General features: G+C 43.9%; 1 protein-coding gene across 1 annotated transcript; it reads right to left on the bottom strand.

Annotated features, from left to right (window-relative positions):
* Positions 1-45,641: 45,641 nt before the first annotated feature.
* On the bottom strand, positions 45,642-125,795 carry NUDT3 (nudix hydrolase 3). Its single transcript, XM_063453084.1, has 5 exons — positions 125,502-125,795; positions 56,957-57,067; positions 49,361-49,405; positions 47,498-47,582; positions 45,642-46,793 (listed from the first exon to the last, which is right to left on the bottom strand). The coding sequence occupies exons 1-5, from the start codon at positions 125,598-125,600 to the stop codon at positions 46,633-46,635; spliced, it is 501 nt and encodes a 166-aa protein (XP_063309154.1). The 5' UTR covers positions 125,601-125,795; the 3' UTR covers positions 45,642-46,632.
* Between the last annotated feature and the right edge of the window lie 9,525 nt (positions 125,796-135,320).

The following is a 135,320-nucleotide window of genomic DNA, read 5'->3' as shown; positions in this document are numbered from 1 at the left end:
AAATATAAAAGTGCAGCAATAGGTCCAACGCGTTTCGTTCAACACAGGAACTTCATCAGGGACCTATTGCTGCACTTTTATATTTTATCTTTATGGTGTTGTTCCACCTTTTAAAGAGAATAAAAATTACGAATATTTTCTACTACTACTCACCTGGAGTCCTGTGTCCCATTGGCTGCTCGACATTTGCAAAGGATACCAGTATCCCCCCATATCTTCTGGGGAGGCATCTTGAATGCTCTTTTATCTCCACTATCTCGTGAGTGCATCAATTTTAAGCACACTATTCACTGTATATACTGTATCACACTATTGTTTTTTTCTTTGTATGTTCCCTCCATAGACTGTACAGCCGTATCCCATTTCTGCTTGTGGTTCTATGCTCTATTACATTGTCTGCCTACCTAAGTCATCAGAAATAATCACCCCTTAATCCCTTTCCTCAGATGTTCAGGTTAGGACTCTATAAAATATTCTGTACTCTGCCCTTGGGTTTTTGCGTCCAAGATGCATTATCTTGCACTTATCCACATTAAATGTCAGTTGCCACAACTCTGACCCTTTTTCTAGCTTACCTAAATCATTTGCCATTTGGTTTATCCCTCCTGGAACATCAACCCTGTTACATATCTTAGTATCATCAGCAAAAAGACATACCTTACCATCAAGACCTTCTGCAATATCACTAATAAAAATATTAAAGAGAATGGGTCCAAGTACAGATCCCTGAGGTACCCCACTGGTGACAAGCCCAAGCTTCGAATATACTCCATTGACTACAACCCTCTGTTGCCTGTCACTCAGCCACTGCCTTACCCATTCAACAATATTGGAATCCAAACTTAAAGATTGCAATTTATTGACAAGCCTTCTATGTGCAACAGTGTCAGAAGCCTTACTGAAATCTAGATAAGCAATGTCTACTGCACCACCCTGATCTATTATTTTAATTACCCAATCAAAAAAATCAATAAGATTAGTTTGGTATGATCTCCCTGAAGTAAGCCCATGTTGTCTCTGATCTTGAAATCCATGTGTTTTTAGATGTTCAACAAGCCTATCCTTTAACATGGTTTCCATTACTTTCCCCACTACTGAAGTAAGGCTTACTGGCCTATAGTTGCACGACTCCTCCCTACTACCTTTCTTGTGAATGGGCACAACATTCGCTAACTTCCAATCTTCTGGGACTACTCCTGTTATCAATGATTGGTTAAACAAAAATGTGTTAATGGATTTGCTAGTACACCACTAAGCTATTTTAATAACTTTGGGTGTATTCCATCAGGTCCCATTGACTTATTTGTCTTTACTTTTGACAGTTGAAATAGAACTTCTTCCTCTGTAAACTCACATGTAATAAATGACTCATTTGTCCCTTTTCCTAACTGAGGTCCCTTTCCTTAATTTTCATCTGTTGATACTGAACAAAAATATTCATTGAGGCAGTCAGCTAGACTTTTTTCCTCTTCTACATACCTTCCTTCTTCTATTTTTAATCTAACTAATCCTTGTTTTACTTTCCTTTACTCATTTATGTATCTAAAAAATGTTTTGTCCCCTTTTTTTACTGACTGTGCTATTTTCTCTTCTGTGTGTGATTTGGAAGCTCTTATAACTTGCTTAGCCTCTTTCTGCCTAATCTTATAGATCATTCTGTCTTCCTCACTCTGTTTTTTTTTATAATTACTAAATGCTAACTTTTTGTTTTTTACTATTTTGGCCACATATGCGGTGTACCACAGTGGTTTCTTGATTTTTTTTGCTTTTAATGAAAAGCCTAATGCAATTTTCTGTTGCCTTCAGCAGTGCAACTTTTAAGTAATCCCATTTCTCTTGGACTCAATTTAAATTTCTCCAGTCTGATGATGACTCCTTTACACAAATTCTAATTTTAGAAAAGTCTGTTTTTCTTTAAAGTCTAAACTTTTGTTTTTGTGTGGTGTGACTCAGTCACTGTTCTTATTAAACCACACTGACTGATGATCACCTGATCCTAAACTTTCACCTACAGTAATATCTGATACCAAATCTCCATTTGTTAACACTAAATCTAGTATGGCCTCTTTACGAGTTGGCTCCTCAACGACTTGTTTTAGAGACAATCCCAGTAGGGAGTTTAGAATATGTGTGGTCCTGGCACAAGCAGCTATTTTTGTTTTCTAATCACACCAGGAAGACTAAAGTCACCCATGATGATAACTTCCCCCTTCATTGTCATTTTAGCTATTTCCTCAACTAGTAGATTATCTAACTCTTCTATTTGTCCTGGGGGCCTATAAATCACACCTACACGAGTTACTGTGTGATTACCAAATTCTAACGTAACCCAAAGGGACTCTATGTTCACCTCACTAACTTTTATTAGGCTAGATTTTATGCTACCATTAACATACAGGGCCACCACTCCCCCTTTCTTGCCTTCCCTGTCTTTTCTATATAAAGAGTACCCTGGTATTGCTATGTCCCAGTCATTTTTCTAATTATACCATGTCTCAGTAACAGCGACTAAATCTACCTTATCAGTTGCCATTATTGCCACAAGTTCATGTATCTTATTCCCTAAACTGCGAGCATTTGTAGACATGACTGTAAGCTTATCATTTTTTAACACACTTGCTACAGGCACCTTCTGTCCTTGTTTTGGGGGGCAATTGGATTGATGTTTTATCACCCTTTTGCCGCCCCCCCTCCTAGTTTAAATACATCCTAACAAAACATCTGAACTGCTCACTGAGAACATTTGTTCCCTTTTGATAAAGATGCAAACCATCTTTTTTGTACAGTTTATTTCCATTCCAAACAGAGCTACCATGAGAAATAAAGCCAAATCCTTGCTCCCGACACCATTCACCAAGCCACAAGTTTAAGTCCCTAATACGCCGCCTGTCGTTCTGAGTGTTTTGCACAGGCAGAACTTCAGAGAATGACAGTGTGGAAGCAACCTGGCAAAAACACTAAAAACTTCCTTAACCTCTGAAACCTCATTGCAAGTCAAGTCATTTGTCCCTAGATGGACAAGTACATCCAATTCCCCTTCCTGCTTTGCTCGCTTAACAATATTACAAATACGTCTCCTGTCTCTGTGAGCAGTAGCTCCGGAAAGACATCTCACAAGACCACCATTGTCCATCTCCACACCTCTTATGATGAAATCCCCCAACAACAACTGCTTTCTATTAGGCCTCACCATAGTAATCTCCAAAAAGTGGAAGTGAAACAAATGACAAAAACACCTCGTAAACTACCTTGTGGTCTCTTACAGCCACTCCCTGTCTCAGAAAAAAACATGGTCCCACCTTGCCATGGACTTCATTGTAGATCTATCACCATCTAAGGGACATACCACCATTTTAACCGTGGTAGATCGTTTCACGAAAACTATCAATTTAATTCCTCTCCAGAAACTGCCTACCTCTGCTGAGTTGGCCCAGATATTCATTAAAGAGTTGGCCCAGATATTCATTAAAGAGTTGGCCCAGATATTCATTAAAGAAAGTGTGTGTGTGTGTGTATATATATATATATATCTATATATATATACACACACACACTACATGGGTTGCCACACGAAAATCGTATGATAGAGGAACATATCATGATTTGGGAGGAAGTTTTGTTCTGAACTGGGGATTTTTGTCCTTTTCCTCATCATATCACCCCCAGACTAACGGGGCTATGGAAAGGGCTAATCAATCTATAGAGGGCTTCTTGAGATGTTTCATATAACATAACCAAGACTACTGGTATGACATTCTTCCTTATGCTGAATTTGCTCGTAAAAATACGACGCATGACTCTTCACAGCATAGCCCTTTTTTTGTTACATATGGTAGGCATCCCCTTGTTATTCCTTCTAAGTTTCATGAAATGGGATTACCGGTTCTTGATCACCACCTTAGTGATCTTAAGGAAAGGTGGAAGCATGTACAGCGTGCATTGACTTTGGCATCCTCTCGTCATAAATTCCATGTTATTTAGTTGGGGATAAAGTCTGGCTTCCTACTCGCGACATCAGATTGAAAGTACCGACTGAATTTGGCTCCCAGATTCATTGGCCCATATGTGATCTCTAGGAAAATCAATCCTGTGTAATATGCGTTGGCGCTCCCTCCAGCCTTGCGTATTCCTAATGTGTTTTATGTATCCTTGTTCAAACCTCTGTTATGTAATCGTTACACCAAGCACACGTTTCGTCCTTCTCCTGTGTCGGTCGATGGTTGTGAAGAGTATGAGATCCAATCTGTAGTAAACACCAGGTGGTTGCATGGGGTGTTGCAGTATTTGATTCACTGGAGTGGTTATGGTCCGGAGGAGCGTTCGTGGGTTCCTTCCTCTGATGTGCATGCTGATAGGTGGATGCGTGCTTTTCATGTCCGGTTTCCCAAAAAGTCAGGTACATCCCGCCCGGTGGGAAGTTTTCAGGGAGGGGGTACTGTCACGCTGCCCACCGTGGTAGTGGGAATGCTGCCAATCTCTTACTTCCTCCTGCAATGCCTGCTGTCCACTGACAAGTATTCCTTCCCTCACACAGCGGCTGGGTCTGTAATTTTTAGAGATGCCGGCCGCTGCAAGTAGGAACCTTTTAAGGTTCTTGCTTAACCCTATGAGTAACTAACTTTGGAAACGTCACACACACACACATATTCACTGTCACATGCGCCCATGGAGCCAATCAAGGAGCAGCTTAGGCTATTTAAAGCTTTTTCCCTTATTTCTCTGTGCCCTGTCGTGGTTTCTATTCAGGTTATCCGAGAGCGCATTTCTGGTATTGTTTCCTGTGTTATTTGACCTTGGCTTTCGTACTGACTATTCCGATCTCTGTATCCCTTGAACTTTGGCTTGGCTTCTGACTATTCTGACTTCTATATTCCTTGACCTGTGGCTTACATACCGTTTACGTAATATTGGTTTTCTTAACCTCAGCCTGTCTTGTGTTTTTCTTTTTATATGTTAAATCTGGCAATTCTAAGGCCCGGTAATATGTCTTAGGGTTTTCATTATTTTTACTTAAGTTCTGAGTGTTGGACATATTAGTGTATCCTGGCAGTATATTGTCTGAACCAAAATACTTTTCTATGAAAAGTCAAACAAAATGGACTAGAAATAAGGCTAAGCTGATTGCAGCTATCAAGATCAAAGGAGGCACATTAGTCAATGATCCTTGAGATATCAGCAAGACATTCACTGGTCTCTTTTTGGAGATATATATACATACACACACACACACACACACACATATACACACAAAATCATTCAAAGCATTTAACTGAATCTTATGAAGCTTATATGGAGGCCATCCAAGCCACGGAGTTCATTAAGTGCCCTGAAAAATAAAGAGGAAATTGATTTGGCTATCACAGGCCTAAAGGGAATCAAATCGCTGGGCCAGGATGGGTTTGATGGCACTTATTATAAGACATATAGAGAAGAACTAATGCCCCATCATAAATCAGTGTTTGCAGAATTTAGTGAGGGGGGCCTCTCCGGCACCTGAGATGCAAATGGGCAACATAGTACTCATACAAAAGTCTGGCAGGGACACTACGGCAGCAGCTAATACAGGTTATTCTGTGGCATCCATCCCCAGATGTACACATATGGGTGGACCTGGAGTCCACCTTGATGGGCCCGGACCTACCCAGATACTGGTTCTGGGTGCCCTAGATTGGTCTACACCACATGCCCAGCTATTCTGAGCTCAATCAAGATATGGGACATGACAGCTGACAAATTTACCTTAAAGATCACCCCATCCCCACTAACACCATACCTAAACAAAACCGTTTGATCCCGAGCTGCATGCCAGAGATTACTGAGGTCTGGAAGACACTGGTATGCAAAAGGTATATGCACTTCTTTGAAGCAAAAACTTTTAGAGCTATCCAAGACCTAAAACAAATGTCTCCCTTGACAACTGTTTACTTTTCCAATACATGCAACTAACGGACTTTGCCCATACAGATTCAATTGGGAAAGGAAAGCCCTTTGTCCTTCTAAGAGAAATTATGCATGACAGAAACTCAACAGAGGGCCTTATTTTTACCATGTATGCCCACATAAGTGCCCGAGACAAAGAGTCGGGCATCCCCCCCATATATTGCCGAATGGGAAAATGACTTGCAACACACACTGGAGGGAGGAGAATGGGAAGACATTTGGGAGACCATGGCTCAGTCCTCTATTTGTGTGAATTTGCAAGAACAATGCTATAAGACCACAATAAGATGGTACGTAACCTCCGTCACATTTCACCACATGGGTAGGTCCCTGACGGACGAATGCTGGAGGGGTTGTGGACAGAATGCCTCATACATACACGTGTGGTGGAGATGTCCCAAAGTACAGCAGTACTGGTAGATGGCATGGGAATTGGCCTTGGACGTCCTACACAGACCCATCGACAAAGACCCATGGTCCTTCCTATTAAATAAACCAGCAAAGGGAGTATCTACGTCTGGACAAAAGCTGCTAAATAAAATCTTGCCGGGCGCACGGAGGGCATTAGAGCCAGTGTGGTTAGGAATAAAGATGCCCACAAAAGACAACATAATCATAAAAATAAAAGACAGTCACTTAATGGACAGACTTACAGCTCAGGTGAAATTTAACAGCAATATTTGAGAAAGTGTGGAGCTTTGGGAGTAAGAAAAACGGACATAGAAACAAGACTCTACTATGAAGATGTACTGCTGAGCAGTGATCTCCTTTTTTCTTTTACCCCCTTCTTATCTGCCCTCTTTCTTTTTTGCTTACTTTTCACCTTTAGTTTTCTACCTCTTATAACAAGAGGGTTTTGTTATTTAAACATTTTTGGACAGTCAATAGTTTTTAGCTGCTAACAGATAAAGCACTTTGTGAAGCAATTCAACAAAACCTATTGTGTATAAGCAACTGTATGCATTTGTGAAATAGTTTATCCTGCTTTCTAAAATAAGGAATAAAAAAAAAAAGAATCTTGTCATATTCATGTTGTCTGTATCACTTCCTCCCATAAATAAAAATAGCTTGTAGTTCACTACCTGTAACAAGTTTGTTGATCAAGCAGTGTGCACATCGGGTGGAAGAGCTCTACTGAGTTCCCTTCATACTCTGTTACAGATGTATGACATGCAATGTGACTATTGGAAGGTTAGTGGGACAGCCATTTTCTCTCTATGTTGTTTGGATCCAGGGAAATATAAAGCTGCATACCTCCCTATAGTTCTGTATTTGGTGGGACCATGCCAATTTTGGGCTTTTGCACTGCCATTTCCAGTTTGTTTCCTGGTGTACCCTGTCACCATAGCGGGAGTGCATCAAAGATGTGCTTGTGCTATGTAAACTGTAGTCAGGGTATTAAGTCCACGCCCAGAGCGCTTAAAAAGCTCTCTTTTCATGTTCTTCCCTAAGCAGTGCCAGTCAGAGCAGATGCCCCACCTTCTATTTGAGTGGCCCCACCCACCTTGTATATGGGAATAATCCTTTACAAGCTACCCATTTGGGGTTTAAACAGTGGCACAAGTGGCTCCACTGGCATAGGTCTACCTACCCTCTCCCCTTCATGCCTCCCTCCCTATAACAGGAGTTATGAACCTGAGACAGCCCAAGAATTAACTAAATAAATTCCTTATAAATAAATAAGCTATGTTTATCCACTACAAATAGTTTATGCCCTTTAGCTCCCGTGGCTTCATTAGGGTGTGCCTGAAAACACCTGACACACTATATTATTGCCAAAATAAATGCAAGAATGAGGGCAGCACAACAGAATTAGATGTGCTACCACACTTTTATAGAAGGACCAAGTGTCACAGCAAACCCTTTTTCAATGCATCTTGTCCTTAATAAAAAGGACAACCCTGAACAGGGTTGTAACCGAAACATTTGCTGTGAAACTTGATCCTTATATAAAAAGTACTGTTCGGTGCACATCGGATTCTGTTGCAATGCCCTTATTCTTGTATTTTCCCTGTTTTAGCTACAGTGGGAGGTCAAAAGGCACAATAGGAAAACCCTTATTATTTACTTAATTTTGCTTTGTGGGTACTTTGGCAACCAATACCTTACTTGTATTTTGTGATCACTATGTTAATGCCTAGGACTTTCCTCATAATAAACAGGTCAGAAAGGCTCTCCCCTCTCAACGCCTATATAATGTTAATGTTATTTACTGCCCTTTAGCCCACCTGATGTCGCGTTTCCTCTTGACGACAGTCCTTCTCATGGGAGGGCTTGTGTACCAATACATGGTCCCTCGCGGCGCCGCTTGGTTAAGAGTATAGAAGCTGTGATGTCTGTTCTACAGTATGGCGTATGCGCAACATTGAAAAGTATCTGGTGTTTAGCATATGTGGTATGTCGTTCGTGTTATTGATGATGTGCAATGTTTCCCATGCTATTATTTATATTTATTGTCACTCTGTCAATTAATGATAATGCACGCTTTGTAGCTATTGAGTGTTTTTTTATTTTCTGGTATCAGACTTTGGCTTGTCTGACCGTTCATGATTTCTGTAATCCTGACCTTGGCTTTTATCCTTGTATTACTGACATCCGCCTGTAATTCAGGTGTCCCATAATGTTTCTAGTAAGTGGTTTGGCTGAGCGGAATTTTCTTGCCATGCAGAAGTCTACTATTCAACTACATTAAACACATACTTTGAGCTTGGGAATAATTTTAACTTCCCAGCAATAGCATGTAGTTGCACAACAGCTTAACAAATTACCAACTGTGTGTGTGTGTATGTGTATAGCAATGTTCTTTCAAACTATGTATCATGCAGGGCACATACAAATATTTCTGGGAATGCTATACATCGGTAAATGTATACACATCTAGGTATGAAACAGAAAATAAATGCTTGGTGAGAAGCAAACTGTGCAAAATGAATGAGATGACTCACAAAAAGCAGTCCACCCAGAGAACATAAGCTTAAGAATTTGAAATAAACTATTGTATAAGAATCACATTTTGTTCAGTCTGGACATAAAAAGGCAACCTCAGACAAGTATGTTATTGGTTATATTGAACCAGCTTCAAATTTGTCAACAGAAAAAAAATATCTGTCAATCTCTGGAATAAACAATTCAGATCTCTATCTTTAGTAACTGTTTCAAAATAAGAATTTAATGAAGGCTGGAATGACCACAAATATATTAAAGGGATACTCTTAGCACCAAAATAACTTTTGTGTAATGAAGCAGTTTCAGTAAATAGATCATGCCCCTACAGTCTCTAGCACTAACCACACCTCCCCTGGCTGTGACTCACCCAGCCTAAATAACCCGATGCTGACGCTCTGGTATGTCATTATTGCGTGAACGGCATAGGCTTTAATGAAGTTAAGGAGTAATGACAAATCCCTACATTGGTGCTGGTGAAGACCCTGAATTATACTTACCTCCCTCAATCAGCTGACAACCTCGGCAGCCCCCCTGCAGCCAATCCTGCCGATCCTTGTTATGTAAATGCAATTACACCACAATCGCATGACTCGGATTGGCCGGATGGCTGCCTGCATTGTCAGATAGATCCCCTAACATATAACGAATAAAACAAGCGAATTATATATAAATAATGCATATCACACACTTAGAATTAAATTTTATATATATTTATTTATATTTTGAGATATATATATATATATATATATATATATATATATATATATATATATATATATATATATATTCCAAGGAAGAGCGCACTCAGAGGTCTTTGTGGGTAATACTTCTGCTTTATTTTACAGTAAGAATAACGTGTCCCCGTTTCAGTTTAACTCTGGACCTTTTTCAAGACCGCGTTGGATTGAAACATCGATGCATTGTGTTATTCTTACATAACAGTATATATTAGTACATAAGGATATTGGTTTTTATTCTGTGTTGGTTGCTGCACAATAATATTCACATTGTTTTTAATAGCACAGGCTTTAATAGCTATTATTTATCAGTGCCTGTTTTTATCCACTTATTGTTTTACTTAGTGTTTCTTAGATTGTGTTATAATTACTGCACAATAAAACAGAAGGATTACTCTCAAAGACCTTTTGGCGAGGAGTTTTGCACTGATGTACAAGACAGGGATATACTTTGAATGCCGGGTAATATATATATATATATATATATATATATATATATATATAATAGAAGATAATGGGAGCACACTAGGACTTCTTCTCAGTGGAAAAAAATAGTATTTACTGTATCATCAAATAATACATATCCTGTGCAAAGTACAAATAAATCTACGTTTCGACCCTCCTTGGGTCTTTATCAAGATCACAGTGAAACAATAATATCTAAGACAATATATACATACAAGTGAAATGAAGCTTACCAATTAGGTGATCAGACAGCCGGCGGGCCGAGAAACCCGGAAGTGAGGAACCCACGTGAGCGCGTGCATGTGACGAGCGTAAGCGTGCATGTGACCGGGTTGCTAAGCAACCTTACAAACAGAGCATATAGTCCCATAAGAAATGGGAACTAAATACTAGTAATGCATGCTAAAAATGGAGGAAAAGATAGAATCGATCTGTATGTGAATAAAGTGTTCTTAAGTGCCTAAAAAATGTAGCAGTGTAGCAATAGTGGGCAAAACAAATTGAAACATGGAAAACAGATCAATGGATATCTAAGGTGGAATGGACTCAAGATCAAAGCTGTCAATCATATAACATTTTATATCCAATATAAGAAATATAAAAATATTATATCGATATATTACAATCATTCTATTTAAAGGAGAAGCTTCATACATAAAATTATCGATTACTCTTCCTGGCCAATGTGAAAAGGAGTTAATTCGTCAAAATAAAGGCCATAGGGGCTTTGGAAAGTACATTACAGGCCATTGAAAAGGGCAATGTAGGGGTGTTGAGATGAAACAAAAACAGAGCAGTACTACCAAATAGTACATTATGGCCAATTAAAAAGCAAAAAATCCAAATAAAAAAACTTAAAAATAAAGTCCACATCTGAGAATCATTAGCCCCATAGCTAGTATGGGAAAATAATAACAATTTACTTATGTGCAGCGATGAACTCCTTTAGGAACCTAGGCCTCTCTCTCCCCAGTCTTGAAGCATTCCATGGAGAGTGGGGTCAGCACAAGAAATACCCACGGTGGTGGACAAAAGTTATTAGGGACATCGATACCTAGACTCTGCAGAAATGGGTAGAAGGGAGGAGGGTCCAATCCAAGGACTAGAATAAAAGGCTTCCCTCCTTTTAATATAGTGCTCCATATCAATTCTAATCTAGCATGGAGGGTGTACCATCACTTTAAATAATTTATTCATAAGCAAGGTGCAAATCCTAAAAAAGGTACTCCCCGAAAATGCCTGGAAAACTTGATTGTGTGATTAGCCCCAGGCACAACGTGCATAATTCTTTGGGTGTGCAGTGTTTCAAGCAGAAACACTGCACATACAGATTCCTTCCTCCATGATCACTGCTAAAAGCAGAAGTGGTCATGGAGGAAGTTCTGCTTTGTTAATTGAACTTTATTTACACACAGCACTCTGCTGCAGGCTCTAACAGGCAATAATAGAGCAGGTGATAAGAACTTCAGATTAAAGGGACACTGCAGGCACTATAACCATTTAAAGGAATGGATTATGGATGTTGCAAGGATGCAAAGACTCAGCAAGGAGGAACTACATCCTTTGCATTGAAATTACCCTCCGGTGGTTAGCTGTGGACTGTTTTTGTTATGTCTATTTCACTGTGGAAGGTAAAGAGTAAAGAAAATATATATATATATATATATATTTTTTTTTTATAATATCTAAAAGAGTTTAATTGCCAAGCATTTCTGTGTTTCAGCCTTACGGCAAATCATGAAACTGCCATGTGACAAACTTAGTTTTAGAGATAGATCTCCAATCATTTTACACCAAGCTATCATGGATGAGATTCTGAGATGTAAGAATTGATTCAGTCTATGAAATGCTTAATTTTAGTAAAGGTTTTTTAATCTCTTGAAAACTTTATTTTGTAGTGATCAAGCAGATCAATTCTGCAGTACTGGGCTATATTTTACAATAAGATGTCCACTAAAATTCAGACATGGCATGATGCCATACATTTACCTATCTTATAAAAAGAGGAAACAAAACAAAAGTGACATTAAACTGATGCAAAAAATAGTTATTACTCGCTGCAGAGGGATTTAAATAGACTAGGGGACTGGGCACTCAAATGGCAGATGAAATTTAATTTTGAAAAATGCAAAGTTATGCACTTCGGCAACGTATACCCTTAATGGAAGCGAATTAGGGATAACAACACACGAAAAGGTTCTTGGGAATTGCTATAGACAACAAACTATGCAACAATGTGCAATGTCAATCAGCAGTGGCTAAGGCCAGTAAGGTATTGTCATGCATGAAAAAGGGCATTCATTCTCGGGATGAGAATATCATTTTGCCTCTTTATAAATCACTGGTAAGACCACATATTGAATATGCTGTGCAATTTTGGGCACCTGTTCTAAAGAAGGATATTATGGAACTAGAAAAAGTGCAGAGGCGGGCAAAATTAATAAAAGGAATGGAACATATCGGCTATGAAGAAAGGTTAACAAATTTAAACCTTTTTAGTTTAGAACAACATTACCTGAGGGGGAATATGATAACATTATACAAATATATCCGGGGCAATAAAAAACATTGTGTGGAAATCTATTCACAAACCAGACTTTACATAGGACACAAGGCCATGCGTTTAGATTGGAAGAAAGAAGGAAAGCTTTTTTTACTGTAAGAACAATAAGGATATGGAATTCTCTGCCTGAAGAAGTGGTTTTATCAGAGTCCATACAGATGTTCAAACAGCTACTAGATGCATACTTGCAAAAAACAGAATATTCAAGGATATAATATTTCAATGTAGGGTAATAACTGGTTGATTCAAGAATAGCTCTGACTGCCATTCTGGGGTCAAGAAGGGAATTTTTTCCTAGCTTGTTGCAAAATAAGAAGTGCTTCAAACTGGGGTTTTTTGCCTTCTTTTGGATCAACAACAAAAAACAAATGTGAGGAAGGCTGAACTTGATGGACACAAGTCTCTTTTCAGCTATGTTACTATGTAACTATGTAATATAATGCCTCGTTTCCACTGAGCGGATCGGTTCGGGTTGGTACAGTTTGGAAGGTTTAGAATGGACCAGCCCATTCTGGTGAGCGTTTCCACTGCAAGTCAGACCTTCAGGGCCATGCAGGGTTTAGAAAAAATGCTCTTCCTGTCCACCAATCAATGGATTGTATAGTAGATCCGCCCTAACCGAACCGTTCCATTTTCTATGGCCCTACATCTGAAGCAGGGCCCTGAATGGATCGGTACGGTTCGCTTGTATGGACCACTTTCATAATGGAAACACCCAAAATAGCGAACCGTACCGAACTGAACCGAACCGATCCGCTCAGTGGAAACGAGGCATAAATGTACTCCTTTACAATTCCTCTGTTATCTTTAGCATGTGCTAGTCAAAACCTTTCTACACAATTTCCTGAGCAGTTGGCTGTATTAGGTGCTTCTTATTTTAATTCTAAAAACAGCCATCTGTTTGGGCCTTTGGAACCAAAACCTTTCTAAACAATTTCAAAACCCAAACAGATGGCTGTTTTTAGAATTAAAATAGGAAACCCCTAATACAGCCAACTGCTCAGGAAATTGTGTAGAAAGGTTTTGACTAGCACATGCTAAAGATAACAGAGGAATTGTAAAGGAGTACATTTATATACTATTTTTTGCATTAGTTTAATTTCACTTTTGTTTTGTTTCCTCTTTTTATAAGATAGGTAAATGTATGGCACCATGCCATGTTGAATTTTAGTGGACATCTTATTGTAAAATATAGCCCAGTACTGCAGAATTGATCCGCTTGATCACTACAAAATAACGTTTTCAAGGGATTAAAAAACCTTTACTAAAATTAAGCATTTAATTGACTGAATCAATTCTTACATCTCAGAATCTCATCCATGATCGCTTGGTGTAAAATGCTTGGAGATCTATCTCTAAAACAAACTTTTTCACATGGCAGTTTCATGATTTGCCGTAAGGTTGAAGCACATAAGCAGAAATGCTTGGCAGATAAACTCATTTAGATATTATTTTAAAATTATATATTTTCTTAACTCTTTACCTTCTTAAACATTTAAGATGCCTATGTATACAGTAAAGCTAGCTCCGGACAAAGATAAAGCTAAATATATATAACTGCACAAATCATAGTCAAAAACAAATAATTTATATTTACCTGATAAATTGTTTTCCTTCTATATCTTGAGAGTCTGTGAAGAATCAGGTAAAACACTTTTAGTAACAAAGCTTTGCTCCTCCCATCATAACTTTCTTTGGACTATTCCAAAGTCCAGTTCATTGATAGACAAGAAGAGGAGATAAAGAATCAAATGGAAAGGAAGAAAAATGCAAGACACCAGCACTCAAGTAAAACAGTGTGAGGTTTCTGGAATTCGTAATATGCAGAATTACATTAATCAGGCAAACACATATTTAGATTTCCTTCCTAAATTGGTGAGAGTCCATGAATCATATATGGAATACCCAAGGAATGAATTACATATCTCAAATAGGCTGGTTGATACAGGAGCAGTTGCTGTAATACTATACTATAATTGCTGCAAACATATCAAAATAATAGAACTTTGAAAACTTGTAGGAGTATCAAGTGGCAAACACCTTGCTATACTAATTATGGTTGTGGGCTGTAATGGGTGACAGAGGCTGCAGTGTGTCAAGATAGGGGGTCTAGTGTAGAACATGCAACTGTTGTGTGGTTTTAGGAGGCCATAGTAATGGACCCAGGGGATGTGCCATAATGGTCAAAGGACTGTAATAGCATATAGGGGCTGTGGTGGGGGATATGAAGGCTATGAGAAAGTCTGAAACTTAAGGGATGGGGGATCTGGATCTCTGGTGGTCCAGTGGGAGATGCTGCTTGTCTACACCCCAGTGTGTGCAGACAGTTGCTGCTGTTCGGCACCAGGGAATGTGTCAGAGCATTGCCCTGGTAACCTGCAGCAATGCTCCAAAACTGTTCAGCCCAAATTCTTCCTCTTACCCCTGTTATCAGGGGGCCTGGCAGGTGAAGGAGATCTTTGACGCCTGGTCAGGGGTGGATCTGGGTGGAGGCACCAGGGCAAATAACGGCTGTCAGTCTGCCTAGCAGTCCCCTGCAGGGTTGCTGCTAATTAAGCACCAGCTCAGAGAGGGGGCTCCATTGAGTTCAATTTTCTTTCTAAGATTAGTGAAGGACCTCTTAAATAGTAATGACCCATAAACAAAACCAACTGCACCCTTCACTAATCTTAGAAAATGTAATAAGTGGGGGGATATGATTAACAGCCAAACTGTATGCCAATGAAGTGTTATTGTGTTCTAATACAGGGATTCAAGCCCCCATTCTACCCTTAGGCAATAATGGAGTCCTCTGTGAAGCACATGGCCTTTCACCAGGCAAACCAGTTGGGTTGTTGATAAACTCCTCCTCCATTCCCTTCCAATGCAATCTCCCTTCCCCCAGGAGGCACTCTGGTTCTGTTACATCCTAAGGGATTGACTAAGGGAGGTGTGTCCAGCAGAAGGAGGGGCTAACCCGTTTAAAGCCCTGTGAATAGCACATTTTCTCTCTCTTTGAATACACCCTCTTCACACTCTTTCTCGCTCCCCTCTCCCCACTATACACACCCTCTCTCTCTTACTCTCAGCTGATGATCAATGGAGTGGTAACTTTATCACGTGTCTATGCCTCTTTTACTAAGTTATTTAGCCTACTTTCCATTCAGTCAATGACTAGTTTTAGTAGCAACATATACTAGCCTATTTCAAATGTATATGTTGTGTTTATTTGTTTGATTAGCCTATCTTAATAAATATTTTTGAATTGCGGAAAGCAAGGAGTGTGGACTTTACAGTTTTTAAGTTATTTTTTTTAATTTTTTAATTTTTTTAAATATTTTATTTGATTTTCAGTGTTACTGCAGTAATGTAGTAACAGAAGTACAATAGCAATACAATAGTAAACAATAATACACAATAAATGATACAAGTTACTATACTAATTGCGATACAATTTGTGATACACCTTTTTAGACACGTTTTCACCTGTTCAACGTCTGTGTACCTCTGTAGACGCTAGTATCTGTATAAACATGGGGGGATAAACTGGATGGGGGGGGGAGGTCAGTCACCTATCCGTCTTCATCTATGCCCCTCCGCGTGAGGGTTATTTAGGAGTGTTTAACCGTGCGGTCCACTCTTCCCACCTTTACCATGCTGTTAACCAGTATTGTTTTGGGGTTCTGAGCTTTCGAGCTTCAGTTTCGTACTTCTTAGTTATATGTATCGCATTTATACATTGTGATAAGTCTGGAGGTTGTGTGTTTAACCACCTTTTGCTGATGACTACTAAAGCGTCAACAATAATATGATACATCAGATACTGTTCTGCTTTATCTAGGGTGTGCGGCATTTTTAGCAGCAGGTACGTTTCAGGGTTATGTGGAGGTGTTTTCCCCATGAGTGCTGTGATCATAGTCAAAATCTCCCCCCAGAATTTTTTAATATGAAGCATCGTGCCCTTGGCTTGTAGGCATCTCCAGCACAGTTCCGGCTTGGTTTGATCCATTTTGTGGAGTCTGGAGGGAACCATGTACCAGCGGTACAATAGCTTCCTACTGACCTCGATATGGGTCGTGTTGAGTGTAAGGTGTTTGTGTGCTTTCAGGACATGTGACCACGTCTCATTGGGTATAGTGCATTCCATATCCCTTTTCCATGCTGTCATGAAGTTCGGTTTCCTCTTGTTGTCCCTGTGTATGAGTATATGATATAAGGAGGATATACTTTTTTGCAGTGGTTTGTGTGCTAGGCATGCTTTTTCTATTTCCGTTATGATATTGTCTTTTGGAATGTTGTTGTCTGGTTTAGCAAATTTTGCCACCCATGAGTTCATCTGGAGGTACGAGAAGTACGATTGGGAAGGGAGATGGAATTTCTTTTTTAAAGACTCAAAAGTGTCAATAGTTCTGGCCTTCATCACTTTATAGAGCAATGTGGCGCCCCGTGTGTGCCACATACCCCAGTTGAAATCAGGGATTAAAAGCGCCAATGCCTGGATTTGCAACGCTGGGGATATGTATGTTACAGGGCAATGTTTCTTTAGTATTTTGTCCCACGCTTGGAGGGACGCTGCCGTTGTCGGGCAGATGTCTTTGAATTTTGGTCTTTTTGGTTTGGGTAACCAAGCCAATGTTGCGAGGGGAACCCCACCTGTCCTATCTGTCTCTATACAGCTCCATGGGGGTGGAGTTGTGTGGTGGAATGAAGCTAGTATTGGGTTTATCATGGCCGCTGCGTGGTAGTTCGATATCTCAGGGGCTCCCATGCCTCCCTCCCTGAAGGGTTTGTACAAAATCTCTGCTGCTATCCTGGGTTTTTTCACGTCCCATATGAAGCTGTTTATCAAGCTCTGAGCGTCCCTGATATATCGTTGCGGTATGATGATATTAAGGGTTCGAAAAAAATATTGCAATTTAGGTAAAATCATCATTTTCACCGCAGCTATCCTGCCTGTCCATGATATGTACTTGCCTTTCCAGTTGTAAATCTGGTGTTGGATTGCCTTAAGCAGCTTGACGTAGTTAGCTTTGTAGAGCTTGTGTAACTTGCGTGTGAGGTCTACCCCTAGGAACGTGAGGTGGTCATGTCTCCAATCGTAGGAATATTCTTTTTGTAGACTGTCCTGTTGTGTTTTAGTTAGATTAAAGCCCATAGCCTGCGTCTTAGCAATGTTCAACTTGTAGTATGAGCTGTCACTAAATCTTTTGATTATGTTTTGTAGTGTAGGTATGGATATCTCCGGTTTCGACAATGTGAGCATCACGTCATCTGCGAACATGGTTATTTTATGTGAGTTTCCCCCTATCTCTATTCCATGTATGTTCCGATTTTCTCTAATCTTCTAGCGGTTCCAGTGCTAGAATATAGAGCAGAGGGGAGAGTGGGCAGCCATTGTGTCTCCAGTGTCTGGAGCCTTTAGATATAGTGAATACTTTGGAAACAAACCCACCATTTGCAATTCTTGCAGTCGGGTTTTTATATAGAGTCGAAACCAGGGAGACGAAAGAGTCAGAGAATGCGAACCTTTGTAGTACTGCTTTGAGGTACCCCCAGTGCAGCCTATCAAACGCTTTTTCAGCATCAAGTGACAGTGCCACACTGGGTCCTCCCCGTGTTTGGGTGTTATGGAAAATATTAATTACCTTCCTGGTCCCATCTGAACCCTGTCGCCCCCTCACGAAGCCTACCTGGTCGTTGCAAATGAGTGTTGGTATTATATTCCCCAGCCTATTTGCGTAAGTATTTGCCAATATTTTCAGATCTGTGTTTAAGAGTGATATGGGGCGTAGATTCTGGCATTTGTTGGGTGGTTTGCCAGGTTTTGGCAATGTCGTTATGTGTGCGGACATCATCTCTTGTGGGATGTCTCCTGTATGGACTATGTGGTTGTATAACTGTTCTAACCTGGGTGTTAGTATGTGTGAGAAAGTCTTGTAGTATATATTCGTATATCCATCAGGCCCTGGTGACTTCCCTTTTGGCAAACTTCGTATTGTATTAGCTATTTCCTCTTGTTATATTCCCTTCCAGTATTTGTCTGTCCATTTGAGTAAGTTTGGGTAAGCTAATTTCTTTGAGGAAGTCCTCTATATCAGTTGTTTGTGGTTGATGGGTGTGTGTCTTTTCGTAGGTTATATAGGGAGTCATAGTAATCCGCCATCAAATCATTTATGTCTTGAGGGTTATAGATTTTATTTCCCAGTGTGTTTATAAGGTATGGTATTTTCGCATTTTGCCTTTTGTGTCGCAGTTGAGATGCTAGAGCCTTCCCTGCCCTGTTCCCTTGGGTGTACGTGCATAGTTTTAGCTTATGAGTTATGTTTGCTGTGATTTGTAATTGTATGTTGTTTAGTTTTCCCTTTAGTGTATTTATTGTATTTTGTATTGTGGGCGATGGGTGCACAATCTGTTTGTTTGTCTCGTCTCTAAGGGATTTCAGAAGATCAGTGTACTCCTGTTTTGCTCATTTGTTTAGGTATGATTGTCTACTGATTAGTGTACCTCGTATGACGGCTTTATGTGCCTCCCATAAGGTAGTTGGCGGAATCGTAGGAGTATCATTTTCCCCAAAGTAGGAGGTTATGTCTTCCGCTAACTTAGTTTGAAATTTTCGGTCGTGTAAGAGAGCGTCAGGAAGTCTCCATGGTGGCCTCCCTCTGAAGTGAAAATCGTCTCTCAATGTTATTTGTACTGGGGCATGGTCCGACCAGACAATATTTCCTATCTTGCTCTTATTAACGGTAGGTAAAAGGTCTCCCGATACAAAGATATAATCTATTCTAGTGTAAGTGCCATGTACCGGGGAATAGAAGGTAAATTCCCTATGGTTGTGATGTTGTGTTCTCCATGCATCATAAAAATTATATTCTGGGGGGCGGGGCCTGAGCTTCATGGCGGCTGGATGTGCCTCGTGTGAGCTCCGTGCTCAACACACTTTCCGAGCCAGCAAAACTTATCCTAGCCAGCCATAAACCTACAACAAACGCCGGAACTCAAAGCAGACAAACCCCAGAAGCCAGCAGAAGTGCCCCGAGCCTGTCGCCCGTGGATGCAAGAAGTGACCATCAGGAGTGAGGCCTAGCAGTATAGCAGTATCGCCGGACGGGTGAGGCGGCCGATCCCCCGACCCGCGCGACCTAGTGCCCTCCCAAGTGAGTTACACAGCCCTGTTCCCCCCCCCCCCTCTGGACCAGTGGGGGAGATCCCGGTCCACCCCAGCTTGTAACGGGCACCCCGTGAAGGTCATCTCACAGCCTTACCTAATCGAGATACTGCCCCAGCAGCCACACACAAGATGGCGGCCCGGCCTACCCTGAAAGATAACCACTCCAAGCATCCCGAGCCTGAACCACTGAGCCCAGCACAGATCACGCACAGGAGGCTGGATGACATTTTTAGCCGCTTCTGGGCCGCGCTGGAGGCACGCCAATCAGCGGCTGAGAGCACCGTGAGAGCACAAAGTCCCAGACACCCCCCGCAGAAGCGGTGGAGCGGGCCTTACACAAACCGACTGACCGCCAAGAGCCTCTCGGACTCCCCGGAGGCCACAACCAATGGCCGTCCCATACGCCTTCCTAGGCCGAAGACCACCCGGAGCAAAACTCCGAGACACCGACCACAACGCCACAGGCTTGGCCGCTGCAGGCGGCGGCAGAACATCCAAGCTCCAGTCGGCGCCCAAAGAAGGGAAGACCTCATTGAGACACCGAGTCAGTGGAAAGCAGGTGCGGGCCTTCACAACGACCTGGGGCTGGCGGATGGCCATCAAACACCTGCACCCCGCTGCCACCCCGTGGACCCATCTGGAGGAGAGTGTCACCTTACCTAGCAAGGGCATCGGCTGATCATGGACTCTCGTCCCAAAGGCACTACACGGTTAGACCGGCAGAGATCAAACCGTTCTGCTGAGCAAGCAACCTACTGTATGGACTTAACTGTACTAACGCAGCTAAATTAACCTCACTGAGCCTTACTTGTTTATGTTTGTGCCCGTTCACTTTTGCCCTGCCTATGTTCCATAAGTCTTCAGATAGCTAAGACACAGTAGCCTCACAGGTCTTCACATACCAGACGTATTGATAGGTCTACTCACACTGGCTTGCGTTCATTGCTAACTTGTTTTCACCTCACATACAACACCTAGACGCAACTCTCATTACAGATATCCAGTCAGGAAACTGACTGACCTGCGCTGCTAGCTATTATCCTATTCATTTTATTCACAGAGCAAAGTGTTTTCTTAACCTGAGAACAGCCTACTGTCTACCCATGTCTTACCAAATGCCTAGTTGTTTAACAATTGTCGGGCTGCTACCAATAACCTGTATATTCTCACGAAAAGTTTTAAGTATACAACCATTGGTTGTAACATGAGACTACGGCACATTTTGGTTAAGCAGTCTACATACACCATAGGCCCACTACTACGAGCTTATGCAACCATTCTAGCCTGTATCAGCTCCTAACATGTTATGCCCCCACCGCCTAAACTGTTACTTGCGCAGCCCAAATGTTGCAGTAATGATTGTCCCATGCAGCTATGGATATATCAGAAAACTACTTGTTATATAAAAAAAAAAAATAAAATGAGGCAGTCGCTTCTTGGAGATGTTACCTACAGCATTGTTATAACCCTTTTGAAATGTACCTGAAATGTCTCCCTCTCTTTCTTCTGTTCCCATATAAATATATGCATCAATAAAAGACAGATTGACAAAAAAAAAAAAAATTATATTCCATCAATAGTTTTGTTATTTCTTTGGCTTCCTTTTGGTTTTCCTAAGGTTTTAGTTCTCGTGGAGTTTGTGGATAACGTGGTGTCTAGTTTTATTTGTGTTATGTGGTTAAGATCTCCACAAATGATTTTGCGTGCATGTTGTTCAGTAGGGAGTTTGGTTAGTACTTTATGTAAAAAATTCCTCTGGTTACTATTGGGTCCGTATATGCCTGCTGTGATATAAATTACATCGTTGATGATGCAGTGTAGGATCAGGTATCTACCCTGCACATCTTTCTTGAGTTGTAAGAGCTCAAAGGACATTGATTTGTGAATTAAGATTGAAACTCCTCTCGCTTTGGAGGAGTATGTGGAGTGATATTGTGTGGGATAGTCTTTTAGTGCGAGGGCAGGTACCTTGGTGTGCATAAAATGCGTCTCCTGGACGCACAGAATGTCCACTCTAGTATGTTTTGCTTCTTCTACAAGAAGGCGCCTCTTATGGGGTGTGTTGAGCCCCTTTGCGTTTATAGTTATTATTTTCATATTCTATATGCGGTGTCTGGAGGTCTGCTTAGTATTGCTTGACCTTGTTCAGTATGGTTGCTTAGATGGATTGAGTTGATTGGGTGACAAAGGTGGTGCCCCGGTGGGTGATGGTGCCGTGTTTGCATAGTAACATTGTTACGTCGTTCTGTGTCTGACCTGGTAACGTGGAAGGTTTGGGAGGTATAACTGGGATGGGTTGAGGGAGTTATATACATGGTGTCTCTTCCACAGATGAAATGTGGGATAACCACATTTTGAGGGTTGGAGAAATGTATTTCCTCCATTTCGTGGCTGTCGGGCTAAAGGTTGCTTATTTGAGCCGCAGTCCTTGGTATCTTATTTTCATAGAGAACTCATGGGATAGGGTTAGTAAGGTAATCGAGTCTGGGCAGTGTGGGGTCTATGTGGCCTGTATTGGGAGTTAGGGTTGGGAGGGTCCCCCTCCTCACAGGGTAGTGCCCCCTACCTCCCCCGCTCCGTCTTATAGTGCATACCAATCGGGTCACATTGCCATCCCCATTTTAGATCCCCAGGTGTGGTCCAGCGTGTTTTTTTTGTTTTGTTTTTTTTGTCATGTGAGCCTGTCATCTAGTAGAGCGTACCCCACTCCACACTCTCCCTTTGTGCAACTTTATATCTTTTCTTGCTGAGCTAGAGTTGTACATTACAATAGTAATCCCATTCCCTTACCCTTGACTTGCTTTTAACCCCTTAAGGACACATGACATGTCTGACACGTCATGATTCCCTTTTATTCCAGAAGTTTGGTCCTTAAGGGGTTAAACCATGTCCAGTGTTGGGGCTATCTAGCATGCATAATCAATATCATGATTTTCTGCCTATCTCAGGGCAGTAATTACCCCCGGTTAACCCCCATTGTCCAGGGACCTTTTAGCCTAGTTTAAGATATCTGTAAGTACAAACCTCACGTTACAACATTTTGAGAGTATGGTGTGCCTTGAACGCTGTCCAGCCAAGAGGCAGCTCTCCGGCATCTGTATCGCCTCCTCACCCCAGCCCCTTTCGCACAGGACCAGGCCACTGCTCTGCTCGCGCCACTGCTCTGCTCGCGCTTTGTTGCAGGGGGTGGGTAGCTAGGCCAAGCCCTACACCATGCAGCCAGGAGTCGGCAGAGAGTCCATGTTGCGCTAGAGTTCCACAGTGTCCCCACTTAGGGGACGGCAGGTGCCCAAGTCCCTGACCCAAGTTTACCCATCCAGGTTACCTTTTAGCCAGCAGGTCAACCGGCTTAATGTCTTTTCTTACATAGAACATAGAAACATAGAATGTGACGGCAGATAAGAACCATTCGGCCCATCTAGTCTGCCCAGTTTTCTAAATACTTTCATTAGTCCCTGGCCTTATCTTATAGTTAGGATAGCCTTATGCCTATCCCACGCATGCTTAAACTCCTTTACTGTGTTAACCTCTACCACTTCAGCTGGAAGGCTATTCCATGCATCCACTACCCTCTCAGTAAAGTAATACTTCCTGATATTATTTTTAAACCTTTGTCCCTCTAATTTAAGACTATGTCCTCTTGTTGTGGTAGTTTTTCTTCTTTTAAATATAGTCTCCTCCTTTACTGTGTTGATTCCCTTTATGTATTTAAATGTTTCTATCATATCCCCCCTGTCTCGTCTTTCCTCCAAGCTATACATGTTAAGATCCTTTAACCTTTCCTGGTAAGTTTTATCCTGCAATCCATGAACCAGTTTAGTAGCCCTTCTTTGAACTCTCTCTAAGGTATCAATATCCTTCTGAAGATAGGGTCTCCAGTACTGTGTACAGTGCTCCAAGTGAGGTCTCACCAGTGTTCTGTACAATGGCATGAGCACTTCCCTCTTTCTACTGCTAATACCTCTCCCTATACAACCAAGCATTCTGCTAGCATTTCCTGCTGCTCTATTACATTGTCTGCCTACCTTTAAGTCATCAGAAATAATCACCCCTAAATCCCTTTCCTCAGATGTTGAGGTTAGGACTCTATCAAATATTTTGTACTCTACCCTTGGGTTTTTACGTCCAAGATGCATTATCTTGCACTTATCCACATTAAATGTCAGTTGCCACAACTCTGACCATTTTTCTAGTTTACCTAAATCATTTTCCATTTGGCTTATCCCTCCTGGAACATCAACCCTGTTACATATCTTAGTATCATCCGCAAAAAGACACACCTTACCATCAAGACCTTCTGCAATATCACTAATAAAAATATTAAAGAGAATGGGTCCAAGTACAGATCCCTGAGGTACCCCACTGGTGACAAGCCCAAGCTTCGAATATACTCCATTGACTACAACCCTCTGTTGCCTGTCACTCAGCCACTGCCTTACCCATTCAACAATATTGGAATCCAAACTCAAAGATTGTAGTTTATTGATAAGCCTTCTATGTGCAACAGTGTCAAAAGCCTTACTGAAATCTAGGTAAGCAATGTCTACTGCACTACCCTGATCTATAATTTTAGTTACCCAATCAAAAAATTCAATAAGATTAGTTTGGCATGATCTCCCTGGAGTAAACCCATGTTGTCTCTGGTCTTGAAATCCATGTGTTTTTAGATGTTCAACAATCCTATCCTTTAACATGGTTTCCATCACTTTCCCCACTACTGAAGTAAGGCTTACTGGCCTATAGTTGCCCGACTCCTCCCTATTACCTTTCTTGTGAATGGGCACAACATTCGCTAACTTCCAATCTTCTGGGACTACTCCTGTTATCAATGATTGGTTAAATAAATCTGTTAATGGTTTTGCTAGTACACCACTAAGCTCTTTTAATAGCTTTGGGTGTATTCCATCAGGTCCCATTGACTTATTTGTCTTTACTTTTGACAGTTGAAATAGAACCTCTTCCTCTGTAAACTCACGTGTAATAAATGACTCATGTCTTTGTTTTTTCCCATTCGTTCTGAAGCTTGCCGGGATGTAATTCTACAGAAGTTGGTTTGTCCTCGATGATCCCCCAGGCCTGCAATTTTTTAGGCCTTCCTCAGGGGAGTGCAGTACAGTGGTATCTCCATCTTTGGTGATGATGAGCTTTGTGGGGAAACCCCATCTGTAGCGCACTCCGTGGGCCCTCAGCGCTCCCGTTACCTGTTGAAATTCTTTTCTCTTTTGGAGGGTTGCGGCAGAAAGGTCAGCATATATTTTGATTGCTCGATAGTCCTTCCGCGGGTTTGCTCTCAGTCTGCTGCTCCTCAGTATGTGTTCTTTAACATGGCGGTAGTGTGCGCGTAGGAGTATGTCCCTTGGCACTGCTTGTGTGAGGTGGCGCGGTTTCGGGACGTGGTGGAGACGGTCCACTAGCAGCATGTCCATTGGCACATCAGGGACAAATGCATGCAGGAGGCCTCTAACGTATGCAGGTAAATCTTTACGCGTTATATCCTCCGGGATCCCCCGAATTTTCAAATTGTTTCGGCGGAAGCGGTCTTCCAAATCCGCCATTTTTCCCTCTATCAGGTGGATCTTGCTCGCTAGTGTCTCCACGTGTGTGGCTAAGTCGTTATGGGCTGTGGCGAATTCGTCGCACTTGTCCTCCACATGCGATGTTCTTTTGCCCAGTTCTTGGATGTCTTTCCGTAACGAATCCGCTGTATGTTGCCACGTGGAGATGAGTTTACTGGAGAGTTTATCCAGGGCCTCCGTGAGGTCTGATTTAGTAATCTGTGGGGCAACCGTAGGTGTTCCTGGGTCACTGCTCGGTAAGCCGTCATCAGAATCCGGGTCGCCCGAGGCTTTTGCGGCCTGCACGGTCGCGGTGCTGAAGGCTTGTTTGGAGCCGAAAAAAAATGTTTTTTCTGGTTTTGCTGTGCTCCTCTTGCCTTTGTGTTGCGCCATAGTGTTTTCCCGTTGATGGATGCGGCTTCTTACTGCTTGATGGCTATGGATTGAGAGCCCAAATACCGGAGCAAGATTTTATGCGGCCATCTTGCTCCGCGTATAGCCACGCCCCCTTAAGTTATTATTTTAAGTTATTATTTTTAGTTATTAATGTTATTATTAATTTCACATTTACTGCAACCTGCAAGTTAAACGTTAATTACAGAAACAAAAGTGAATTCACCCCACATTTATCTGATTTCAAATATTTTGATCTTTCCATTGAACTCACATGTGTCGAAGTAGAAAAAATGAAGGAGGAAGATGTATCCCCTCAATTTCAGAGCAATATAAATGTGAATGTAAAAAGGGCATTGAAAACGTTGAGGAATAATGAATAATTGATTATCAAACCATTTGACAAAGGGGGTAATATCGTAGTGATGGATAGAACCGAAAACACACAGATGGCACTAAGGATATTGAATGATGAAAGCACTTAGCACATTCTGAAAACAGATCCAACACCTAAATACTTTTGTGAACTAAAAAGTATTTTAGATACGGCTCTAGTGTCCTCAATATTTACCAAAGATGTATACAATTCCATACTCTACCAAAAATCCATAAGCAACAAACAACACTATCTGGAAGACCCATTGTATCCGGCAGGAATAATCTCACACAAAACAGCAGCATATACATAGAACACATCCTGAGAGATTTAGTAAAGATGCTTCCATCACACTTAAAAAACACAAAACAAACTCTTAACGTACTGAATAGCCTCAATATACCCAGCACTGCAATGCTGTGTAATTTAGACGTGGAAGGTTTATACAGTTCAGTTCCCCATCAAATAGGCATTAAACACGCAACAGCTTTCCTCCAAACAAGAGACCCCTTGCTAAGGGAACATAACAACTTTGTAGTAAAACTACTCTTTCATTCTGACCCACAACTATTTCCTGTTTGAAGGAAAATACTATTACCAGGTGAGGGGTACAGCTATGGGGACGGCTTGTGCCCCCTCATATGCTAACCTTCACCTGGGGTGGTGGGAACAGAATATCGTGTTTGACACAAAATTGGAACAATAGACTCAATATTTCAGATATATAGACGACATACTGATCGTCTGGACAGGCACTAGGGAAACCTTTAGGAATTTTGTAAAAGAACTGAATACCAACAATATTAACTCAAAACTGAACTTCGAGATCGACGACAAAAAACTCAATTTCTTAGATGTCACTATTGAAATAACAGAGGCAAACAGCCTGTCCACCACTCTATACAGAAAACGTCCACTAATAATTTTTTCAATTAGGAGAGTCATCATCCCCCGGCCCTAATGAAAGGTATATGCACAGGGCAATACCTACGACTCAGGAGGGACTGTTCCTCTGTAGATGACCTTAAAATTAAAGCTAAAACCCTGGGAGAACATTTTAAAGCAAAAGGCTACCCAAACAAATGCCTAAAAAAAGCCTACTTTAGAGCCCTATTAACCGAAAGACCCATTTTGCTCAGAGAAGACCAAGACACAAGAACCGAACAAACAGCTATTAGATGCATTGGAACGTTCGATGCCCTCTGGTATGCAATAAAGAACACACTCGAAAGATACTAACCACTATCACACCAAGACCAGCACCTAAGAAAAGTCCTAGGTCTCATGTCGCCATGACAGCTAGACGTGGACGTAACTTAAAATACATGCTAGTCCGTAGCCACCTTTCCACGTCTGCAAATAGAGGAACTTGGCTTAAAACTCCTGGCTTAAAAGTCCTTGGTGAGACTTACCAATGCTGGCACTGTAAAGCATGAAAGTACATCTGCAGACATTCCAAAACCTTTTCAGGTTTCACGACCCAAACTTTTATCAATTGCCAGACTATAGGACTCGTCTACCTATTGACCTGTAGCTGTAACATGAAGTATGTAGGGAAAACAAGTAGACCCTTCAAAAAACGCATATTAGAACACGTGAGTTCAATCAACCCTACTAGACTTGTTGATACCCCTGTCTCCAAACATCTTAAACTTCAACATGGGGGCTCGTCTCAGGGAATAAGTTTCAACGGTATTGAAAAGATACGTTTGGGTCCAAAGAAAGGTGACCTTGAAAAGAAACTTCTCCAGAGAGAAAGTTTTGGGATTTATAAACTAAAAACACTTTCTCCATCTGGATTCAATGAAGGATTTTCATACAAGTCCTTTATGTCTGAATAACATACTTGCCCTGTAATTTATAATGCACTGTAAATATAAATGTGTATATACTAATATGTGACTATTTCTTTACAACCATAACAACTTTTTAATGCTTACTCATATACAGACTAAATCGAATTGGATCCAATAAACTGATACAACCACCCAATCTTTAAATTACTACAATGATACCAAAATATATAATGGAGTGAAAGGTTTGAGATTTCAACCATGCTTACATATATAGATATTTACATATCCCCTCTATCCTCCCTCTCCCTGATATATTTCATCAAGTAGCCATACTCTGGCTTTCTCTTGAACAATTGACATAATAGCTATTTGAAGCTTTTAATGTTTTGATTACATTAATCTAAACATTATGAATCTAAGGCAGATTGCTAGTTAACATGGGTCCAGCCAACAGCACTAACCACATTACCAAGTTAAATATCTGAATAGCTCTCATACAGAATAACACAGCACTGAAGTGGTTAACAGCTGCAGCAACCAAATCGGCACCTAAGTGAGATAAGTTACGAGATGCCCACTAGGTGGCTTTCTCTGAAACAATTGACAGAATCGCTATCTGAAGTATCCACCGCTCAGGGGTGGGGGCCAGCAGGGCCGGACTGGGAATTAAAAGCAGCCCTGGAAAAAAATATTTACCAGCCCCATAATGCGTCGCGCCAGCATAGTGTGCAGATATAGAGTTAGAAAAGAGAACTTGAAATTAAAAATTATTACTCCAATGTAAAAAAAAGCACTCATAGGCGTTAAAATAAACAGAAGTGCTGATTTATTTTAAGCAGACGTGCCTTTGCATATAACCAATGTTTCAGTCCAACTACCTTGACATATTAAGGAAAGCTTGGTAATGGGACTGAAATGGTGAATGTATGTAGGGCACAACTGTAAAACAATTGACGTTATCTTGTTTATTTTGAAGTCCTGTGGGTGCGCTCTTCACTTTAAATATGTTATTGTGCTGGAGTATGCACCTAGCAACAAGACTCGGCCAATATCTGCTCATTACATATGGTACATATTAATGACATTTCTCTGTGTATTATGCATATATAAATGTGCATTAATATATGTGTAAATATAATAGGCATGATTATAATATATCTAATACACACATTATTATACATGTCATATACCAGTGGAGGATCCAGAACCTGATCCCAGGAGGGGCACTTGTAGATTATTTAATGAAAAAATCCATGCACAATAACCACTACTGCTCTGTGTAGTGGTTATGGTGCAAGGAGGGCCGGGACCCCCTCACAGAGTAAGTAGTCAAACCGATTAAGAACAGTTTGTCAACTTACCTGGTGTCTGCTGGGATATGGGGCTGTAGTAGGGTATAGGAGCAGTGGTGCAATGTGTGAGGGGTGCAGTGTGTGTGAAAGGTTCAGTGTATGTGTGTGGGGGGGTGTAGTGTGTGAATGCGTAGGGTGTGTGGGCTGTGAATGTGTGGGGGGGGCTGTGTATGTGTGTGGGGGGCAATGTGTGCATGGGGCAGTGTGTGAATGTGTATGGTATGTGTGTGGGGGCAGTGTGTCTATGGGGCTAGAGTTCACTCTCAACACTGCGACCACCAGGAATTCATGGTGGTCGCAGGGGTGAGAGTGAACTCTAGCCCATAGCTCCAGGGCTAGAGTTCACTCTCATGAGAGCCGGAGCATTGCCGTTGTAACCGCAGCAACGCTCTGTGCTCGTGTGTGAAGGACGCAGAGGAGCCGGCTGCCCGCACAGTGCCTGTGGAACGGGGAGGGAGATCGGGTGGCAGGGGAGAGCCTCATGGGGGGGTCTCCCCTCTCCTTCCCAGTCTCTCTCTTCCCCCTCTGCCTCTTTCTCCCCCTCCCCTTGTGTGTCTCTCTCCTTTCTCCCTCTGTTTCTCTCTTCCCCTCCCCTTGTGTGTGTCTCTCCTTTCTCCCTCTGTCTCTCTCTCCCCCTCCCCTTGTGTGTCTCTCTCCTTTCTCCCTCTGTTTCTCTCTTCCCCTCCCCTTGTGTGTCTCTCTCCTTTCTCCCTCTGTTTTTCTCTTCCCCTCCCCTTGTGTGTCTCTCTCCTTTCTCCCTCTGTCTCTCTCTTCCCCTCTGTCTCTTTCTCCCCCCTTGCCCTGTGTCTCTCTCTCTCCCCCACATCTCTCTTCCCCTCTGTCTCTCTCTCCCCCTCTGTCTCATTTTCCTCCCTCCACCATCTCTCTATTCCCCCTTTTACTCCCTGTGTCTCACTCTCCCCCCTCTGTCTCTTTCCCCTCCTTTCCCGGTGCCTATTCCCCCTCTGTTTTATTTCCCCCCTCCCATTTACCTGAGAGTAGTGAGTGGGGCCGGCCACATTCCACGCTGGAGCCGTCGGACCGGGTGGCAGCCTCGCCAGTCCGGCGGCACTCCTGTCAGGCTGTCTGGCACTAATGCTGACTCGCTGAAGGAGGAGGGAGGAGCATGTCTCTGTACCATGCTCCCTCGCGATTCCCACAATTCCCAGCACAGGAGCCGCGAGGGAGCATGGTAGAGAGACATGCTCCTCCCTCCTCCTTCAGCGAGTCAGCATTAGTGCCAGACAGCCTGACAGGAGTGCCGCCGGACCGGCGAGGCTGCCACCCGGTCCGGCTGCTCCAGCGTGGAATATGGCCGGCCCCCTCAGAGTGTGTGCCACCGGACCGACCACCCGGTGGTACATACGTGCTCAGGGCAGCCCCCAGGTGCCGCGGCCCACCGGGAGATTTCCCGGTATCCCGGTGGGCCAGTCTGGCCCTGGGGGCCAGAGGGAAGGACAATAGGTCTCCCCCTTATTCTAATTTAGGGTCCCCACCCACTGCTCAGGGGTAGGGACCTGGGGGGGAAGACAATAGGTACCCCCTCATTCTAATTTAGGACCCCACTCACCACTCAGGAGTGGGGTCCGGGGAGGAGGACAATAGGTCCCCATTTAATTTAAAAGCCCCCCACTCGCGCGACTCGGGAGGGGGGGGGGACTCGTTTTTTTTTTTGCTCAATGTTTAATGGACATGTCCCTACTCGTGGTATAGCGAGTAGGGGCAGATTATTTACTAATACTAAGTAATTTTTACTTAGTATTAGTACATTTGACTGTAATGGAAGTAACTTACATTTTATATGAATGTGTGTTACTTGATTGTTGTAAGTGTTGCAAATGCTTACAGCTGAATCCTGGCTATGTGTGTAAACTTTTTATTTAAACTGGTATACAGTGTAACATTCTTCATTCTTCCACTTCGGCACTTCGACACTTCGGAAACTTTGGAATTTCGGCACGTCAGCATTTCGCAACTTCGACGGTTCGCAACTTCATCAATTCAGCTATTCGGACATTCAGAAGTCTCCGAATGTCCGAATTGACATTCAGAATGAAACGAATTGCACATGTCTACTTAAAACCCATCTCTTTAGGAAAGCTCATGGCCTCCCAGAGTAACCTCTACCTCACATACCTGTCTCTTCCTCTCTCCTAAAGGGCAGCACTCTACTCTATTCTCCAGCTCTGCTTCACTCCAACCTATTTTGATGTCTTTTTCCTGTGCTATTGTGTTTTACACCCCACCTCTTATACACTGTAAGCTCATTTGAGCATGGTCCTGTTCAACCTATCGTTCCTGTAAGTTTTCTTGTAATTGTCCTATTTATAGCTAAATTCCCCCTCTTATAATACTGTAGCACTACGGAATCTGTTGGTGCTATATAAATGGCAATAATAATAATAATAATAGAAACATTTTCCTTTGCTCATCTGCTTGTCAACTCCACTCTTTGCAAATCCTTTGTTCTAGAAGTGGATGCATCTGAAATTGGAGTTGGGGCTGTGCTTTCTCAAAGATCCTCTCCTTAATCTCCTCTACATCCTCGTGGGTTCTTTTGGAGGAAATTGACACACATAGAAAGGAAATATAGGGAACAGAGAGTTGCTGGCTATTATTCTCACCTTTAAATAATTGTGACACCTCCTGGATTGTTCAAATATAGCAGTCATGATACTTACAGACCATACAAATTTGCTAAATAGATATGATAAAAGTTTGAATTCTAGACAGGCTCTGTGGTCACTTACCGTATATCCAACTATAACTATGTGATTACATAGAGACCTAGTAGTAGAAACATCAATGCTGATTCCCTTTACTGGCAATTTTATCCCCCTGAGTCTGATGACCTAGATGAGTCACCAATAGTACCGACTGACAGAATTGTAGTTATGACCAGAATCATTCTGTCTGATACTTTTTTTGTGTATGTCAATCTTTATTATATTGATAGATTGCCTGTTATGGCAGAGAAAGGAAAAATGGATCATATCATAAACATATGTTGACAAAGCTAACATTATATATGCAAAGACAAAAACAAAGAGATTATTATTATTTATTTTATTATTTATATAGTGCCAGCAAATTCCGTAGCGCTGTACAATGGGTGGACTAACAAACACGTAATTGTAACCAGACAAATGGACGCACAGGAACACAGGGGTTGCTCAATGAGCTTACATGCTAGAGGCGGTGGGGTATAGTGACACAAAGGGTATAAGTAGGGGTAATGAAATAGGTTGCTAGAAAAGTAATTACTGAGAACTTAGTAGGTTATTTTTGACAGTTGCACGCTCACCCTTGCAAATAAACACAGACTAAGGTGATCAGTGCACGGGGGCTGTGCAGGAATATACTCCAAGGAAAAGCAGAGGAGTAGTCGTGGAAAGCCAAAGTCAGGGGAAACCAGAGGTTAGAGAAATCTAAGAAACAAGCCAAGGTTAAAGCCAGAATCAGTCTGAAGAACACTAGATTAAGACATGAACCAAACAGCATAACCAGAGTCAATGAACTGACACTGCCCTCAGGGAGAGGCAGTGTATTATACCTGGCTAGTTATGCATCAGTTTTAGGTGGACTGAGATTGACAGGTGCAACCATGGGTAAAGTACAGCCCCCAGTGCTGTACAATAAGCTGTAGTTGTTCTGGTGACTATAGTGTCCCTTTAAGTTTGGAAGCTTAAGAGGGATGTATGGGAACAAAACTTGTCTGGACTGACAATAAAATTAGTTTAGGTAATGCAGACTTTGGTCTCTCTAACACTTTTCTTCTACACTCACTACATACACATTTTCTCTGTCTCAGACTATATACCAGGAACTTCTGCCTGCTAATAAGAAGGTAAGGCGACAGGTGGACATGTGAGTGCTAGGGGACAGTCCTTAGAAAGCTTGGTGTAGGCGCATCATTTGATGCATTTATGTCAAGCACAGGGTGCTGCCTGCATAGTATGCCCTTAGTTGGACAGCCTGCATGATTGGCAGGGAGCCTGACATGCATTCATGCCAGGCTGGCCTTCCAATTCTTTGGACAAAAATGCCCCCATTTTGGGCATGTTCACCCCTTTTGGCAGGTCGGGTCACATGATTCGCGCCAGTGGCACACCCTTTTACCCTGACCATTGACTGCCTGCTTCACTGGACACTGCTGTTAGGGGGTATGGATTTACTTGAAAGAAGAAAAGCATAAATTTGAGAGAGATTAGCATAGAGTATGTGTTTTCGTATAGCATCCTTTGAGTGTCCCTCCAACACCATCTCCATCAGATACATGACGCTTTTGAGGTATGATTGTTTTAGTGTTTTTGGTCGATAAACTTCTGTAATTAGGCCCATCATAATTGTAAGCACTAAGCCCACTGGGCTCTTAATCAGGCCCTGCTCGCAAGCTGCTATGTGCTGACACAATTCTACAGGATCTATGGCCATGTTGTAATGTCAGGATTACTGATTGATCCAGCACGTAGAATTTATATCACACCTAGGACTAAAAGGTAACATCTTACCGGGCCTTAGAATGGCCGGACTTAACGTACCAAAGAATAGTCAGGATACTTGCCGAAGTCGGGGGGCACAGAATGGGGCACAACGAAAAGGGAAAGCCAGAAGTCAGGGATTCCAGAATACAGGGAAGTCAAACCAAGCCAAAGTAAAAAAACAGAAATAAACGCTCAGGAACACACTCTCGAACAACCACTAGGGAAACCACAACAGGGCAATGAGGAAAAGTAAATGCGAGTTAAAATAAGTGCTTTACAGTTCTGATTAGCCGAAATCGACCGTTGACCCCAAACCGTGCGCGCACGTCTCCCGCGTGACGTCACGCGCACGCCGGCGTCATGATTACCATGGGTGGACGTGGGGGTATAATTTGGCATGGATACGCAGTGGCCGGTGTCCATCAACATTTCACAAGTGTCAGTTATACAGACGCACGGCCACTGGGCGCTGGGCCGCTGTGCAGGGATATACTCCAAGTCGCAGTACAAGCAAGGAAAAGCAGAAGAGTAGTTGTGGAAAGCCGAAGTCAGGGGAAGCCAGAAAGTCAGAGAAATCGAAGAAACAAGCCATTGTCGAAAGCCAGAATCAGTCTGAAGAACACTGGATCAAGACACGAAACAACAGGAACCAAACCGCAGAACCAGAGTCAATGAACTGACACTGCCCTCAGGGAGCGGCAGTGTCTTATACCTGGCTAATTGGGCATCAGCTTCAGGTGGGCTGAGATTGACAGGTGCAATGAAAAGTCCAGCCCCCAGTGCTGGAGACAAGGCGGTGATAGACATTAGGCAGAAACAAGAACTGAAGTGTGGACTAAGGCAGAGATGGACTACAGTTCAAATCTCCTGTTGGGCACTTCTGGGGTGACCACGTCTGGATGTTGCAATCAAATTACATCTGGAAGAATAACCCTTTTGGTGCGAATCCGGTGCTTTGGAAACGGTATATAGCAGATATTTTAATAATTTGGAAAGGCAAAAGAGCACTTTTAGAAGAGTTTTTATTACATATAATTTAAAATTCCTATGGATTAAATTTTACGGCACATATTCAGGAAACTAATATTAATTTTTTAGATTTACATTTTTTTATTAAAGATTTATTAAAAGGAAGAGTGAATAGTAAAACCTATTTTAAGAGTTTTCCAGCTGTTACCATCCAAATTGGTTACAAAATATTCCAAAAGGACAACAAATGAGAGTTTTAGGGGGGCGGGGCCTAACCGCTGAAGCGAGAAGACACTAACCTGTGCAGCTCCTGCTTCACACCGCGATTTAATCGGTTTTCACCCATAAAAAAGCGAACCCAATCGGCTCAAAAAGTCCACCAGGCAGCAGGTGACATGGAGAAGCACAGGATGGTGTCACGCAAGCGACCTGTGCAGTGCAACTCACCCGCTCCTCCTGCATGGCCTACTCGCATGATCGGTGCGAGGGAGGCGGCTGCTCCCCTCTGACATCCACGGCGGACAGACTGAAACAAGGCCCACGTTCCCCCCTCTGGACCGGTGGGGGTCATCCCGGTCCGGCCTCGGGAGATCCGGACACAACCTGGCGAAAGCGCTACGGCAATCACGGGACCTGAACCAAGCAGTAGTACCGCACACAAAAAGGCGGAGACAACGTGCTTAACCAGCACTCAAAGCGAGCAGATAGAGGCAGAGAACCGGCTGGACAAAGCCTTTCAAACCTTCTGGGACAAGCTGGAAGCTCTTCTGTCCCCAACAACCCCAGAGAAAGGGCCTGACACCTTGCCGCGCACTCCCACAAGCTTACCCAAACAGAAGACTACGCAGAAACTCCTACCACTGGGCTGCACGGAAAAATGGAGCTGGCGGGAAATCACCACGAGGCAGGGGACCAAAGAAACGTCTGGCGGGAACAGGAGCAAGAAGGCAGCCACCTGGAACCCGAAAGTACCAATGCCGAGACGCACTAGCCCACTCACTCATCACCCTGGAGCTCCCAGACACCGGCAAAAGGTGCAAGTTGCGGCCATACCCTAACCTTTTGGGGAGATATGGGAAACGGCATACCAGCTACACACAAGAGACGCTATCCTGCCTCTTATATTCCGATATATATCGTTGTTGTTTTTTTTTTTTCTGTCTCTATGATTTTTTCCAAGTGATCCTCAAGGGAAGCAGCTATGTGTTTAATTTACTCATGTTACCAAAAGGGGTTCCAGCGCATACTCACTGCCCCTCACCTAACATTACCCAGCCTCTACACACACGCACTGAGGGTTAGGATACCACATATATCACATATATTTAGGCTGTATCCCCTGCTTATGCCTGTCTGCCCGCTGTGGACCAAAACCGCTTACCACTACTAAGCACTTGTCTCCGACCTCCCTGACGTTGCTTCTTACTACTTAACTCGTTGACTCTAAACTGTTATCGCAACTGTTAATAATTAGTTTTCTTTTTAATATTTTTAAAGTGCTATGTACGCATACACCCACACTGTTACCTCTGCTAACTTCACATCTAGTTAAATCAATCACTGTGCTCCTAATGCCTATATGTCACACTACAACCAAGATACACACGCATAACCTAAAGAGCAACTAGTTTTAGTCTATTCATGTCTAGCCTAGCAAGTTATACTACAAACATGATGTCTAATCGTATGATATTTTCATGTAATGTAAAAAATGTGTCGTCTAACCTGCCACGCTTTGTAATGTTATGGAAAGGCTTGTAGAAGCTGTCGTGGCTCTACACGCTCGTTGTTAAACTATGCACAAGAAAAATAAAGAATTACAAAAAAAAAATAAGAGTTTTAAGAAATTGTACAGACAAAGCAGATTTTATAGAAAAAGTACCGGTTTTGAATAAACTAGGTTTAATAGTAGACATTACCCGAAAGACCTCTTAAGAGAGATTCAAGGTCAAGTAGAAGGTTTAAAAAGAGAAAATGTTTTAAAGAATAGAAAGAAGGGAACTGCAGATAAACGAAAATAAATTTCATTTAGCATTTTTATCTAAATACAATAGTAAAGCACATTATATTAAGAAAGCTATCAATAAGCATTGGCCTATTTTATTGCAGGATAGATTTAAAAAACAAAAAAAACAAAATTACATTATTTATAAGAACGAAAATCTAAAATCTATTCTAGCCACAAGTGTATTACCAAACATCAGGCCTGAAAATAAGAATGACAACCCAAAACATTTTTTTGAGGGAAAAACCCAAAGGTTTCTTTAGATGTGGGGGCTGTAGTACATGTACATTTAAAGCACCAAAAAAACTGTTACTGTTACACAACAAGTTTTTAAAATCAAACATTTTATCAACTGTCATAGCAAAAATGTGACATATTTGTTAGAATGCAACTGTGGTATACAATATGTCGGGCGTACAACTAGAAAATTACATGTCAGATCTTTAGAACATTTTAATTGTATCAATAAAAACAGTGTCAAACACTAGACACTGTAATAATTGTAGAAATTAAAATTTTCTGTATTTTATCTGCATTGGTATTGATCTCATAGTCCCCAACTTGAGAGGAAGGGATACTGAAAAAAGAACCAGAAACAGAATGGATTCATGAAATACAAACTTCAGTACCCCAGGATTAAATGTAGACCTTCATATTTTAGAGTTTATGGATTAGAGCTTTTCGTGATTAGTTTTACTCTGAAAGTCTTAATATCATTATTTAAGTTTTTCTGTATGATATTCATCTGTCCAATTCTCTTTTTATCTTTGAAGTATAATTATTTTTATCAAGTATATTTTCTATATATATTTTATATTTTTTTTACGTATTATTTGATATATATTTGTCAATATATTGATATGTTTCAGACATTTTACATCTGGTGTTATATATATGTCATTTTTATTATTTATTCCTTTGCTGATATGTACAGCAGGCATTAAAAAATGCTGAAAAGGAGGACACATCTCCCTCGAGCTCCGAGCAAAAATGCAGATATTAAGCATTTATCACAGGAATTTTATTATCTACCTGCACACAAAGCTGCTATATACCTCACTGAAGGCATGGGTCGTCATAATAAGAAATTTAAAGCTGAGAGATCCCCCCGCAACAGCTGACATTGGTGAGCTCCTGAGAAGGCCGCAATCCATCGGGAGGCCTGAAATGGCGCCAATGTCAGACTCTCATCCAGCGACGAGATCTCAGCTGACAGGGAGGAGTACGACACTAGGGTGCCTACTAGACCCGTGCACCCAATATCCGCGCCAGCTGCAAAGCCTCCTGTCACAGAGGACACGTTGCAGAGCCTCTTAGACGAGCTACGCCGGAACATTGCGACCGATATCAGGCGGTTCCGGGAAGAAATTAATGGAGTCTCAGCACGCTTGCAACACACATAGCTGAACTCTGCAGACCAAGATAACCGTATACAGTCACTGGAGAGACAGCTGGCAGACAGTCATACACACACAGACACACAGGCAGACAGTCATACACACACACACACAGAGGCAGACAGTCATACACACAGACACACACACAATCATACACAGACACACAGGCAGACAGTCATGCTCACACACACAGGCAGTCATGCACACAGACACACAGGCAGACAGTCATACACACAAACACACACACACACACAGGCAGTCATGCACACAGACACACAGGCAGACAGTCATACACACAAACACACACACACACACAGGCAGTCATGCACACAGACACCCAGGCAGACAGTCATACACACACACACACACACACAGAGGCAGAGAGTCATACACACACAGGCAGACAGTCAAACACACACACACACAGACAGTCACACTCACACTGACAATCACACAGTTACCTGTGGAGTTCATTGTGGAGGCAGTGCAGCTCCTGGAGACTGTTTGGTGGGGAAGCATGGACTCCTTCCTGCTTCCCCTGCATCAGTTTTCTGGCGCTTTTAGCTCCACCCCCGCCGCACGGGAAGCTCCGCCCCGCCACATTTTTTTTTTATCCCCGGCCGGCCATGTGTGAGCTGTGTCGACCGCAGGGCGCCCCCTGCTCCATGGCGCCCTGTACGGCCGCACAGCTCGCACACCCCTAAGGCCGGCCCTGATCGTCCGCTTCAAGCAGAGTCAGGACCGCCTGGCCTTTATGGTGGCCATCCGTAACAGATCACCTTTTCAATTTGAGGAGCACTCCTTAACATTTTTTTCCTGACCTGTCCAAAGCGACGTTCTCTACGCCCACTAACAAAGGAACTCATTGCCCATAAAATGCTGTACTGCTGGGGAGCGCCAAGAAGCCTAATCATACCAAAAGAAAATGGTGACCTGAAAATCACTAGTGCTGCTGAAATCCCTGACACTCTGCAGTCCCTTGGGCTACACACGAAAGTAGCCGCAGTGCCGTCTCAGCTGACACCTTCAACAACCACTCACTGGGATCCCGCGAGAGTTTGCCCGTTCATACCCGCGGTTCACCGAGTAGATCCATCGTCAACCCTGGGGTCCTGAACTGTCTGCAATTACTCACAACACTATTTAAAAAATTGTGAAGTTTAAGTATTTTTTCCTTCTCGTTTTTTATTTTCTTTAACTGTTTCACACGTGTTTGCATAATTTCCTTAAATCCCTGTAAGGTGTTCTTTTGAACACAGTTTATAGCTCGTAATATCGCTGTATTCCAAAGCCGGAAGAAGCATACTACCAATGCTAACTCCAACATCCCCTCCTCCCCTCCCCCCACCATCCATGGGCAAATCTTGAAAACACACACTACTGACCCATCTTAAGGGGGTTCTAGCCTCTACCAACTCATTAAAACCCTACTGAAAGACCTTCATTGACATGGAGTCATCTGGGTGCTTCCGGACCGTATTGGCACTCTTGTTACCTCCTACACAACAGCACTAAGGAGGGGACAGCATTCCTTCTAACCTACTACCTATTTAGACATATTAATAATTTTTCATAATCATCCTGTCTTCTGGCATGCTGTGTAACCCAGTTTCTCAACGCCCTCCACAAGTCTGGGTAGCTCATGTTGAATACCTAATTTGTTTTATCTCTAACACAGACATGCTCGACTAGCCTGTAAATTTGTTACTTAACCAAAAAATGTGTGCAGTAATGGCATATGCCTCGAATCTGTTCAAATGTGTTATTTTACAATTTTTGTTACTGCTGTTGGAGCATTACAAGAACGTGTGTTAAAAGTTTGCACCACAAAAATAAAGAATAAAAAAAAAAAAAAAAAAGCTGAGAAATCCTCCCAAAACTTATTTTTCTTTTATTCTGCATCTCTTGATCCTCATTATTATAGAGAGGTTGTATATATTTTTAATAGACTGTATTATATAATAGACTATATTAATAGTATATTTTTATATATATATATATTTTTTTATGTTTATCCGTTCTTTTGTGGAATTAGCTTACATGCAACACTTCTAGCAGTGAGATTAATGACATGCTCAAATTCGCAAAAGAAAGTGTTTGTTTATTTGTGAATCCCTAATGGGGAATTGTAATTATATGCATGTATGTATGTTGAAAATTTAAGAATCATTTGTATTTATTCGAATGTGCACTTTTAAGACTCCCGAACGATTTAAGCTGTTTCAGTTTGGTACTTTCCATTGCGTAAAGTATCAATAAAGTTGTTTGTGTTCCAGCGTAGTGGACGCATGCGCCCGTATATCGTTTGGACATATAGAGTCAAGTCCGTGGGTTTCAGAGCATGCGTGGTGACCATCAGGAAGCTTCTTTAAATGCCCATTGCATTCAGGCAGAGTCCAGGAAATTAAAGAAGGTAGCTGGAGTCCACCTTACTGTCATATTGTGCGACTGTCCTCCAGGTCCAGGCTCAAACAGGAACTTTCAGGGACTTCGCTCTCTGTAACCAGGAAGGAGGCTTGATATCTGAGGGAGCCTTGATTTCCCCAGATACATAGCCTGCGCTTGGTTATCTGAGCCGGCTTAGTGCTCTGCGGAGGATGGAGTCTTCGGGCCTCAGCATTGCCCAGAAGTGGTGTCACAGAAGCAGGTCGTGGAGGATGACCCTGCCTCTCCTGCAATGCCTTTCAGAACCACTGACATATCAAGTCAAACACCCTCTGAAAGCCAGCTTCTCAGCTGCCCAATGAGGACTATACATCATACAGTGTAGCTGTGTTGTCATCTGCCATTTTCGATTGACCGCGTAATAGGAGTTGCATGTGCAGCATTCACCCAGGAGCAATACAGAGTTGAGTGTAGTGTTGGTTGGGCCCAGGATAACCCCCACCAGACCATGGAGGGAGAAGTACGGGGCCCTGATTGTGCACTGTAATTGCCCAGCCAGGTCAATCTCAGAGGATCGATCTCGTGCTCAGACAAGGCACCGGGCTAGGCTGCAAGTGTTTTCCACTGGTCCATAAGTCAGGAATTGCCTCTGGTGTAGATTAGAAGCCATTAAAGGGCTAAAAACATTAATTTGGAGCAACTGTATAAGTAAAGCTCAGGAGCCAATGGGACCTGCATCAGTTTGGCTGGATAGTCAGGCCCCCCTCCTTTCTAGTATTTATGGAAGAATATTCAGAGAGCACAAACACAGGCTCCTTCTAACACACCAAGAGGAAAACTGTTTGTCCCTGTTGAGGAGAGAATTCATGTCCTTAAATATTTAAATGATACCAAACCTTCAGGACATGCAGGTGTAAATAAAACAGTTAATTTAATTTCCTGTGATTTCTGGCAGCCTTCATTCTGGAAAGAAGTTAAAGAGTATGTCTTGGCATGTTCTGAATGTGCCCAAGCTAAGGCTTCTCTTCAAGTACCTTGTGGCTTATTATAGCTATTACCAATTCCTACGAAGCCATGGACTCCTTTTCCTATTGACTTCATGGTGGACTTACCTCCATCCAACTGATACTGTGATACTCATGATAGTGGTTTCTTTCAGTAAGAAGGCTCATTTGGCCAAGATATTTGCTCAACAGATTTAAATTTGTTAGCGTATATTCATAACTAAATTTGTACATTCCCCTTACTATTTTAGACGCCTGCCTTTGTACTTTTCCAGTCCAATAATATCCTTGTTTAGAACAGGTGCCCAAAATTGCACAGCATCTTGAAGGTGTGGTTTTATTCTTGATTTATAAAGAAGCAAGATTATATTTCTTCCTCTGGGACTTATCCCTTCCGATGAATAAGATACTACAAGACCCCACTCGAGTGTCTAGAATCGAGAAAGGATTGGACTTGGTATTGCTTCTGACATTCAACGATAATAGGTGCAGGTCGAACAGAGTACCGAATATATTGGTTACACACCAAAGGCTTAAGTAAGTACATGTGGAACAAATTAGGAATACACATGGCAGAAGGATGTACAGAGCAGAGCATATGAAACCGGATTAACGTTTCTAGAAATGACATACGGACCAATATATCTGGGAGCCAGTTTCTTAGCTTTGTGTCAAGAAGATGTTAACTTCTGATGAGCTTGCCAATGCGCTTATTGAACCTTATTCCACCTCTACTTTAAATCAGACAGGTGGTGGTCAATAACCATAGGCGTGCGCAGCCTATTGCATTAGGGTGTGCACCCTAAAGCACAAACACACGCCGCATGTATATGTATGTGTATGTATATATATATATATATATATATATATATACATACACACATACATACACTGCTGTGTGTGTGTGTGCTGTTAGTGTGCTGTGTGAGGGTGGTGTGTGTAAGGGTGCTGCTGTGTGTGTGTATGTGTGAGGGTGCTGGTAGTGTGCTATGTGGGTGAGGGTGTTTGTGAGGGTGCTGTTTGTGTGTGAGGGTGTTTGTGTGTGTGTGTTTGTTAGGGTCCTGTTAGTGTGCTGTGTGTGTGAGGGTGCTGTTTGTGTGATGTGTGTGTGATGGTGCTGTGTGTGTGAGGGTGCTGTTTGTGTGAGTGTCGTGTATTTCTGAGGGTGTTGTTAGTGTGCTGTGTGTGAGGGTGTTGTGTGTTTGTAAAGGTGCTGTGTGTGTTTGTGAGGGTGCGGTTAGTGTACTGTGTGTGTGAGGGTGCTGTATGTGTACTGTATGTGTGTGGGTGCTGTTTTGGTGCTGTGTGTGTGAGGGTGCTGTGTTTGTGCTTTTTGTGTGAGAGTGCTGTATGTCTGTAGGTGCTTTTTGTGTGTGGGTGCTGTATGTGTGTGTGTGTGCTGTATGTTTGGACAGATTGTGGAGGTGGGGGCAGATTAGTAAATACCCCCCTCCCTTCTTACCTTATGTAGGGAGGGGGGATCCTTGCTGCCATGTGCCATCCCTGGTGGTCCAGTGGAGAGTGAACTCTAGCCTGCGGGGCTAGACTTAACTCTCGTGAGATCTGAGCGTTGCCGCGGCAATGCTCAGATCTCGCGAGAGGAACCTGGCGGAGCTGCTGTCTAGAGCTCCCCGGGTCCTCTCCTGCCTCCCTTCATGCTGCTGTGGGCCGGTGAGGTAGATCTTTGATCTCCCCGCCGGCCCATGGAGGCTTAGAGCAGAGCCAACACTCAGCGCCGGTTCTGCGTGAGCCGACAGGGGAGAATAAAGTCCTGGGGAATAAAGTGTGGGAACCAAGATTCCCACCCCCCAAAAAAAAATAATATACACTCCAGTGTGTGTATGTATATGTGTGTGTGTGTATATATATATATATATATATTATATATACACACACTGACACGCATACTCAAACACACACACACATACACTCACAGACACACGCACACTCATACATTCATAGACACACACACATTCACAGACACACATTCACATACACTGACTCACAGACACACATACACAGATACACTCACACACACACAGTCACAGACACATTCACAGACACACACACACACACATTCACAGACACACATTCACATACACAAACACAGTCACAGACACACGCACGTTCACAGACACACACACACATTCACAGACACACATTCACAAACACAGTCACAGACACACACACATACACATTCACACACACACACGCACATTATTATTTTCTTTAATTAAAAAATGTCCACCCAGCCTCCCTACCTGGAGTGCTGGCGTGGACTTGTCCCTGGGGTCCAGTGGGTCGGGCGGCTCTCTCCATATCAGCCGCGGCGAGGGAGCTGTGTGCTCTCTGCTTCCTCTCGCCGCGCGGGCTGTCTGCTGTAGCTGGGAACCGGAATATGACGTCATATTCCGGCTCCCAGCTACAGCAGACAGCCCGTGCGGCGAGAGGGAGCAGAGAGCACACAGCTCCCTCGCCGCGGCTGATATGGAGAGAGCCGCCCGAACGGGGGGGTGTTGGGGTCCATCACCTCTTGCCCCCCCTCCCCTCCATGACAGGGGGAGGAAGGGGGGCATTTGGGGCGCTGAGTGCCTGCAGGAACGGTGTTCCTGCTCAAAAAAAGTGCAGGAACTCCGTTCCTGCAGGACTCAATCCATAGGCATGCCACGGGGATTAGGGTGTGCCCAGGCACACCCGGCACACCCCGTGCGCACGCCTATGTCAATAACTGGTATAACTATATTGTCAAAGGAGAAGGGTATAACAGAAGTATGTCTCCTAGATGTGATGTAAAAAGGACTGTGCCTATTTATTCATGAGTGGAGTTATAGCAGGCAAAGTCAGCCCAAGGGAGCAGATTAGACCAATTGTCCTGGTTATTAGAGATAAAACACTGCAAAAACTCTTAGAATGATTGTTTGGCCCTTTCTGGAGCCTCATTTGTTTAAGGATGGTACGAAGAAACAAAAGAGAATTGAATGTCCATTTAAAAAAAAAAATTAGAGTGCTCTGAGTCAAATTGCAGGGTGTGGGAAGGTTTTATATTTTCAAAGTTCGACAGGGATTATGGCTTTTTATTTGGCCTTTTTGGGGGCTGAAAAAAGGTTTAAGAAAAAAGAAGACGTCTAATGGTAAGTATAATTTTTTTTATTTACAGGTATTTAGTTTTTTGTTCCCACCTCACTATTTTTAGGGTGAGGGGGTAGATAAGGTTTAATTTTATTGGGGAGGGGGTGACTACGAGCTTGAGGACCCTAGTCACTTGTGAGGGGGGTATTTTTTTATTTTTAGCCCCCACCCGCCGCTCATGGGTGGGAGGAGACAATAGGTACCTAACTATTGATACTTAGGGCCCCCATGGGTTGGGGTCGGGAGGGGACCTCAGGTCCCCGTTCCACTGAATAGCCCCCACTCTTGGGGCACAGGTGGGGGTTAAGGGAGGACACTATCCATGCCCCACCATGAGGCAACTGTGCTAGGTCCCCCTTTATTTGATTCGGGGAGTGGTGTTTTTTGGGGGGGGGCTGGCTGCTCACTGTTTATTAGACATGCCCCTACTATTGCGGCATAGCAAGTAGGGGCATTCGGGAGATTTTAATCTCCCTTATGCTAATATGGGGGTCATATTGACCCTCATAGAATGACGGGGCATGGGGTGAGTTAGGAAGTGGCGGGGAGCACTGCTCTCTGCCGCTTCTATTTTCACATATTACAAGGTGGGAGCCGTGAGCCGGTAGCTCCCTCCTTGTAATAAACTAAAGGAACTGAAAGAAAAACTTTTTACGGTTACAGAGTATATAACAAGATGAGACTGAATTATCACTTTTAGAACTTTTTTTCCTAATACACAGACCATTGCTTTTAGTTATTTTAAATTATGATGAAGAAGCAATGCAAGCAGGATAAACAAAATATAAAAAATACCGGTATATAAAATAAAGAAGGGGCAGGTGGTGTTCCTAAATTGTTTCTTCGCAACCTGTTATGAACATGCTTTTCCATTCAATTCTTTTGACAATTTATGTGACTGTGTATCATTTATGTATTAAATGTGTTTTGTTTATTAATGTTGTAATCCATAAAGCCTACAATCTGAACTAAAGTGGTAAGCAGCAATAACAAATACACATTATACAACATAGATTTATCACAAAAACTCAGTTAGCACAAATGGCTTTGTTTGCAAAACATAAGCCCACTTATAACAAAATGCACAAAGGTACCACAAGTAGCCTTTTTTCTTCCATTTCAAGTTGTGTACAGTACTATGTAAATGACATAACATGTGAAAAACCATGATTTCCTTTCAAGGGGAATTACACTCATTACACAATAAACGTTGTATGTCTGTGAAGAAGATTCATCCAGCTTGCATATTTGTATCCTGTCCAAATGTACACATCTCAAAATAATGAGTTTTGTCAGCTATCAATTTGCACATGTGCCCAACTAAGAAATCTTGGGTATTCAGATAATTTGTCAACAAGGTAAATTAACAATAGGTCTTTAAAACCACCAATGTTTACATATTACCAAATTACATTCTCACTACGTGTCCCTTTGACCATTCAAATGACAGAAAAAGGTCAGGGTTTGAGAAAAGTTGTGGTGGAATTTTCCATAAAGAACCGCATGAAGCCATAGCACAATAGGGAAAATATGAGAGATGGATGATGTTAAAGTCACATCAGCACTCACTATGGCAAGGAGACATTACCGAGTACAAATTAAAATACCTGTGATTGGTAACAAGGCAATGAAAAGAAAAGAGAATAAAAAAAGTAGGGGGCGTGATTTAGTGAATTTCAAGGGCATGTTTGAGCAGAGGACATAGAGAAATAATTCTATGTTAAGGTGTGAGACTAAATACAAGTCGAGGACATACTATTAAAGTACAGGCTAAAGTAAAGTTTGACATAAACGTGACGGTGACAAAAAGAAGTCCACATTATTGAAGGAGGGGATAACTAAAACACAGCATGCATAACCCTTCTCTGAACAACAACTTCAGGACAAATGGGATTCTTGCTCTTTGTTTGGGGCTCTGTCCGGTGATTGCCAGTTATCTACCTCTCTGGAGAGGAGTTGTAACAAATTTGAGTCCATATGTATAATGGGTCATCTGACATCAGGTAGTGGGCTCTGGCTGGGCAGAGGGATGGTGCCATTGTTGGAATGGCAATTCTGCCTCAGGCTTTGAAAATAGGAGGCCTGCACTGGTTTGTACCCCTGTAAAGCACTCACTGCTTCTTCAATAGTGAACCAGCAACGCTTCCGTCCTAAGCAAAGAAGAAAATGAAGTCATATTACTATAAGATCAGTTTACCATAATCATATCCAAACAGATTATAATCATGCGGTTTTCCATTTATCTGCAAAAACTATTCCAAACTTTCTGACTATTATCATCTACAGTTCACTTTTTCTGCATTCAGTACTACAACTACTGCAATACATTATAGGTTAGAGTAACTGTGTTAGTTCAGTAGTGCTGTACTTTCTTATTGAACTAATAAGCCATATTAACAAAAGGGGGGGGTCAATTGAGGGAGTTCTTAAAGACATCATAAAAAAAAACAAAAGCATTAGACCTGAATGTCTGCAGAACACAATGATGGTATTATTTTCTCCAACTTCACTGTAATGTATCTTTTATATATATATATATTTGTTTATCATTTAAGGATAGGGGTAAAGTTATTTTACTCTTATGACAGCACTAGGAAATACATCTACTTGGTCTATCTCAGATTAGTGGGAGTTTAAAATGTGCTATTGTATAATCACTGCTGTTATTGGTGCCTGATAGCCTAATCCTAACGACTAAAGTCGAACTGAATTTGTTCTCTTCCTGAAATAAACCGAGACTGCTTTTAATGGTCCATATCACAATATGTATACATCAAGAAAAAACAAATAGATGATAGATCGATAGAGAGACAGACAGGCAGAAAGAGAGAGATTGATAGACAGACAGACATACCTATACTCAAGGAATCCTCCCAATCTGCCAGTATCTCTGTGACTGTCAAGACATAAACATATGTCCTGTGCTTCCGCTCCAAATTCTACAGGAGAGTGATTGAGAAGATGGGACTGAATCAATTGATATTTTTTTTATTAATTCCTTATAAAAGCACATTTAACATTTCCAGCTACATAACACATACATGAAATATACTTTCTAATCACATAAAGTAATGTTCTTCCAAGTTGTTACAGTCTAGAAAAACCCCAAGCCATTTTAAGGTGTTGGTGTTTCTTTTAGCAGTGCTTTGCCAGCTTTGCTTTGTTTCCTTCTTTTACATATTGCTACCTTCCACTACTAGTTGGTTATTCATTTCATTGTGATTTTGCTTGGAGGAGCAGTGAAGTCCTCTGGAAGTCGTCCTTCTTCAGAATCAGTGACCATATGTCATCATTAATTTCTTTTTGGACTGTAATTGCTTGGAAAAAATATGTATTTGCTAATCATAAAGGTTGGTTTTGTTCCCAACATGTTTTTAATCGACTAAGCAATTTCTCATGAAAACTTGTATCCAATCACTGACAATATGTTGGTAACTAGCTCAGAACAAAAATACATGTGGAATATTTCTGTCAAAACATCAAAATGTGTGCAAAAAGGATCTTGGCTTCCCTGCAGGTCTTCTCATGGAAAATTCATAAAAGAGAGCTCAGGATGTAGCAGGTTTGCAAGAGGATGTGTCAGGTGGCATATTATTTACCAAAGAAATAAGCATATTGAATTCTACAATTATATGACATATCTACTCATGCCAAAACTAGAGGATTTGGCCTTCACACTTTCTCATGTAATACTTTATTTGTAAAATAAAGTTTTTGACACAGGGCAATCTCCTTCATTATTTGCCAACTTTGAAACAATGAGGTCATTCTGGGGATATGCATCTTTTAAAGGACTCAATTCCTTTTACCTATATTGGTATTCCTAACTCAGAAGGTCTAACTACTTGAGATTTATTATTTTATTCATAAGTTTGGAGCTTTGCATCTAGTTGGGCAATCTACATCCTTTGAGAGTACATGTCTACAAAAGGTTCAGATTTCCTTACTATACACTACCTTTGTATACTAGCCTTCCACTGCCACTTTCCCTCATGCTGCTGCTTGGGAACAGGAGATGAAACATTCTAAAGACCCGGACTTGGCAAGCAACTGGGGACCACCAACACTCTCATCAACTGGGCAACCCATAAAAACAAGCCTTTTAAAAAAACAAAAAACATTTTTATATGGTATTTAAACCCTGTCAAAGGAAACCCATTGGCACTGTACCTTTCTTCCAACTTCCTGATCTTTATCTCATCTCTCCTCTCTTTGCCCAGGTCTAGTCCATGATAAGTTTCTGGGTGGTAGGCACAGCCTCTCACCTCACTTTTCTATTTCCCTTCTAAACTCCAAACTCTCATGCTCACCTGATCATTTGTTTCCTGATCACTTTTTTGTTTTCTCTCTCTCTCTGTTTCTTTGTCCCTATGTAGTACACCAAGTATGTGGGATTTTTGTTGTTTCCTCAATCTCTTCTCCTACTGCAAGGCTTCCTTAATTTATTGTAAGATGTAGCATTCCTTTTTTCATTTTATCAGGAACTGATGGACAATTATATATTGGGTTATGTCTCATTCAGAAAATAAAAAATGTTCGGGGTGAACACGGAATTATGCTAGGAAAAAAACTAACTTTTTAGGAGCTCTTCCTTCTCCAAAAGGCAGCGACTTTCTCCCATCTTTGTAATTACATTAACTATTTCTTCATTTTTATTACAAGACAATTTATGCATCCTCTTCTGACACTATTTTAAATGGAATCAGATCTTACGTACCTCAAATACACCCAGCATACGACCCAATATGCCTTTAACTCCAGCCTGTTGGGGGGAGAGGGGGGAAAGGTAAGCAGTGATTAAATTACTTATTAACCCATTAACGAAGTCAATAGTACACGTTCTGATCAAAACAACATGTAAACAAAAACTGGAATTTGCGCTATATTTCTTTCCAACCGTAATTCACCTCTTTCATCTTAAGTGCACCCACACTTATTATATATAATTTTGTTCAATAATAGGTTTTACATTGTTTTGGAAAGTTACAGGGTCAAATATAGCACATTCCATTTTTCAGGTTTTTCACATTGAAATTTGCCAGATTAGTAAAGTTACATTTGAGACCATGTGGTAGCCCAGGAATGAGAATTAACCCCATGATGGCATACCATTTGAAAAAGTAGACAACACCAAGGTATTGCAAGTGGGGTATGTCCAGTCTTTTTCAGTAGCCACTTAGTCACAAACACTGGCCAAAGTTAGCGTTCATATTTGTTTTTGTGTGAAAAAAGCAAAAAACTAATATTTGGCCAGTGCTTGTGACTAAGTAGCTAAGTGGCTTTTTTAATTTGGCATATATTGGTGGTAAAATGGTTGTATGAAAAGAGTCAAAATACCCCAAGTTTAATACCTTAGGTTGTCTTCTTTTAAAAATATATACATGTGAATGGTTATTCAGGGATTCCTGACAGATATCAGTGTTACAATGTAACTTTTGTTAATTTTGAAAAAAAAAATGGTTTTGGAATAGCAAAGTGCTACTTGTACTTATTGCCCTATAACATTCCAAAAAAAAGCTAAGAACATGTTCACATTGGGTATTTCTAAACGCAGGACAAAATTTAGACACTATTAAGGACGGGTGTTTTTTGGCAGTTATAGATGCGCAACAGATTTTAAGGGTCAAAGTTAGAAACGGGTGCTTTTTTTTTCATTTTGTCATATTCCATTAAAAAAAAATATAATAAATTATATGATATGATGAAAATAATGGTATCTTTAGAAAGACCATTTAATGGCGAGAAAAATGGTATATAATATGTGTGGGTACAGTGAATGAGTAAGAGGAAAATTACAGCTAAACACAAACACCGCAGAAATGTAAAAACAGCCCTGGTCCTTAACGATAAGAAAATTGAAAAGCCGTCTGGTCACTAAGGGGTTAAAACCCATTTTCTATACAGAGGAAAGCTGGAGACAACCAAACCACATAGTCAGAATGCATACCTCCCATGTATCCCTATTTAGGATAGGGAAATCCTCTGTCCTTCTTTTCTATCGAAAGGTCCCTCTCTTTAAGGAGTTCCACAGCAATAATACTCACAGTTGTGTGTTAATACTATATTACATATAATATTACTACTACTATGTACTACCACTACTACTGTGGCGTAGCTAGAGCTTTTGCGACCAGAGTCAGTCCCTGAGCTTGCCGCCCCTCTAAGCCCAGCCTAAATGCGTTGGAATGCATGGGTGTATTTGTAAGTAATGTAGGCATTGGAATGCAGGGGTGTATTTGTGTGCAGTGCTGGCTTTGGAATGCTGTAATGTATACACTGCCACACATAGACACATACATACACCGACACACAGGTACACACACACACCGGCACAAAGGTACACATGGCACAAAGTTACACACACTGACACACAGGTACATACGCACCAACACAAAAGTACACCAACACACAGATACAAAGACACACAATAGGGCATTATTCATTCTTTTAAAAAAAAAAAAATATTCTTAAAGATTGGAATAGTGCTTAGGCCTTTATTTAAAGGAACACTGTAGGGTCAGGAATAAAAACACCATCTGCCTGCCAAACCCCCCACCACCCATAAATATAGCTACATCTTACCTATATTGCAGCATGCTGCATCTGCTGGCTCTTCCCCTTATCTGCCTGCTTGGCTGACATCATCAGAAGTGTTGATCAAAAGGCAATAACAATGCTTTCACATAGGAAAGCATTGGATTGGCTGAGAATCAAGGAGGCAGATCAGGGGCAGAGCCAGCACAAGCCAAACACAGTCCTGGCCAATCAGCATCTCCTCATAGAAATGCATTAAATCAATGCACCTCTTTGGGGCAAGTTCAGTGTCTCCATGCAGAAGGTGGAGACTAGTAGTCATATGAGGAGTGGCCAGTGGAGGTATCCATAGGCTGTAATGTAAACGCATTTTATCTGAAAGGACAGTGTTTACTGCAAAAAGCCTGAAAGGAATAATTATACTCACAAGAAAAAATACAATAAGCTGTAGTTGTTCTGGTGACTATAGTGTCCCTTTAATATTTTTCTAAAAGCTTTTCCAATGATTTTGCTACAAAAAAAACTTCTGTAGGTAAATAAATTGAAAAGCTTCTCTCACAAGTTAGAAAACAAGGTATATAAAAATGTTAATCAGAGCCTTAGATAGAAATTGGAATTAACAGAGCAAGACTAACAATCAGGCTGAACTGCTTTCTCTGAAAAGGCAGTGTTTACATGATAATTGCAGCAGGGACAGACTATACTCACCAGAACAACTACATTAAAGTTTGTTGTTCTGGTGACTATAGTGTCTGTTAAATGGTCTGAGTGCAGTGCCCCTGACACTTAATTCTGCAACGTTTACAGATGTCCAGGTGTCGAGTGTCTTCAAAATCCACATAGGAAAACATTGATTCAATGCTTTCCTACCAGGAAGTAGAAATGTGTGCACTGCACTCACCACGTATGCATATTAGATTCCTACTTCGGCGTGACATCGGAGGAGGAGGAGATAGGTCACCAGTGCTGGGATTAGGTTGGATGGATATTTGTAACACTTTTTTTTTTTGGGGGGGGGGGGGGGGGCATTATATACTGTAGTTTTGTATTCCCAACACTATAGTGTTCCTTTCAGTTTTTGAAAGGCCTCTAAGGCAGAGGGATTCCAGTGGCAGACATCAGCACCCTTCTTAATTAAAGTAGTAATAGGTAAAATGGAGAACCCAATAAACACTGGAATAGCTGTAATGCCCTGGAGAAGGGAACAATCTGCTATAGCAGTTAGTTTTTCAAGGTCCATTTAAATTGCAGATGACATATGATATATCCTTAGAAGTTGGTCTTTTTCAAATTTGCATTTATCATGCATGAGAAATAGCACATTTTCCAACAACCATGTGAAAATCTGACTAGCCTGTAGAAAGTGAGAAATTAGATCAGCAGAAAGATTTAGAATGGGGAATTACAAAGATCAAATGGCATGATTGTATAATGCCCACTACAAGTGTTAGAGGCCATCTTCCATATGTCTAATTCTGTCCAGATTGTAGGCTCTGCTCAGGGCCGTCTTTAACGCGGGGCAAAAGAGGCAGCTGCCCCGGGCCCTGTCATTCCTAGGGGGCCCAAAGCAGCTGCCCCTTGAGCCTGCCGGTCGCTGTGGTACGTGCGGGCAGACCACTGCGGGCCGCACGATGATGGGCCCCATCGGGTGGCCCATGCTCTTAGGGCCACCTGATGGCAATGAGTCTGCAGGGGCCCGGTCAGTGATGAGGTCAGCACTAGGAGGAAGTGCAGTCACTTCCTCCTAGCTAACACAGAGAATGCCGCACGGGAGGGAGGAAGAGAGGAGGAGCGCGGACTGGGAGAGAGCTCAACTCCCAACAGCCTCAGACAGCCACTGGACCATAGGTAAGTCACCCTCCTGCAGCCAAAAGGTAGGAAACAGGAGGGTGACTGAAATGGTATATTTTCCATGTATGTCTGTTTGTGTGTGTATATCTGTCGGCATGTGTATCAGTCTGTGTGTGTATATCTGTCTGTATGTGTATCTGTCTGTATGTGTATGTGCATGTGTGTCTGTGTGTATATCTGTCTGCATGTTTCTCAGTCTGTGTGTATCTGACTGTATGTGTATCTGTGTGTTTCTGTGTGTATATCTGTCTGTGCATGTGTCTGTTTGTGTGTGTGTATCTTTCTGTATGTGTATATGCATGTGGGTCTGTGGGTCTGTGTGTATATCTGTCTGTGTGTGTATCTGACTGTATGTGTATCTGTGTGTTTCTGTGTGTATATCTGTCTGTGCATGTGTATGTTTGTGTGTGTATCTGTCTGTATGTGTATATGCATGCGGGTCTGTGTGTCTGTGTGTATATCTGTCTGTATGTATATCTGTGCATCTGTATGTGTGTTTCTGTGTTTATAGCGGTCTTTATGTGTATATGCATGTGTCTGTGTATCTGTGTGTATCGGTCTATATGTGTATCTGTGTGCCTGTATGAGTCTCTGTATGCGTATTTGTGTATGTGTACCTGCATGTGTGTCAGTGTGTCTGTATGTGTGTCTGTGTATCTGCATGTGTGTCAGTGTGTGCCCCTGTGTATCTGTCTGTGTATCTGAATATGTGTCAGTATGTGTGTCTGTATGTGTTTGTGTAACTGCATGTGTGTCCGTGTATGTATCTGTATGTGTGTTATTGTGTGTATCTGCATATATGTCAGGGTGTGTTTGTCTGTTTATCTGTGTTTTAGTGTGTGTCTGCATGTTTGTCAGTGAGTATCTGTATATCTGTATGTGTGCCAGTGTGTATCTGTGTATGCACCTGTGTATCTGTCTTTGTATGTCTGTGTATTTAGATGTATGTACCTGTGTACCTGTGTAAGTCTGAGACTGTGCATGTGTGAGTCTGCATTTGTGTCAGTGTTTGCATCTGCATGTGTGTCTGTGTGTGTATTTTCACTAGGTAAAAAATAAGTGTGGCTAAGTCTACGATCTATGTGTGTGTTTTTTTTTGTGTGTGTCTTTGGGTAGAAGGCGTGTTTGCATGCTAGAAGGTGGGCGGGAGGAGACCAGGGGCAGGGCCGGACTGGCCCACCGGGATACCGAGAAATTTCTTGGTGGGCCGCGGCACCTGGGGGCTGCGCTGGTTATGTATGTGCCACACTGGCCACACTCTGAGGGGGCCGGCCGGCCGGCCGGCAGCCGCATTCCGTGCTGGAGCCGCCGGACCGGGTGGCAGCCTCACCAGTCCGGCGGCACTCCTGTCACTAATGCTGGGGGCTGAAGGAGGAGGAGGGAGCATGTCTCTCTACCATGCTCCCTCGCGGTTCCCACAATTCCCAGCACAGGAACCGGAACCGCGAGGGAGCATGGTAAAGAGACATGCTCCCTCCTCCTCCTTCAGCCCCCAGCATTAGGAGTGCCGCCGGACCGGCGAGGCTGCAGCGTGGAACACGGCCGGCCCCCCTGACTCCTCTCAGGTGGGTGGGGGGGATGGAGGGGAGAAAGACAGTGGGAGAATAGAGAGAAAGAGGGGGAGGGAGAGTGCCACAGGGAAAGGGGGGAGAAAGAGACAGAGGGGGAGAATAGAGAGACAGAGGGGGAGGGAGAGTGCCACAGGGAAAGGGGAGAGAAAGAGACAGAGGGGGACGAATAGAGAGACAGAGGGGGAGGGAGAGTGTCACAGGGAAAGGGGAGAGAAAGAGACAGAGGGGGGAGAATAGAGAGACAGAGGGGGAGGGAGAGTGCCACAGGGAAAGGGGAGAGAAAGAGACAGAGGGGGGAGAATAGAGAGACAGAGGGGGAGGGAGAGTGCCACAGGGAAAGGGGAGAGAAAGAGACAGAGGGGGGAGAATAGAGAGACAGAGGGGGTAGAATAGAGAGACAGAGGGGGAGGGAGAGTGCCACAGGGAAAGGGGAGAGAAAGAGACAGAGGGGGAAGAATAGAGAGACAGAGGGGGTAGAATAGAGAGACAGAGGGGGAGGGAGAGTGCCACAGGGAAAGGGGAGAGAAAGAGACAGAGGGGGAAGAATAGAGAGACAGAGGGGGAGGGAGAGTGTCACAGGGAAAGGGGAGAGAAAGAGACAGAGGGGGGAGAATAGAGAGACAGAGGGGGTAGAATAGAGAGACAGAGGGGGAGGGAGAGTGCCACAGGGAAAGGGGAGAGAAAGAGACAGAGGGGGAAGAATAGAGAGACAGAGGGGGAGGGAGAGTGTCACAGGGAAAGGGGAGAGAAAGAGACAGAGGGGGGAGAATAGAGAGACAGAGGGGGGGGGGAGAGTGCCACAGGGAAAGGAGGGAGAAAGAAACAGAGGGGGGAGAATAGAGAGACAGAGGGGGAGGGAGAGTGCCACAGGGAAAGGGGGGAGAAAGAGACAGAGGGGGGAGAATAGAGAGACAGAGGGGGGGAGAATAGAGACAGAGGGGGAGGGAGAGTGCCACAGGGAAAGGAGGGAGAAAGAGACAGAGGGTGGAGAATAGAGAGACAGAGGGGGAGGGAGAGTGCCACAGGGAAAGGAGGGAAAAAGAGAGAGAGGGGGGAGAATAGAGAGACAGAGGGGGGGGAGAGAGTGCCACAGGGAAAGGAGGGAGAAAGAGACAGAGGGGGGAGAATAGACAGACAGAGGGGGAGGGAGAGTGCCACAGGGAAAGGGGGAGAAAGAGACAGAGGGGAAGAGAGAGACAGAGGGAGAAAGGAGAGAGACACACAAGGGGAGGGGGAGAAAGGCAGAGGGGGAAGAAAGAGACCGAGAAGGAGAAAGGAGAGAGACACACAAGGGGAGGGGGAGAAAGGCAGAGGGGGAAGAGAGAGACTGGGAAGGAGAGGGGAGATCAGGAGAGTACTGCGACTTGAGAGTCAACAGGAGGAGGTTTTATAATGTTACAATTCCAGAAAGATCCTCAGCAAAATATAGGTCAGAACCTAATAGAGCACGCAGTAAAAAGAGATAGCAAGATGTATTACTGGACCTTAGAGTGGCCTGGCTTAACACTTCGATAGATATAGAAAGTGATAAAACTAGAATAAGCAATAACCAGGATAAACTGCGAGAAATCAGGGTCAGGTCAAGTCAAGAACAACCTGAAAAAGTACAATCTGGATGTAGGCAAAACCAAAGTCAAAGAATAAGCTATGTGAGGGATACCAGAAAGCCAACACAAGTCAAGGAACTAGCTGTCAGAACCAAAATAGTCAGAACCTACAGGATCACTTATCGCCATTTGGAGATCATCGTCATTTGCAGATGCACGCTTACCATTAACACTGCAACCATGCTAATAAAAAGTCCATAAAAGATACCAGTGTCACAATCCATGGTATTCTAGGAGTAGACCGTTTTAAAATGCTGTGGCCGAAGGCAGAAAGAGGCAAAGGTGCATCCAAAAGGAACCAAGTGCAGCAATAGTGACAAAATTGCCTAGAAAAGAGAAAATCTAAATGCCCTAATAATTTTTGCTTGCAATGGCAACATTTCTCTATGTCCCTTTTTGGGTATTTTTGACATAAGGGCATGGCAGAAGGCATTTATAAATATATATATTTTTTTATAAATGGACAAAGAGGAGCTGCTATGCTACCATAACCTATGACCAAGAAGGGAAAATCACTGTAGTGTGCATCAATTACCTTTTATATGAATTTGCTATCCTAGTATATGTATATGTATTTGCTTTATTTGCAGAATTTGAGGCATTTTCATATACTGCACTATTTAAATTAACATTGTTTACAAGTTATACATTGCTATAGAATAGATACTTCAGTTTGTGAATGAGCATATTACACAAATTGGGTAATCACTTACACAAACACACAAGACTGGTTTTAAGTGAAGTTCCTACCTCCTCGCACACCTCCCGAACCGCTGCTGCACTAGGCTCTTCCCCTGGTTCCAGCCCACCTCCTGGTACAATCCATTGGTCTGGATACCTGCTGCTGCTTACCAGCAGTACCTGTGAAATCAAGGTAAAATAATTGGTGATAACTATATCTGTACAATTCAGTAATAAAATGTCCTAGTATATATGGAATGGCCAATAATGAACTGATTTTATGTGCAGAATGCATGTTTAGCATTCTAGAGAGAGCATGTCATTATAATTTTACAGGGTTATTCACTTAAATGAGAACTCTAAGTGAATATTAAATTTAAGGTCAAAATAGCAAACTGGAAACATACTCCGCTACTCTGGCCTTAAATGTGAAATTATTTTAGAATTTCCACTTTAGTAAATAATCCTGTCAGAGAAAACTGTAATTAGAATTGCAGAAAACGTTAAGTGAAAACAACCTATTAATTTAAGTCCCATTGACCCATATAAAATTAAAATAGCCCGAGGAACACTAGACTTCAAATAATAAAGAAATAGATTTTGAATTGGATTATAAAATATAGACAGTATTACATAAAAAGCATGTTTGATTGAGGGGGCGGAGCTTGCCAGCGAGACGAAACAGACGCCGTTTCTCTCAGGTCCCAACAGCTCCGACTAAAACTGCGGATTATCTCCTGATTCAGGGACTTGGAGCAAACCCTACTTTTGCTGCAGAACGAGCTCCTGCACCCACCAATGCCCTTCTTTCAGCTACTGAAGGTTGCAAAAGTAAAACGCAGGCCGGGGGTGTACCGAGCACTAGTCTATCCTAGCTGGGAGTAGCTATTTAGAGCATCACCTCCTTACAGCATTACAGACAGAACAGCACAGTTCCAGCCAGCACATCTACTATGAGGTGCAAATCGCAAAAGCTCTCACCTGGAGCAGCTCCTGAAACACGATACATCAGCTCCATGCTTCAAAGGTAGGCTCAGCCCAAAATTGCAGCCGAGGAGAGTGCAAGTATGTCAGCCCCCTCAGACCTGCCAGATCGTGTTTGGACTTATTCTTCCCAGGAGCAAGATCTAGCAGTCCCACACTCATTGACTCTCTAGCTGGGACCCACTAAGCCACTAAGCAAGACATTCAGGTCTTCCTGCTAGACATTAAAAAGCTGCTTACAACTGGCACAGCAGAGATCAAAACGAATATTCCGCATGTTACAGATCGTGTGAGGGTCACAGAGGAGGACGTGATAGAAATTCGCACCAAGGTTTCCAACATGAAGGACTCACTCTATAAGCTCCAATTCACCCATCAGGTAGTTACTTCACAACTGTCGACCCTCGAATACTGTCCTAGGCACAATCACATTAAAATTCATGGCATACCAACTGAAATCACAACAGAGGAAATACCTCACTATTTAGGATGCCTCATCACCACAGTACTACCCTCTTAGGTAGCTAGAAGTTTTGTCATGGATGGGGCATACAGACTCCCTGCACAACCTAGCCTCTCGCCACTACACCACGTGATGTAATTCCCCGCTGTACATCCACACAAGATAAGAGACAGCTCTTGGCTGCACTGAGGGGCAAAACACCATTCCCATTTGAGAACTCACACTTTTTTTACCAAGACCTGACAAGGGATATCCTGCAATGGTGTAAGTCCCTTCGCACCCTCATGCTCCAGTTATGCTCTGCCGGCTTTGCCTACAGATAGGGGGACACCAAGATCTCTGCTGACAAATAGTGGGACAGTGCTAAAACTTAGCACAGTATCAGAGGCACCAAATTTTCTGATGGCTTTAGGACTTTCAATGTCTGCACCTACTTCAACCAACCAGGTGACATCGGGTGTTTGGGACCCTGCAAACATAGTATCCTTTGTTCCAAGAACTGGAGAAGAAATCTCACTGACCACCTAACTACTCTTGGTGTTCCCGATGAACATTAATCGGATGTCTGCTCAATGTTATTTTCTTTGTTTTGTATGGGTTTTTTTTCCACTCTTGCGTTTATTTTTATGTACCGTTGCTCAATAGCCCAGCCGACTAAATTCCAACGATACCTGACCTACACTCATGAAACTCCTGGGGTACTGCAGACGGCTAGTTCCAATGAGCGTCCACTGGACCATATGTAATTGTGGCAAGCACCCTTATTTCCCCCCCCCTACCCCTCACCCCATGCCACTTCCTTGGTTGGGGTACTCTCATATGAGACAAGCTCAAATGCCTTAGCCCCTAGCTACACTCAACTATGTGACTACCCTGATAGCTCAGCACACCAATTTTATAACAAGACATGGAGGCTCATATTGCATATCCCTTTCTTTACTGTCCACCAATAGCAGCAAAGAATACAAACAGAATGAGAAAATAATGAACATACAGTAACATAGGCCCCTCCCTGCTCAAGTCCCAGTATAATAGGCAGCACTTCCCTTCCATTTCCCTCTTTCTTTGCTGCTCCGATACAAAGATAAGTACATGTCACATCTTCTCTCTGATTTACTTGTTTATTACCTGCTGTAGATATTATTATTGATAGCCTTGTATTACACTGTACAGGTTTATCTGTTATTGATTCTTTTATTGTCTTCTATTTTATTTTATTAGAGATTTTTTATTATTTGTTTTCTCTGCTTGTTTGATGCTACACACCTGTGTGTTTTTTCTGTGAACACAGGGTCCAGACCTCCCCTGTTAAATTTTTTTTATTGCCCCCCTTTTCACTTGACCCTGTCCTTGTGATTTTCCTTATCATCATCTTCCTGTTACCTCTCCCTGTCCCTTTGGTGCCCTTTTGCGCCCGTTCTCCGCTTTGTTCGGCTGTTTTTCGTGCACGAATTAAGCCCGTTCGGCTGATTCGTCACGAACACATGCTGTTTGCTTTTTTCCCGGCAGATAGCACCATTCGCCTGTTTGCCGCGTTCAACTAATTTTTGCACAAACTGCTCGTTCATCTGTTTTTTCTCTTCTTCCTTATATTAGTCTATTTCCACGAATTCGTTTCTTTTCTGCCGAATGTTCGATTCTTTAACTTAGCGAATAACCCCCGCAACTCGCATGGAATTCCTAGGGTTCCTCGTGGACTCGGGGGAGGTGACGCTGAGCCTGCCGATGACCAAGATTCGATCCATCCGCAAAGAGCTTCGCAGAGCCATCATCCGGCCCCAGCTCACCTTGCGACAGCTTGCACGGCTCATCAGCCTACTGGCCTCATCTATACAGGCAGTATTTCTGGGCCCGCTCCACTACCGAGCACTGAAGCGCCTGAAAATAGCGCACCTAAGGGCCGGTGCATCCTACGCGGATCTGGTGTCCCTGAACAGCGAAACGAAGGATGAATTACGATGGTGGATCCTCAACCTATCCGCGTGGAACGGCAAAGCGATCTTCGTCTCACTGCCAGAATTCACCATCGACTCCAATGCGAGCCTCCATGGCTGGGGGGCCCATTGCGAGGAAGTTTCGACAGGAGGTCGCTGGTCGGAATCCGAATCCCGGCTACACATCAACGCGCTGGAGCTCCTGGCAGGCTTCTTCGCCATCCGCAGTTTCGCGAGGGACCGGGCCCTGGCATGCATCCGCCTCCGCATGGACAATGTCTCAGCAGTGAGATATGTCAACCACCTGGGCAGTACACAGTCTGCGGTGTTGGCCAGATTGGCAAAAGACTTTTGGGAGTTTTGCCTGGAAAAGAACCTGATGGTTTACGCGGAATACACACCTGGCCTGCACAACGTTCAAGTGGACTGGGGGTCACGATATCTTTCAGATACCAGCGACTGGAGATTGGACACAAACGTGTTCTCCAGTATATCATCTCTCTGGAGTCCCTTTGCCATCGACCTCTTCGCATCCCGGCTCAACACCCAACTGTCACGTTTCTTCAGCTGAAGGCTAGATCCGACAGCGGAGGCAGTAGACGCCTTCCTGCAAGACTGGAGCGGAGACCTCCCGTATGCTTTCCCTCCATTCTCCATGATTCCGCTCTCACTCCTGCAAACCCACAGACACCAGGCCGAGTTGGTCATGGTGACCCCCTTCTGGGAGATGCAGTCATGGTTCCCTCAAATGCTCGAGATGGCAATGGACTATCCCCGACTACTGCCGTTGTTTCACGAACTGCTGCTGGACCCGATGGGACTATGTCACCCCTTCCTGTTGGAAGGCTCCCTGGCGTGGCGGATCTCCGGGGACCCTGGGAGATCCAGGGAGTTTCGGAAACAACTAGACGACTGTTGGCAGAAGCGTGGGATCCCACTACTAGACGGACATATGGGTCAGCTTTGCGAGCTTGGGCTGGCTGGTGCCTGGCTAGGGACGCGGATCCCGTTTCAGCTCCTGTAACCATGGTCCTGCAATTTCTGACTTCCCTCTTTGAAGCGGGGAAAGCTTACCGGACTATCAATCTCTACCGGTCTGCCATCTCTTCGACTCATTAAGGCTTTTACGGATGTCCCGCGGGGCAACACCCCTTAGTGTGCCGACTCCTCAAGGGCTCTTGATTCTCCCGACCAACCGGGCCTCGCTACTCCACGATCTGGGATGTCTCCGTTGTGTTGTCTTTTCTCTCATCCTGGCCCGCTAACTCCGCACTCTCCTTAAAACAATTATCAGCCAAGTTAGTTTGCCTGCTCTGCCTTGTCTCCTGCAAGAGGGTCTCGGACGTCAGAGCTCTGGACTTTGACGCCAGATCATACACCCCAGATGGGGTAACGTTCAACATCAGTCGACGAACAAAAACGTCTATCAAATCGGTGTCCTACCCGAGTTTCCCTACCTCTCCGGCATTGTGTCCAGTGGCTTGCCTACGCGAATATGAAGATCGCACCAAACTTCACCGTACCGCTGTTTTTATCCTTTCGTCCTCCTTTCCACCCGGTTTCTAGCACCATATTGTCACGCTGGGTGAAGTGGTTATTGTCTCAGGCGGGCATTAATACCACGGTCTTTGGCGCCCATTCGGTCAGGGGGGCCTCGGCCTCTTCGATGATGACTGCAGGTGCGCATCTGGAGGATCTCATGAGGAGGGCCGATTGGTCAAGGGAATCTACTTTCCGGGAATTTTACTTTCGACCGGCCCCGCATACATTTGCTGCAGTAGTGGACCAGCTTAAAACTTGCAATATGAGCCTCCGTGTCTTGTTATAAAATTGCATGATTTTGCTATTACATGACACGGAGGCGAGTATTGTCCCACCCATGTTATATTTCTCATGTTATGTTTTTATTTCCCACCCAGTTTATTGTATGTTTAGACGAGATACATCGAATGGTTTGGTATGGTAAGTGGGGCCTGTGTCGTAACGGGGTTGATTATGTACCTTGACTTGTTTTAATTACTATGAATTGTGGGACTGCAGATATATGTGGGGCTTTGCATCATTTGGCCTTGAAATTGGTTGCAAGTATCGACTTTAACCTGTGGGCTCCTGTTCCTTTATGTTTTCACAGCCTGATCCGACCCGGTGGAATGCCATGCTTCAGCTTGTGAGGACTCCCCCCGCTGATAGAGTTTGGTTCTACGATCATCCGGTTGTGCTTCCCTGTTTTTGAAGTGTTATCCTCTTCTTGGCGAAAAATTTCTGCGTTGTCTCCTCACTGGACATTATCGCTGTTCTTGGTTATTGACGTTATTTTGTAGTGTCGCATCTTCAGAAAGAGAGAAATGGAAGGGAAGTGCTGCCTATTATACTGGGACCTGAGCGGGGAGGGGCCTATGTTACTGTATGTTCATTATTTTTTCATTCTGTTTGTGTTCTTTGCTGCTATTGGTGGACAGTAAAGAAAGGGATATGCAATACTCGCCTCCGTGTTTTTAATAAAATCATGACTTTTCGTAATGTAATAGCAAAATCATGCAATTTCTGGCTATCCCTCTTATACCTTACTACATGTTTAGAATTTGCTCTTGTGCTTCTTAACTGCTTGTAAGCTAACTGACTCAGCATCTGCCCAGAACCTCAACAAGACTGTCCTGTTTTCAACCCATATCTTGAGTTCTTTTAAACTATCTATTGGTTTTAAAATGGTGCTGATTATCTGACATAATGTTATCTTTGATGATATCTCTGTGCTCCTGTACAATCCGCTATCTTTACGTAACATTATGAATATCAAGTACCACCAAAAATAAAGAATGTCACAAATAAATAATCATGCACATTTTATAATTTTTACTCTGTTTAGTGCTTAGCAACAAAAACAGAATATGAGAACTGACAAAAGCTTAGAGAAACTGAGTAGCTTGACCGTCGGTAAATCCCCACTAAGGCCTCAAAATATTTTTTGCTCACTTGTGCCATTACAGCGAGAACATATTCCATAGCATATAAGACTGATCCCACCCGTGAGGACAGTCCTGAAGCAAAATTCCGTCAAGTTCTCTCTGCATCAGAGATACAGCAACCCCAGACAATTATTTCGGCCTCCTTTTAACTTGGGGAGAATCAAGTTAATGCATTGCAACAAAAACAGATATATGCTTATTCTGGAAGACAGCCACTAGAGGTGGATGCTAACCCTCAAAGGTAATTATTGAAGTTTATAAATAACTGCAATAATTACCTATGCAGGGTTAAGGGACCTGCGACTATGCACCCAAACCACTTCAATGAGTTGAAGTGATCTGGGTGTCCTATAGTGTCCCTTTAAAAATGGTTAAATGCTAAATGGAAAGACAACACCAGGGGACTTTAGACACTATAATCGTTTCAATAAGATGAAGCAGTTACAGTGTCTAAAGAGTCCATTAAAAAAGAAAAATAATACACAAATCAATGGAATAACAATAATACCACCCAGAGTCCTGAGAAATAATTCTTGTACACCACCATAAGAGTCAAGAGTCTGCAGACAAGGGTGTAGTTTGACCACTTGAATAATTATTTATTTATATGCCACTTACAAATTCTAAAATACTGTATACAATTAAATGACAAAGTGGTGGTCAGTTTCAGGTCCTGTTGAACCTAATATCACTAGAAGAGACAAAATACCTCCCAACATTTTTTTTAAAAAAAAGCCAAAGCAAAACACTATTTGTTTCAAGTTTGTGTCCTGAGATTGGGTATGGTGTGGGGCTCATGCAGAATTAAACTGCGATTTTAGATGTGTGGCGAAACCAACCTCGCCACTGTCCACTGGAGGAGCCTGGTTGCTCGCCTCCTACCTGCTGACTATGGCCCTCTCATCAGCCCATGCTAGACTTAAACTCCATGGCGATTTTACTTTGTTTGTGGCATCTGAGCGCTGTTCGGATATATTGAGCGCTCAGATCCAAGCCATCTGGGGATGGGTTGAATGTGGGGGTTCTGTTCAGTATGATAGGAGTTATGTATTTTTGTGTCTTTTTGTGTCTTTTGCTAACATGTGCTCAATGGAGTCTGCCTTTATCCCTGGATATAATTGGATTACCTCTCCATTGTCTCCAGGATAGAGGACTCTTGTGAAACTGGTTTGGGCCGGAAAGCCATGCTGGCAGTAGGTTTTTAAAATACTTTTGCTAACTTTTGAACCCCTGGTCTGATTCGTGCCATTTTTAAATATGTTGTTCCCCTGAATGGATTGATTGTGAATATGTAAATGTGAATGTGATATATAGTTTTAAAGTTGTAGTATATTTGTAAAAACTGTATTTCCCTGCCTGTGATAATTACATTTCCCATTGTGTAAGATAATTGTATCACAGGCAGAGGGAAGGACTTTACTGTGGGTTGTAACTGTTATTTTATTGGTTATTTTATACCTCCCTGTGGGCGGTCCTGTATGTGCAAGACCGTAATAAAAACCAGGCTGGGTGTGCCAGCACAGTCAGTTCTTCTTCACCCTCAATTTGAAGTGTCGTCTCTTATTGGGGGAATCTGCTACAAGGGATTGCTATGCTCTGCATATTCCCTTGCTGTAATCACTACTAAGCTCTTGTAAGAGCTTGTTCCTGCTTCACTATCTTGGAGGAGAGGTTTACCCCCTGGAGCCTGGTCGTAGGTCCAGGGTGGGCAGGAGACGGCGAGACCCCAACCAAGCTGCGGCGGTTCGTGGGGTCTGCGGTGCTTATGGTGTCTGGTGGAGTGCTTGTAGCCCTCAGGAAGCACTAGGAGCATCCATCAACGGAGGTACTCAGTCGGGGTGCCCGTCGATCCGTTACAAGATGTTTACTGGAAAGTGAAGCATATATATTAATATAAGGAAAGCACTAGGAGCATCCATCAACGGAGGTACTCAGTCGGGGTGCCCGTCGATCCGTTACAAGATGTTTACTGGAAAGTGAAGCATATATATTAATATAAGGACAAACTCACCACGGAGTATAAAATAAAAAAAATCCCCCAGCCCTTAGGTGACAAGTTTAAAACTAAGGGAATTACCCACTAAATATTGCTATAAAAACTGGTATAAAAAGGCGACCAAAAACCTATCCAATATTAAAATAACACGATCACAAGATAAAATCTTGTGTGACACCAAGAACAAATATCCAGGTAAAGAGGAGAGGGAAAAATGGTCTGAGTGTGGACAATGTATTAGTCTTCCAAGTAACCAATCAGGCAAGACTTAAGATTTACCTATCAGTGCACTCTTATCAGTTGGCCTAAACCAACCAATCAGAGAACTCTGAATCAAATTGCAGGGCGTGGGAAGGCTTTATAATATATTTTCGGCTTTTTTTTTTTTTTGTGCTTGAGTTATTATTTTATTTTATACGTTTGATGGGAATTGTCATTTAGTGCCCCCCTCGCCGCCGAGTAGGGGCCGGCAGACAATAGGTCCGCCCTATTGTAACTTAGGGCCCCCACCCACTGCTCATGGGTGGCCACCAGGGGGAGGCAGTAGGCCCCCCTCTATTGTATCTTAGGGCCCCCAGCCGCCGCTCACAGTGCATGAGTGGGGGCTCGGGGGGCACTCTGTCCCCCCAGTTATTTATTTTTATAAGTGCCACACTAAGGGGCGCTTTATTAGAATAGTGGGGGGGGGGCTTTTTTACAAAAGTGAGCAGCCAGGAAAGCATTGATTCAAGATGCCCCCAAGAGATGGTATTCAACAACCCACTATAGACGAGTTGGTAATGGTGCATTTTAAAATCTATCTTATTTATTCTCCTAAACTGAACAAGATGGTTTTTTTTTGTTTAATTTCTTTTTATTAGTTTTCAAGTTAAGTCATCAATGTATAGGGTACAGAAGGAATAGGGATACTAAAATTGGTTGAACATAGTGGGGATCACAGAATTTATACAGAGTCAATAAAACCTTCTAGCATTAGCAATTGCAATTGCAGAGCCCTTTTGGGCAGTCAGTGTCTTCGCAAGTGAGTTTGTTTCAGCCGTTCAGAATTACTAGTAGCGTTGTCAATACCGTTCATAACATGGCAAGCAACATTTGGACCCGTGGGTCCCAACAAGTACATTCCAGGGCTGTCATCGTGGGATGATCAAGTGATTTATAACACCGGTTGAACAGTCATGAAAACAGGACATAGAAGGTTCCTTGTGGGCTTGGGAGTTAGAGGCTCCCCGGCCTCCCAGTTCCGTTATTCTGTAATATATACCCATTGGTCTTGCAGGTCTCCCGTTCCCATCTGGCTTTTAACTACGTTGGGGCGTGTAGGTCCCTGTCATTGTGGTGGGAGGTGAGACCATTGTCGTCTATCTAGTGGTCGGGTGTGTTCAGTATTTATACCCTAGGTGTTGGGTGTCTGACTGATAGAGCCGATAGGCTGTGTAGGCAGTGTTAGGCTTAGATTTAGAGCAGGATTCTAGGTTCTGGCCTGCGGTGTACCTCGGGTAAGGGTTCTCCTGCCTTTGTGTTTTTGCAGTGCACGTCTTGATATACACCTGTGTCTCAAGCAGTCGACTTGCTGTATGTTGTCTCGCTGCCGGGGGTCCGGGTATGTCTCACTAAGGGTTTCAGGAATTAGTCTGTGCTCGCACATGTGTTTGGTCTCGGTTTGTCTGTTATTCGTGGTTACGGGGTGGGGTGGGGAAGAGGGACGGGTGTGCGTCTGCTCATCGATCTGTCAGGCGTCTGTCCGTTTTGGGTGGGGTGGGTAGAAGGGGAGGGGGGGTGGCTCCTCGGGAAGCCAGCTGTCGGGGTGCGCTGGGCTGGCGTGGTTCCCTTACGGGGACTTCGCTTGGGCCACCAGCCCGTGCTTGCAGATAGCTGGGGTCTTAGTGTTAACTAGTTTCCCCCAGTAAGTCCGGGAGCCTATCTCCAGTCATCGTCAGAATCCAGTGTGTCCATGTGTCTAGGTACCTCTGGGCTCTATCCGTTGCCGTCAAGTGTAAGTCCTCCATCACCCTGAGGTCCTCCATTTTCGCAAACCATTCCCTGAGGGCAGGGGCGTATTAGCCGCGAGGCAAACAAGGCATTTGCCTTGGGCGGCATTTTTCAGGGGGCGGCAAAAAAAGCTGCCCCCAAATGCCCAGGGCAAATGCCTTGTTAGCCTTGCGGCTAACAAGGCATGCTGGGCTGCCGGCGGGCTGCTGGGCAGTGCGGGTGGGTGGGTGGGCGGGCGGGCTGCGAGGGAGCACTTCCTCTGAGCGGTCTGCTCAGCTCCCTCGCGCGCCGCAGAGTGAGGCTGGGAGCCGGAATATGACGTCATATTCCGGCTCCGCCTCCCAGCATCACTCTGCGGCGCGCGAGGGAGCTGAGCAGACCGCTCAGAGGAAGTGCTCCCTCGCCGCCCGCCCACCCACCCGCACTGCCCAGCAGCCACTGGACCACCAGGGAGACAGATACCCCCCCCAGCATTCCCAAAGGTAAGGAGGCTGGGGGGGTTAAATTAAAAAAAAAAAAAAAATGTATTAAATATGTGAGTGAGTGAGTGTGTTTGTATGTCTGTGTATGTCTGTTAGTGTGTCTGTGTGTGTGTGTGTATGTCTGTAAGTGTGTGTTTGTTAGTGTGTGTGTATGTCTGTAAGTGTGTGTGTGTCTGTTAGTGTGTGTGTATGTCTGTTAGTGTGTCTGTGTGTGTGTATGTCTGTAAGTGTGTGTCTGTGTGTGTGTGTGTGTATGTCTGTAAGTGTGTGTCTGTGTGTGTGTGTATGTCTGTAAGTGTGTGTCTGTGTGTGTGTGTATGTCTGTAAGTGTGTGTTTGTTAGTGTGTGTATGTCTGTTAGTGTGTGTGTATGTCTGTAAGTGTGTGTGTGTCTGTAAGTGTGTGTGTATGTTAGTGTGTTTGTCTGTTAGACTGTGTGTGTGTGTCTGTTAGTGTGAGTGTGTGTGTGTGTCTGTTAGTGTGAGTGTGTGTGTGTATCTGCTAGTGAGTGTGTGTGTGTGTGTTTTTCTGTTACCTAGTGTATGCGTATTTGTCAGTGAATGTGTGTGTGTGTGTATTTAGAAGGCGGGACGGGGGAAGGGTTGGGTGGGGGTGGCGCGGGCGGGGGGAGAGGGTTGGGTGGGGGTGGCGTGGGCGGGAGGGGGGCGCCTGAGTTTTGTCCTGCCTAGGGCAGCACAAAACCAGGACACACCGCTGCCTGAGGGTAGGGGCCCAGTGTCCTTCCAATGCAGGGGGATGAGTAGTTTGGCAACGTTCAATATCCGTATAGTCAATGAACGTTTGTATCTGTTGTTGGGCACCATAGTATGGTGTAGGAGCATTGCTGCCGGTTCGTAGGGTGGGGGGCGGTCAGAGAATTTCTGTATTAGTTTGTAAATCCCCCGCCAGAAAGGTTGTATCCTCTCGCAGGACCACCAGATGTGTATGTGTGTCCCAGTTTCAGTCCCGCATCGCCAGCAGTGTGCGTCATGGTCTGGGTGCATGTTGTGTAGTATGTCTGGTGTGTGGTACCATTGTGTGAGCAGTTTGTATGCGGCCTCTTGGTGTCTGCTGAAGACCGCACAGTGGTGTGTCAGTGTGCATATTTTGTCCCATTTCCCTTCGCTTAACTGCAGGTTCAGGGCTGTTTCCCACTTACCCTTAAATCTAGGGGTTTCTACGGGGATCTGGGTTTGTAACATGCCATAAAGCTTTGATATCCCGTGCGAGAGTGGTTCCGGATCGAGGCACAGTCGCTCGAACTCCGTGGGGGCACGGCGTAGGGCCCTACCCTGTGGCAGGGTCCGGAGATAGCTCGTCGTTTGTGCGTGTGTGAGTGTCTGTGAGAAGGTCGGGGGCCGATCACCTATGAGGTCTGAGAGGGTCTTCCTACCTGTTGGTGCGAGGAGATGGAGGAGTCTAGGTAGTTGGTTTGGTATTATGCTCCTAAAAATTAGCGGGTCAAGTCCCGGGGGGAAATCCGTGTTGTGTGTCAGGGGTAGTAAGGGTGACGGGTACGGGGTTAAGCTAGCTCTGTCAGCTATGCCGTACCATACCTGTAGAGTGTGCCTCACATATATAGGTGCCTCCATTTTCCCCCTTCTAGGTAACCATGGGGCCAGCGCTATGGGGATCCCCAGGTCCGCTTCCTCCACTATCTTCCATTGTTTGTGGACGTCACCTTTGGACCATTCCCCTATTCTGAGGAGATGGCACGCGAGGTAGTAGAGGTGGAAGTCTGGCAGTGCCATGCCCCCCCTCTCCCTCGGCTGAGTGAGTTGAGAGAATTTTAGCCTAGGTTTCTTCCCTTTCCATACGTATTCTCTTAGAGTCCTATGTAGGGTCGCGAAGTATGTCTTGGGGATACGTATAGGTATCGTCTGCATCAGGTACAGTAGGCGTGGGAGGAAATTAATTTTGATGACTTGGACCCGTCCGAACCAGGAGATGTGGGGGTATGACCATTCCCCTGTATCTCTTTTAAACACGGCCAGCATCTGGGCGAAGTTTTCCTTAAAAAGGTCCGTGCTGTTGCGGGTGAGCCATATACCCAGGTACCTGATTTTAGAGTCTGCCCATTGGAATGAGAAGCTCTGGCGGAGGGATGTTTCCCGTTGTTTGGGTATGGAGATGTTGAGGATGTATGATTTGGCGAAATTAATTTTCATGTTGGAGATCTCTCCGTACTCCCTAAAGGCTCTAACAATGTTAGGGAGTGCTTTTTTTTTTTTTGTGCTTGAGTTATTATTTTATTTTATACGTTTGATGGGAATTGTCATTTAGTGCCCCCCTCGCCGCCGAGTAGGGGCCGGCAGACAATAGGTCCGCCCTATTGTAACTTAGGGCCCCCACCCACTGCTCATGGGTGGCCACCAGGGGGAGGCAGTAGGCCCCCCTCTATTGTATCTTAGGGCCCCCAGCCGCCGCTCACAGTGCATGAGTGGGGGCTCGGGGGGCACTCTGTCCCCCCAGTTATTTATTTTTATAAGTGCCACACTAAGGGGCGCTTTATTAGAATAGTGGGGGGGGGGCTTTTTTACAAAAGTGAGCAGCCAGGAAAGCATTGATTCAAGATGCCCCCAAGAGATGGTATTCAACAACCCACTATAGACGAGTTGGTAATGGTGCATTTTAAAATCTATCTTATTTATTCTCCTAAACTGAACAAGATGTTTTTTTTTTGTTTAATTTCTTTTTATTAGTTTTCAAGTTAAGTCATCAATGTATAGGGTACAGAAGGAATAGGGATACTAAAATTGGTTGAACATAGTGGGGATCACAGAATTTATACAGAGTCAATAAAACCTTCTAGCATTAGCAATTGCAATTGCAGAGCCCTTTTGGGCAGTCAGTGTCTTCGCAAGTGAGTTTGTTTCAGCCGTTCAGAATTACTAGTAGCGTTGTCAATACCGTTCATAACATGGCAAGCAACATTTGGACCCGTGGGTCCCAACAAGTACATTCCAGGGCTGTCATCGTGGGATGATCAAGTGATTTATAACACCGGTTGAACAGTCATGAAAACAGGACATAGAAGGTTCCTTGTGGGCTTGGGAGTTAGAGGCTCCCCGGCCTCCCAGTTCCGTTATTCTGTAATATATACCCATTGGTCTTGCAGGTCTCCCGTTCCCATCTGGCTTTTAACTACGTTGGGGCGTGTAGGTCCCTGTCATTGTGGTGGGAGGTGAGACCATTGTCGTCTATCTAGTGGTCGGGTGTGTTCAGTATTTATACCCTAGGTGTTGGGTGTCTGACTGATAGAGCCGATAGGCTGTGTAGGCAGTGTTAGGCTTAGATTTAGAGCAGGATTCTAGGTTCTGGCCTGCGGTGTACCTCGGGTAAGGGTTCTCCTGCCTTTGTGTTTTTGCAGTGCACGTCTTGATATACACCTGTGTCTCAAGCAGTCGACTTGCTGTATGTTGTCTCGCTGCCGGGGGTCCGGGTATGTCTCACTAAGGGTTTCAGGAATTAGTCTGTGCTCGCACATGTGTTTGGTCTCGGTTTGTCTGTTATTCGTGGTTACGGGGTGGGGTGGGGAAGAGGGACGGGTGTGCGTCTGCTCATCGATCTGTCAGGCGTCTGTCCGTTTTGGGTGGGGTGGGTAGAAGGGGAGGGGGGGTGGCTCCTCGGGAAGCCAGCTGTCGGGGTGCGCTGGGCTGGCGTGGTTCCCTTACGGGGACTTCGCTTGGGCCACCAGCCCGTGCTTGCAGATAGCTGGGGTCTTAGTGTTAACTAGTTTCCCCCAGTAAGTCCGGGAGCCTATCTCCAGTCATCGTCAGAATCCAGTGTGTCCATGTGTCTAGGTACCTCTGGGCTCTATCCGTTGCCGTCAAGTGTAAGTCCTCCATCACCCTGAGGTCCTCCATTTTCGCAAACCATTCCCTGAGGGCAGGGGCGTATTAGCCGCGAGGCAAACAAGGCATTTGCCTTGGGTGGCATTTTTCAGGGGGCGGCAAAAAAAGCCGCCCCCAAATGCCCAGGGCAAATGCCTTGTTAGCCTTGCGGCTAACAAGGCATGCTGGGCTGCCGGCGGGCTGCTGGGCAGTGCGGGTGGGTGGGTGGGCGGGCGGGCTGCGAGGGAGCACTTCCTCTGAGCGGTCTGCTCAGCTCCCTCGCGCGCCGCAGAGTGAGGCTGGGAGCCGGAATATGACGTCATATTCCGGCTCCGCCTCCCAGCATCACTCTGCGGCGCGCGAGGGAGCTGAGCAGACCGCTCAGAGGAAGTGCTCCCTCGCCGCCCGCCCACCCACCCGCACTGCCCAGCAGCCACTGGACCACCAGGGAGACAGATACCCCCCCCCCAGCATTCCCAAAGGTAAGGAGGCTGGGGGGGTTAAATTAAAAAAAAAAAAATGTATTAAATATGTGAGTGAGTGAGTGTGTTTGTATGTCTGTGTATGTCTGTTAGTGTGTCTGTGTGTGTGTGTGTGTGTATGTCTGTAAGTGTGTGTTTGTTAGTGTGTGTGTATGTCTGTAAGTGTGTGTGTGTCTGTTAGTGTGTGTGTATGTCTGTTAGTGTGTCTGTGTGTGTGTATGTCTGTAAGTGTGTGTCTGTGTGTGTGTGTATGTCTGTAAGTGTGTGTCTGTGTGTGTGTGTGTATGTCTGTAAGTGGGTGTCTGTGTGTGTGTGTATGTCTGTAAGTGTGTGTTTGTTAGTGTGTGTATGTCTGTTAGTGTGTGTGTATGTCTGTAAGTGTGTGTGTGTCTGTAAGTGTGTGTGTGTATGTTAGTGTGTTTGTCTGTTAGACTGTGTGTGTGTGTCTGTTAGTGTGAGTGTGTGTGTGTGTCTGTTAGTGTGAGTGTGTGTGTGTATCTGCTAGTGAGTGTGTGTGTGTGTGTGTGTTTTTCTGTTACCTAGTGTATGCGTATTTGTCAGTGAATGTGTGTGTGTGTGTGTGTGTATTTAGAAGGCGGGACGGGGGAAGGGTTGGGTGGGGGTGGCGCGGGCGGGGGGAGAGGGTTGGGTGGGGGTGGCGTGGGCGGGAGGGGGGCGCCTGAGTTTTGTCCTGCCTAGGGCAGCACAAAACCAGGATACACCGCTGCCTGAGGGTAGGGGCCCAGTGTCCTTCCAATGCAGGGGGATGAGTAGTTTGGCAACGTTCAATATCCGTATAGTCAATGAACGTTTGTATCTGTTGTTGGGCACCATAGTATGGTGTAGGAGCATTGCTGCCGGTTCGTAGGGTGGGGGGCGGTCAGAGAATTTCTGTATTAGTTTGTAAATCCCCCGCCAGAAAGGTTGTATCCTCTCGCAGGACCACCAGATTTGTATGTGTGTCCCAGTTTCAGTCCCGCATCGCCAGCAGTGTGCGTCATGGTCTGGGTGCATGTTGTGTAGTATGTCTGGTGTGTGGTACCATTGTGTGAGCAGTTTGTATGCGGCCTCTTGGTGTCTGCTGAAGACCGCACAGTGGTGTGTCAGTGTGCATATTTTGTCCCATTTCCCTTCGCTTAACTGCAGGTTCAGGGCTGTTTCCCACTTACCCTTAAATCTAGGGGTTTCTACGGGGATCTGGGTTTGTAACATGCCATAAAGCTTTGATATCCTGTGCGAGAGTGGTTCCGGATCGAGGCACAGTCGCTCGAACTCCGTGGGGGCACGGCGTAGGGCCCTACCCTGTGGCAGGGTCCGGAGATAGCTCGTCGTTTGTGCGTGTGTGAGTGTCTGTGAGAAGGTCGGGGGCCGATCTGAGAGGGTCTTCCTACCTGTTGGTGCGAGGAGATGGAGGAGTCTAGGTAGTTGGTTTGGTATTATGCTCCTAAAAATTAGCGGGTCAAGTCCCGGGGGGAAATCCGTGTTGTGTGTCAGGGGTAGTAAGGGTGACGGGTACGGGGTTAAGCTAGCTCTGTCAGCTATGCCGTACCATACCTGTAGAGTGTGCCTCACATATATAGGTGCCTCCATTTTCCCCCTTCTAGGTAACCATGGGGCCAGCGCTATGGGGATCCCCAGGTCCGCTTCCTCCACTATCTTCCATTGTTTGTGGACGTCACCATTGGACCATTCCCCTATTCTGAGGAGATGGCACGTGAGGTAGTAGAGGTGGAAGTCTGGCAGTGCCATGCCCCCCCTCTCCCTCAGCTGAGTGAGTTGAGAGAATTTTAGCCTAGGTTTCTTCCCTTTCCATACGTATTCTCTTAGAGTCCTATGTAGGGTCGCGAAGTATGTCTTGGGGATATGTATAGGTATCGTCTGCATCAGGTACAGTAGGCGTGGGAGGAAATTCATTTTGATGACTTGGACCCGTCCGAACCAGGAGATGTGGGGGTATGACCATTCCCCTGTATCTCTTTTAAACATGGCCAGCATCTGGGCGAAGTTTTCCTTAAAAAGGTCCGTGCTGTTGCGGGTGAGCCATATACCCAGGTACCTGATTTTAGAGTCTGCCCATTGGAATGAGAAGCTCTGGCGGAGGGATGTTTCCCGTTGTTTGGGTATGGAGATGTTGAGGATGTATGATTTGGCGAAATTAATTTTCATGTTGGAGATCTCTCCGTACTCCCTAAAGGCTCTAACAATGTTAGGGAGTGAGAGTTCTCGTTTAGAGACAAAGAAGATAAGGTCATCGGCGTAAGCCGCGACCTTGTGCTGTGCCCCGCCTCTGGTTACCCCTGTGATATCCGGGTTGGTTCGGATTGCTTGTAGGAATGGTTCTAATGCTAGAACGAAAAGAATCGGCGACAGGGGACATCCCTGTCGGGTGCCGTTCTGTATTGTGAAGTCATCTGTGAGAGCCCCATTCACGAGTATCTGGGCTTTGGGCTGTTTATAAAGCGCCTCTATCCAACCTCTCATGTGCGTTCCCATACTCAGGTGCGAAAGGGCCTGGAATAGGAATGTCCATCCGATCCTGTCGAAGGCCTTCTCCGCGTCTGTGGATAGCAGGAGAAGGCCCCCGACTCCCCCCTGCTCCCCGTGGGCTATTGATAGGGCTCTGATCGTGTTGTCCCTGGCTTCCCGCCCCCTCACGAACCCCACCTGGTCCGGGTGTACCAGGGCAGGGACGTGCGGTTGCAGGCGGGTCGCCAGGATTTTCGCTAGGAGCTTCGTATCGCTATTTATAAGGGAGATGGGTCTATAGTTGCGGCAATAGTCGCCATCTTTCCCTTCTTTTGGGATGAGTGTGATGTGTGCCCTGAGAGATTGCGGGGGCAGGTGATGCCCTTCCCTAATCGCGTTGAAGGAGGACAGCATCGGCGCATATAGGGTCCTTGCAAAGCATTTGTAGTAGCGCAATGGGAGGCCATGTGGCCCCGGGCAGATGTTTTGACAGCCCCTGCTATCTCCTCCACCGTAATGGGCTCATCCAACGCCTCCGCTACCTCTGGTTCCAAGTGTGCGTGTGTGTTAGTTTGGAGGAAGTTAGTTATCCGGGTCATGAGGTTGGTTCGTGATTGTATACCTTGTGGGGTCGGTAGGGAGTAGAGGTCTGTGTAGTAGGAGCGTATGATTTTGTGTATTTCGGCAGGGAGGCGATGCACCCTCCCTTGACCGTCCTTCATTCTGTCAATATATGTCAGCTGTCTACGTTTTGGTCAGCATTCTTGCTAGCAATGTTCCGCTTTTATTACTGTTGGCCTCAAAGAATGTCTTTTGTCTGGCCGCCTCTCTATGGTGTCTAGCGTTCAGTAGTGTGGACAGTTCCCTTCTTAGCTGAAGTAACTTGGCCTGTAGTGAGGGGAGATTGTCTCTTTTGTTCGAGTCGTCTGTCGTCTGTATGTCTTGTATGAGTGACGTGATGCGAGTCTCTCTTTGTCGCTTTAACCACGACCCCTTTTGTATAAGGTGTCCTCTTATTACGCATTTGTGTGCCTCCCATATGTATGTGGGTGAGGTTTGGTCTGGTGTGTTGGATGCGAAGTAGTCTGTCAATATCTTTTCTGTTTCAGTCCGGACGTCAGGCATGGACAGCAGGTAATCATTCAGCCTCCATTTGGTCGCCCTTGGCCTATATAGTGGTGAGGAGATAGTGAGTGTTACCGGTGCATGGTCAGGCCATGTTGCTGTTCCCAGCTCCGTTGTCTTCACCAGGGTTAGGTGGTGGTGTGTCGTGAAGAGGTAGTCGAGTCGTGAGTATGTGTTGTGTGGGTGGGACAGGAACGTATAGTCCCTCTCGTCTGAGTGATGCGCTCTCCAGCAGTCTATCAGCTGCGAGCGTCTAAGTAGGGCCCTTATGTGTGTTAGATGCTGGGTCGGGACCCTTGAGGACCCGGAGGACGAATCCCATTTAGGGTCCAGCGTCAAGTTGAAATCCCCTCCCAGAATTAGTATGCCCTCTGTGAAGGTTAGCAGTTTACGCAAGGTGCGTTTGAGGAAGCTGTAGTGCCTTTGGTTAGGGGCATATATGTTTGCAAAGGTGTATGACGTTTCGGCTATGGTGCCCTTTAGGAACAGGTATCGTCCTTCCGGGTCCGATTCGGCTCCCGTTTCATGGAATGGTACCCTCTTGTGAAGTAATATGGTGACCCCTCTTGATTTGCTTGTCTTAAAGTCGCTATAGTACCCACTGGTGTATCTGTGGTCTGTCAGTTTGGGCTGGAGCCCTTCTTTAAAGTGCGTTTCCTGGATATAGACCACGTCTATTCCGGATTTATAGAAGTCCCTCAGTGCGCTTGTGCGTTTTTCGGGTTTATTCAACCCTCTTGCGTTGATAGTGGTGATTGTGAGATCTGCTTGTCGAAGCGCCATGGTAGGCCTCCTGGGGGACCCCAGGAGGCCGGTCTAGGGGAGATAGTCTGTGGGCGGGGATAGGTGGGGGAAGAAAAGAAAAAGGGGGGGAAAAAAGAAGGGGGGGGAAATAGGGGTGGGTAGTCGGTCTGTGGTGAACCAGCGTCCGTCGGGGCGCTGTCTAGGATGTGGGTTGCCCGGGGCGGGTTAGTCACCTTCCCACCAGGTGTGTGAGGTGACCCCCTACCCGGGGTCTATTACCCCTTCCTCAGAGGGGTCGTGGGAGGTCGCGAGTTTCGTGGCAGCACTCGTGAGTGTGCGGACTGTTGTGGTACCGGTCCACTAAGTCCTGGGGTTCGTTAACCATGTCGACCCCTATCGGCTCGTTGTGTGTCTAAGTAGCCTATGTGTTCCTCGCTTTCTAATGCGTGGCCCTGGGCCGTGTAGCCTACGTACGTGTCGGATCTCTCGTGTGTCAAGAGATAGCGTGTGTGGGGGTGGTCTATGATGACCATATAACCTTCAAACATTGAAACATTTTAAACATTCGATCAGTAGCAGTAAACATAATTTAGTAAAACTGATAACCTGCTGCGTCTTGGGCCTTGTCACAGCCCGGCAGTATGTGCCCAGTGTCCCCGCGCGGCCCACCCCTCCCCCCCATCCCTGTTAGCTTCACTTTCCAGGCCGTATTAGCCTGTGTCAGACGGCCATGGAGGCCCTTGTTTCCCCTCCCGGGAGCCCGGCCCCCCCCCCGGCCCGGCCGAGGGCGCCCCCCCCGCGCGCTCGCCTACACGGGTTGTCACGCAGCGGGGTGAGGAGCCCCCAACCCGGCCCGGCCAGGGGCACAGACCCCCACCCTCGTTGTCTAGGTCGTAACCTCTGGCCATGTCGCCTTCGTGCCTGTCGGGTCTCTCTTGGGTCAAGAGATAGCGTGTGTGTGTGGGGGGGGGGGTTCCATAGAAACCTTTCAACTTCCAAACATATAACGTTTAAACATTTGACCATAAGCAGAGAACATAAATGAGGGGAAAGGGTAACCTGCAGTGTCTTGGGCCTTGTCCCAGCCCGGCATTATGTGCCCATTACCCCCGTGGGGCCCACCCCCTCCCCCCATTCCTGTCAGCTTCAACGCCCAGGCAATATTATCCTGTGTTAGTCGGCCGTGTAGGCCTGCGTTTCCTTTTCCCTGGGGCACAGACCCCCCCCCCTTTCCCCCCCCCCCCCCCGGGTGGCCTTGCGGCCCTCACCAGTCAGTGTAACAGAAACAAAACTTTGGCTGCTGGTGTGAGGTCTCTCTGGTCTCCCGGCTGGGCGGCCCGTGCTAGTGTCCAGGGTGCCATGGAATGACTCCGGCAGTCTACCAGCGGTGTAAGTCTAAGTTGAAGGGTTGGTGGGCCAGATAGTCCTAACCCTCCGTCCTGCACCCGGTTGGTCTCTGGGGTGCCTGATGAGTGCCAGGGTGAGTTGGCACGTGGTGGCTGGGTGCCTGTGGAGAGTGATACCTTAGCTCGGGTGAGTAGGGCGTGGGCGGGCCCTGGACCCCAGCGGGGCCCGGGCGGCGTACGAAGCTTTCTACATTGTGGCCCCGGACGGGCGCATCGCCTGTTGTCGGCCCCGTCTTTGTCTCTGCGGTCTCTGTTGAGGCAAATGGGCAATTGTGGCAGGTAGATAAAATGCCAGCGGGTCCGGCCATGGCATCTGGATCGGAGGGAGCTGCAGTTCCCGGATCAGTTCTGGTAGGTCCTCTGCCTCTCGCACCAGGATGGGGCCCGTTGGTGTTAAAATTTGTAATCCGGTTGGGAATGTCCAGCGGTAGCGATGTTTGTTGGTTTGCAGGGCCCTCGTAAGCGGGCGCATGGCCCTGCGGTAGGCCAGTGTCGCTGGGGAGAGGTCTGGGAATAGCTGTATCGCGGCTCCGTTCAGAGGGATACGGTCCATCTCCCTGGCCCATTGGAGGATCTCCTCTTTGAGTGGGAAGCTGGCCAGGCAGCAGATAATGTCTCTGGGGGGGTCTTCTGGATTCCCCTTAGGGCGAAGCGCCCTGTGGGCTCTTATGAACTCAATGTTTGAAGCCTCCGGCCTGTCAAGGATTTTGTTGAAGAGGCCTGTTAGAATCTCCTTCACCGGTTCTGGGGCGGTCGAGCTTTCGGGGACACCCCTGACTCTGATATTTTGCCTTCTGCCTCTGTTATCGAGGTCTTCGATATGGTGGGCCATCTGTTTAAGTTGGGCTGTTTGTTTGTTAATGGTATCCGAGTTCGCCGTTTGCACCGATTGTGCGTGGTCGGAGTCTGCCTCCAGTTGCGAGACTCTGTGAGTGAGGCCTTGCAGGTCCTCCCTCATGGCGTGTAATTCCTCCGTGATGGAGCGTTGCAGGGCCTTGTTGGCCTCCCTCAGGTCTGCCTTGGTCGGGAGGTTACTTAGCATTACCATCCATTCCGGGGGCATCGATGGTGTCCCGTGTGGGGCAGGGTCCCCCCCCCAGGTAGGTGTTGGGGCGGGATCCGCGGCCTCGGAGTCGTTAGAGGCCTGTGAGGTGAGGTCGGCCGGTGTGGTGAGGTATTGCCTGATTGACGGTGCCGGGGACCCCCTCGGGGTGTCGGCAGATCTGGCGGCTTGTGTTGCTCTTTGAGATTTCCCCATCGTGGGGTCCGACACGTTGTTTAGCGAGGATTTAAGCGGAGCCAGCGGGGAGCTCACAGATTATGCTGCCATTACTCTCGGCGTCCAGGCCACGCCCCAACTGAACAAGATGTTGTGCTTTTGTTGAAAGCTCTCTACAACAACAAATGAGCTTGACAACTACAGTGACACATACTAAAATATATATATATATAATCACCATCAGTAATAAGTCATATTGGCTGGCTAGCTAATGCCAAGCAGCAATAAATTATACTAATACAACGTGACAGGTGAGGCTCTGCTAAGTGCCAAGTGGCTTGACAGGCTCTAGCTATGTGTTGGCCCGAGGAGATTTGAGGTTGTGGTAGGGTATAGGCCTCTCGGTGATAATTAAAGCAGAAGATAGTATGGGAGTGACAGGTGAGGCCCTCTCTATGCAACCATGCGAGGCGAATAGCTATGTTTGGATCAATGGACGAATACCTCAGAGTATGAGGTTGGGTGTCGGCCTGGCAGGGCCACTAGCGTATGGCAGGAGACCAGAAACATAACCTATTTGGACAACCTAAATCCCTGATAGCCAGTACTGTCTGCTGATAGGGGCTAAAAATAGGGATTGTAATTGTCGCACCTATGATAGTTAGTTAGAATCGGAAATGATGATTCTTAGTAGAAATTAGGGGAAGGAGGATAGGAGTGGATGCGTAATTAAACCTAAAATGGAAACATAATACCGTATCTGAGTATGTGAGATATCTATATATACCTTTTGTGTACATAGAAAAAGTCTTAGATCTTTAAGTTCAGCTCATGAAAAATGAGGGCGGAAAACAGAAGTGTTGCGTTTATACGGAAATATCAAGATATTAACGACAAACCAGGAGGGATTATCTAAATAAGCCAAGTTTATACCAATTTTACCAACCTAAATTGACAGTATAGGGAAGTTGACAGAAAAAGGAACAATTCCTCTGACTATTAGTTCTGCAATGCACCTGCGGGGTAGAACATCAAAAGGACATGACATGTCAGCCAAATAACAGGTTTGATATACCAGAAATATAATTGCTATTTATATGACTAGGAATAACCATGAGTTAAATATAATCTAACAGTAATATCTTTCCTAACCAATAGGGGGCACCGGTCTTGAAGTAACATACAAACGTTTAACAGCGAAATGCTGAAGACAAGCAATCTGGTAAAATCGTGCAAACAGCCTATGCTTAAACAGCTGTTCGCCCCCGTTTCTACCCCAATACATCACACAGTTCATATAAATTCATACGAGTGAAAAAAGCATCTATGCACCTTGAAAGAGCCGAACCGGAGGGGCGATCTTCACACAAGATCTTGACAACCCTCTATGAGAATGGTGCCTATTTTCTAGTAAACCTGTGTCTTATCTACACTCATGTAGCTTTAACCCCTGTATCACAACTCAACTTTGAATTCTATGTATATGTCTTGCTCAGAAATGCTTTAGACTTGAGAAAGGGAAGCTTGTCATTAAAAATTTATGTTAGTCTAAATAAAAAAAGTATTACAAGACACGAATATTATCTGTTTTTTACATCTACATCACTGGACTAATACGGCTACAATCTCTACTTGAAATATATATATATATATATATACGTAGAGATTGCTTTATTAGCTGACTGAGGAAGCTCATGGATGAGTGAAACGCGTTTTGGCAGATTTGGACTTTTTAATTTCTTATATCATTTTCAATATGTTTTTTATTTTTTATTAATACATTTTATGTTATTCCAACAAAGTTCTTTGAAGTCTTTCCTCATTGGGGTGGTGCTAACCCCAGAAAATGTGCACTCTGCTTATTACCCTTAGAGCCAGGACTTGAAGGCTCTAAAAAAGGAAAACGCTACTGAGCGGTGGTGTGTTGCTGCCATAAAATAAGTGGTGTGTTGCTGCCATAAAAGCAAAAAGGTTCCCTTTATGGAACAAATATCATTTAAACTCCGGAACATGTGAGTGGTTCCAGATATTTATATACAATAGAATGCCATTCCTAGATTATCTACACTACACTCCGTTCCAAAAGATTATACAAATTCTATTTAACCCCTTAAGGACACATGACATGTGTGACATGTCATGATTCCCTTTTATTCCAGAAGTTTGGTCCTTAAGGGGTTAAGTGTCACAAAGATTAAATATTTAGTTTTTCAGTGTAACTCATGGATGGCATTGTGTCTCAGGGCTCTTTTGATCACTGAAAACAATCTCGGACACCTGTGATAATTAGATTGCCAGGTGAGCCCAATTTAAGGAAAAACTACTAAAGGAGGGTGTTCCACATTATTAAGCAGAGCACCATTTTAATCCAATATGGGGAAGAAAAAGGATCTCTCTGCTGCCGAAAAGAGTGAAACAGTTCAATGCCTTGGACAAGGTATGAAAACATTAGATATTTCATGAAAACTTAAGCATGATCATCGCACTATTAAGAGATTTTTGGCTGATTCAGAGCACAAACAGGTTCGTGCAGAGAAAGGAACATTGAGGAATATTCCTGCCATATCCATGCATCAGATCAAGAGAGCAGCTGCTAAAATACCATTAAATAGCAGCAAACAGATATTTGAAGCTGCTGGTGCCTCTGGAGTCCCACGAACATCAAGGTGTAGAGTCCTCCAGAGTCTTGCAACTTTGCATAAACCTTCTATTCGGCCACCACTAACCAATGCTCACAAGCAGAAACAGCTGCATTGGGCAGAAAAATACATGAAGACTAATTTTCAAACAGTCCTGTTCACTGATGAGTGCCGTGCAACCCTGGATGGTCCAGATGGATGGAGTCGTGGATGGTTGGTGGACGGCGACCCTGTTCCAACAAGGCTGCGACGTCAGCAAGGCGGTGGTGGAGTCATGTTTTGGGCCGGAATCATGGGAAGAGAGCTGGTCTGCCCCTTTAGGGTCCCCGAAGGTGTAAAGATGACCTCTGCAAAGTATGTGGAGTTTCTGACTGACCACTTTCTTCCCTGGTACAGAAGGAAGAACTATGCTTTCCGTAATAATCTTCATGCATGACCATGCCCCATCTCATGCTGCAAAGAATACCTCTGCATCAATGGCTGCTATGAGGAATAAAAGGATAGAAAGTCATGGTGTGGCCTCCATCCTCCCCTGACCTCAATCCTATTGAGAACCTTTGGAGCATCCTCAAGCATCTATGAGGGTGGGAGGCAGTTTACATCCAAACAGCAGCTCTGGGAGGCTATTCTGACATCTTGCAAACAAATTCAAGCAGAAACTGTCCAAAAACTCACAAGTTCAATGGATGCACGACTTGTGAAGCTGCTATCAAATAAGGGGTCCTATGTTAAAATGTAACGTGACCTGTTAAATGTTTAAAAAGTTAAAATGTTGTTATAAGTTTGATTGAAATAGCTTTTGATTTCAGTGAATATGCTGCAAACACAACAAATGACAATTTTCAGTTCTTTACAACCTATAAAGTGTTTTGAAACTTACTGTGCTTAATAATTTGGAACAGTGCATTGAACGTTTTTTTATGTTTAAAAAAAAAATACTGTTATCATTAGGAGGTTTGTTCAATAAAATTTGAATTGTACTCTTTACAGTTGACGAGAATTATGCCGACTGTTATTTACATCGATTTTTTAGGTAAATGATAAAAATATAATTTGCATAATAATTTGGAACAGGGTGTAGTTTCTTTCCTTTATTTTTCATGTACCTTCAAGTTCACTGTTACACTGTATCTGTGGGGTGTGTCAAAGAAATCCTTACACAGGTTGATTCCTATAGCGCTCCACTACTAGGTATATATTTTATACCATTGTTTTTCAGTTGATGTACAGTACCATTATACCATTGTTTTTCAGTTGATGTACAGACGTTGTGAAACGTTGGAATCAACCAAGGCATCTTTTTTTTTTTTTAAATGTATTGAAAAATTTGAAATGGAAATAGATCCTGTGTCCCCTCCTCTAAAAAAGGCTATTTTCTTATGAGGGTCAAGATGATCTTATTTAAGATCCTAAAGATAAATCTAAAGTGGAATGTTTCTTTACAATATTGGATGTTACAATAAAACCTGTTCACAAGGGATTTGAACACCATAAATTACATTACAAGTATCTGCACTTTTTAATGATATCCAGAAGCTAAAGGATGTGCAAAAGGTACTCGAAGTGCTGCATGGCATTGCAGAAAGTTTTAACTGATGTGAAATCAACGGAAGGAATGTGCTCTCTGATGACCGAGTGGAAACCACGACAGGGCACTGAAGAATTGGAGAAAGGAGTTTAAATATCCTCAAGATGTTTGGTTAATTCTGGTCACATGACGTTGGAGAATGTGTGTCGTGAAAGTGATGACACACACACATCCGCGTTGTTACCCTGAGTGGGTTCCATTGTCCCTTTAAATGCCTCTGGTGCACAGCGGGCAGTGTTGTACATCATGCCGGACGTAAACACAACCGGAGCAGGCTGAGCAGCGCCGCCGGAGTCCCCAACCACTGCGCAGGTACACATAGAAGGTAAGTGCGACCCGCGGGCGGTGTTACACATAGCTGAACATAAGCTTTTGCCACCTTTGGCAACAGTGATTAACAATGTCAACATAATGCAAAGTTCAATTGCCACATTCGGATCAAATCCATTCCTCACTGCATAGGCCAAAACTTCAACAGGTGTTATTGAAGGTTTTACTGCAGGAACCGCAACAGCAATATCTTCACACAGTTGCCTTGCATTTACATTCTTGTTTTCCCATTGATATTTTGACTTTTGTTCTCGACTATCCATCATTCTGGTATCCTTGACCTTTTGGCTTGTCTTATCATTTTTGTTTATTTTTGTGTCACTTCCCAATTTTTCTCTTTTAATTTAAGTTCACCCATTCTGAGGCAAGGTAATACATTTATTTAGTTTTTGCATTTACTTATTTTACTTAATTTTGCTTGTTGGGTCAAACGTTATCCTATATAATTTTTTTTAAAAGATCATAAAACTCTGAATTTGAAGTACTGCTAAAAGCCTTGCTATTGCCAAAGCAGGGAAAGTAGAATTTAAATGTTCTAATGCAGCGGTTCCCAGACTGTGTGCCGCGGCGCCTGTGGGGTGCTGCAGTCTTTTAAGAGCGCGACCGGGCACCTGTAATTTCGTCCGGATGGGAGGAAGTGACATGCTGTCACTTTCTCCCAGTGTCATGCAGAGAGACAGTGCAGGAGGGAAAGGAGGCAGCCGCAGCATGAGGGGAGAGGAGCACAAAGAGCACCAGACCCTTCACTCCCACCAGGAGCAGGAGGACCAGGACTCTGAGCCACCCTCCTGGACACACAAGATAAGCTAACAGGAGGGTGGCTGGAGATATTACAAATATCATTTGTGTGTGTGTATGTATGAGTGTGTCTGTCAGGGTGTGCTTCTGTGTGTGTGTCAGGGTGTGAATCTGTGTGTGTATATTTGTCAGTGTCTTTCTGTGTCAGTGTGTGTGTCTGTGTGTGCGCACACATCTGTGTGTCAGAATATACATCTGTGTGTCATTGTGTATGTTTTTATGTCAGTGTGTGTCGCTGTATCATGGTGTGTGCACATATCAATGTTTGTGTGTGTCAGGGTGCATGTGTGTGTGTGTGTATATGTCGATGTATGCGTGTGTTAAGATGTGTGTATGTGTCCGTGTCTATATGAATTTGTGTGTATGTATATCTGTGTATGTATGTATGTGGTAGTGTATGCGCATACATCCAAGTAGTCATACACCAGCACAACATACAAACACACTCCTGCAATCTAACACAAATATTACATACAAACACACCCCTGATTCAAACGCTAAAAGAATATACAAACACACCCCTTCACTCAAACACAAATACTTCACAGAAATGTACATCCACATTTAAAAGTAAACATTACATTCAAACACACCACCACAATCAAACGCAAACATTACATACAAACACACATATTAAAACACTAAAACTATATACAAGCACTCCTTCAAACACCAACACTGTACATTACACTATAGCGCCAGTAAATGCCGCAGTGCTGTACAGATATACAACCTAGAAATTTTGACTTGGGGTGCCTTGGAAAAATATTTAAATATTCTGACGCCTTGACCCTATAAAGTTTGGGAACCACTGTTCTACTGGCTTTCTGAGTGCCCATAACATTTCTATAGTTGCATTTAATATTGTATATGCCAGTGTGCCACTATTACAAAAATGTGTGCATTTTATTTTATTTTTTTTGGTCAACTATATTTGGATGTTGTATTGCACTTTCACATTATTTTTTTTTATGTGTTACCGTAATAATTTTTTTTTACATAATGGCCTATTGTGCAATGTATCAGTCTCTTGATCTAAAACTAACAGAGTTATTCACTAAAGAAAGAATTATAATTGAATTTCAATTTAAGGACAAAGTAATTAAACTGGAAGCATCAAAAATCAGTTATTTTGATCTTAAATTTTTATTGTAATAATTTATGTACCTCAATGACCATGTGAAAACACCAGATTTCAAGAGACTCTGGCCATCTCTCTCCATGTTCATTTAGTTAACACATTTTTTTTGTTATGCTTTTGCATAACATTACTTTGTTATCATTAATCGTATCTGTTAGTGCTACCAGCATGTCCTTGCACTATATGCCACTTCAAAACAGTTAAATAGTCATGATGTGTGGAGTTACCCTCTAATGAGGTACAACAAGGACCATAACCACCTATGCATCTTGCATAGATAACGGAGTCCCCTGTTACTCACCCAATGTATTATAGCCAATGCTGTAATAAAACGTACAGATTTGTTACATCAAAAGGGCGACTTATGAACACTATGTATCCCTCTACTTCTCCTTGGTTTCATTCTTTAGTGATTTAGATAACACTAAGCTTAAAGGGACACTATAGTCACCAGAACAACTACAGCTTGTTCTGATGAGTATAATAGCTCCCTTTTGGTGAGTTGTTCTGGTGAGTATAATAGCTCCCTTCAGGCATTTTTTTTATGTAAACACTGCCTTTTCAGAGAAGCAGCTATGCCGTTCAGCGTCCCCATGCTCTGCATGGGGACACTGAATTTTCCTCATAGAGATGAGTTGATTCAATGCATCTCTATGAGGAGGTGCTGATTGGTCAAAACAGCATTTAGCCCTGCCCCCTTGCCGATTTTAGCCAAATGATTGGCTAAAAAAATCTGCAATTTTGATGATGTTTCTAAGGGGACGTGGCCAGCGCCGGCGGACCCATGGAGAGCTGAAAATAAAGTGAGTTTTACCCCATTCTGAGGGGGCACCTAAATGGTGGGTTTTCACTATAGGGTCAGGAATACATGTTTGTGTTACTGACACTATAGTGATCCTTTAATTAGGGAAATAAATGAGGAAAGAAAAAGTTTCATTTCTAATTAATGGAATTTAGCTAACCTAAGAATCCCGCACAGAAGGGCAAACTTCAGACATCAAAGGCAGAAGAAAACAAAAATGGAGGCCCCACATATTGAGATTAGGCACAAGTAAACAAGATAATAATTATAAAGAAATAAACTAAAAATATAAGATATAAAAGGCATGAGAACAGTAAAACAAAAACAAAAAAACAACCAGTGTGTAGCTTTAACATGAAAAAGTCACTTGTAAAGTAGGGATCTCAAACTCTTGCCCCCCAGATGTTTATTAATTCAGTACAGTAAACGCCAGAGAATCAGTATACTATAAGGTATGCAAGTCAAGGTCAAGGCAGGCAGCGAGTAGTAATGGTCAAAAGCAATCCTGTTCAAAAATAAGAAAAATCAGGAACACGGGAAACACACAATTCTGAGCAAAACAAACAACATGGAAAGGACTGGCAAAAAGCCAGAGGAGAGCCTAGACTATGAAGTCATAATCATGAGTCCTGACACTTAAAGATGCAATGCCCAATTTAAAACAATGACGCTGACACTTAAGCCCTTAAGGACCAAACTTCTGGAATAAAATGGAATCATGACATGTCACACATGTCGTGTGTCCTTAAGGGGTTAAAGAGACAGTGACTAATTTAACAATGATTATGTTAAAACCTGACATCCTTTTGTGCCAGATGTGTAACTCCACCTCTCAAAGTATCATTGGGGTGTCATCAGCCAGCCGGGAACAAAAGTTCTGTGCATTTTTTTAATGCACAGTATATCATTCACTGGCTTAGAGCAGGCAGTTGACGACAATGAATGACAACAATGAATGCAGAAGCGTGATATATGTCAAAGCAGCAGGAAGCCTCCGAGCCTGGCGGGGACCCAGGGAAGAGAGCAAACCATTGTAAAATGGTTACACCTGGATTCACACTACTACAAAAGGCTGTAGTGGTTATGCTACTTGAAGTAAGCTTTTTTTTTTTATTTTTTTATTCTTTATTTTCAATTTTTATATGTAAGGTCTGATGGTAATTTCGGCGACAGGGATTGTTATAGTAGAAAGGCCACGGGTGGAAGTCAGAGCGGCCAGCGACCCTGCACCGAGTCAACCCCCAGCATCCAGCCGTATTGGCACAGCAGATTTATCAGGGCTCTACAATAGCAGGGACGTGTCTCCACCCAGCCAAGGATCCCAAATTTTGTGAAATTGTTTGACAGTGTCATGGATTTGTGAGGTGGGGTTGCCCATATTTATGCTGTCCTGCATTTTTTTTTTTGCAATTGTAGCGTGTGTTGGAATGTGGAGTGTGGACCATACTTCTGTGATTGCTCTGCGCATTGCTAAGGCGATGCATGCAATTAGTTTGTTTTCCACCATGGTGAATGCCTCTAAGGGTTTTGAAAGTTAGAGGACCCTGGGGCAAGGTTTTTCCAAAATTCTAGTTAGTAGTGTCGTGATGCTAAGCCATAGGGGTTTTAAATGTGGGGCAAGTCCACTAACAATGAAGGAACGTTCCTGTTTCCCCACATTGTTTCCAGCATAAGTTAGAATCCGAGTGGTGCATGATGAGTAAGTGCTTGTTGGATGATGGGGTAGCAGCAAAGCTGCGTAGCTGTATATATCTGAAGTGGTCAAAGGTTGTCAGTGTGGCATTATCTGGGATGTCTGCATATTTAATGACAGCATTATCGTGGTACAGGTGACCCAGTCTCGATATTTCCGTTGCTCGAAGTGAGGAAAAGTTTATTGCTCCTTATCGGTGTCATAGGAGATAGGAATGAGGAGAGCTCATATTTGCCCTGTAGACTGTCCCATAGATCTAGGGAGTGTGATCACAGGCAATGTGGGTGGGGTTAGAGGTCGGTGTGGTTTGGGCACCCACATACACAGGGACTGCCGATTGTAGAGCCTTTAAATCGGATCTATGGAATGTGATAGGAAGTGTTTGGAAGATATTTAAAAATCTGGGAAGGAGGTTCATCTTGACAGAGGCGATGAGTCCCAGCACCTTCCAATGGCATAGGTCTAATGGCTTTGTGTAAGAGAGGGGTGTAGTTCTTCTCGTATAATGTGGTTATGTCAGCTGGCAGTTGTATTCCCAGATAGGTAATGGTTGAGTGGCATATTCGGAAGGGGAACTTTTCTTTTATTTGGTCTAGGCAGGTTCTGCTAATTTGTATTGGCAGGAGTTCTGATTTTGTAAAATTCAGTTTATACCCAGAGATTTTTTAGTAAGTCTGGATGAGAGTTAGTGAATCGAATTTTCAGGGTTGGTCATTGTTAGCAATACGTCATTGGCGTATGCCGACACTTTAAATGGCCAATCTCTGACCTTTATGCCCTCAATCTCCCAGCTGGAGCGCACCACCTGCAGAAAAAGATCCAAAGAGAAGGCGAACAGGAGAGATGAGAGGGGGCAGCCCTGTCTCATGCCATTTGTGATTGGAAATCTTGGTGGGGTTATATTAGGTAGGAGGACGACTCCTTGTGGGGAGTGATAGGCAGCTTGAAGAAAGGAAAGGAATTTTGGGAATACGAAATATTCAATATTCAAGGATTTGATATAGAAAGTGCCATAGGAAGCAATCAAACGCCGTTTTGTTTTGAATATTTTTATTGGTTGCGCAAAAGATCTTGAGCAGGCACAATTTGAAGCGATAAATGTGGTATGTGGTTGCCTGCGCAGAGGCATATAAATCAGAATGAACAAGCATTTCTGAGAATTTAATACAACGTGCAGTACGGTAATCGTATATAAAAACAGTATTATAAAGGGCAGGCGTCCGAATGTAATGAATGATCCTATAAGCATTATGGCTGCGGCCAATTAAACGCAAAATTAACGCAAAATAAGCATGTCGTAGATTGAGTGCAATATCATTAGAGCTGTTAGTTTACAAATATATGCCTCAATGAGCATAGTTATATCTATAATTAGGTTGAGGCGTAATGGTTTACGTTGTGCAATGCAATCGTCTGGCCATTTTAATAAGCAACCATAGATGACGTATGCATACTGGAGCTAATGCGGAGAGTCACTCTAGTATGTCAATGTAGCAGTGACGTATACGGCTGTGCGACTAAACAGTTAACAGTATAGTTTAGCTCCTGTAGGGGCATTTTAGCCATTCTAAGCAGTATAAATATGCAATTACTGCTGGTTACTAAGCAGCTTAAACTGTGTCTAAATGACAGAGTGAGAATATGTTCGCATCAATCATGAATTTAAAAAAGCGTTAGGACTAAAAACCTTAATTTGCATCAAGAACTTATAGTAGGTGCGTTGGTCGCGCATTGCGCGTCTCATCTCTGGCTTACTATATTTAGGAATGCGTAAACAAATATCAACTATAAGAATTACAGCAATATAAAAGCAGAACTGTCCATAATGGAGGTGTATGCACGTGGATATCTATTATGTAGCTATTTACCCAGATAGCCTAAGCAGTGGTTAACGGGCAGGTCCTGCAATAACATTATAATCATGCTAAACATTATTGTTGTACAGTCTGTCCTGTTGCACTTAGTAATAACATGCAGTCTTATAGAGAATGCTCATTAGGGCAGATGGAAATAAACATTTAAAAGAGAAAATGAAAAATTATGGGATGAAAATAGGCAGGTCAATACGGGAGCAAGACCAGTTTTGATGTCAGTCCCTGGGGGGCCTCCCATGGCGCGGTCGCAGTGTGTCACTCAAGACCTCGAGTCTCCATCCGTCCCCCCCCGAGACTACTCCAGCCCAGCACCCGGGTCCTCCGCGGCGCTGTGGGCACTCGGGAGCTGAATCAGTCCACTCGACCCCCACACCTAGAGTCCGTGGGCCACTCACTCCCTGCACCTCCCCATCACCACCTCAGACTCAGTGGAGCGCGTGTCCCAATGTCTCTCCTGACAGGTAAGTTACTGAAGGGGTTTTCACCATTTCAGCAACCGGGGGTTGGGGGTGGGAGGGAGAGGGAACCTGCAGTGCCAGGGAAACTGATTGTTTTCCTGGCACTGGAGTTTCCCTTTAATATATTGAAGAAGTGGTTTTATCAGAGTCCATACAGATGTTCAAACAGCTACTAGATGCATACTTGCAAAAACAGAATATTCAAGGATATAATCTTTCAATGTAGTAATAACTGCTTGATCCAAGAATAAATCTGACTGCCATCCTGGGGTCAAGAAGGATTTTTTTTTCCTAGCTTGTTGCAAAATTGTGCTTCAAACTGGGTTTTTTGCCTTCTTTTGGATCAACAGCAAAAAACAAATGTGAGGAAGGCTGAACTTGATGGACGCAAGTCTCTTTTCAGCTATGTAACTATGTAACTATATAAAGCTAAACAGAAAACAGAAAAGTTATCGTGGCAAGCAATTGCAGCTAGTTTTTCTTATCTGCATTTGATGTGTTCATGATGGTCTTCAGGAGGCCCGTAGTTTGTGTTGGGTAGTCGGAATCGTTGTGCAATCAGTCCGCTCAATTGTGTTGTTGTATGCGAGGAGTAGATCTTCTGTGCACTGATTCACAGGGGTCCCGCAGTGATCAGTCTTGCTTGGCATTGCGTTCGGTAAATTCAGTCCCGTGATGCGGCGATTGGATCTCCGTTTCTTTGCGGAGCATCTGTGGGCTTCCATTCCCCCCGGACAGGGTGGAGATGCCTGCGGTATTCTGCCAGATTGACGGTCAGTATTCACGTCTACGTGCGGGAGGCCTATTTGTTCGGAAAATCTCCTGGCATCCGCGGTGTTGTGAAGTGGGAATGTTTGGTTCTCCCTGTGTACCATCAGCTTAAACAGGTGTCCCCATGAATAACCGATTCTTCTCGCAGGCTATTCCCTTTGTTTCCTCAGTATGCTAGCAGCCAGGTCTTGATAGAATTGGACCTGGTGTCCCTTGATCAAGAGTGGGGTGTTATGGGCTGCCCTCATAATAGCTTCCTTTACATGGAAGTATGTAGCAGGACTATAACGTTCTTTGGGTGCACCATATTAGATAAGTAGGCCGAAGTGCCCTATGCGCCTGATCCAGGAAGAGTTCCACTGAAGGCGCCTCTGGGAGAAGGCCGCAAAATGTCTCTCAGAGGGTAGAGGACAAAGTGTCAATTTCTATGGATGTTATTTTTTTGGGATCGGTTGTTCAGAACCTTATAGGCATGTTCCAGCTGTCTGACTTGTTCCTGGAGAGCTCTTATGGCCTATTCATGTGTAATTTTCCTAGATGTAACTTGGTCCACCTATGTTTTAAGAGGTCGTTGAGGCCTTCCCTGATAGGGGCCAGGTTTTTGATGAACTCCAGCTCCATATTAGATTTTATATCCTGTAGCAGGCTTTTGAGGTTTTCCCTGGTGATAAAAGTGGGGTTTTGCAAATCGCTGGCTGCCGAGTTGCCGAGTCGGAGTCATAATCCTGGTGCTCGTCTGCATGTGGTGGGTCTCCCTTCTTGCGGCTATGGAACATCGCTGCCACCGTGGTATTCTGTTTTGATTTTCTACCGACTCCCATATCGGAGTGTATGTCCGCCGTCTTGGGATTGATAGCGACCATTTTGTGGAATATTTTGTGAAAATAGCTATATAAATGCCTGCAGGTGTGAAGCTCTAGCAGAAAGCCGCCATCTGCACCAGAGGTTAGGCGCCGTACCCGAAGTAACCTTTTAACTATAACCAACTGAGGTTTTTATATACCAGACATGTAGCAGATCATTTTTCTGTTTTGACTTTGTAAATAATCTGTTATAAAACCGGGATGTGTCCCGGTTTTATAAGTCATTTCAGAGCTATACAAAAAGTAAATAACCATCCACCTTTACAATGTCTGCATATGCTGGGTGTGGCGAAACCGAACTCGCCACGTGTCCTTGGAGGGGGCTGCTTGCCCGCCTCTTGCCTTTGGACTATGGACCAGACCTTATGTGAATGTGTTAACCCAGATAGTTATGCCATGGAGCCCATTCGTGTAGTTAAAGACTTCGGCTCCGTGGAGAGTGAACTGTGTGAGTAGGATCTGCGCGCTATTCGGTAGTTTTGTGCGCGCAGATCCCAGCTATCTGGGGATATGTGAAATGTCTGTGTGTTATGTGTAAATGTGACTTTATGTATTTTAAAGTGTTTTATGTCGTTTTGCAACCATGTGGTTAATGGAGTCTGCCTCTAGTCCTGGATAATTGGATTACTTCTCCAATTAACTCCAGGGCAGAAGGGAGGAAACCAGGGTGCATTGTGGGGATGTTTTTCTGCTAGCCAGGAGGGACAAAAGATACTTTTAGTAACTTTTGAACCCCTGGTCGGATTCATGCCATTTTTTAATATGTTGTTCCCCTGAATGGATTGATTGTGGATATGTATTTTTATGTGAATGTGATGTATGGTTTTAAAGTTATGAAAGTTGTGTAAAAGTATATTTTGAGAAGATTTTTTGAGAAGGCTTGAGAAGATTCATATGCTTCTCCGATACGGTGATTGTGGTGTCTGCCAGAGTGCTTGGAGTCCTCAGGAAGCGCTAGGAGCATCCATTAACGGAGGTACCCAGTCGGGGTGCCAGGTGATCCGTTACACTGGGTTTCCACCTTTCAAAGTCAGCCCTACCCAAACCACAATAAAAATGCTCTTATTCTCTTCAATGGAACCTCATTTTATATATATTCTTTATTTTTTCGTGCAAATAGGTGATTACAGACATACATGCGATGCCACGACAGCATGTACATGAACCTTCAACATACAGAGTTTATCAATTGTGTGGCTTGGATAGGCAGTGCACATTTTATAATATAAAGTAGAGAACAAATAAACTGTACATGTCTAGAGCTGTGATAAACAATGGGAGTATATGTAGTGAGCTGCAGGTAGACATGGTTGTGGGATGTAATGAGTACAACTGAGAGAGTAGAAGTAGCAGGATATGCTGAACATAGTCATAAGAGTGTTATGGCTGAAATAGTTGTAGCTTAGTGTTGCACTGTTATGGGCAAATGCAAATATTACAAGTTTTAGAATGAAATGTTGTATTTCTTAAAGAGAAACTTTGTCTTTAAGAGATATTGCAAATTGGCAAGGTGTTAGAAATGGAACATATGGTTTTTCATAGATGTTTCTTTAAGCAATAACCTCAGTGCATATTATGTTTGCGCCATTTTGTCCCAGACAAATTACAATAACAATAATGCATAAACAAGTTTCAAGGCTATTCTATGACTCTTTCAGTACACAATATACTGTGGTAACCCCAAGTTAATGGAACTTCCCCAAATCCGGGAATCTCCCACGACTGTGCACTTACGTCTTAGTATAAACAACAGATAAGCTATTCAGACTTTAAGATGCCATCTTGAGTTAAGTCAGGAAAATTTCCATGACGTGTGCACTTGCTTTTAGTTATGGCCTTGTATCTAAAGGGAGGTCCTAAATTGATTTAAAGTAGACAAGTTACTTTTTCATATTTGAACTATGGTGACCGTAAAATGACGACACCTAAGGTATAAATAGGTGTACTTTTAAATGTTAAGAGACAGAGGAGAGACTTGGAGACAGACGCTGCTCCATCTTAAAATGACTGAGAGGCTGACATGATGACATGTTCAGAAGGGTATGTTAACCTATTAATGATATTTGCAAGCATTTAATTTCATCTTATAAACTCTGCTATAATGGATTTGATATGTCTATATTTATATTTTTATATAATAAATATCTAAAAGACAAAATCTATTGCTTCCAAGACAATCCTTATTTTATATTGTATTCTCAATTATTTATATATGTTAAATAGAGGATCTCTTACTAACTATATAAAATTATGGCTAAGATATCTGTATGGTTAGCCCTACTAAGTTCTATGCTTTAAGACATTATAGTGGTAAATAAGGGAACCGCCAGCGGTTACAATTGGCGACCATGAAGGGACTTGTACTTGGAAGCTTTAAATAAAAAATAATAAATACCTAGGTAACCTCTTATACGTAAGAGAAGACACAATACTTTGTCATGGCACAAATCTTGAAATATCAAGAATCTATTGAGCTATTTGTAGCCCAGACTCAGAGAGAGATCATCATTAGAGATGATTTTAATGTGAACTTGTACAAGGCACTTTAAGTTCAGGTGACAGGTACATCGTAATTAGCATACAATGCTGAAATTGTGGATCTTAATATCATAAGAGAACAAATATACATATTTGGTAAACTCCCTGATATGCCTAATACACCAGCATAGCATGGTCCATTAGTTCCAGGACAGTGGATTGCAGACAGGGGGATATGTTCTCTTTGTAGCTGCTTAGTATGCATGCGCAAGAAAAAGATTGATGCAAGATGTTGTCAAAAGAAAAGTGATAAGACAGAGCGATGAAATTTGAAGTCTAATTCCAAGACTGCAAAGAAAATTGCATTGTGGCTTAATGAAAACATTCATGCAACAGACACACAATATTTTTAATTATTGCATTACTGCATTCTGGATTCTAATGTCCACTATATAAGAAAAGTTTTATAAAACAGCGATAATTTCCATATTGTCAGTTACGCTAGCTGTTCATTAAAAATCAGGAATTATAACAGCATAACTGTTTTTGGAGTCTGGAATTTCCAGCCAAGGTTGCGGAGATAGGAGACATGTAAACATTCCAAGGAATTGAGAAGTCATTGGTTTATATTCCAAATTATGAACAACATTATTACATACAGCCGTAAAGAGAAAGAAATGGCGACATGGCTTTTAAATACATGCAGTGCAGTACAATGCAGTACACTGCAGCATATAGTTTAAATACTATATGCTAACTAGCTTATATTTTTCTTAAACAGAGTTGAAATTATACTACCCTCCTATAAAAAAGGGCAACAGGTGGTTATACATGCCCTGCAAAAAAAAATATTTGTAAAATGATTAAAAATAATATACAGGGAGTGCAGAATTATTCGGCAAGTTGTATTTTTGAGGATTAATTTTATTATTGAACAACAACCATGTTCTCAATGAACCCAAAAAACTCATTAATATCAAAGCTGAATATTTTTGGAAGTAGTTTTTAGTTTGTTTTTAGTTATAGCTATTTTAGGGGGATATCTGTGTGTGCAGGTGACTATTACTGTGCATAATTATTAGGCAACTTAACAAAAAACTAATATATACCCATTTCAATTATTTATTTTTACCAGTGAAACCAATATAACATCTCAACATTCACAAATATACATTTCTGACATTCAAAAACATAACAAAAACATAACAAAAACAAATCAGTAACCTTTCTTTGCAAGGACACTCAAAAGCCTGCCATCCATGGATTCTGTCAGTGTTTTGATCTGTTCACCATCAACATTGCGTGCAGCAGCAACCACAGCCTCCCAGACACTGTTCAGAGAGGTGTACTGTTTTCCCTCCTTGTAAATCTCACATTTGATGATGGACCACAGGTTCTCAATGGGGTTCAGATCAGGTGAACAAGGAGGCCATGTCAATAGATTTTCTTCTTTTATACCCTTTCTTGCCAGCCACGCTGTGGAGTACTTGGACGCGTGTGATGGAGCATTGTCCTGCATGAAAATCATGTTTTTCTTGAAGGATGCAGACTTCTTCCTGTACCACTGCTTGAAGAAGGTGTCTTCCAGAAACTGGGAGTTGAGCTTGACTCCATCCTCAACCCGAAAAGGCCCCACAAGCTCATCTTTGATGATACCAGCCCAAACCAGTACTCCACCTCCACCTTGCTGGCGTCTGAGTCGGACTGGAGCTCTCTGCCCTTTACCAATCCATCCATCAAGCCCATCAAGACTCACTCTCATTTCATCAGTCCATAAAACCTTAGAAAAATCAGTCTTGGGATATTTCTTGGCCCAGTCTTGACGTTTCAGCTTGTGTGTCTTGTTCAGTGGTGGTCGTCTTTCAGCCTTTCTTACCTTGGCCATGTCTCTGAGTATTGCACACCTTGTGCTTTCGGGCACTCCAGTGATGTTGCAGCTCTGAAATATGGCCAGACTGGTGGCAAGTGGCATCTTGGCAGCTGCACGCTTGACTTTTCTCAGTTCATGGGCAGTTATTTTGCGCCTTGGTTTCTCCACACGCTTCTTGCGACCCTGTTGACTATTTTGAATGAAACGCTTGATTGTTCGATGATCACGTTTCAGAAGCTTTGCAATTTTAAGAGTGCTGCATCCCTCTGCAAGATATCTCACTATTTTTGAATTTTCTGAGCCTGTCAAGTCCTTCTTTTGACCCATTTAGCCAAAGGAAAGGAAGTTGCCTAATAATTATGCACACCTGATATAGGGTGTTGATGTCATTAGACCACACCCCTTCTCATTACAGAGATGCACATCACCTAATATGCTTAATTGGTAGTAGACTTTCGAGCCTATACAGCTTGGAGTAAGACAACATGCATAAAGAGGATGATGTGGTCAAAATACTCATTTGCCTAATAATTCTGCACGCAGTGTATATGTAAAATAAATCAGGGCAAAATAAAATTGTAACTATACAGGATCTCTGATAACTTTTAAACAAATTATTAAAGGCTTATTTAAATAAAATGTTAAATACATTTACAGCTTTAAATGTGACCAAAAGATACTTCATGATGTGTTAAGCAGCCAGCTCAATTCACTAGAATAGCATACGTATTATACTATTTAAAGTGCACAATTCCTGCACATAATGACTTTGCTTACTCAGGTACAGTATTTAGTCTATTGCAATGGCAGGATTAAAGTCCACCAATTTTAAAAGGGAAAGCTTACCTAAATCAGTGGTACTATCCCACTGTACCTGTAGTGCTAGCAGTAAGGAAATTAGAACAATGATATTGTACTACTGACTGTAATCAGATCAGACACATGTAATCTCAGTGAATTTCATAAACTAGGTTTTCAAAAAACATAAAATAAATATATCAATGTTGTTTATAAATAAATGCATAAAGACTAGGTAATACGAGCATTTCCATGCATTCAGCAGCCTGCTCTCTCAGAGCCAGAAACGGATTTATAAAAAAATTAAAAAAATAAAAAGTAGGTTTTAAAAAGTCCACAGTCAACCACACATGATGAGTGAATTAATTGCTCCTTTAAAAGCTATATGCTTCCGCAATTATGTATATAAATACAGATTAGGGCACAGCGTAGAAATAAAAATACAGTTTCAAATCTCATATATGGGGATTCAGTTCCACCACATATTGGTGTATCTTACACTAATTCCAGTGGTAGATAGTGCTAATGCTGAAGGGGCTAATTTTAATAATATGTTGTAAGAGCATTGTGAATATATATACTGCAAATTTTATGTGATATTGCAAAGCCTGCAATATTCTAAACAGACATTAACAATTAAGAAAAAAAGAAAAATCATAATGCAGAAAAAATAATGCATAAAAATTGCAATGCCAATTAAAGTGATAATACTTTGATATATTAAATCACATTGCATATCACATATCTGCTATATGAAAAGTATAATTAAAGTGACTTTACTGTCCAAAGCCCCCTCACATCTATTTTATAGAATCTATACTTTTCTGTGGTCACCTCCAAAGAAGCCTCTGAAACTGGGGTGCTCATCCTAAAAGGAATCAGATTTCACACTTAAAAAAAAAATCAATAAAAAATTATAATAATAGAAGAGGTATTGTGGGAACATCCAGAACATGCATTTTTGTATATAATCTTAATTTGCAGATATTTTATGCCTTAAAGACATAATTAAATATTTAGACATAATTTAATTAAATATGCAGGTATCTTTAAAAATTAAGCAATGTTAAAAAATAAATAAATAATAATAATAATAAATATATATATTTTTACCACAATATAAACAGCTTTGTTAAACAGATTTAAGTACAAGTACTTATGTCAAGAAATATACAGAATACGTTTACAACAGGCAGGTTTAGCATAAATGCAAAGTTGTTGTTTTTGGGGGATTTATTATTGCCCAAGAAATCTCTGAACATATTCAGAATTTTTGAGAGCAGCAAGTAAGACAGCAGATTGCAATGGACACCATTACAATATTGCTTTGCCGATTGAGGTCAGAGCTTTAAAGAATAAATAAATAAATGTTCTGTAGCTCGCTAGATCACTGGCTTTTAACGAACCGTTTGCACAACACTTATAAATAGTTTGTTATACTACACATTATAGCTGTGACAACATATCATATACAGAGTAAAAATGCTATTTCACTGTTTAATAGACTTACCCAGTATTTAAGGACGACATGTTTCTTGCAAAGTCATTGGGACTTTGAGGGAGGTTCTAACTACGTTTAATTAATTAACTAAAGAAAAGAAAAAAGGTTTTGTTTTTTTCCCCTGCAAGTGAATTTTCAGCGCAAGGTCATTTTGTGTTCACAGACTATTCGGATTTAAAAAAAAAAAAAGCTGTTCTTTATCTCACACTACGAACGGCCTTGTAATTCCTATGCACACTAAAAGTTAAAAGTTGGCTTTTAAAATGTTATTGTTTTAACTTTAATATTTCATAGTTAATACAGAGGATAAAGTAATTTAAAGAAAGTATATTGGAAGTATATTATTTGATAGGATTTCATTTATCTATTTTGGTCCACTGTAAACTGATCTCGAGTCTCAGTCTGGTGTTCAAACAGTTTTTCTTACGATACGTCGTGTGTTTATATCCACAACAGCAATTTTGCTTTGTGGTAACAAATTGAAAGCCTGGCATTGTAATACGTGTATGGACATGCTTATAACAAAGCATGGTCCCTCTCCTCATATAGTTGGCCGTTAACAGGCACTTTGATGCAATGTGTCTGTGGTCACTGGATCACATTGCATACCCTATCTCTCAGTCATGATGCAGAGTTTATGCTTGCAAGGATATCCAGACCTTATCCACCTGGTATCCGCATAAATACTCCTATCGTTTAGAGGGGTTAATTACATAATAACCATTGAAGGTAATATGTTGGTTGTTCTTCCTATAGAAGAAAGATAGACTTGCCCAAAAGCTTTTTCATGGCTAGGACAAGCTCTTATAGAGAGAGGTAATCTACTACTAACTCCTGAAAAGGAATATTGGTGGTCCAATATAGGAAATACTGTAATTCATGTGTTTAGTAATCATAAGCATTTGCTTGTACTGTTTATTGAAATATTAATATCTAACGTACTTTTTGAATTACTATACATTGGAAGTTTGCCAACATCTCATGGTTATAAATATGTTTTTGTATGTGTTGATGCATGTACCAGGTTTACTTGCATATATCCTGTGCGAAGTGAAACCTCTGATGCCACGTTTTCTAGTCTCACTTCCTTAGTATGCATTTGATAATCCCAGGACCATCCATTTGGATGATGGTCCTGCAAAGGAAACCTAAAACTGGGCAACCACATTTGGGTTACTTTGGGATTTCAGTGCCCCAACCACCCCCAAAGTAGTGGGGTTGTGGTCTGGGAAAATGCTGAGGTTAAATGATTATTAACCAAGTTACTAGTTGCTTGCCCCACACAGTGGTATCTATTTATTCCTATGGTACAGGTGAGCATTCACAACATACCTGATGATACAAATGGTGAGACACCATATGAAATGTTACATGTTTTTCACTGACAAACATATTTCTGCACCAGGGAGAGCTTAGAACCATTGGTTCTATTAGAGAAATTTAGGGATTTTTTTTTTCCAGCCCACCTCACCATGCACCACCACCTATTTCCTACTGTTGGCCAGCTTGTTCTGGAGAGGGTGACTGCGAGAACTTTTACTACAGAGAACAATCAGAGCCAACAGAGAACAGTGAGTTTTGATATTTTACAACCTGCTAAATACTTCCAAGATGTTCACAGAACCACTGACTGACACAGTGGATGCTGTTAAAGATGACAAGATAAAACAAACAGAGGACGACAGAAAAGCCACCAGAATCATAGCCACGTAACAGACTGAATCATGATCTGACATCTGAACCTGCAAATGTGAAGGAGAAGGATGAACAGACAGACGTGATACATTCACAGTTAACATGTATGAAAAATGAATCATCAACATCATTATAAGAAAGACTCTGGAGAAAACAGACTGAACCTGAATTATCTTATACAGTAAGAAAGAAATGCAAACAAAAGGATGCTAGAAATTGGTTATGGTGTCTCCTTCTTACAATCTGCAGCATTATCATAACATCAACCCTAGCTGTCATTTTAAAACTGCATTGGAATTATGTTAACAAGCAGGTAGCACCTGAGCTGAATTGGACTGCACACTATACAAGTTATTTGATCGTGAGGACTACCTCCAAGAACTATCTCAAAAGGAGAGACATAGCTCACAGTGAAATGATTGCTAATGTGACCTACACTGGTATTTCACAAGGAACCTATTGAGATCATTCCAAAAACCGATTTATACATGAGAAAGATGTGATTGGACTATTACAAATCCTAATAATTTACTCAACAATGTTGGCAAAGCATGCTGAAATCAGAAAAAGACGGGACAGATGCTTGTGAAAGACTTTGGATGCACCTATGAAGGTGATGTAAGAAAAGACTTTGCCATATAGTTTATCATTGAATGACTACCGCAAACAGCCTTCTTATGCCTAAAAGAAGTGCTATGCTAATTCTGGACATTGCTATTATGTTTCCAGACAGAATATGACCGGAAAAAGAAATAAAGGCTGATAACTGTCAACACCCAGCTATTTCTCAAGATGGAACATGGTACTGAGAAAACCAGATTGACTATCAAAGCACCTCACAGTACAAGACACAGATTGTTAACTTCAACTCAGAAAAAGTGGTTAATAGGAAGGAGCAGAAGAAGAGGAATATAGATTTCTACTGGAGTGAAAACCATCCTGGAACAATATTCTGTAACAATGAACTTTACAATGACATTTGGTGGCATATGAATTTGAATTCGGAAGAAACACATCAATTAACGAAAGAAACCTTGATGCAATTAATAAATAATAACAACACAGGCCTACTAAGAGCAGATGCCCTGCAAAGAGAATGGAATATAAAAGGCCAGCAAAATCTTTCAGAAACCTGACATCATGGGACACTTGTACTAAAGCACGATTTGCAGTTTTCTTAAACTCTACATATTATGTACATACCTGCAAAGCAAGGAACTCCTGTATACATAAACACAGAGACATTGATACAACAAGGAATCTGTAATGGTTCTGTTGTAGATGTGATCTACCGATGTACTCCTTGCTCTTTTGGTATAACTATACCAATCAAAACGGTAAATGGCTCCATAGAAAAAGGATTTTTCTGGACTTCCAGGAATGTGGTGCATGGAAAAATTATAATTACTAAAGCAATCATGCTATTTTTCCCCTGTATCAGAAATGTGTCAGTGACAATGTGTAATATAATACAGATACTATAATTAATGGTATAAAATAAACACATAATGTGTTAATTACAAAGGTGGATAGACTTTGTGACTATCTGAAACGCAATTGAAGATTATTGCTAAAATGCCATATGCAGCTGCAGTCTGGCCTACAAACAAATATATTAGACATACATGTAAGAGTATAACAGCTGATTACCAAGATGAATAATGGAATCATGATAGTTAAAGATCATATGATTACAATAACAACTGCAATAACGTTTAAACGTTAGAAGAAAATGTGAACTGTTCTTATTAAATCAAAAACTGCTCGATATTCGTTTAAGTTTGCAGAGTGGTATAATTAATATAAGTGAAGTACTTCAACAGTTAAAATTTAACTGAAAGACAGGCAGAAACTTTACTTCAACTATCATATAGTTTATTTATAATGATAAAAATATTCAGTCTGCCAGAGCTAAGGCCAGTCAATGGAAAGTCAAAGAGTATTATGGATTAACCCGTCCAGGTGATATACATGATGATTTGGGAAATTTATCATTTAGGTCACCTATTGCAAACTGGTGAAAAGATGTCAAAGATATAAATTCAACATCCATACCACTCTATGTATATATATTAAAATACACGTAATCAAATATTTTATCGATTTTTCAAATACCAAGAAAATGTTATTTGCTTTGTGATGGTTAAAGGTACATAAAGCCACCTATACAAAAGTAGAGTTATAATAACCTTCAATATTGTATCTGAGTGCTTTCTTAACTCACTTTTAGAAATAATAAAAAATCCAAATCATCTTAAGCTACGGCACAGCCGTTGGTAAATATACTTAAACAATTAAGATTCACATTGTCAAGCATCCAATCTCACAAACGTAACTTTCCACAATGGCTGTCAGATCTTGGTAAAAAAAAAAAAAAAAAAAAAAATGTAAAGACAATTTGTGGGTGTTTCTGGTATTTTAAGCCACTAATAACTGTAGTTATTATATTTACTAATTGTAACTTAGGGAATGAGTTGTCTTCTACCTAACAGGACAAATAAAGATGAATAATGTCATATTTCCAATTAGCAACTATTCTAAATATATTGAGAGAATTTGAATAAAGGAGTATTTTTAACATTTAAAGAGAATGTAATTTTACATACCATTGTGAACAAGGGCGGTAAATACTTTGCTGCTTCAAATTACCCTTATATATTTAAATCATATACAAGTGTGTTTGTCTTTAATACAAAACACTAGAAAGATTAACTAGGTTACTATTTCATCTATCATTATTATACAAAGTGTAACAAATGTAAAGATTTTTCCACAGATTTTACCTGTTAACATTGTTAGCACAACAGAACCTGATGTTACAAAGAATCCATAACCGCAAAAAGAGGTGTTCTTGAGAATCCACTTTAATTGCTGTATCAACATAACATTTACTATAATGGGATCCATATCACTTAAGACAATGTCTTGGAAATGCTGTCAATTAATTTATTCCGTAAAAGAATATCCAATCTATACACATCATAAACGGTGTAAAAACTGTTTCATGAAAAAACAAAATAAAAAACAAAAGACAAAGACAAATAACAACACCATCACCACAGTGATAACAGATAATGCTGATTCAATATCTGCAACCAATTCTAGCCAAATATTTGGAAAGCTGGACTCTACAACCTATACTCTACAACAAATACCCGGGTATTCTATAAACATAACCTCCAGCAATGTATCTAAGGAATGTAAACTTCTACAGACCTTTAAAGACTTTGGATTACAAATACAATTACTACTTTTAACTTTGGATTACAATTCGTATCTGGATCCATCCAAGAATATCTTACTCTGGAACTTGGCGTTCTTTTCAATTCTTTCCCAGACAAAAGCTTTGCTCATTTTAATCAATCACCTTTACAGGCAAAGATCACACTATGGATATTTTACTGTTACAACAATGATCAAAGATGCTGGGAGCACAAAAAACCTAAAGACTGTTGGACTGTTGGTTCACTAATTTAAGGAAGAAATGCTCTACAATGCCCACAGTTTAATGGAGAGGGTGTTATGGGCAAATGCAAATATTACAAGTTTTAGAATGAAATGTTGTATTTCTTAAACTGTGTACTTTGTCTTTAAGAGATATTGCAAATTGGCAAGGTGTTAGAAATGGAACATATGGTTTTTCATAGATGTTTCTTTAAGCAATAACCTCAGTGCATATTATGTTTGCGCCATTTTGTCCCAGACAAATTACAATAACAATAATGCATAAATAAGCTTTAAGGCTATTCTATGACTCTTTCAGTACACAATATACTGTGGTAACCCCAAGTTAATGGAACTTCCCCAAATCCGTGAATCTCCCACGACTGTGCACTTACGTCTTAGTATAAACAACAGATAAGCTATTCAGACTTTAAGATGCCATCTTGAACTAAGTCAGGAAAATTTCCATGACGTGTGCACTTGCTTTTAGTTATGGCCTTGTATCTAAAGGGAGGTCCTAAATTGATTTAAAGTAGACAAGTTACTTTTTCATATTTGAACTATGGTGACCGTAAAATGACGACACCTAAGGTATAAATAGGTGTACTTTTTTTTTTTTTTTTTAATTCTTTATTTTTGCACACGATAGGTAAGGCAAGAATAATACAACTTGAAGGCTTGCGCAGAAGCCAATAGCCAATACTTCAACCTCGTACACACAATCATTGACAGTAGACGATAGCACAAGCCACTTTATAAATTCTGGAAAAAACTTATCCCCTATCGAGGATTTTATGGTTTCTTAAAATTCCACGCTTAGCACTCGATAGGCATAGCCAGAGCAATAGAACTGTGAGGCTTTCGCAGAAACCAAAATACCCGGGCTCAGGTTTGGAAATACAAATACTGACATCAGCCCACTTGCCAAGCCTCGCTATAATTTCTACATTTCTTGCCCCCTACCGTGGATTTTGTAATTTTATTCAGGCACTATATCTTAAGTAGGAGCCCTAATCATATTAATGCTAGAGTTAACTTTAGGCATCCTCAATTCTCCATCAGCATACTCATGCCTGTGAGAGAAAAAATAAAAACAAACGCATGAAATGAGACAATAAGAAATATCGAAGAGGAAAAGAGCAAGATGTGAAAAGTGAAGAAGTATAAGAAGAGAAAAAGAAAAGAGTTAGCGAGGAAGAAGGGAGAAAAGAAGAAGAGAGAGGAGCAAAAAAGTGGAAGGGCGAGGGGTGAGGGAGGCGAGCGAAGCTAATGAGGTCTCCCCCGGTACTGGACCACTCGGTACTATATCCTGGCCCTCACAATACGTCCATCTCCTCAGTCGCCACTGGAGCCCATTATGCTAGAGTCCCATGGTTCCCAAATCCTCTGGAAATTGGCGGTTGTCCCCCTCAACCTAGCAGTCAGGTCGTCCATAATTCTGCTGTCCCTTATCCTAGAAATCACCCCCTGGATCTCTGGGCCTCCAGGTGAAAGCCAAGCCGCGGCGATGGCTCTGCGTGCACTCAAAGCTATTACCCGTACCAATTTCTGTTCTCGTCTCGTCCATCCCTCAATAGATCTGTTTAACAAATATATCCACGGGTCCATAACTAGGAGCTTGCTAAACGTCTGCTGGATTAGGTCTTCAACAGACTTCCAAAATCCATGTATTTTCGGGCATTCCCACCACATGTGGAGGTATGTGCCTCGGAGTCCGCATCCCCTCCAGCAATCATCCGTATCTATTTTACTCATTTTGTGCAAAGTTACCGGAGTGGTATACCACCTAAGCATGGTTTTCCATGCCTGCTCCTGTTGCGTGACGCAGATGGACGCACTTTTGGTTGCTTCCCAAATCTCCTGCCACTCAATTCCCTCCAGTTCCTCCCCCAGGTCCGACTCCCACCTATCAATGTACTTCAATCTACCCCATTCCTTAGTCTCCGTGCTAAGATGAGCATAGAGAAGTGTAATCAATCCTTTAGGGGTAGTACCATCTCTACAGAGCTTCTCATAGAAAGTAAACGGACTCTGGGCTGCTGCTCTAACCCGGGGTTTTCTAGCGAAGTCCCTGATCTGTACATATCTGAAAAAGTCAGCTGGGGTCAGGTGGTTGTTACGTTGGAGATCTTCGAATGGTATGATTTCCTTGTCTTTATACAGCTGGTACAAGCGTTGTAGCCCAGCCTTTTCAATATTTTGGAAGTTCCTAGGGGCCATTCCAGGCGGAAACTCTCTATTTCTGAGTATCGGAACCATAGGGGAGGGAGAGGAGGCGAGTCTAAATTTATCGCAGTTCGCATCCCACAACCGAATTGAATTAAGTATAGCCGGGCATGTCGCCCTTATCATGGGCCTATGTTCTTTTGGGACCCACACCGTAAATTGGGGGACGTCTAGACCCACTAGCAATGATTCAATCTCAACCCATCTCCGTTCCCCAACAGGGGAATGCCACATGACCACCTGAGACAGTTGGGCCGCCAAATAGTAATAATAGAGGTTTGGTAGTCCCAAACCTCCTCTATCCTTCCGCCTATAAAGGACTTGTCTGGCTATTCTATGCCTTTTATTGTGCCACACAAAGTCGCAGATCGCCCTCTGTAACGGAACCAATTGAGATTTCGTGACCCGTACAGGGAGAGCCTGGAATAAGAACAGCAGGCGCGGGAGAATATTAATTTTCACCGAATGAATACGTCCCAGCCATGAGATAGGCTTGTCCGACCATTTTTCCAGGTCTCCTATCAGGGTCCTGAACATGGGGTCGTAGTTGCTAGAGTATAGTTGACCTGGATCCGCCGTCAGGTGGACTCCCAGGTATTTGAAGGAGTTCGGTTCTAGCCTTAGACGGCGTGTTGCCCGTATCAAAGCCTCCTCGGCCGCAGTCAATCCTATGGGCATCGCACTTGATTTCTGTATATTTGCCTTGTAACCAGATAGGCCCCCGTATTCTCGTATGACTCCCTGTAATGCCGCTAGTGACTCGATTGGATTCGTCAGGGTAAGGTGGACGTCGTCCGCATAAGCAGCGACCGTGAATTCTTCTCCCCCTACCCTGACTCCGCCAATGTTTGGGTGTCTGCGTATCGCCTGAAGTAGGGGTTCTAGAGCCAGGACAAAGAGGAGGGGGGATAGAGGGCACCCCTGTCTGGTTCCATTATGCAGTCTGAAGGGAGTCAGGGGGGCACCCGTTATTTGTATCTGTGCCCTGACATCATGATACATTGCCTTCGTTACTTGCATAAACTCTTCCGGAATCCCTAGGTGTGTCAATACCGAGAACAAGAAGTTCCACCGAACCCTATCGAAGGCCTTCTCTGCATCAATCGAAACCACTAGGGAAGGTGTTCCAGTCGCCACTTGCTTCCAGATTAGATCGGTAGTCCTTCTGGTGTTTTCGAACAGTTGCCGACCTTGGATGAACCCGACTTGATCGGCATGGATAAGTGAAGTCAGGAGCGGATTCAGTCTGTCCGCCTGTATTTTGGCCAATATCTTTAGGTCCTGGTTAATCAATGAGATAGGCCTGTAGTTTTCGGGTTGGAGTACGTCCTTCTCCGGTTTGGGCAACAGTATTATCGTAGCCAATGCCATCCCCGGATCCAACCTTCCCTCTTGCCTTAAGTAGTTGAATAATGCCACTAGTCGGGGCGTAAGCTCTTCCCGAAAAGTTTTATAATACGTCCCATCGAATCCGTCTGGGCCTGGTGCCTTGTTACCTTTTAGACTTGATATTGCTTTGTCAACTTCTTCTACGCTAATTTCTGCAGCCAGACTTTCCGCTGCCTCCCCAGTCAGTTTGTTCATTCCTAGACCTTCAAGGTATCGCGAGATGTCATCTTCCCCTTGTCTCTCCTGAACTGACCCGTCCGGTGTGTGATTGTACAGTTGCCTGTAGAAGTCCTCAAATACCTTTGCAATATCAGCCGGTTTCGTTTTTGTTGTGCCATCCGGATGCCTGATGGCCATAATGTGGGGTCTGCTTTGCCTGGGCCGCAACGTCCTAGCCAGGAGCGTGTCCATTTTGTTTGCCTTATCAAAATATGTACGCCTGGACCACGTCATGGCTCGAGCCGCGTCATCAAGCAGAAGAGTACGTATGTTCCTACGAACCGCCTCTAGACGGCCGAGTATCTCATTGTCCGGGGCAGATTGGTGTTTTTGTTCAAGGTTCCGCAGCTGTTTTAACAAGGTCTCCAGTTGTTGGTGCTTCAGTTTCTTCTTCCTCGTGGCCAATTTGATCAAGTTCCCCCGTATGACCGCCTTATGCGCTGCCCACACTGTGCTAATGCTTACGTCCGGGGTAGTGTTCTCATCAAAGTAATTTGTTATAGCCGTTCGAACGTCTTCTATTATCATCGTATCCCGCAACAACGACGCATTCAGCCTCCAGTTCCAAGGGCTCGTTACGCATAAATTACCAAGTATGATAGAAGCATCCGCATGGTCAGACCAGGATATGTTCCCAACCTCTGATCCCACTATCCTGGGCATGCCTGTCACGTTAACCAAGAAGAAGTCAATCCTGGAGTAAGTTCTATGGGGGGCCGAGTAAAACGTATACTCCCGTTCCAGCGGATGTTGTGCCCTCCAAACATCAATCAATCCTGTGCCCGCCATAAATGCCTTCAGCAGGCGGTCCTGCCCCCCCCTCCCCTGCGATCTCGGGCCTCCATCCCTTGAGCTCCTATCAATCGCCGGACATGGGGCAGCATTAAAGTCTCCCCCCATAAGGATCATACCATGTGGCAATGCGGCAATCTTACCTCGCAGCATAGTCCAAAATCCAGCATCTGGCTGATTCGGGGCATATATATTAATCAAATGGATGTTGTGGGAATGTAAGGTCCCTGAGACAATAATGTATCGTCCCTCTAGGTCCACATCCTGGGCAAGCACCTGGAAGGGGCACGTACGTCGAATAATTATGGCCACCCCATTCCGTTTACGGTGAGATCTAGCTTCAAATGAACCTGTATATATATGATCTCTTAAGCTGAAAGTAGCCTGTTTGGGGAGGTGGGTCTCTTGTAAGTACGCTATGTCCGAGTCCATCCTTTTCAAGGCCCGAAACATGAGACGTCTCTTTTTAGGGGCGTTAAGGCCCTTAACATTCAGAGTGGTAAGCTTAATCTCCATCCCGAAACATAATGAACTCCGCTAATACTGCTGCGCCCTTGTCTGTACTAATATTCGCTATTCGAGCGTCCGAACCCTACCAGGGCTAGTAACTCGCCCGCCCCCCCCCCCCCTGAGCCCTATAGAAGGAGGATACAGAAGGTAAAGGTAAAGAGGGAGAGAGAAAAAGAAGAGAAAAGAAAAACAGAAAGATCATCCGGACACCGTCCGATATGATGAGAAAAAACAAACGAAAAAATCTGGTCTTACAAAATGCCAGAAAATTATGGGTAGCGTGTGCCCACTTCCCCCTCACGATCAACGTGTGAAGGGAACTGAGGATCCCTAGAGTCCCGCCTCCCACGCGCCCTGCAAATCGTATAGTGACCTCCAGTTCCATTGCGATACTTCCCTATATCTAACCCTGTTCCTCATCCCAGTGCAAACCCCTCCATTATCCTCCCTACAGTGTTCCAGGGATGCATACTTAGGGTCTCCTCCCTTTACCTACCCCCGTCCATCAATGAAGATTCACATCCTGTCCCCTGTGTAGGCCCTACCTACCCCCCAAGGGCCTCTGATGAGACACCTACCTAGCTCAAAACCAATGGGGACTCATCAAAACACTCCCGCCTCCCTCCGTATCTGCGCCCAAAGGGGCGGTGCGCCTCCGCGTCAATCGGTGAACATCCCTGCTCCAATTCCGAAAGGGAGTTGGGCCCAGGTGTATAAAAAGTGAGGGGAGTCTGTCCAAGTGTCGTGGTGACAGGTGGGGTCAGGCACTAAGGATTTAAGTAAAAAACCCCAATATGACCTCCCCCTAGGCCAACTATTAATCCCCCCCCTCCAAAACCTTGGGGCTTCGCCACTCTCCCCCTATCGGTACTGGCAGGGGCTACAAAAGCAAAATTTAAGGTCTTTAATCATGCAGAGCTGCCTAACATGCCCCGTTGCTACCCCACCCTTCATAGGCTATGTCAGAACATTACTCTCAAGTTGTACACGCATATACATAATACATAGATAGAACAACACAAAACAAATCATACCATACATAATACATCGAGAACCAGGATAAACAGTACATTTCCTCGGGGCGTGGCCTGACCGGGCATGGAGTAGGACGCATCTAACCGCAGCTCCGTGGCCCCAGCTCACTACAGCACCGATCCACAAGCCAGAATTGACCCAGGATGGGCAAAACTAGAAGGCTACACACCCCGGGCCCCTCGCAATCGGGTTCGCCGAGCCGAACCGCAGGACCCATGGACGGGTACCTCGGAACTCCGAGGGACTCGCGGGCGCACCAGGCCGCGACCAAAATGGCGCCGGCCTCACCAGAAAGGCGCAACTCTGACAGCCCCACAATCAGCCCGGCCAGAGAGGAATCCCTCACTCAAATTGCAGCAGACTTAGCTACTATATCTGCAAACATGATGTCCAGGACGGACAAAACGGAATTACTGGCTGAAATACGGACGGCGATCAGAGAAGAGGTCATGGAGGTTAGGAGAGACCTGACAGCCCTAGAACGCAGGGTGGAAGAGCTAGAGGCGGACAGAGCCCAAAATTTACAGCACCATCAAGCCACTGAAACAGCCACTACCAGACAGGGCAATGTCTTGCTGGAACTAAGGAGGAACTTGGAGGACCTGGATAACCGCGGACGCAGAAACAACATCCGCATACGTGGGCTCCCTGAGTCCTCCAGGGAGGCACTGCCGGAGGTCCTACAAGGCCTGTTCACCTTGATACTGGGTGATAGGGCCCCGGCGGACTTTGGCATAGAGCGCGCTCACAGAGCTCTACGCCCTGCGTCCACAGAAGGCCCGCCAAGAGATGTCATCTGCTACATGCTCTCCTACTCATTGAAGGACGAAATCATGAGAGAGGCAAGGAGTCGGCAAAACCTCACCTACATGGAGGCCCAAATCTCCCTGTATCAGGATCTCTCAGTGCTCACGCTGGAAGCAAGGAGGGCGCTGCGCCCGCTAACAACCATGCTTAGGGACAGGCGGATACAATACAAATGGGGATTCCCCTTCAGTTTACAGGCTAAGGTGGGCAACACGTGGCATATCGTACGCTGGCCGGCGGACGTCCCGCGCTTCTTACGGGCCGCAAGCCTCCCAGCAGTGACAGTGTCGAACTGGATCCTCGAGAGACAACCACCACGCCCGAACGCACCGAGAGAAAGACCGGGTACCGGCCTCACAGGTGCTGGATTTCGCCGGGGCGGACCGGACAGCCATGAGGAATGACAGGCCTTGGGGCCCTGGACTCGGCAGTATGGGGCGCCTGCTAACGACCCGACTTCCCGGCTCTACACCCAAGTCTTGGCCTAGAAACACCAACGCACCGAGAATGACAGCCTTGCCCCCCCCTAGGGACTACCTCGAGTGACAGCCTACCTATGCAGCGAATTGCAGACTGACCCGAAGCAGCTACTACTCCACTGGGTATGTACTTGTTCCCTTACCTTGGGCCCCTAATGTTTTGGAGCTAACCAGAATTGCAGGACACTGAGACAGTGGGGAGCCACGCAATTGGGGCGGGGGGCTTTGGTGGGAACATGGGTCTCCCGGGGAAGCTTAGGGGAAGTAATCCCCTGTGTCTTACGTGACTCAAGCCCAATAACAGCTGGAACCCCCCTTTGAGTGGCTGAGATGAGAGATTAGCCCCAGTGGACAGCAAGGGCCGGTAGCTCGAGACGATCCCCATGTCAACTCCCAGTTAATCCCTTCCACTTCTGGAGGGCCCTTGCTCCGCACCTTGCCTAATCCCATGAGGGCTGGCGTGCTCGCAGGCAACATAGCCCAGCTCATAGCCTGTTGAAATTCGGGGAAGTGGGAGGGAAGTGGCCCTTGGGGTGGGGGGAGAAGGGAAAGTTGCATGTTATGGACTTTCATGTACTGCTTTACTGTTAATACTGTTTATGATGTTTATAAGTTCCACGCCACATTTGTCCGCACACACACCTCCACGAATGGGCGAGTCGCTCATCGACACTCACTGGTTGGGGGAGGGTGGGCTGGAGCGGGAGCCCGGGGTGATATCTGGTCCTTGTGGGGGCCACAGAGCCTGAATGCTAACTGACTGCACACTAAAAGGTCCCCGGGGTCTGGAGGGGCACCTGGACGGAGTACGGGTCACACCCCCACGCACGACCTCCGAACTGATAGGGACAATTCCTAATAACCTTGACTAGTGGGCTGGGAGCCAAGTGAGCAGGGTGACATACACCACGGTTGACCCCTGAACGGACGATTCACGTACCCCCAGTGACTGACTCGCACTGTGAAATACTCGGAAGCTACTCTGGTGACACACCCCGAGGGGACTAGACACCGGGGGGCGACGGACTCCGAGGCGAGTACTTGTTACCTACCACACAGACTGACACCCCCCCTTGACACCGAACCGACCACACTCCCCTTCCCCCCCCATATCCTACCCCCCTGACGTACCCAACCCCTACCCCTCACGCAGACAGTGATGGGTTCCAAATACGAACCGGCGCCACTCAATATATGGTCAAACAACGTTAGAGGCTTGAACGTGCCCGAGAAACGATCCCAAATACTCCGAACCCTATGGTCGGAGCGTGTATCGGTCGCGTTTCTGCAGGAAACGCATCTCAGGGGAGCGGAGGCTCCCACCCTAAAGAACGGGAGGTACCCCACGGGATACTATGCAAACCACCCAGACGACAAAAAAGCTGGTGTGGCGATCCTATTCTCACATACTGTCCCTTTCATATGCACTGAGCAGCGACCCGACCCGGGGGGTAGATACCTGTTTCTCAAAGGGACAATAGCGCAACACCCTTACACATTCGCATGCCTGTATGCCCCTAACCGCAACCAACACGTCTTTCTGACTAAAACGCTCGCAAAGCTAGATAAGTTTAGGGAGGGACTTTTAATTCTGGCAGGGGATCTAAACACTCCGCTAGACACTAGACTAGACACCTCTAGAGGGGAAAGCTCGATACCAGGTCATTGCATACGCGCTGCAGGGAAAGCACTGACAAGGAGTGGGCTAGTGGACTGCTGGAGGGCGGCAAACCCAGATGGTAGGGACTATTCTTACTACTCGGCGGTGCACCGGCGATATAGCCGGATTGACTATATCTTTATGGCACAGGAAGCCCTGCCACTGCTACGCAAGGCAAGCATAGGCCTGATAGCAGGGTCGGATCACGCCCCGATCACGGTTCAGATCCAATCCCCATTATACAAACCAGCAGAGAGGCAATGGAAGCTAAATGAGAACATGCTCCTACACCTGGGGGACACAGACCCGGTCAGACAAACACTGACACAATATTTCGACACCAACACGACCCCAGACGTACAACCGCTGACAGTATGGGAAGCACACAAATGTGTCGTACGGGGACATTACATTAAGGTCTGCACACAGCGGAAAAAAGACAACGCACGACAACTTACCACGCTGAACGGACAAATTGCTAACCTGGAGCAAACACACAAGCAGAATCAGGACGAGGACACGTTCCTCCGACTGACTGCACTCCGAAGACAGAGAAGGGACATACTAGCCCAGGGACTCCTGCGCACAATTATAAAATCGGCCCGGTTCTTTTTTGAACACTCTAATAAGAACGGGAGGCTACTGGCTCGACAGCTTCGAGACCGGAGGATGGCGAGCCACATTCATAAAATTAAACCCAGGAACGGGGCTGAAACCCGTCTGCCTGACGGAATTCAGCGAGCGTTCGTAGACTACTATACGGAATTGTACAATATCCCCCAAACCACCTCAGACGCGGCACGAGCGCGGCGCTCCCGGCAGATCACTGAGTTCTTAGAACGGAACATAGATAAAAAGCTAACCGCTGACATGCGAGATGATCTGGAACGACCCCTCACAACGGAGGAGCTGGCAGCGGCCTTAAAACTCTCCAAAGCCCATAAAGCCCCAGGCCCAGATGGCCTACCTCTGCTGTACCTACGTACATTCAGGGAAATCTTGCTTCCGCATCTTTTACGTGGCCTCAACTCCATATTGGAAGGGGGCCGTTTCCCCACTGACACTTTAGCGGCCATAGTTACCGTGATACCTAAAGAGGGAAAGGACCCGGCGAACTGCGCGAGCTATCGCCCCATATCGCTCCTGAATGCAGACTTGAAGTTGTTTGCAAAAGCCATAGCTCTGAGAATCGCAAGACACCTCCCCTACCTCATACACTCAGACCAGGTTGGGTTCATTCCGGGCAGGGAAGGGAGGGACAACACGATTAAGGCACTGAACATTCTACACCTAGCTCGGACACACCGCAGGGAACTCCTACTACTATCGACAGACGCTGAAAAGGCCTTTGACCGGGTGGACTGGTCGTACCTGGGGAGCACCCTCACACATATGGGGTTTGGCCCCAACATGCTGTCCTGGATGCTCTCCCTGTACACTAGTCCCACGGCGAGGATCCGCATTAACGGGGCTCTGTCCGCCCCTTTCCAAATCAGGAATGGCACCCGACAGGGATGCCCGCTATCCCCCCTCCTGTTTGCCCTCTCCCTGGAACCATTCCTGGGGGCGGTCAGACGGAACGGGGGAATCTCCGGCTTTCTCCATGGTCACCATGAATACAGAGTAGCGGCATATGCAGATGATATGCTGTTTTTTCTCACTCAACCACTGGTCTCACTACCAAATCTTCTCACAGCGTTTCGGGAGTTCGGAGCGCTTTCAAACCTTAAGCTCAATACGGACAAATCAGAGGCCCTCCACCTCCCCCCCCCAACCGGCCCCCCACCCCATCTATACTCCCAATACCGATTCAAATTGTGTGACACCAAACTGAAATACTTGGGAATTTGGCTGCCCAAAGACCCATCCCAACTATACCTTCATAACTACCACCCACTACTACACTCATTGTTAGCAGACTTTAAGAAATGGTCCCCGTACTATATATCCTGGTTTGGGCGAATCAATGCGGTCAAAATGAACGTGTTGCCCAGGCTACTTTACCTATTCCAAACAGTACCGATCACCGTGCCCAGGGCCTTTATTAGCTCCGTATCGACCGCTATACGCCAATTCGTTTGGAAATCCCGCCAAACCCGGACAAAAAAATCCACCCTGGAACTGCCAAAGCGGATGGGAGGCACAGGTTTGCCCTCCATAGAGACATACTACCGCGCCTCACATCTACACAGACTGACGGACTGGCACGTACAACACCCCTCAAAGCAATGGGTGGCGCTAGAGCTGGGACAAACGGACAGGAGAATTCCCTCCAGGCTATGGTTGCACACCTCCACATATTCAGACTTACACACCAACAACCCTCTAATCGACGCTTCGATCAGAGTGTGGACAGCTGTGCGCTACAAACTTAGGCTCACCACCTCTCCTAGCCCTTTAATCCCCATCACTCATAACCCAGACCTGGCGGGCGCCTTATCCCAACGGGACATGGCTGGTCTCCGACAGGCAGACTGGATGTACCTACACCAATGGATCGGCACGAGAGGACTTAAACCACTCGCTGAGATATGCCCCGATAGACCACCAACGATACTCGAACGATTCAGGTATCACCAAATAAAGTCATACTTTCTTTCTTTGCCGGGCCGAGGGCATCTACTCAGACCCCTAACCAGCTTTGAACACCTATGCGTACACAGAATACATGTACACAGGGGTATCTCTACCATATACACCATACTCATGGCCCAGACCAGTGGAGACGTAGTGCTCAAATTTAAGGACCACTGGGAGACAGATACGGGGGAAGCTCTCACCCCAAAGGACTGGGACAAAATCTACACCCTCACTCATAAATGCTCCATCAGCTCAAAGTACCAAGAGCTAAATTACAAAATATTAACCCGCTGGTATAGAACCCCGGACATATTACATCGCATGAACGACAACATCCCGGACACCTGTTGGAGATGCGGCACACATAGAGGCACCTTCATTCACATATGGTGGACATGCCCAAAGATCGCCACATATTGGGAGAGAGTCAAGGTAGAAATAAACAGAATCACAGGGGCAGGGATTCTCCTAGACCCCCTAACGATGCTGTTACACCACACTCCCACACCCATTAAGATTTATAAGAAATCCTTAACGTTGCCACTACTTAACGCAGCTAAGGCCCTTATCCCAGCATTGTGGAAACAGAGGGGGGCGCCTACTCTCCAGCAGTGGGTGACAAAGGTAGAAGAAATCCACTCAATGGAATCTCTAACGGCAGACCTCTATGGTAGACAAGAGCAGTGTGCACTGACCTGGTATCCATGGGAGGCATATCTAGCTAACGGGACCACCAATCCCCAAGGGACTCCTCAGAGGGCCATAGCGAGCCACCACGTACAAAGCTAAACTAGCTGGATACCCCCCACCCCAACACCTCCCATCCCACACCCCCCCCCAGGACTGGACGACGGACGATACCCCCCAATGACTGACTCGGACAGACCCGTAATAGGGACTTACTGACCTGTACACATTTAAGACGTAAAAGACCAGGCAGGGCAATGAGATCAGAAGACATCAGGTCCCCTGTATAGCACAGCACCACCTGACTACCTGGACCGGTAACCAACGGGTTCACGCCTCAGACTGACAGTATGATATGACAGGCAAACAGATCTCCAGTTATATGCTCACCCACAGTACTTATTGACAGTGCAGGCATTAGCACACCGGGCTCTTACCCGCGTAAACAGGCGGCCTGCCTAAAAAAGAACTATGGACTAACATTAACCCTACTTACCCGAGAAGTGTTCCCAGCAATGGCTGCTAAGATAAGTGCTCGATAATATTCAGGTTGAGGGTTACACGGATGATAAGGAAAATCCAGCAATCATCTAGGGTAAACAGGGAGCCAATGCACGACAAAATAAGACTACACGCAGAAGTGTATACACACACATATGGGACTCTAAGTTGCCTGAAAACCGTTAGATATCCCCGATTGGGACCCGGCAGGTTCATGCAGGTGAAGAGACACATTCATGCACTACCTATCACAGCAATATATACTGTTTTACCTTCAAGAATCGTTGACTCTGTTTGAATCCACATGTTTATTATTGCTAACCAAAATGACAAGCAGTCTGTTTATAACCAATTGTTTATTGATAACTGAGTTCTACATTTGTAAGCATGCTTACCGACTTTGCGGTTCTGTACACAGCTATTGATCACATGTATTAACATGAAAAAATAAAAAAAAAATAAAGATTGTCTAAAAAAAAAAAAAACCAGTACATTTCCTCAACCATTAATCACTTGATCCCTCCTGCGAAGGAGATCCCACATCTCTCAAAGGGCACCAGGAAAACACACCACTATGACCTTAGCTATTTGGGTATACAACTTGGGGTGTTTGGTTCTGGAATACCCTAACCTGTTGCGTCCTAATTAAGGAATCAAGTAGCAATTGGGAACCTTTCAAGCAAGTAATTGGCCTGTATACCTATTGGTATTGTGGTGTGAATATATAGGTTATTCGCCTTCGTATATTATTATTTGGGACCTGGTCCCCTTGCTATATGTTATGGTTTTCATCTTATATACTTTTTTTTTTTGGTTTTGTAAATTTTATATATGGTATTATTTTTATTTATTTTTTTCTTGTTTTTTCCCCCTTAATAGCCCGTTAACATATATCTCCCCATCCCACCCCCCGTATAAAGATGGCTCTGCGGGGTAGGCCGGTAGGGTAGTTGCAGAGGTGTTACTTAGCAAAATCACAGGGGACCACAAGACGCCCACCGCAACACCTGCGAAGGGCGGCCCGGTAAGTCACTCCTCCACTTTATCCCTCCACCCTACTACCGGTACGTCACCCCCTCTTGCCCCTTAACTAGCTATATACAGTTTAGTATCGTTTTCAATTCTATAGCTTATGTTGTTATTTTTGTTTTCCTTTCAGGTTTCGTTACATTTTGGGGAAGTGTAAATTCTATTAGTTTTATTATATATTGTCTTTTTATTTTTATTTTCCTTTCAGGTTTCGTTACCTTTTGGGGAAGTGTAAATTCCATCAGTTTTACTATATATTGTCTTTTTTTTTTTTTCTTAAATTCTCCCGTTTGTCAATTTATTCGTGTATATACATATATATATATATATATATATATATATATTTTTTTTTTATTAATTACGTTTCAATTATTTGTCGTGGGTACTTCCGTCCCCATTCCCCCCGGGGGGGCCAACCTCCACCACACCACACTGTAATACAAAATCCACTGCCACATTATTAGGGGAGGGGTGGAAGGGACCAGTAAAAACCTCCGCTGCTGCGGCAGGGGGGACACACACCCCCCTCAAGGGGCAGCAGCGGTTTTTAATATAAAGAACCAAAACAAAAACATGAACAGGTTAACCAGTCCAAGAGGGGCACACCCGGGTCCACCCGAGTTGGAAGTTCGTCACCAAGGGCATCATGCGGGGTGTTAGGCCAAGGTGCATGACATCGGGAGTGTAGTGGAGAAAAAAAAATCCCGGTCCCCTCCCAAGCAAGCGAAAAACAAAAGAAAAAAGGGCCCAATCGAAACCCTCATGTCTCTGTTAGGTCCCAATATGATGAGCGGAATAGTGGCACCCAGCCGCCCCCGTTGTATATGCAAATCCCCGGATCCGTAAACGGAAGGCCCAACAGGGAGTCCATGAGGGGCATACGGGAAAAAACCAAATCCCAAACCTGAAGCAGGGGGCCCGACCCGTTCCCCACCCCAAAAAAGAGGGAAGGTAGATACCTCAGCCTCCCTCAGGCCCAGTGCCATCATCACAACGAAGGGAGGAAAAAAAAAACCTATAAAGAAAAGTAAAAAAGGGGGCAACATAGTACGATACCCTCTGCAGTTATCGGTGACCTCTCCGTCCTGCTACTCGCCACTCCTGTTGCATCAGGGGAAGGTCCGCAGGATACATCGCCACGTTAGGGAGATCAGAAGGCGGTTGAATGCCTAGGCCGCTTAGTAGCCGGTGGGGATCTCCTCCCGGTGTAAGGATGTGTGCCCGGTCTCCCTGAAACACCATCAACTTGAAGGGGAATCCCCACGCATATTTAACGCCGGCACCTCGCAGGGCTTCCGTGATGGGTCGCCAGTCCCTTCTCCGTTGCAGCGTGGAGGGGGCCAAGTCATGGTACAGGGAAACCATCTCACCAGCGTATTGTATGGGTCCCTCACGGCTCTTTTTCATGAGCGCTTCTTTAGTGCTATAGTAGAAGAAGCGAATTATAACATCTCGTGGGGAATTGTTGATCGCGCCGTTGACCCCTGAGCGCCCGGTGGGCCCTTTCCATGTGCCAGCGTTCATCCGGTAAGTGCGGGAGCAGTGGCTTCAGGATGGTAAGTAGAAGCCCCTGTAGGTCTTCATCAGAGCTTTCTGGTAGGCCCCTCATGCGAACATTGTTTCTCCTGGACCAGTTAGCCATATCTTCAAGGGCGAGGTCCATGTCCACCATCTGAGCAGACCCGCCATTCACTCGCTCCACCACGGCATTATGGGCCTGTGTTGAGGCCTCTGCGCGGTCCTCGAGTTTCGATGTCCGTTCTCCCAGGGCTCCGATCTCTGCCTGTAGGATTGCTGTACAGTTCGCAATTTCGCCAGCTAGGAAGGCCCTCACCTCCGCCAACTTTGCCAGGACCGTGTCCCGGTTATCAGGGGATGCCTCCCTGTCTGCACGAGGAGAGGCTTGCGGGGTAGTACCTGCGCCATCTTGGGTCCCCGGACGGCCCTGTTTCTGTGCCGACATGAGGTCCAGAACGGTGCCTCCTGAATCAGGTCCCTTCTTGGACAGTTTTTTGGTATTTCTTTTCTCCATTTCGGAGCTTCTTTAGGGTAGGTTATTTCGAAAAAGGTCGCTTTTGTAAGCTATTTGGGCGCGTTCGTCGGGAGCTCTAGTGAGACACGTCTAGTCTCATCGACGGTCAGACCACGCCCCCAATAGGTGTACTTTTAAATGTTAAGAGACAGAGGAGAGACTTGGAGACAGACGCTGCTCCATCTTAAAATGACTGAGAGGCTGACATGATGACATGTTCAGAAGGGTATGTTAACCTATTAATGATATTTGCAAGCATTTAATTTCATCTTATAATGCTATAATGGATTTGATATGTCTATATTTATATTTTTATATAATAAATATCTAAAAGACAATCTATTGCTTCCAAGACAATCCTTATTTTATATTGTATTCTCAATTATTTATATATGTTAAATAGAGGATCTCTTACTAACTATATAAAATTATGGCTAAGATATCTGTATGGTTAGCCCTACTAAGTTCTATGCTTTAAGACATTATAGTGGTAAATAAGGGAACCGCCAGCGGTTACAGCACATAAGTGAGAAGGTAAGACCACCAGGACTGAATATCACTCCCAGGAAAACGCTACATGCCTTAATGTAGGAGTGAAAACAGTATAAACCAGTAAAAAAAAAAAAAAGAAGAAGACAGGACAAAAGCAAATTAAAACAGTGTAACAAGGCTGTGGCCACTCAGAGCAGGAGGGTATTTGGCCTATATCTTGTAAAAGTTCCCCTTCATAAGGGTCCCAGTATTGGGCAGTAGCTTGAGCATGTTGGAGCGTTAGTGTCCCCACTGTCCGCCATCAGGACCTCTAGGTATTGCGGATTTTCTTTTTGCAGGGCATAACCGGGTAGCAGCTCCATGCCAGGTTGGCACCAAACCTGAATAGGGGCACATGCTCCACATCCACGTCTCCTCTCCAGCAAGATAGGATTGCAGGCACGGAGGTTCACTAGATTTTGGAGCGACCCCCAAGTACTAGGGCGACGGGTTGGGGGTGTCTTCAGGTAGGCTCCCGACCTAGAAGAGAAACTGGCTGTGAGACCATCATTCCGGGTGGGCTGTGCTGCCAGAGGGGTGGGTGTATTGGTTCTGCTGTGGAGTCAATGCCAGAACTTCTGTCAGACTGCATCGAACCTGGCAAGAAAGAGCTCTGTCCAGTCCTGGTCCCATGGGTTTGCATAGCATGGATGGTGGTCTTGCGTGGCGGCCATTTTGGTCATGCCACGCGGTGACAAATATCATAGGAGTGTTGGCTTGAAGGGCAGCTTTTTTACCGTCCTGGTGAGAACCGGGATAACCACCACCGGTCCAGGGGGGCAGTGACTGGGTTGCAAGAGAGTGTAGTATGAGCTGGCGTGCACCGCCGCGGGAGATCGGCCGCCTCTCACCCCGGCAAGCACCCCAGCCGAAGTAGGCCGCAAGTTAGCCATACCAGAATATAGTCCAGATGGGCTTAGAAACATGTGCTGGGTTGATTTAACAAGCAGCTTGTGGCTTAGGAGCATCAGAAATTGTTTTGTCTGTGGATATCGCTTGATATTAGCCCGATTCCTCAGGAGCTAGTGAGACATACATCTGGCCATCTTGGATAGCAGCCATGGAACCTCAATTTATCTAATATGTATGTACAGAAAACATTCTGCACACATTAACCCCTACAGCACAAATTGTAAGTAGTTAAGCTGTTTTACAATGGCATGACTTCTTACCAGGGATCTGCCGGGTTCTGCTTCCCACCTCCACTAGAAAGAAGATCTCTGTCTGGTGGTTGAGGGCTTACTTAGCTTATTAGCTTAGATTGATCTGCTAAGCTTTCAATCTGCTAGCCCTCCACTACAGGGGTTAGGTCAGGAGAGCTAAAAAAATAGCTTCTAACCAGGAGCATCTGGCTCTCACAGCGCTAGTACAGATGGCAAATAGCACCCAGCGTACCCCAGGTTCTAAAATAGTTTGACTATTTACAATGAGGGAGCAATGGGGCACTCCTGGCATCAGAGTGGTCATGATGTTTGGAGTGTTCCTTCAAAGTGAGCCTGTCATAATAGGTTCACTTCAACATAAATACGCTTTTTAGCCAATTGAACTATAATTTATCATAAATATAAATTATCATTTCTAGTGATCAACGTATTAGCGGTCTGGCCGATATTTGGTATTTTCGGCAGTATCGGTATCGGCCTATAGAGATACCGATATTGCAGAACCGGACTGCCGGGCCCATGACAATCCCAGCGGTCCTGGGGGGCCCGCAGCAAGCTCTTACTTACCTTCCCAGCAGCTCCCTTCAGTTCCCCTGTCTAAATGTTGCGAATCCCGCGGCTGTCAGAGCCTTGCACAGGGTTGCCATGGCAACGCTCCACGCGGCACCCAGGGCGCGAGAGTTAGAGGAGCTGAAGAGAGCTGCTGGGAAGGTAAGTAAGAGCTTGCTGCGGACCCCCACTGCACAGTCCATGCCACCGGACCACCAGGGAATGCCATATCCCTCCTCCCTGACCAAGTAAGAAGCAGGGAGGGGGGACTAAAATATATATATATATATATATATATTTTTTTTTTTTTATTATTAAAATAAATTAAAAATAAAAATGCCCCCCACCCCCATATTTTACATTGCATTATATAAAAACACTACACAAACACACTGCATTCACTATACACACACACTACATAAATACACTGCATTCTTTATACACACACACTACACAAACTCACTGCATTCATTATACACACACACACACACACACACACTCGGCATTCATTATACACACACACACTGCATTCACTATACACACACAATAAATAAACACACACAATACACAAACACACACTGCATTCATTATATACACACTACACAAACACACTGCATTCACTATACACACACTACACAAACACACTGCATTCAGTATACACACACTACACAAATACACACACTCTGCATTCATTATATACACACTACACAAACACACTGCATTCACTTTACACACACTACACAGACAGTACATTCACTATACACACACTACACAAACAAACACTCTGAATTCATTATTTACACACTACACAAAACACTCACTGCATTCACTACACACACTCACTGCATTCACTACACACACTACACAAACACTCTGTATTCATTATATACACACTACACAAACACACACACTGCATCCACTACACAAACAAAAACTGCATTCACTACATAACACACACTGCATTCACTACACACATATATTCTCGAAAACAAAAAATTCTTCCTGGCATGTATATTTTGTACATTTACCTTAATAAAAAAAATAAAAAAAAAGATTTGAAAAAAAATAAATAATAAACATGTTCAGTTAACAGTAGATTTGTGTAGAAATTGTTTATTTTTAAAAAATGGTAAATGTACAGAATATCGGTAAATTATCGGCCATCGGCCTGAAAGTTCACAGATTAGCAGTATCGGCTCTAAAAAAAAAATCTATATTTTTCGATCCCTAATATTTTCCATGTATAAGGTTGAGATATCAATTCACCTCCCCTCCAGTCCAGCGCCACCATATCTTCACTTCTGTGTATTTCAGAGTTCCACAGCAATGTGTAGTGTGAATGAATGTATCACAGAGATGTTGTTTAGGAGCTCTCAGGTACATTAAAATGCACATTATTATAAGTTTTACTGCTGGAGCTCTGAAATTCACTAATACAGCACACATACATTGCCTTTACTATGCAATCTCCCTTTAACAATATCCTTGTGGTTTTATTAAACCTTCCCCAACACATAACTCCCATTAATATTCTATATGCCCCTCTAACCTCAGAGAAAGCTGTAGATATGCCAGTCAGTGGGAATGGTGATTCATATAGCATATTCATACAATTATTTGGATTGGCAGAGCAGAAGGTAGAGCGGATTACCTCAAATCACTGACGGTACCAGCAACAGTTTGCACTTGGAAGATTGAGATCTTTGACCATAATCATGTATTTGTAACCTTAAAAGATACTCTAACCTATTTAGATATCAGTTCCCCTTGTATCCGTTAAAGAGTACTGCTAGCAAACAGTGTTTTAATAAAACACTTTTTCTGGCTGTAGCAACTAGGCTAGTTGGCATGTTCCCCACCCCTTAACTGTAATCCCACAATGAGGCCAAATTTTCCCTGCATTCCGACTCCCCCATTACTGCAATGGAGGACTTGAGGCGGCATGTAGTGGGGGCTCTAGCATTCTAACGTTAAATAAGCACAGATTTTTAAAAAGCCAGCCCTGAACTTTTGTTCTGGGTTGGCTAATGACGCTGTCAGAGGTGAAGTTACACCTTGGCCAACAGAGTTCTATAACTCTGTATGTACAGTGTTTCCCAGTGCACATACAGACTCCAAGCACAATGACCACATCAAATCACTGAAGTAGTCATATCACTTGGAGTAACCATTTTAAGAGAAGCATTATCCGAGTCTGTCACTGTGGAGAGCATTCAGTGTCTTCATGCAGAGCATTAAGTCACAAAACATCAGTCCTACAAAGATTGTAGGATTATAATAGAAAGCAACTCTAATAGCTGAGTGGGAGTCACTACAGGCGTCTACTAATTTCATGTGACAAATAAAACTGCTCAAGGGGTATTCACTACTTACCGTAGAAAAGTGGCACTGTGCCCCCCACTTTAAAATCTTTATGCAATACTCATAACGACTGTGCTGAAATTTCACTGAAATTTCAAACCCAGTCAAAGGATAGTACTGAGACAAAGTAGTGACGCTTCATGAAACTGGGCAGAACAACCGCTGTCAAGAAGTGTCAATCTCCCAGGTGTCACCAGTGATGGCTGCAGGGAAATTGGCTAGATCTATGGAGGATCGTCCCTAGACCACAATGCTGTACTCTTGCACATGTGCAGAGTACAGCAGTGACGCTAAAGAGCCAGGAACAAAAGAGGACTGGCCGGAAGGGGGCCGTGGTACCCACAAGGTATGAGTTCAGATAACTAACTTTCCTCTTTGCCTGCCCACCTCCTGCAGCTATGTGACATTCAGGGGTCTTTGCTAATTATGCAAAGTCCCCAGATGGTGACCGTTCCGCTTTAATGGGATAAAAGAAGAATCCACAGACCAATGATTATCTCTTGCTAGTGAGTGAGGAGCCCTGTCGCTGTAGGAAACACCCCTGGTCAATGCATCTGCAGAGTGTTTTCTCCCAATTAATTTGTTAGCAAATCTATTGACACAATGTATGGCTAGAATTGTATGCTCTTTAAAAGGAGCATAGGTTAAAACTAATCTAACAGGTAGCCTTATACTAATAGATTAACATTGGTATAACAGTTACCCTTTAAAAAAAAAACATATCTTCTGCTTCTTGTATTTGAGCTGCAAGGCTCATAAGGAGCCAGGAGTTGATGACATATGACTGAACCCTCTGCTGACCATAGTGCAAAGAAGGGAGGCGTCAAAAGAGGGCAGATCTGAGGCAGAGAAGACATGATCTCCCTCCAGCTGACAGCTCTCACAATCTCCCTGCACCATACATGTACAGAACCAGGGAGCCCCCACCGCACATTATTTACACAGTGCTTGATCCGGATACATGTATTTATGGCATACTGTCAATAGTTATTTTATTTTTTTTAAATGTATACGCTCATTCAATAATGTATAATTACTTTATTTTGAGTATAGAAATGTAAAACTCCTGAATAATTATAAACAGCATTAAAATATTTAAAGATGTACAACCAGCTGGGAATACACGATAATCGATTCAGGACATAACGGGATCCGTCCTCCATACACATTGTACATAATATACATACATTATACACCCCCTCCCCCATGCATACACAATTACTGTATACACACTTCAACCTCGGCCCCGTCCCGGAAGCAGACACACGCCGCCCGTTTCTTGTACCCGTCCCGGTCATATGTCCGAGTCTGATTGCTCTTCAGCTTCATCATTCTTTTCCTCTCTGTCACTTCCGCTCACGGACCACCACCACCCCCCTTCTTCCAATGTTAGGTATCTGAAAGGGGCTACGTAAACGGCGCAGGCGGCTGCCGTGAATACGAGAAAGCCAGCGTCATGGATCGTGCGCATGTCGGGTAATGCACGCTTCACTGATCAGGTGAAGGTTAGAGCGCAGTATTCTGTGAATGGTTCTCAGCGTGGAGTCAATGCCGCAATTGATTGTTGGGTGAGGTGCGCAAATAGCGTATTTATGACGTATGTGTGACGTCATGTCATTTGCGTTGTTTTGCAAAGGCTTTTGCAGGGAGAGTCTAGGTACCAATAATCGCTTTCTAAAACGGGAAAAATTAAAAGGAATGACAGAATGGAATGTCCATAGACTTTAACAGGGCAGTGGAATGCCCATATACAACAATAGAAGGAAAAGGAATGCCCATAGAGAATAATGGAAACAAAATATTTTAATTAGAGACAAACCTATTAGACATATGAAATTATAGAAAATTTTCTCCATACTTACCATAATTTTCTTTTCCTGGCTATAATTCATGGCAGCATCACTAATGGGTTAGCTCCGCCCCTAACATGAACAGGACAGGAAACAATCAATCAATTAATCAACCAGACTATAGGTATAAAAGGTCCCTCCTCCTTCCAACCCACAGTCTAGTATAAAGCTTAAAAAAAAATTATTGGGAGGGTTGCTGATGCTGCCATGAATTATAGCCAGGAAAAGAAAATTACGGTAAGTATGGAGAAAATTTTCTATATTCCTGGCCATTCATGGCAGCATCACTAATGGGTAATACCCAAGCTCCGTAATCAAGGGAGGGTAAATAAAAAACGAGACTCCAATATCATGCTGCAAAGGAGAATTTATTCACGATAGATTCACTGAGGACAAAACCCCTCTACCGAAGGATGATGAGGAAGGGACCACATCCAGTTTGTAATGTTTGATGAAGGTTATAGGTGACGACCAGGTGGCTGCCCTGCATATGTCATCAGAAGGAGCCAAATTAGCCCAGGAGGTGGCCAATGCTCTCGTAGAGTGCGTCTTTATCTTTTCCGGAGGAGATAATTTCTTTAGTTTATATGCCATAATGATGGTATTAGAAACCCAACGCCTTAAAGTAGCTGTAGATGCCGCCTCCCCTCGTCTGTATCCTGACGGGATAATAAACAATTGCTCCGATTTTCTAAACTTGTTTGAGACCTCAATATATTTCATGACACACTCCCTCACATCCAACTGATGCAGCTTAGCTTCTTCCGCAGAAGAGGGGTTCTGGTAAAATGAAGGTAGAACCACTTGTTGAGCCAAATGGAAACTGGAAACCACCTTTGGTAGGAATTCAATTTTAGGTCTTAGGATAATTCTATCATGAAAGACCTGAACGTGGTCAGAATCACTGGAGAAGGCTTGAATCTCCGACATTCTTTTTGCTGTCGTGATTGCCACCAAGAACAAAGTCTTGTACGTCAGATTAATAATACCCAACTCATCCAACGGAGCAAAGGGGTTTTCTGACAACACATCCAGTACCAAAGGAAGATCCCAAGGAGGAGCATAGTTTCTAGATGGAGGTCTTATGCGTATAGCTGCCTTAAAGAACCTCGCAATGATGGGGTCTAATGCCCAGGAGGTGTTACACAGGGCTGATATGGCTGAAGACTGCACCTTCAGAGTGCTTAAGCTTAAAGGACCACTCTAGTGCCAGGAAAGCATACTCGTTTTCCTGGCACTAGAGTGCCCTGAGGGTGCCACCACCCTCAGGGACCCCCTCCCGCCCGGCTCTTGAAAGGGGAAAGGGGTAAAAACTTACCTTTTTCCAGCGCTGGGCGGGGAGCTCTCCTCCTCCTCTCCGCCTCCGTTCCTCCCCGTCGGCTGAATGCGCACGCGCGGCAAGAGCTGCGCGCGCATTCATCCGGTCACATAGGAAAGCATTCATAATGCTTTCCTATGGACGCTTGCGTGCTCTCACTGTGATTTTCACAGTGAGAATCACGCAAGCGCCTCTAGCGGCTGTCAGTGAGACAGCCACTAGAGGAAAAAGGGGAAGGCTTAACTAATTGATAAACATAGCAGTTTCTCTGAAACTGCTATGTTTATAAAACAATTAGTTAACCCTAGCTGGACCTGGCACCCAGACCACTTCATTAAGCTGAAGTGGTCTGGGTGCCTAGAGTGGTCCTTTAAGCCCTTTTCTAGACCTTCGTTGAGGAACTCCAGAACATCCAAATTCGAAGGCTGTAGGAAATTCTTGGACTTATTATTCGCCCATTCACGAAACACATCCCATATCCTGTGGTAACATGCAGATGTAGAACTTTTTCTGGATTTCAGCAAAGTATTCACCACCGGCTCTGGTACTCCTTGCTCTAAAAGTCTCTGCTTTTCAAGAGCCATGCCGCCAAGTTCCATTGGTTCGGATTGGGATGCACCGCTGGACCTTGTATTAACAGGTCCATTCTTAGAGGAAGAGGCCATGGAGGACCCACGCACATCTTGTTCAGGAGGGGGAACCATGGCCTTCTCGGGCAACTCGGAAGTATAGCAATCACTGTCTTCTTTTCCTTCCGAATCTTCCTCAACAACCTGTGAATCATAGGCAGGGGAGGGAATGCATACCCCAGATCGAAGTCCCAATGATAGGAAAAGGCATCTTGTCCTGCTGACTGATATTCTGCCTTCAGAGAAAAAAACTTCGGGACTTGAGCATTCCGATACGAAGCCATCAAATCGACCTGGGGTGTGCCCCACCTTGATGCTATCTGTTGAAAAACCTCTGGGTTCAATTGCCATTCTCCCGAAAGAATTTTTGTTCTGCTCAAATAGTCTGCCAGAACATTTTCTTTTCCAGGTAGATATACTGCTTTCAGGCCCAGCAATTTGTCTTGAGCAAATTCCATCAATGGAGATATTTCTCGTAACAGAGCCTTGCTTTTGGTTCCGCCTTGTCTGTTTACATATGAGGCCACTGCTCTGTTGTCCGTCTGGACCTTCACCCAAGAATTCGATATTACGTGTTGAAACCCTTGCAGGGCATATAAAATTGCTCTCAGTTCCCTTAGGTTTGAGTGTAGCTTGCTCTCTCTCTGAGTCCAGGATCCTTGAATCCAATCCCTTTCTAAGTGTGCACCCCAACCACATATACTTGCGTCTGTCGTTACCGTGATCCAAGTTGGATCCTCCAGGGGAAACCCCACAGCAAGGTTTTTGGTATTCTCCCACCAAGTCAGGTCGTCTAATGTTCTTCGAGAAATAGGAATGTTTCGATCCCAGTTTTCCTCTTGCGTCTTGAATTCTCGCAGGAACTGTGACTGGATAGGGCGCATCTTCCACTGTGCCCATTTCACCAGGCCTATAGTTGATGTAAGGGAACCTATAAGGCTCATAAATTCCCGTGCTGTAATGCAACTCTTGTAGTGAAGATTCCTTATCTTTGTCTGAATCCTCTCCATTCTTTCCACTGATAGATTTACTTGCCCGATTACTGTATCTATGGTAGCCCCCAGGGATATAATCTTCTGAGAGGGAACCATCATACTCTTCTCCAAGTTTAGTTTCCACCCATGTTTCACGAGTATATTCACGACCTACTTGGTGTGGAGTGCTACCGTCTGGCTGGATGGTCCTATAATCAGAAAATCGTCCAAGTAATGGTATATCTCTATCCCTTTCTTTCTGATTACTGCGACTAATGCGATAAGCACCTTTGAGAATGTTCTCAGAGCCAGGCTTAATCCGAATGGGAGACCCCGGAACTGGTAGTGGCTTCCAAAAACACAAAACCTGAGGAACTTCCGATGCCCCATGTTGATTGGGATCTGGTGGTACGCATCTTTTAGGTCGATTGATGTCATCCAATCTCCCGCACTGATGTTTGGAATAATCGTTGAAATAGATTCCATCTTGAATGATTTTCTTTTTAGTGTTAAATTCAACTTCTTTAAGTCCAGGATAAGCCTCCACTTCTTTTGAGGTTTTGGGGCTAGAAAAACAGTAGAATAGTGACCCTTCTTCTTTTCTCTTCTTGGAACGCATTCTATTACTTGATCTTTCAGGAGTTTTGAGATGCAATCTTTCATGGCTTTCACCTTTTCTCCTTTTGCTACCCAAGACTGGGTAAATAATTTTTTTGTTGGCATGGTCTCGAACTCTAACCTGTATCCTTCTTTCAATATTGAAAGGACCCATGTGTCCGTCACACTTCTGACCCAGACAGGATAGAAAAGATGTAGTCTTCCCCCTGTAATACCTGGCTGGAAGATTTTTGCTGGGTGTTTCTCCAGTTTGGTCTGGAATATTCTTTCCCCGGTTTATATGCTCTACTTTCTCGAAAGGCCCGGTCTTTATATCGCCTATCTTTCCATGTTGTAGAGCCGTATTTTCTGACTTGAGGAAGAAACGCTTTCTTCCCATCTGCAGCCTTATGTATCGCTTCATCCAACACCTTCCCAAACAGGAGATCCCCTTGAAAAGGAAGTGCGCACAGGGATGCTTTTGAAGCGTAGTCTGCCCCCCAAGAATGTAGCCATAAAGCTCTTCTTGCTGCTACAGAGAGGCCCATGATCTTTGCCACCATTCTGGTAACATCCAGAGATGCTTCTGAGCAAAATTCAGTTGCCAGCTTCAGATCTCTCATTCCTTCCAGTAGATGCTCTCTGCAAACTCCTTTAGTGATATCTTCTTCTAAGTTGTCTAGCCATACCTTAAAAGCTCTTGTTAATGTTGTTAATGCTACTGCTGGATGTAGTGCTGATCCTAAAGCCAGGTACGACTTGATCAGGCTGGCATCTAGCCTTTTTTCCATAGGTTCTTTCAAATAAGCCATGGAGTCGATAGGAAGGGCTGTCTTTTTTGCCATATGAATGACTGCGGCATCAATCTTGGGAACAGAATTCCAGGTATTGCAGTCTTCCTTAGCGTAAGGATACAATCTGAACACCTTACTTTTCAGTGTCGCTTTTCTTTCTGGTTTTTGCCATTCTTGAGAAATTATTTCTTTTATGGTAGCGTGTACTGGGAAAGTAGGCCTATTGGCTCTCAAATCCTCAAAATATCTATCAGATTCCTTCATTTCAGCTTCTTCCTCTGGGAATCTCAGGGTCTCTCTGATTATGTTGATCAATTTGTCAACTGCTCTAGAATCCAGACTTTTTGAAACATTTTCAGCTTCACCCTCTTCGTCTGACATATCCTCCATCTCCATATTATCACTGGACTCCGACACTGGACTTTCTTCTCTTCTCAGGCGTTTAGATGAGGACATCTTGCTTGTGGTTTTGAACCCTTCTGCGATCGCCTCTGCAATCCATTTTTTCAATTCTGTCTGTGGAGACTTTCTTCTCTCCCTTCCTTCAGCGGCTTCAGTCAGACAATCTAGACATAAGTTACGTCCACTAGGTGCAATTTGATTGCAGTTCACACACCTATTCGTTTTCTCTTTATGTTTTCTAGGTGAATCCTCTTGTGGATTGCTCGGGGCTGTAAAAACAAGAGCCATATTTATAATCATATATTTTTGGCCCATAGTGGCACTCTTTTAACCCCCTCCCATACGGGATAACATATATATGAGGCTCACCTATGTTTTCTAGACACAGATCTTGAGGCAGAGTGAGAAGCCATCTATTTAACAAAAAAAAATATTTTTTGGTTATCCTAATACACTTTACAACTAAGTCACCAAAGAAAAAACTTAATTTTATCAAGAAAAAGAATCTTTTACCTTGCTTCAGCAGAATTCAGTCTAGGGCAGCCTTAAACACACCAAAACAGTTCCCAAACATCAGCCAGGGCATTGGGAACATTTGAAAAACGCTTATTTATGTTTTCCCGTTTTTTTTAATTTTGGCGCGATATCGCTTTAACCCCTTAAGGACACATGACGTGTGTGACACGTCATGATTCCCTTTTATTCCAGAAGTTTGGTCCTTAAGGGGTTAAGAGCCCCAGCAGATCGCGCATGCGCAATAGTGATTTCCCGACGCTAGCCTTCCGAACCCGGAAGTGGCTGCAGATCTAGCTCCCCTGAGCGAGCAGCCATAGAAGCAACCTACTACTCCAGGGGAACACAAGACACACCAGATACTGATCCCAGACACCAGCCTGAGACAGGAGATTAAGTTAACAGACAAAACACTAAATCCCAGTATTTAGGGTAAGATTAAATTGGTCACTTACCCAGCTTCTCCTCTGTCACAATTCTGAGGGGGGGGTTATTGATGCTTAAAGGGGAATTTTTAAGGATACACCGACCCCACATCATTTAATCTTTTATACAGCCCTTCCATTTAAAGAGGTACATATACTAAAATGTACCCTAACTCAGTTAGTCCTGCTCTTGCAGGCTGATTACTGAGTTCTTCAGATAAAGAGAGGCTGAACTTTATCTGGAAGGAACCCATGGTAACATGGGAAGGTGGCCTCAAAAATAAAATTTAAAGGTATAATTCCTGTTTGTCCTGCTATGGACAGAAAAAAAGACTGTGGGTTGGAAGGAGGAGGGACCTTTTATACCTATAGTCTGGTTGATTAATTGATTGATTGTTTCCTGTCCTGTTCATGTTAGGGGCGGAGCTAACCCATTAGTGATGCTGCCATGAATGGCCAGGAAACATATTTTGCAGTCATACTTACAAACAAAACTTAGAATTTGACTATATGTTGCTCAATCATAATTTACCTCTTTCATATTTCGTGCACCCACACTTATATATAACATTTTGTTCATGAGTAACAGGGCTTTTATTTCGCGTCAAATATTTAGATATTAAACAATTTATTATGAATAAAATCTTTAAAAGTTTGAGAAATGAATACATTTTGGCAATATATTAGTTCTGCATGCATTTTAACTGTTACTGTCATAATATTGTTAGATTTTACTGTAATAAAACACACATATTTGTGTTCAGCGATGTCCCCCAAGTAAAATAGTAGCCCCCATGTACAGGTTTAATGGGGTTTTGGAAAGTTACAGGGTCATAGTTACAGGTGCTTAGCAGGGGTTAATTCAGACCGACACATAATAACAGCAAGTAATACATAACATAGTAAGGCACTGAAACATAATAATAAAACACAGACTCAGATGTGTGCTGAAAAGGCCGTGGTCTTTTATTTAGTTTACAAATTATACAAATGTAACTTATTTATTAAAACATGTAATTTGTAACCAAACAGCCGGTCTTTAAACCCCCAGAGATTTAACACATAACACATAACTCACCAGAGTTCGGCCCTTTTAGCCAGAACTTAAACATAATGATAATGAAACTCAGCTAGTCCACCCCCCCCCCTTTAAATTAGCAGGTGACCTCAACCTCACAAGCTGCAGCATGGAACTAATGCTGCAGCCATCCCCATGCACTGTAAATCATTATTACAAATATCCAAACCGACATCAGATAAATGAATACCACCCCTTATAAACAAGCCTCGCACTGCCCCTCAATGTTGACATGGCGAAAAGAAAAACCACCAACTGATTGCATACATTTCTCCATGGCTTTGTTGAGCTTGCGCCGAACTCTCTCTAACAATTTAAGCTTAGTATTGCGCAACCAAATTAACCTTGGGACTATTTCAGACCAAATAATTAGCCAGTCTGTGAACATTTACTTAGAGTGAAAAACATCCTCCTTAAGTTGATGAAACAAAACCACTGACTTGACTCTGCCCACATCATTCCCACCATAATGAAAAATAATAACATGTGGCCAAGGAATTTGGCCAAAACAGCTTTGTAAAACTTTAAAAACATCATCCCTTAAACCATTTACATTAACCGAATAAAATAAAGCAGTTTCATTATCAAAACTCACATTCTCGCCATGTGACCTCTCCACAGCTCTTCTATGTGCCCAGTGGATGAAAGAATGGCCTACTATCCATATAATCACAGGTCTCGTATCTGAAACAGAAAGAATTAAAGGACCACTCTAGGCACCCAGACCACTTCAGCTTAATGAGGTGGTCTGGGTGCCAGGTCCTTCTAGGGTTAACCCATTTTTTCATAAACATAGCAGTTTCAGAGAAACTGCTATGTTTATGAATGGGTTAAGCCTTCCCCCTATGTCCTCTAGTGGCTGTCTCATTGACAGCCGCTAGAGGCGCTTGCGTGCTTCTCACTGTGATTTTCACAGTGAGAGCACGCCAGCGTCCATAGGAAAGCATTATGAATGCTTTCCTATGTGACCGGCTGAATGCGCGCGCAGCTCTTGCCGCGCGTGCGCATTCAGCCGACGGGGAGGAGAAGAGGAGGATCGGAGGAGGAGAGCAGGAGGAGAGCTCTCCGCCCAGCGCTGGAAAAAGGTAAGATTTAACCCCTTTCCCCTCTCCAGAGCCGGGCGGGAGGGGGTCCCTGAGGGTGGGGGCACCCTCAGGGCACTCTAGTGCCAGGAAAACGAGTATGCTTTCCTGGCACTAGAGTGGTCCTTTAAGTCAGCATAATAAAAGCATTAAAGGACGACTATAGGCACCCAGAACACTTCAGCTTAATGAAGTGGTCTGGGTGCCAGGTCAATCTAGGTTTATCTCTGCCTGCTGTAAACATAGCAGTTTCAAAGAAACTGCTATTTTTACATTAGGGTTAATCCAGCCTCTAGTGGCTGTCTCATTGGCAGCCGCTAGAGGCACTTCTGCGCTTCTCACTGTGATTTTCACAGTGAGAAGACACCAGCGTCCACAGGAAAGCATTGAGAAATGCTTTCCTATGGACTGACTGAATGCACGCGTGGCTCTTGCCACACATGCGCATTCAGCCGATAAAGTTGGAAGAGGGAGGAGAGTTCCCAGCGCCGAGGGAGCCCGGTGCTGGAAAAAGGTAAGTGTTTAACCCCTTCCCCGTCCTAGAGCCTGGCGGGAGGGGGACCCTGAGGGTGGGGGGGACCTATTAACACTATAGTGCCAGGAAAACGAGTTTGTTTTCCTGGCACTATAGTGGTCCTTTACGGTCTAACATAAATTTTAAATCTGCTCGATGACCATCGACCCACTTTCTTAACCGACTCATTCGAGAGACCATGTGATACAGCCTCTATTGCCGCACCTTTACGAAATGAATGAGATGTAATCATTTTATCATCAATATCCAACCCTTTACATGATAACTGAAGAACTTTTCAAAATTTACCTTTACCTTGCGCACCAGCCACTTACAACGTGGCCCACCTACCTGCCCTAACTCCTGATAGATCAGGAAAAGCACCCACTAACATGCGGTTCTTGGACATATAATTTGACGGCACAATTTACTTAGGCTGCACAAACCAGTGGCTATTTATATAAAAGAATTAAAAGCTAAAGCCTCATAATACCTCACATGAAACCACATATCTCCCTTGATGTAACAATTAAGGTACCTAGAACAAAAAAAAGGAGGGGGGGGGAATAAAATATCAATCAGCTCCATGTCCTTTCAGCAGAGAGCGAAAACATAGCGTGCATAGCCACATGCGCATATCTTAATTAATTACTCTACAATGCCAGTTCTGCCGATACTAAGCTTAGTAAGCCTAGCTAGCCCTAATACCTAAGTGCTTCTAATTTTTTATAGTACTCTACCGTACCACATTTCAGCATAGCTAACAGTTTTGGTTGTCAGATTAAATAAAATGTACTGTTATATGTGTTTCTACACAATAATGTTAATCGATCTTGCTACCTTTTCTACTACAAAAAAAAAGTGCAGCGTACCATG

This window comes from Pelobates fuscus, chromosome 1 (assembly GCF_036172605.1).
Source record: "Pelobates fuscus isolate aPelFus1 chromosome 1, aPelFus1.pri, whole genome shotgun sequence".
NCBI classification, from domain to species: domain Eukaryota; kingdom Metazoa; phylum Chordata; class Amphibia; order Anura; family Pelobatidae; genus Pelobates; species Pelobates fuscus.
Note: the sequence above shows the minus strand (reverse complement) of the source record. Positions and strands in the feature narration are given on the sequence as shown.

Excerpts from the sequence above, each read along its gene's own strand:
- NUDT3 (XM_063453084.1), bottom strand. The coding sequence starts at position 125,600 with ATGATGAAGCTGAAGAGCAATCAGACTCGGACATATGACCGGGACGGG. Across the intron at positions 49,406-56,956 it reads TTCGGGAGGTGTGCGAGGAG|GCTGGAGTTAAAGGCATATT; the intron begins GTAGGAACTTCA and ends TCCCCCCAACAG. Across the intron at positions 47,583-49,360 it reads GTATGCTGGGTGTATTTGAG|AATTTGGAGCGGAAGCACAG; the intron begins GTACGTAAGATC and ends ACTCTCCTGTAG.